This window comes from Vulpes vulpes, chromosome 2 (assembly GCF_048418805.1).
Source record: "Vulpes vulpes isolate BD-2025 chromosome 2, VulVul3, whole genome shotgun sequence".
In the NCBI taxonomy this organism is placed as follows: Eukaryota; Metazoa; Chordata; class Mammalia; order Carnivora; family Canidae; genus Vulpes; species Vulpes vulpes.
Window position 1 is genome coordinate 20217411 of NC_132781.1, and position 134554 is coordinate 20351964.

The 134554-nt window shown below is 46.9% G+C and overlaps 7 protein-coding genes across 58 annotated transcripts; 2 read left to right on the plus strand and 5 right to left on the minus strand.

Annotated features, from left to right (window-relative positions):
* Window positions 1-324: 324 nt before the first annotated feature.
* Window positions 325-5451, plus strand: PSMC3IP (PSMC3 interacting protein). Of its 4 annotated transcripts, XM_072747139.1 has the most exons (8): window positions 325-900; window positions 994-1094; window positions 1296-1385; window positions 3605-3716; window positions 4230-4375; window positions 4489-4542; window positions 4639-4698; window positions 4777-5451. In XM_072747139.1, exons 1-8 carry the CDS (start codon window positions 867-869, stop codon window positions 4831-4833), a joined length of 654 nt encoding a protein of 217 aa, XP_072603240.1. In that variant the 5' UTR covers window positions 325-866; the 3' UTR covers window positions 4834-5451. The 4 variants fall into 4 exon arrangements, with proteins under 4 accessions (XP_072603240.1, XP_072603241.1, XP_072603239.1 ...); XM_072747138.1 differs by having other exon boundaries at window positions 789-900; window positions 4639-5451; XM_025987056.2 differs by having other exon boundaries at window positions 790-900; window positions 4489-4698.
* MLX (MAX dimerization protein MLX) lies at window positions 2509-10230 on the minus strand. 8 transcript variants are annotated; one of them, XM_025987053.2, is made up of 8 exons: window positions 9850-9985; window positions 9298-9334; window positions 8713-8802; window positions 8348-8454; window positions 7988-8087; window positions 7699-7798; window positions 7149-7350; window positions 2509-6171 (listed from the first exon to the last, which is right to left on the minus strand). In XM_025987053.2, exons 1-8 carry the CDS (start codon window positions 9889-9891, stop codon window positions 6115-6117), a joined length of 735 nt encoding a protein of 244 aa, XP_025842838.1. In that variant the 5' UTR covers window positions 9892-9985; the 3' UTR covers window positions 2509-6114. The 8 variants fall into 8 exon arrangements, 6 of the variants coding, with proteins under 6 accessions (XP_025842838.1, XP_025842840.1, XP_025842835.1 ...); XM_025987055.2 differs by having other exon boundaries at window positions 9189-9334; window positions 9850-9977; XM_025987050.2 differs by having other exon boundaries at window positions 9688-9972.
* Window positions 10231-10530: 300 nt separating this feature from the next.
* COASY (Coenzyme A synthase) lies at window positions 10531-14946 on the minus strand. 2 transcript variants are annotated; one of them, XM_025987044.2, is made up of 10 exons: window positions 14851-14946; window positions 13714-14424; window positions 12868-13082; window positions 12474-12605; window positions 12155-12344; window positions 12006-12070; window positions 11735-11819; window positions 11259-11356; window positions 11021-11167; window positions 10531-10920 (listed from the first exon to the last, which is right to left on the minus strand). In XM_025987044.2, the coding sequence occupies exons 2-10, from the start codon at window positions 14411-14413 to the stop codon at window positions 10870-10872; spliced, it is 1683 nt and encodes a 560-aa protein (XP_025842829.1). In that variant the 5' UTR covers window positions 14414-14424; window positions 14851-14946; the 3' UTR covers window positions 10531-10869. The 2 variants fall into 2 exon arrangements, with proteins under 2 accessions (XP_025842829.1, XP_025842830.1); XM_025987045.2 differs by having other exon boundaries at window positions 14804-14860.
* Window positions 14947-19150: 4204 nt separating this feature from the next.
* HSD17B1 (hydroxysteroid 17-beta dehydrogenase 1) lies at window positions 19151-21485 on the minus strand. 4 transcript variants are annotated; one of them, XM_072747155.1, is made up of 6 exons: window positions 21107-21485; window positions 20831-20998; window positions 20540-20691; window positions 20296-20389; window positions 19772-20140; window positions 19151-19679 (listed from the first exon to the last, which is right to left on the minus strand). In XM_072747155.1, the coding sequence occupies exons 1-6, from the start codon at window positions 21201-21203 to the stop codon at window positions 19219-19221; spliced, it is 1341 nt and encodes a 446-aa protein (XP_072603256.1). In that variant the 5' UTR covers window positions 21204-21485; the 3' UTR covers window positions 19151-19218. The 4 variants fall into 4 exon arrangements, with proteins under 4 accessions (XP_072603256.1, XP_072603259.1, XP_025842899.2 ...); XM_025987114.2 differs by having other exon boundaries at window positions 19440-19679; window positions 19772-19949; window positions 20512-20691; XM_072747158.1 differs by having other exon boundaries at window positions 19232-19949; window positions 20512-20691.
* Window positions 21486-21703: 218 nt separating this feature from the next.
* On the minus strand, window positions 21704-28709 carry NAGLU (N-acetyl-alpha-glucosaminidase). Its single transcript, XM_025987113.2, has 6 exons — window positions 28119-28709; window positions 26459-26606; window positions 25518-25664; window positions 25292-25377; window positions 24094-24350; window positions 21704-23156 (listed from the first exon to the last, which is right to left on the minus strand). Exons 1-6 carry the CDS (start codon window positions 28502-28504, stop codon window positions 21937-21939), a joined length of 2244 nt encoding a protein of 747 aa, XP_025842898.2. The 5' UTR covers window positions 28505-28709; the 3' UTR covers window positions 21704-21936.
* Window positions 28710-35985: 7276 nt separating this feature from the next.
* Window positions 35986-100946, minus strand: ATP6V0A1 (ATPase H+ transporting V0 subunit a1). 38 transcript variants are annotated; one of them, XM_025987027.2, is made up of 23 exons: window positions 97980-98249; window positions 95408-95571; window positions 80399-80477; window positions 79028-79125; window positions 78370-78498; window positions 72686-72768; window positions 72002-72128; window positions 70040-70122; window positions 69334-69427; window positions 64969-65181; window positions 63243-63393; window positions 62181-62320; window positions 61692-61849; window positions 60580-60670; window positions 56821-56939; window positions 55262-55478; window positions 54778-54885; window positions 53865-53939; window positions 49639-49746; window positions 48657-48674; window positions 43759-43876; window positions 43290-43461; window positions 35986-37608 (listed from the first exon to the last, which is right to left on the minus strand). In XM_025987027.2, exons 2-23 carry the CDS (start codon window positions 95522-95524, stop codon window positions 37515-37517), a joined length of 2592 nt encoding a protein of 863 aa, XP_025842812.1. In that variant the 5' UTR covers window positions 95525-95571; window positions 97980-98249; the 3' UTR covers window positions 35986-37514. The 38 variants fall into 38 exon arrangements, 23 of the variants coding, with proteins under 23 accessions (XP_025842812.1, XP_025842808.1, XP_025842813.1 ...); XM_025987023.2 differs by having other exon boundaries at window positions 72686-72789; XM_025987028.2 differs by having other exon boundaries at window positions 97652-98090.
* Window positions 100947-119801: 18855 nt separating this feature from the next.
* On the plus strand, window positions 119802-134140 carry CAVIN1 (caveolae associated protein 1). The gene is made up of 2 exons (XM_025987066.2): window positions 119802-120583; window positions 131673-134140. Exons 1-2 carry the CDS (start codon window positions 120113-120115, stop codon window positions 132372-132374), a joined length of 1173 nt encoding a protein of 390 aa, XP_025842851.2. The 5' UTR covers window positions 119802-120112; the 3' UTR covers window positions 132375-134140.
* Window positions 134141-134554: the final 414 nt, after the last annotated feature.

Sequence of the window (134554 nt, forward strand, 5' to 3'; positions counted from 1 at the left end):
GTGTGAAGACACGTACGTGCTTCAAAGGCTAATGAGACTTTAGGTAACAGAAGGCTTTAAAAAGTAGCACCATGCTCCTCTGGATTGAGCTGCAGGAACAGCTGCTCTTTGGCCTTCAGCTGACCTCAGAAACTAGAAACACTTATTTCAGGCTTTGTCCCATTGGCCACTGTGGGCAGGAGTGGAAAACACCTGCCAGGTGTTGCCATAAGATTGACTTGGCCAACAGGAAACTTTTCTACAAGTTTTGCGGCTTAACAGTAGCCCCCTCCCAACCCTGCCTTTCCTTGGCGTCCAAACCGCAGCACATGTTGAGCGCCCCCTATGTGCGAGGCTCGGTAACCGGCAAATAAAAATAAACAAAGCTCCTTTGAGGGCTTAAGGCTTCTCGGGTCCCCCCAAACACCCTACTAGTACTTCTTGTTCCTGTCTTACGAATATGAGACTGACCGGCGAAAAGAGCATTGGGCCGTGGGACAGGACTCGTCCCTGTGGGTAACTGACCCTGTGACCTTAGGCAAGTCGCTAGTCCAGCGGGAGCTGGGTCCTAAGCTTCCTTGGAACCCCGACCCAGCTCACGGTCACGAGAGCTCAGCCGCCGCTGGAAGTGGGTTTCGGAATTTCAAGGAGTGATTTACTACGGCCTGCGCCCCGAGCGGGAGGGAGGGAGGGAGACTCCCCCCCACCCCCGCCCCCAAACCTCGCGGTGGGCGCTCGGCTCCGAACTGAACTACGGATCCCGAGAAAGGTCGCTTTGTGCTTCGCGAAGACTTCCCCTTCCGCCCGCAGCCCCTCGGCGCCGGAAGCAGCTGTTGCCCCGAGCAACGGCAACGTCCGGCTTTCCGAGTTGGCGGCGGGAAAAGGCCATGAGTAAAGGACGGGCAGAGGCTGCGGCGGGAGGTAAACGGGACCGTGGGCGCGGGGAAGGCCCGGGCGGGGGGGCGGGCGAGGGGTCGGCTGAGTGAGCCCCGCCCCTGGCCCGTCTCCTCGTAGCCCCCGGGATCCTCCTGAGGTACCTGCAGGAGCAGAACCGGCCCTACAGCGCGCAGGACGTGTTCGGGAACTTGCAGCGGGAACACGGCCTGGGCAAGGCGGTGAGGAGCGTCCCCTGGGAGTCCTCCCCTTGGGGTCCCTCGAACCCGCCTGGGGTGCTGCCCCCTCGAGGCTGCCATTTCAGCCTCGGGCTTCCTACCTAAAGCGTGTCTGGCGCTCCCTGGTCTCGGGCTGAGATGCCCCCCCCGCTGCGCCGGCCCGCAAGTCTTTCCTCTGATGGCCCGGCCCCTCCCCTCTGCCAGGCGGTGGTGAAGGCGCTGGAGCAGCTGGCCCAACAAGGCAAAATCAAAGAGAAGATGTACGGCAAGCAGAAGATCTATTTTGCGGACCAGGTGAGGGAAACCTGTGCCAGTGTCAGACCCCGACATGAGGTCAATGGCCTTCTCTAGAATGAACTCTCTCTGGGAGAGTTTGAGGCACCTCACGGAAGTCACTGACTCGCGCCATGAAAAGGGCCCCAGGTACCCTTTAAATCAAAGTGGGTACTCCCTTCGCTGTGATCCAGATGTGATGAGACTTCCAGATTGGGATATGATAGATGACGTGCTGGATTGCTGCCAAGATCCATTCCCGCTTGGAAGTGACTTTTTCCCCGGTCCTCTAGATTAGATCTGCCATCTGCCAGATGATTGGCCTTCTGTCCCCACCCCTCACTCCCAACACAGGTAATGCTAATTTTGTATCTCTGGGCCAGACCACCACCTGGACGCCTTCCAGGCCTTTCTAAGTCAATACCATTAATGCAGAATGCTTTACCTCCCCTAAATGGGCTTCCCTTACCTGCTTCTCCCTCCGCGGAGTCACTCTTGCCCCAACCCAAAGACTGGGGAGTCACTCTGACCTCAGATCCTCATCAGCCATCAGGTCCAGTTGGTTCCCCCCCCTTCCTGTGTCCACCCTCTCCTTTCCACCTGTCCTTGCTGCTCAAGCCCAGGTCCTCCTCATCTCTGGTGATACCCCTCCCCAACATCTGCTGGCCTCCTCAATCACCTTAAACACCGCAGCCAGAAAGGTCTGTGTAAGTGCAGATCTGGTGCCATTCTCCTACTTGAAACTCTAGCGCTCCCTAGAACAAGGGACAGGTACTTGGGGACTCGGTCCCAGGCTGCCGCCTGCCTCACCTGTCCCGTCTATGTCCATTCGCCAGTACTAGACCATTTAGATGTGTTGTACTCCTGTGCCCTTCCTCTGCCTGCGTTAAAGACCCTTCTTCCTCTTCTGCCTCTTTGTTCAGCTCCTACTCATCCTTCAGGATTTCCCTCAGACATCACCTCCAGAGACCTCTGAATTCTCTAATCGCCTCTTCTCCAAGCGCTTACCTCTTTGAGGGCTGCTGTATTGTGGTTGTCTTGACTGCAGCTCTTCTAGGGAAGACCCCACTTCTCACTCATATTCCTTTGTGCAGCACCCTCTCACCCCAGTATCTATTTTTTTAAAAAGGTATCTTCAGTTGTCTTTATTTTCTTTAATGATTTTATTTATTCATGAGAGACACAGAGAGGCAGAGACACAGGCAGAGGGAGAAGCAGGCTCCATGCAGGGAGCCCAATGTGGGACTCGATCCCGGGACTCTAGGAACAAAGGCAGACACTCAACCACTAAGCCACCCAGGCGCCCTCACCCCAGTATCTAACACCCAGTAGACACTGAATACTAGTTTAACTGAACCAAACCACCATCAAGGCTAATTTTGCTAAAATAGGTTTCATTGTGTTACTACTCTAATGAAGATTCCCTAAGGGAGAATTGTGCAGATTTTATTCTATAAAGGACCAGACCATTGATCTTTTTGTGCTTTGCAGGCCCGATGGTCTCTTGTCTCAGCTTTGCAATTGTCCTGATCACTCCCGCCACTATAGAGCAAAAGCAGCCCCCAGACAGTACGTAGAGTGAGCATGGCTATGCTCCAAAAAATTTTTGTTTTCAAAACCCTGTCTCTGGCAGGATTTGGCACGCAGACTATAGTTTGCTGTCTGCTGCTCTAAAGGTCTGCCTCGCCTTAATGTAGAGGCCACACTGCCCAGGCTGGCATTCCTGTTCCCCCTCACCAGCTCCCCGTCACCACCAGCCAGCCCACCACTGTCCTTGGTAGCAGCTATTCTCTCATGGGACGGGCTCCTCAGACTCATACTGGAGTCCCTTGAATAGTACCCCCCCACCCCCACCCCTTTACCTGTCCTGGTTCTTCCTGTTGTGGAATGTGTGTAGTTTAGGTATCACTACCTAGGGAAGACTGTCCTTTTACTCCTTTAGCCCAGTGAGTGCTTCTACCACTAAAGTGCGATCTCTGCTCTGTTCAGCATCCTGCCAGCCTAGAAGCCCCTTGAAGAAAAGCATCAGGTCTTAACTTTCTGTTTATACCTTGTTCATTGGAGTCAGTACTAAACTGAATGGTTTCTCACAAGGACCCTCCCACTGTTCTCCCAGGCCCTCTGGAGGGTTGGGGAGCCCCACAGTCTTGCATGCATGTGATGCTGCCCCACACCCCCCGCCCGCCTCCTCCTTGCGCCTCACATCAGTCCCCTTCTGTTTTTCCTCTCATCTCTGGCAGGACCAGTTTGCCACTGTGAGCGACGCTGACCTCCAGGGCTTGGATGCCAAAATTGTGGCCCTGACCGCTAAGGTGCAGAGCTTACAGCAGAGCTGCCGCCACATGGAGGCTGGTAGGACCGGGCAGCCCCCAAAGGTGCCCCTAGGGTCAGGGTCAGTCTGGAGGTCTGGAATTACTAGGTTGTTTGCTGACTGCAGTGTTGTCTTGCAACAGTGAATCTGTCCCTCTGCTGGGCTGCCCTGGGTATTCTATTAAATCTAGAACGGCTAATGGCTTTTGAATATAAATGGGCAAGACATGCATTTGCTCTCCCTAACATTATCAGCATCCTGTGCCCACACTCCCTCTGTGCCCACTTCTTTAACTGGCTATAGGGAATGGATTGTTCAGCCTCACTTTACCACTGCTTCTAGATGGAAAAGGAAAGAAAACTAGAATAAACCAGTAATTTGATAAGCTATAATCTCTACTGAGCATTTCCAGAATATGGAACTCATTCCGGACCCTGTGTATAGAACCTAGAACGAGATAGGGGACCAGTCTCCTACTGCAGGGGGCGCCCACTGTGAAAGACAAAGTCCCATCCTCTGGGGTAGGCGGTGACCCCAGAGAGATATGGTTTCAGAGCTGAAGGAGCTAACTAGTGCCCTGACCACACCGGAGATGCAGAAGGAGATCCAGGAGTTGAAGAAGGAATGTGCTGCCTACAGAGAGAGACTGAAGAACATCAAAGCAGCCTCCAACCACGTGACTCCAGAGGAGAAAGAACAGGTGAGTTGGGAGGGAGGTTAGAAGCGGGGAGTCGGGAAGGAGTGAGGAGACACCTTGCCCCCAGCAGTTGCTGTGGGCTGAGGGGGGCTAGAGGCAGCTGTTTCCCTGTGCAGGTGTACAGAGAGAGGCAGAAGTACTGCAAGGAATGGAGAAAGCGGAAGAGGATGGTAAGTATTACAGCCACCAGAGAAACTGCAGCCCAACAGCATGGACCTGCCAGGTGGTGCTCCCACCTAAAAAGGGGTGGTTTTGTTTCTTGTCAGGCAACAGAGCTATCTGATGCAATTCTGGAAGGCTACCCCAAGAGCAAGAAGCAGTTCTTTGTAAGTGGTTCTCCCTCCTGTCCTTGCTCCCCTGGGTGCTCTCCAAGGAGGGCTTATTCACTTGTCTCCCTGCCCCAGGAGGAAGTTGGGATAGAGACAGATGAAGATTACAACGTGAAGCTCCCAGACCCTTGAGGGGTCCTCTGGGAAGACAGGGGGATGGAAAGAAATGTCCTGGACTGGCTGCCTCCTTCAGGTCGGCTCTCTGTTTTGTTCCTGCTGCCTTCTGCCTTTGGGCAAAGCAGCTGGGACAGGGACTTGAGCAGAGTATCGGGCCCAGGGAGTGAGCGAGCCCACAACAGACGGACGGTCACACTCGTTTTATCGTCCACATTCCAGTTGCTTGAACTTAGTGCTCAAACTTGGAACAACGCTAAAGGAAAGCATTGGCAATATCTGTTATAATTTGATATAAAAATACTTAATTTCCTGGATAACCGAACCTCCCAGATAACAACCCTGAGGAAGGCTACAGGGTAGAGAGGGGCCAGTGTACACGGAGCCCAAGGCCTTCGACAAGACTTCCCCAGGCTCTGTACCCAAGGAGGCCTTTAAATAATGTCTCTAACCCTTCACAACCCAGCCCCAAGTCCTGGGAGAAATACAGGCAGCACGGAGATGGCACAGACCCAGATATACTTGACAGGAAGGCCGGGAATGGTTTTGAGGCCCAGTTCATTTTCCAAAATTGTAACTTTAATAAAATTGCACTGTTGGTGTTTAGAAAATAAAAAACAAAAAAAACCCTTGTAATACGTAGTGCTGTTACACTTGACTTCTCTGTGCTGTGCTCAGAGTTTGCCTATGGGGGCAGAAGGAGCAGGGGCACGCAGGGAGGCCACGTCCCTCTAGTACCCACAGTAGGGGAGGAAGGAGAGGCGATGGAGTAGCAGGTGAGGGCAGGATCCCGGCAGCCCTGCCTGGAGCCAGCCAGAAGAGCCCTGGTCCCACCTTGGGCCAACCAGGCAGCTGTCACACTTCATAAGTGTGGGAATATTTCCTTGTGCTCCTTTCTTCCTGTCCAACTACTGCCAAAATAGCTAAATGTGGGCCAAGAGACCAAACCAAATGCAAATAGTAGCTTCCAGATATGTATAGATAGGAGCAAAAATCTTAGAAGGGGAGAGGCCAGGAGCTCTTGGAGGGTCCCCAGAGCAGATCCCCCATCCTAAGGACTCTTATGGAGAGAGGGAAAGATACCAGGCTTGAGTTTTGTGGTCAATATAATAAATTAAAGTTTTCATAAAACAAATACCCTAGCCCCGCTGAAGATGAGGGGGTGCTGGGGAACCAAACACTGAGAACCAGTGGACCAGTGTGCAGTATCACAGTCCAATCTCATAAGCCCGGTAGCTCTGTGGCCAAGTAGGAGACTCAGGCCTCTTGTTGGCTCTTCTGCAGGTTCTAGGAGCCAGGTCAGTACAGCTGGTTCTTCAGCTGGTGCAGAACACCAATCACGATCTCCCGCAGGGTCTGGTGGGGCAGCAGAGGGAGACATGTGATGCTCAGGTGAGGACAGAGCACCAGCTAAGTGACCTATGCCTAGACAAGGTGTGCCAGAAAAAAAAACCCTGGGCCGCACTGCTGTCTACAGTTTACTCTGAAATGTCCTGTGACAGCAGGGGGAAAGGGATGGAGGCATGGATAGCTATGGGGAAAAGCAAATAGAAATGGGAATGGCAGCATTTAAGTGGTGGGCACATGAGTGTTCAGTGCGAAATTCGCTGATTGTTGCAGTATGCTTAAGTTGTTTCCAGAAAATCTCAGGAAACAAAAAAGTCAAGACTCTCAGATGCAAGTCAAGCCTCAGAGAAGGCAACCAGGCCTCAGAAGCAGAAGACTCAGTGCAACAGCATGAACACACTGCCCCATTACAGATAATTGACAGACCCCAAGGCAAACTATTTCAGTGGGCCTGAAATAGTGGGGTGGCAGTGGGGTGGCAGCCAGGAATCTTTCCAAACAAGCCAAGTGAGTCTGCTGCCATGATGAGGGCCTGTGCACTTGGCAGCCATAACGTGGGCTGAGAAAGGCCAGAGCTAGGCTTGCGGGAGTAGGGGCCAGCTTAGTCTCGCCAAACAAAACCTTAACGGGAGGGACACCTGGGGGGCTCAGCGGTTGAGCGTCTGCCTTCAGCTCAGGACATGATCCTGGAGTCCCCGGATCGAGTCCCGCATTGGGCTCCCTGCATGGAGCCTGCTTCTCCCTCTGCCTGTGTCTCTGCCTTTCTCTGTCTCTCAGGAAAAAATAAAATCTTAAAAAAAAACAAAAAAAAAAAAAACAAAAAAAAACTCACCTTAACAGGAAAGCCTGGGCCAGGATGCAAAAAAGGGAAACACCCCCAAGAAACCTAAAAGCTGATGCCTTCCTGCTGAACAAATCATGACCTGGGCCACTGTGCCTGGAGGAGGGTAGAAGACCCCCACCCCACGACCCCTGCTAGCCCGTACCTGAGGCTTACAGTGCTCCTCGATCCAGCTGAAGACACAAGCTGACAGCTCCTGGAAGCTGGCCACGGAGATGGAGGCATTGAAGGACTGGAACAGGGAGTCCATGATGCCTTGAAACACGTTGAACTTGACCTGGTCAGAGACCTGGTCTTCCCCCTCGTGGGGGTTGTCCTGGTGTGCCTTCACAATCTGCTCGTAGTTCCTGAAAGCAAGCAGAACAGGGCTCAGGTACTCCAGGTCCTCCCCCAGGAAGAGGCTCCCGGAGAGCCACGGGGTTGTATCCAGCCCCAGCTAGATACTGCTGCAGGGACAGAATTGGTGACCTCTCTCCACCCTGCCCTCCGTGAATGAATCCCACAGGCACTTGGAGGATCTGCTGTGTGTCAGGGACGGCTGGGGTACAGAGTCCCGCCTTAAGTGGCCACCTAAGAGAGAGTATTATCTGTCCTGTATTATCTGATGTGGCCTCTGAACGAGAGGAAGGTATGAACTGAAGTCAGCCTGGGTCCCCTCAGAAGCCCTGGCTCCCCCAGCTCAGCAGCCCCCTTACACTTTCATGATCTTTAGGGCCGTGACATCCTTGCGTAGCATGGAAACCTCCTCCTCCTGCTTTTTCTTCTCCTTGTGCAAAAACTGGATGTAGTCAATGGCTGGGGTGGACACACAAGTGTCAACCGGAAGGACAAGACTTTGTCCTTTATTTCCCCACCTCCCCCCATGCTCCAACTCTCTCATAACCACCACCCCACTGGGGCCAGGCCCAAGAGTGGGTACAAGGCTCTGGCCTTTGCACAGCCCCACTGGCCCCAACCACTCCCAAGTGCACTCCCTGGCCATACTCTTCTGTAGGACAATGGCTTTGCTGAGCTTTTGGGAGCCAATGGAGAAGTCCTGCTGCTGACAGGTGGGGACGATGGTCTGAAGGTCATCATAGCCTCTCTGTGGAGACAGGAGGGGAGACAAGGCTTCCTTAACTCTGAGGAATTAAGGCAAATGGGCACAAAGCTTTCTTCCTGCGAACTGAACTCCATGCTCACAAAGGGGCTGGGGTGCTGGAAGGAGGGTGGTGGTCATGTCAAGGGACTAGATCAGCTACCCGCCCCCCAGATGCTTGGGGCTGTCTGATGACGTCGGGGCAGAGGGAACCTGAAGCCTGCAGGGCCCTCCTGCGCTGGTGGAGCCATAGGCTTCCCAGTCACCTTGATGGCGTCCCTCCTCTTCTGCTCAGCCTGAGTATGTGCTCGCCGCCGCCGGTCCTTGTAGGACTCCTTGTAGGACTCCTGGTGGTAATCACTGTCCTCGTCATCTACGCTCAAAGTTCGGGGCAGAAGAGGTTATTTTGAGGCCCAGTGGGGCCCAGCAGGGAAGAAAAAAACCGGTGCCCAGAGACAGCAAATGGATAGAAGAACCTAAGGTCCTAAATGAGGTAAAAGACAGGAAGACCCTATGTCTAACACTAGGCCTCCAGCACCCCCATGTGGATGACTGCAGCTTCCTGTCTAGGAAATATACTAAAATGATGGTATATCTGGGGTCCCCCAGGTAGGGGCATGTGGCTGCCTACCTGTATTAGGGACGGAAGAGGCACTGGTGGAACCGATGCTATTAGCTCTGGACACTACACTCCCCTTTCGGGTATTTTCTACAAAAAGCCCTGGAAAAGAGAGGTCCCGATCACTAAGGAGTAGGGCAGAGGAACACCATTACACCCTTAGACACCTGTGGGTACAATGGCTTCCGGATCCTTAAACGCTGACCTCTACCTTTCAACCCCAAAGCCACCCATACTGGGTCACCACTTCCTGTTGTGCCATGCTGCAATGCTCCTGTCCCTGGTGTTCACACTGCTCCGTGGGCCTGCAATGATACCACTGGTTCACAAGATGGCATCTGGGCACAATGAGGGTGAGGGTGGCTAGCTGTCACTATTGTCATCACTTCCCCGCTTCAGAGCAGAGGGAACTAGGTGTCCCCTTATGCTTCCTGCCCCTGTCCTGCCAAGGGCTCCTCCTCCCTCACTGTCTCAGGGCAGGAACTCGCCTCGGGGACAGTGGACTGTGCTCAGGTGTGGCTGGCAAGAGCAGGGGAATCTATAGGGCTGTGGCGGGAGTGTCATCAGGGAGCTGGAGACGGTGGAGGAGACACTCACCGGGGTCCAGGCTGTTATCGCTGTAGGCATATTCCACCTGCGTCACCAAGCAAAGGAGACGCTCATCAGACCCCGGCCTGAGACCGCGCCTTCTTTCCCTGCGTGCGCGCGCACACACACACCCCTACCCAGACCCGCCCCACCCCCACAGGGTGCGCAGGCAATTGCAGGATGCGCGCGCGCGTCCACACGTGTCCACACAGACACACACACACAGACCTCTGGGGTGCACAGGCAGTTGCAAGACTGCCCCGCGAGCCAACAGCCGATAGGCCTTGGGAGCGCGCCCCTCCGCAGGATCCCGTCCGCCCCCACCCCGCTCCAGCACCTCCCAGCCCCCAAACCCCGTCCCCTCACACTCGTGCACACACGCGTCACTTGTCTCCCCACCTTGGCACGCGCGGGGTGAGAGCTGTCTTCTCTGCAGCCCCGGGGCCCGAAGGGCGGGGGGACCTTTGGGGACTGCAAGGAATCCCCTCGTCTTCCGGCCCCCCCACGTGCACGAGCCCGACCCGCCCTCCCCTCGCCGGCGTGCGCGCCCGCGGGGCTTGCCTTGACCCAGGGGTCGTCCGGAGAGGCGCCCGGCTCCGTCATCTCCGACCCACCGAACCGGAAACCAGCCCGCGGGCGAGCCCCCTGCCGCAAGGAAGAGGCGAGGCGCACCCATGTGACCCGAACCCACCAACCCGGGACGAGAGGCGGAGGGCGGGGCGAGGGCCGCGCATGCGCGGCCCAGAGACTCGTACACCGGGCAGGGGACGCTGGCCCCGGAGCGGACACGGAGTTTGTCCCTGCGCTCCGTCGGGGTCGGCGTCCCTCCTGCCGCAACGTGAGGCACATTCTGTAAAATGCGGTCCCCTCAAAAGGCTCATCCAGTGTCGCCGATAGTTGCGTGCACGCGCTGTGCGGGCCCTGGCGGCGGCCGGGCCACCTGGGCCGACCCCACCGGGCTGCCGGCTCCGTGAGGGCAGAGGCCCCGCCTAGCTTAGCGGAGGCCGGTCCTCCGACAAGCAGCCAGGCGTCTGGCAGGAGACCAGCGGGAGAAACGCTTTCAGAGAGCCTGTTGGCCAAGCTACTTTACAGATAGGAAAACCGGGGAACCAGAAGGTCTGTAGCTTCTCCCAAAGCAGTCAGTGAAAGGGCCCAGGCTGACGATCTGGCTAGCTTCGAAAGCCGTGCTCTTAACCGCCGCCTCAGAGACCTCGGGGCAGAGGCAGACACCATACACGCGGCACCCGGCAACATTCACCTTTAATTCTGTTACAAGTTCAGTGTTTGCCCTGGCCGCAGGCAGCCGCAGGTACAACAGACACGGTGGGCAAGAGAGTAGGCACCAGTGCCAGAGGGGCCTGCTCCCCCATGAGCCACATCCACAGTGATGGCCAAACCCCAGCAAGCCGGGTAGGCTTTGCGTCTCCATCAGGTCCTGCCCTGCCCTCCTCGGTTTGGCTCAGCCCTCTAGGCCCAAGCTAGGAGGAGCACTGTAGCGCCCATTCCTCCTCACCGCTGAATTTCTTGGCAGCTCCAGGGGCCACTTTGGCCCCACAGAGAACTTGATGTCAGCCATGGACCTTACGGCGTCTGGGGGATGCGCTTCTGCAGGAGAGTCCAGGCTTTCTCCACCTGTGAGCCATCGGAATGTTTGGAGAAGGAGAAGACAAGGTCAGGCAGGCACCCACTGGAGACTTCCTCCCCACAACCCAGCCCTTCCCTTGGCACCCACCTGGCGCTGGGTGACATGTGGTTCCCATAAAGTGCTCAGCACCACGTGGCTCTGGTCCACAAGCTGCTGCCCACTCATCTGGCTCTGCAACCGACTCTGAGCTGCAGCCTCACTCAGGCCATCCCTTTCCACAATGCGTCGTATAGCCTTGACACAGACAAGGCCTATTTCAGCCCCCCAGCTTGGAGCAGGCTGAGGGTCTGCAGTGGGGATGTGGCGGGAGATGGGGTCCAGATACCTCAGTCTCAGGAATGACAACGGTCCACACCTCATGCACCATGTTCTGCCAGCCAGCTTCAAGCAGCATAGCAGCGTCAATCACGCACACGTGTTTTCCTGTGGGGAGACCCCAATCACTGCTAGCAGCACACCACCACTTGCTACCAGAGAGCCAATGAAGCCTAATCTCAAGGAAAGCAGAAGGTCGGGATCCCTGGGTGGCGCAGCGGTTTGGCGCCTGCCTTTGGCCCAGGGCGCGATCCTGGAGACCTGGGATCGAATCCCACATCGGGCTCCCTGCATGGAGCCTGCTTCTCCCTCTGCCTGTGTCTCTGTCTCTCTCTCTGTGTGTGTGACTATCATAAATAAATAATAAATAAATAAATAAAATTTTAAAAAAAAAGGAAAGCAGAAGGTCTGGCTCAGGGTCGGGAAGCTCCCAGGAGAATCTGCTTAATATCCCGCTTGGCTGCTCCCATCATCACTCCCACTCACCCTCAGCCATAGCCTGATCCATCTCCTCTCGAGCTAGCTTTGCGATAACTGGCCACATAATATCCGTGAGTATCTTCAGCTGCTTCTGAAGAGGGAAACAGAGGAAATGGGCAGTTTACCTTCCCTTGGAGATGGAGCCAGTCTGAAGGAAGAGGTAGTTGGGAACAGATGAGTGGAAAGTCGCACTCTGGAGCAGACCAGAGACGGCCACTAGGTCCCAACTTCTGGGTCTCGAAGCAGCGGAAAAACCCCTGGAGAGGAGTGTGTTTACCTTGTTCCCAAACACCCGGCTGCCTAGGACCTTCCTGTTGATAATGCCATCTTTATGGAGAATATCTGGACAACAGAGACACAGGACTAGGCAAGGAGGCCAGGCCATCTCCTCACTTTAGGACACTTCCAGCCCTCCCTAGGTATTACCTGTTCCAAAGGCTTCCACAACAGGCTGATAGGCAGGACCACCTGGGGCATAGGCCCGATGGCCCAGATGGTCACTGTCGATGATAAACGCACCCAAGCCCTTAAGCCGCTGGGCTACTGAGCTCTTCCCAGAGCCACTGATGCCCGTCAGCCCAATCACGTAGAGCTGTGTGGGGAGCTCTGGCCTCTTCTGGAGGTAGAGAAGAGGGAACCAGTTACTAGGGTCTTCAGACTCATGCTTGGGACTGAATTCTTCAGTCTTTACTCTCCAGCACTTCCAGCCCACCCAAGAGGGGAGAGAGAGGGAAGGCAGGCATACATATGGAGGCTGAAGCAGGTTTCCCAGCATTCGCTGGCGGAAGCTAGAGGAGCTGACTTTGTCTTCTTCATTGTCCTGGTGGCTTTGGTCCTTCAGCAGCTGGATCTGATACAAGGCAAGCTCCTCCAGGTCCTAGGTAAAAGAGGAGGGGTGAGGACAGGGAAGGAGGGACAGAATGACAGTGACACCTGAGCTGTCCCTGTATGCTTCCCCTACATGCCCCAGAGATAGAGCCTGCGTCCAAGGGCAAACTGGGAACCAGTTCCTTCTTGCATCTTCCTCACCACCCTAAGCCCTCTCTTCCCTCCTCTCGGGTCGTGGTACTATCAACAACCCCCCACGTGGCCTTGCCCATCCCCATCCACGCCCTCTGCCAGTCTCCCTCAGGGGTTACATTCTCAAGGCGGAAGCGGTTGACGGCCATCCCCCCACGATAGGTCTCCTCGCTGACCACCAGGAACTCCAAGGAGGGATTAGAGCCAGCGGGCCCATAGGGGTCCAGCAGGGGGATGATATCAAAAGTCAAGGAGGGCTTGATGTCCACCAGGAACTCACTCAGATGTTCCACACGTTCTGTGTAGGGTTGGAGCAGCTCAGGGAGCAATTTGCCTGGGGAAGGAGCCCAAAAGAACAGTGAGATCTTTTTACTGGGGAGGGAAAGTGCAGGCAAATTTGGGAACACTGTCCCTAAGCATCCAATTTCCAGAGGGGGGTCGATGGCCAGAAGAAAGGGCCAAGCTGGGAAGTGCTCTGTGTCAGAGGAGCTATGAAGAGGGGGCAGCCAGCAAGCACAGTTGTCATGGCAAGGGCTGGCCTGTGCCCAGGGAGCTAGCAGTGCAAGAGAGCATCAGAGTTGGGTGGAGAATCCCAAAAACCACCCAAACAGGAGTCCCCTCTTGCTGTGTCTCTGGCCCAACTACCTACAACCCACTCATCCATTTAGTCCCAGGGTCTCGATCTTTAGGATTCATCACTGGAAGAACTTCTTAAAAGTACAGACTCCTTGGCTCCATGTGTGGGGGAATTCTGATTTGGGTGGTGACTAGACACACACTGAGAAAGCTACACTTACTCATTTAACATAATTTCCTCAGCACTAACTGAGTGCCAGGCACTGTGACATTTGGGAGGGGTGGGAAGTAAAGGATGGCCCCACTCTTCCTCAGTCATACCCTGGGGGCAAGGTTAAGGGGTTCTGAGGGTTCCTCCCCTGCTCTATTCCAGGGTCTCTCTCACTCACTCTTCAACAGGTCTTTGTCCGCTACTCCCACCACAAGCTGCTCCTGGGCCAGGACGCAGGCGACACTGAGCAACACCTTGTGGGCATTATGCAGGCGGTCAAAGGTACCACCCACAGCCCCACGGTGGTAGCCACGCACTGGTTGCTTTGGAGACCTGGCCACGGGGGAGGCTGGCCTGATGGTGGAGGGTAAGAGGACATCCAGGGGCTCCGTGGGCAGCTCTCCAGGCCCATAATCTGGGTACAGCAACACCGATGCCAGCTGGGGACAGCAACTGTAGCAGCTGGTGGCATATCGCTCCAGCTGTTGCTTGACCGGGTTGTACTGGCTTCCATCCAGGGTCTGGAAGTCAGTCAGCACCACTTCCGGTGGGTGGGCCAGGTTCTGGACTGAGCTGGACAGGGGAGGGAGAAAGGCGCTCTTGGCTCCGATATTGGTCAGCAGGACTCTGACGTCCAGGTGCCTGTGGACGTCGGCGCCAGCGTAGAGGTGTGTGATGAAATCCAAGACCTCAAACGTAGCCTGCACGACGCTGGACTGGGGCTGAGCTGGGCCCCCGAGGCTCATGCCCGGCTGCAGGTGTACATAGAGCGTGTGATTCACCAGCCGGGCCGCCGAGGTCAGGATGGGGGCCAGGCGAGGGGCGAGGGAAGCCAGGGGCGTCGTCAGCACCAGGAGGCCCGACCGGAATACGGCCATGCTGCCCAGGCCTGCGGACAGCCAGGGAGACGGGGCGTGGGTGACTGAGGGGTTATGTAGCTGAGGCTGAAGACTGGGCCTTGGACCCAAGGGAGGGGACCTGGCGTAGGGACGGGGTCTGTGCTGATCCAGAGGAACCCGGGGGAGGGCACGGGGCCTGGTACATGGCGCCTCGGGGCTAGGCGCTTGGCCTCGGTTTCCACATTTCTCAGACGCTGCGGTGAAGTCGCTGAACTGAATCGAAATCCTGGGCGGGGAAGCTAGGCTGGACAAGGGTCCCTGAGTCACAGGGCTGGGGACCCAGAAATCCCGGGCCCTCCTGCCAGGCCGTACCGGGGTCTTCAGGGGCCTAGAGGAAAACGCTCAGGCTCGCACCGCTTCCCTACTTACTGTGACCTAGAGGTTTACGTTCCGCTAGCGCCGCCGCGGAGCCTTACCTGCTGCGACCCGGAAACAGTTCCGCAGCTGCGCCTCCGAGCTACGGAAAGGCAAGAAGGCCAAAGTCTCCCCTCGCCTCGGGATCTCGCGAGACTTTGTGTGGCGAGGGGCGTGTCCCGCCGAGGGGGCGGGGCCGAGCTGGGAGACGGGGCAGGCGGGGCAGGCGGGGGAAACCTTATTCCTGATCCCCGCCCGCCGGGGCCTGGGCGGTGGAGGGCGAGGCGGGCCCGGAAGCGCTTCGTGGATGCCCTTTAGACTCGAGAGAAGGGAATGGTTTCATTACCCAGGAAACAGAGGCAAAGGCAGAACTAACACCTGACTTTCCTCTTAATAAGTTACAGACGTGGGGGGCTTGGGATAGCACTTAAATCAGGACTCAGAGTCCCCGCAGACCTCCCGGCACCGTCCGGGAGGCCACAGGACTGCTCTGTCCAAGTCCCCATTTAACAGCTGGGGACATTGAGGCCCTCATGTTCCAGGAACATACAAAGGAATTGATGACAGAGGTCTTGTGGCTTTGTGGGGCGCTCCACACCACCCAGCATCAGTTTGAAGGAGAGAGGAGAGCTCTGCATGGAAGCTCAGTAGAATCGCCAGAGGATGGTCTCCAGACAGGAGAAAAGGGGAGGAGGGACAGAGACCTAGTGACGAGGTCCACCATGAAATGAAGCTAATTGGGCTGGAAAGGCTGGAATTGGCAGCCTCCCTGGGGAAAGGAAGCCAGGTTGCCATCAGGAGATATTTCAAGTCACTTGTCCACGGAGATCTCAAAAGGGAGGGAAACCAATTTCCAAGATTCCAGGGATGTGCAGTTTATTTTCCCAAACTAAACAAATGCTCATTTTCATAATTATATGGGTTTGTTTTGTGTTCTTAAAAAGGTGTTCCAAGGGGCACCTGGCTGGCTCAGTAGAGCATGTGACTCTTGATCTCAGGGTTGTAAGTTTAAGCCCCACACTGGGTGTAGAGATTACTTAAAATCTTAAAAAATAAATAAAGAGGTGTCCCACAGGTGTTTAAGCCTCCGCCCCACAGAGCCTGGATTGGCCCTTTGGCCCCTGGAGTCAAGGATTGGAAAAGTTATAGAGCCACAAAAGTATCAAGGCCAGTGATTTTGGCAGGAAACACCTTAGTTTGGGTTGTTTTTTTGTTTTTGTTTTTTTATGATGCATTTGAGAGAGAGCACGGAGGTAGAGGGAGAAGTAGACTCCCTATGGGGCTCCATCACAGGACCCCGGGATCATGACCTGAGTCAAAGGCAGATGCCTAACTGACCGCACCACCCAGGCGCCCCCTTAGTTTGGATTTTTTTTTTTTTTTTAAGATTTTATTTATTCATGAGAGGCACAGAGAGAGAGGCAGAGACCCAGGCAGAGGGAGAAGCAGGTTCCCTTGCAGGGAGCCCGACATGGGACTTGATCCCGGGTCTCCAGGATCATGCCCTGGGCTGAAGGCGGACGCTCAACCACTGAGCCACCCAGACGTCCCTAGTTTGGATTTTTAAAAAGAGGACCCCAAATGAAGAAACGAACTGTAGACTCTCAGGAAACGTCTGAACCATCTGAGCACAGTCCCACACAGAGTCACTGTTGGAGGAGATCATCAGGAAAATGTGACTGTCGGAAGCCCGGGTGGCTCAGTGGTTTAGCGCCGCCTTCAGCCCAGGGTGTGATCCTGGAGACCCAGGATTGAGTCCCATGTCAGGCTCCCTGCACGGAGCCTGCTTCTCCCTCTGCCTGTGTCTCTGCCTCTCTCTCTCTCTCTCCCTCTCTGTGTCTCTCATGAATTAAAAAAAAAAAAAAAAGGAAAATGTGACTGTCAGTTGACTCGAACTGGACATAAGCAAATGGAGGCTTCTCGCCTATTACTGTGTCAGAATATACACTACACCCACTATTCCCACAGTGGGAGCCTTGAGCTATGCGTTGTTGAGACCATCTGGACGTTATTTGTGACTGAACCTATTGAAGTCCTCTATATAGACTTTTAAGATTCTGGTGGGCAAGTGCAGAGATCTACTTGTCTTGCAGCCACCCAGGACAAGTCTTGTATGTCAGTACCATTGCTTAATAAACCTACCACCTCCAATCTGGAGTGATCTTCTTTCTCCCGTCTCTCCTTGTCCTCTGTGTATGGGGGCCAGTTTCAGAATTCACCCAGGGAACTGTCCAGGTTGTGAACCAACAGTCATTTTTATTCAGTAAATGTGGATCTAGTGTCTCCCATGATCAGGAATGGTTCTAGGTGCAGGGGATACAACAGTGAACAAAACAAAGTGCCTACCCTGGAGCTTAGATTTCTGTGTATCTTGGGATGGGGTGATGAAATTTATAGATACAAGTCAATAAATCAATGACACATATAGTGGTGATAAATGCTATGAAGAAAAATAAAACAAGGCAAGGGGCTTATAGTGGAGGGAAGGGAATGCTATTTTAGACAAGGTCGTCCAGGGAAACAGCAAAGATCTAAAAGAAGAGAAGAATCAGAGATTAGGGAAAGTGAACCAGACAGAGGAACAGGCAGTTCAAAGGTCCTGGGGCAGAAACCCAGTAGGGCTGAATCAGATGATGAGAAGTCATGAGAGATAAAGTCAGAAAGGAGGTGGGGGCCAGATCAAAGAATGTGCTGGAGGTCTTACAAAAAAGCCTTGGATTTTACTTAGGAAGCCACAGGGGGTATTTTAAGCACAGACATGAAATAACTTTCATTTTTAAAAAAGATCATTCTGGCTGCTCTGTAGAAATTTTACTGTTGGTTGGGCATGGGTGGCATCAGGGAAACCAGTTAGGAAACTACTGCAATTATCCAGATGTGATGGTACCTGCATAGACCAGAGTGAGTTCCAAATATGCTTTGAAGATTGAAGGTATTTGCTGATGAATTGGTTGAGGGATGAGCCAGAAAGAATGGAGTTGTCCTATGCTGAAGTGGGGTGGACTGGCAAGAGCAGTGGGAGGGCTGGAATGGACTTGGCACTTGGACGCATTAAGCTTATTAGGTGTCAAGAGGAGATATTAAGTAGGGAGTTGGGGATGTATGTCTGCAGTTTATGGGAAACAATGGAGTTGGAGATACTGGAGGCTTTGGTGGGGCTCATCGGCATGTAAATGGTCTTCAAAGTCATGGGACTACATGAGACTATTAAAGAGTATTCATGACATTGAGGAGCCTGGCTGGCTCAGTCAGTGGAGTAGTCAACTCTTGACCTCAGGGTTGTGGGTTTGAGCCCCACATTTGGTGTAGAGATTTAAAAAAAACAAGATTATGAATGTGATTTATGGAGGAGTCCCCACTTTGCCTTCCTCGTCATTGTGTCCCCACCCCCAGGGGTTACCTTGTGAGCACGTGTACACACACTCACACAGGTGCAAATGGGCAGTGTGGGGGACAGGAGCTAGGCTCGGAGAGCAGGTCCTATGTCTCAGAGATTCGTGCCACCCTGGCCCTCTCCCCTTCTTGTGGCCTTTCTGGATGCTGAAGTGACAGCAAAACTGTCTGGGCCAGGAGGGCAGGGAGACAGGCAGGGATGAGCTGGCGGAGATCCCGTCCCAGGAGCAGAAGCAGCCAGCAGTCCAATGGCCGAGAGCAGCCACTACCTGGAAGTAGCCACAGGCCAAGATGCAGTGCCTCCGCCTCTCCCCCCAGGTTCAACACAAAACTCCAGCAGTTTCCTCTCTATTCCGGCTTCCCAAGCTCCCTGCAGCCATGCCTCTGCCCACTCCAAATGCCAGGAGTCCTAGTCCCTCCCGGGGCCCCATCTCCTGGGTACCCCTCCCCCTTCCCTCTGCCTGCAAACCGGATGCCTAGTCTCCACCTATTCTCCACCCCTCCTCCAGCACCCTACCTCTCAGGAAGTTAGAAGGTGATTGGCCCCAGCACCCTGCAGGCCCTTACACTGGCACCCAGCACTCCAACTCCTCGCCCTGGCTTCAGGAAGGATATGGGGCAGACCGGCCTGTCCTAGAGCCTCAGCTGAACCTCCTGGGGAGTGGCAGCTTCTGGGCTGGTAGGGATCCCTCCCGCTGAGTTCTGTCTAGGGCGAGGGGCACAGAGGAGGAGGAGGGGAGCTGTATCCTCTTGACTCACTTAGCCTTGTTTCCTTACACATCTGGCTTCCACGTAGGAACATAATTACAATTTTAACACTGATAGTAGTAGTAATCATAGCGGTGCCTGTTACCCCTTTCAGGCATTGCCTCAGTTCTTCATACACTCCACGACATAGGTCTCATACCCATTTTACAGATAAGAAAAACACTCAGAGAGGATAAGGACCTTGCCTGAGGTCCCAATGACTACTAGGGGCTAAGTCACAACCCGCCTCTCTCCCTGCCCACGTCCCCCTAACTCCTGCTGCTGACTCCTCAGGGAATCCGGCCACCCCTCTGCACCCTGCCTTCCGGTGGGCTAGCTCCTTCCAATTTCTGGAGCTCGGTTTCCGCACTGGTATGAGCCGGGTTACCCTCGGTCTCTGGATCTCCCACGCGCTGCACGTGCCACTTGTCGCACACGTGCGGGGCCGCAGGCAGCCTGGCGCCCTGGCCGGAACCGCGCGCCGCTGGGGCGCCAAGGAGAGAGCTGCAGGCAGCGGTGGGCCAAGCCTTTATTGCGGGGCGGCGGGGGGAGCGCGGGGCGCGGGGCGGTGCGGGCCCGCGGCGGCGGCCTCCTCCTGCGCGGGCTCGTCGGCGAACACCGCGCGGTGCATGGCGGCGACGTAGCTGCGGCCGCTGGAGTCGGCCAAGCGCAGGTGCGCCAAGGGCAGGAAGCGCTCGGTGCTGAAGTAGCGCAGGGCCGGGCGCGGGGCGCGCAGCGCGGTGAGGAAGACCTGAGGCGGCGGGAGGAGGTGCGCTGGCCGGAGTTGCGGGGCTGGGGTGGGGGCTCCCTCTTCTCCGGGGCCGCGCCGCGCCCGGCGCCTACCTCCGTCACCTCCTCCGGGTCCTGCGCCGCCTCGCGGAAGATCTGCTCCGAATGGCGCCGGTAGCTGGAGAAGAGGTGGCGGGTCTTGGCGTCCGCGCCGTCCAGCACCCCGCCCGGGACGCCCTCCAGCTTCTCCAGGAAGGCGGTGCGCACCGGGCCGCACTCGATGAGGCTCACGCTGCGGGCCCAGAGCGACGAGTGGGTAGCCAGAGCCTTCGGGAGGCGGCGTACCCCCGAAGCGCACCCTGCCTCTCCCGCTCCCGCAGCCGGTGGGGGTGAGGGAGACCCGCATCAGAGCCCCGGGCTGGCAGGCTTCCTCGCTGGGTGACCTTGGGCCAGTCACCAGCCTCCTCGGCCCGAGCCTCCCAGCTGCAGGGCAGAATTGCGGTAACGAGGGGCACGCGCCCTGGCACCCGCCAGATGTGAGCCGCAGTGGGAGGGGCCAGGGAGAACCCTGAGTGGCTCCCACAGGACAGGGGGCTGGGGTCCCCAGAGGCAGGGGTCAGAGGGTGGGGGTGACTCACTGGACCCCGAAGGGCGTGAGCAGAACCGCCAGGCTCTCGCACAGACCCTCGATCGCGAACTTGCTGGCGCAGTAAACAGCGTTGAATGGCAGCCCTTGGAGGCGAGAAGAGGCTGTGGAGGCGCGTCTGGGAGGGTCCACCCGGAGCCCACTGCAGGAGCCCCCCGCAGCCCCGCAGCCCCCGCGGCGGCCACCGGCCCCGCCCCACTCCACGCACCCATCAGACCGCCCATGCTCCCGGTCACCAGGATGCGGCCCGAGCCGCGGCGCTTCATGTCCGGCAGGAAGGCCTGCAGGGTCCGCACGGTCCCGGCCACGTTCACGTCCAGCACGGACTCCACGGCGCCCGCCGCGTGCGCCTCCAGCGGCCCGAGCAGGCCCCGCCCTGCATTACACACTGAGGGGAGAGAGGTCGGACCCTGCTTGCCTCTCTGTCCCCTGACCCAGTGGGTCCCTTTGGGTTCCCCGGGCCGGGACATTTTGGTTTGGACACAATGCTGGAAAGGCTCCTGCACACGTGTTGCAGGGAGGCTCACCCAGGACATCCACGCGGCCCTCGGTCACGCGTGCCCGAGCAGCGGCCACAGAATCTGCGTCCCTCACGTCCAGCTGCAACGTCTCCAGGGAGCCAGGAGGGCACCCTCGGGACCGGGCTGCCTCCCACAGCGGGCCCTGTGTCCCCAGGTCCCGTAGCGTGGCATACACTGGGAAGGTCGGGAAGAAGAGGAGGATCTGAATGCCCTGATTACCCCGTCCTGGGTCCCCTTGGACCAGGGGCTGCTCCTGTCTCTCCACCTCAGCCCCTCATCTACCTTTGAAGCTCCGGGAAGGGTCTGACGCCAAACGCAGGGCCAGGTGCAGGCCAATGCCGGAGGAGCAGCCAGTGATGAGCACCACAGTGCGGTCCATGGGGAGACAATTATGGAGAGGCCCAAAGAGTGCAAAGCTCTGGTCTCTGAGCTAGATAACACCTGCTTTGCCCCGCCCCTGCCCGCGGGGTCCCCACCCCTTGTTATGTCTCCAGCCTTATCTCAAGGCTGAGCCCTCCTTCACGTTTGGGGCCTACTCTCCCCATCCTGCTCTTGGTCAAGGCAGAGATGAGGCCACTTGCTTGGAATACCCCTTCTTCAGTTGCTGGTCAGAGGGAGAGCAAAGGGGTTGCAACTAGGAGATGTGAGTTCTCATGTGGGCACATCTTCCCCTGGGTGAGCCTCTGTCCCATAGCGACAATTATAAGCTTCAAAATTTGCTGCTGAGAGTGTGGAAGTAAATGTTTTGGGAGAGGAATCCCAGTCCCAAGGTCGGGGAGGCAGAAGCAAGGGGGCGGGGAGAAATAGCCTCACACCAGTGTCTGTCCATCCTAGAGCCCTGAGTCCTCCCAGGCATTGGTGACATTCTGAGAGACAGGCCGGGGTGACTCACCGGTTTATTAAGTTGTATTAAAATAGTACTTTGATCCCAAATTTGGGGTGGTGGAGGAGAGGGCAACTCACCTCCCTCCCAAATTTCCCATGCCTGCTCCTCCGGCAGGTCTTGAGTTCCTTTGCCCAAGCCTGGGAACCTCCTGTGATGCTGGTTTAGCTCCAGGCCCTGGAAACCTGCCCGGGCCTGGAATTTGGGGAGAACATCACCCAGGGGGTGGTTAATCTGTCCACAAGGAGCCAGCCACCAATCGGGGGTAATATTTGATGAAGAGCTTCTTGGCCAGGTCCACAGTGTCACCGTCAGGCTGGCTAGGATACCTCTGGGTGCCGAAGATAAAGGTCTGCTCCAGCTGGAAGGCATTCTTGTCAAACTGGTGCTGTTGGAAGGGAATGCCTTGGACCAGACTCTCAACCAGCATCTCCATGAAGAGCCGCCAGCGGGGGGTGTAGTAGTCAGCCACCAGCCCGGCCAGCTGCTTGTTAGCATAGTCCAGGATGTTGCCCTCGGGCCCCCACAGGGTCAGCTGGTAGCGGCTGTTCTGCTCATAGAGATGGGCCTCGGCCTCGCTGACTGCGGCCGCCCGGGCCTGCTCCAGCCACTTGCCCAGCAGGAAGCGGCTGTCACTAGCCAGCACCTTGTCCAGCGCCGGCAGAAGCTCGTAGACCAGGACGCCTGCTGCCCTCAGCAGGGGAACCAGCTCCTTCCTCAGGTAGGCGCTCCTCGCCTCCACATAGTACAAGCTGACCAGCTCCTGGGCCGCTTGGCGAGTGACGTCCAGCAGGTCGTAGCGGAAGGTGGGGCTAGAGGCCAGGGTTGGGGCAGCTGTTAGCAGCAGCCGCCAGGCCTCAAACACATCTGATCGGTTGTACCAGACAGTGGTAACCATCTGTAGGGATGGCCTCCTGACCAGAGGGCTGCGATTGTGCCCACTGCACGCCTCCCCAGAGCAGTTGTAGACACTCCTGAGAAGCAGCCTCCACGCGGCCTCTGTATCCCTGTGGGCAACTCCATACCGACGGGCTGCAAAGCTGCTCACCCAGGCCTCCAAATCAGCCACTGGGTCCTTCCGCCAGCCCAGCTCAGCCATGAGGGCATAGACCACTTCGTTCTGGCCAATGCCCTCGGGAGCCATGCCTGTGCCAAGCATAGTGGAATTGGGGAAGAGGCGGGCAGCCGCAGGACCCCGGTTCACAGCCTCCAGTGCCCCAAACAGACCGTGGTTGCCTCCAAAGTTATGCAGCATGCACCAGATAAAGGGCTGGCCTTGGAAGGAGGCCGTCTGGATGTACACAGGCTGGCTCTCAGCAAACAGGTCCAGGACCAAGAGGCGGCCACGAGGCACAGCCTCCAGCACAGCTCTCACCTGGGCAGGCCCCCAGAACTGCGGCTGGTGCTGGAAGAGCCAGCCTTGGAGCAGCCACACGGCGTCAGAGTCCACTGTGGTGGAGGGAAGGGTGGGGAGACAGAGAAGAGGACTGATGAGAGGAGAGAGGGCAGGGGAACAAACGTTCACCCCATTCTACAGATGAGGAAACAGAGGTCCAGAGAAGTTAAATGACTATCACAGAACACTCTGTTTTCCTCTGTAACCCTCCCACCCCCAGGGCAACTGCATCACGCACCATCCCATCCTCTCTTCCTCCCAGCTGGGAGCTCTAGGGCAGTGTTGTCAAGCTCTATGAAGCATCAAAATTACCCAGAAGGCCGGTTAAAACAGATTCCTGGGCCCAAGCCCAAGTCATTGTGATTCAGGAGAATCTGCAGATCGGACAGGCTCTGGGGTGACGCTGGTGCTATGGGTTCTGGATTGCACTTGGAGCAGTGCTCTCACAGCATCCTGAGTCAGTTGGTTCCTTTCCCGGCTGATACCCCCAGCCATTGCTGACCTGGCCCCTCCCTGTCCCTTCCCTATAAGTGGCAGGAAGGAGCGTTGGGTTCCTTGTGCAAGGGCACCCACCGGCTTTGAACACATCCCCTAAACTCTTGCCCGCACTACCTGCCTCAGCTCGGAAGCAGAGACCAAACAAAATACTTTCATAGCCAACACTTAATGGCACTTTACTTGGGGCCAGGCATCATTCTATTTATGATGTAGCCCCATTTTACAGATCAAGCAACTGAGACAGTGGTTGGGAGGTGACTTGTTGCAAGTCACACAGGCAGGAAGGGGTGATGCCAGGGTCTGAGCAGGCTGCCTGGCTCCAGAGCTCACCCCTCAACAGCAGTGTGATTAACTAAAGATGGTGTGTGTGTGCGAGTGCTTGGTCAACTGTCAAGTGCTGTCTCTCTTCCCACCCTGCTGACCTCTGCCACACTCGTGTCCCTGAGGACAAGGGGGGTTCCCCATCCCACCCACCTCACCCTGGCACCAAACCTGTGATCATGGCCTGGTAGACAGAGGCTGTGGCTGAGGCAAGGTAGGAGGGCTCTGAGGAGGGGGGCTGCATCTCGTTGAAAGTATCGGCCCCGTAGATGTGATTAGTGCCAAACTCTTGGATCAGTTCCCGCAGGAAGAGGCTCCCAATGATAGGGAATAGGGGGTCTTCTGGAGCCAGGAGGAAGGAGCAGGAGTAGGAGCAGTTGAAGTGTCCCCAGCTGCCCAGCTGGGTGATGTTGATCTGAGGGAACACCCTAGGGGTGGAGGGGGGGGGAGCAATCCAAACATTCACTGGAGGCTGGCAGTGTTCATCACCCAGCCTCACTGGCTTAATTACGGATTGTGCCCTGTGGCTGGAGTCCTTTCCTCCTCCCTCCCTGCTTATCCAGCCGGTTGGATACCCCTCAACATCCTTCGAATTTCACCTCATCTGTAAACCTTCTGCTGTCTCTTCCCCTCCCTCAGGCTAAAACAAGCAACACTCATTCTTCCAGAATTTGCCCGGTGCTGCCTCTGAGCCCTGGCCGCAGAGTCCTAGATGGAGCAGTGGCCCCACATATATTCCTACCCATATCACTGTATTGTACCCCCCTGTCAACCTCTCAGCCAGCAGGGGTGGAACTCGATGCACTTTGTCACTGTATCCCCAGGGCCCAGCACAGAGCTGGTCTGATAAGTGTTTACTGGATGTGTGAACGAGGCTCTTGCTACCCAGCCGGGAGGTGAAGAGATGGCCAGTAGGGCCAGCCGCGTGCACTAGGCCCTGTGACAGTGGTTGGGACCAGGTGCTCCTGGGCATGAAGGAGGTGCTGACCAAGGCTGGGGGCCCCAGTGAGGCTACCTGGAGGAGGGGAGGTCACAGCTAGGCCTTGAAGAATTTTGCCAGCCACAGGAGAGGAAGGGTCAGTGGCACAGAGGAACAGAAAGGATGGGAGACCAGCACACCCCTGCAAACTGCTACATAAGAGCTGCCATTTGCTAAGACTGTGCTGAGCTATACGGACTGTACAAGTGAGGAAACTGAGGCACAGAGCAGTCCCATCTGAGTTCCAATGTCACATGGCTAGTTAGTAGCAGAGCCAGGAATCAAGCCCAGGCCTACATCCAGAGCTTCAGTTTTTCTTTAAATCACGTCTTGCAGGTAAAAAATCAATTCCCTCTCTGAGGCAGGTGAGGGGGAAGGGAGGAAGCTCACCTGGTGAGAGCCTTGGGGACGTGCCCTGAGAAGGCAGGCAATACTGGGATCATGCCAAAGGAGCGCATCCGGTCCAGGATCCGATGCTAGGGGATGGAAGGGGAGGTGGGAGGCCTCACCACCCACCCCGGGGCACACAGGGTCCCCAAGGATTCTGAGGCTGGTCCCTGGCCCACAGACTATCTAGCATTGCCCAGCTCCGCCCCCTTCTTTCCCTTCCTTTTACCTGTAAGTAAAGCTGTTTGAGGTGCCAGGAGTGGGGCAGGGGGCCACCCCAGGTGTGCAGGTTGCCCATGCGCCCCCAGGCCAGGAAGGCAGGCCCAGTGAAGTACTCATCGATCTCTGACTGGGTCAGGCCCAAGGCCAGGTATACCTGAGGAGGACAGCCCCCGCACATAAACACGTATAAGTATTCATCTCCATTCATTCAACAATCACTCATTCATTTCTTCTCTGTGCTGAGCCCTAGAGTTACTAAGACAAAATGTGACCCTTGCCAGGAGCCCACAGTCCAGGAGAAACAGGTCTGTGGGCAGGTAAGTTTACTAATGGGTCAGCTTTGTTGCAAGGATGCGGTGAGGCATAACGGGGCTCTCCCCAAAACGGGGAAGGGGCCTTAGAAGGCTTGGGGGAATAAGGCTGGCTCTGCAGAGAGCCTAAAGAGCACCTGCTGCCAGCAGCCAGAGCCCTTAGGGCCCAGGCATGGAAGCCCCCAGGCCAGGGGAGGGTGCTGAAGCTGAGGGGAGCTCTGGAGTGTGTTGACAGCAGCAGGAGTCCAACAGATCTGCATCTTAGAAAGGACACTGTTGGAACTCAGGAGCCAGGAGTTCTGTTCAGAGGCTCTTGAGAGGGGCGGGTATCGCCCACAGAGATGGGGCAAGAGCCTGCACAGGAGCCATCAATAAGGATAAAGAGGATGAGGCACAGAATCTATGGAAGCAGTGGCCTGACCAGCTGTGGGGGTGGGGAGAGAGGGGAGCCTGACTCCTTAGCGTTTCTAGTGAGGTGCTGGGGTCCAGACCCCCACAAGTGCTCCAATGTGTTTGGCTCAGCAATGAAAGCCTGTTTCCAGAGAGCTGGAGCCATCATGTATGCCACAAACACTTCTGTGTGCCAGACACGGTGCAATGGGGAGGCAGGGACTGGAGGGAGGAGAGGGACACTTACCCGCTGCCAGATGGCCTCTTGGCCGCTCCAGGCCAGTGCCAGGTTAATGCCATTCAGTGCCATCCAGTCTAGCTCCCGCTCCCAACGGGCCCAGTCCCACCACACAAAGGAGTAGCTGTGCGTGCACACATTCTGGTAATAGCGGTATCTGCGGGCAGGGGCGGGAGTTGTGACATGTCCCTGGGGGCAGAGGGCATGTCCCCCAACCTCTGAGGGTCCTTTGCCCTGGAACAGCACCCGCCAACCCCAGATCTAGCCCAGAAGGGAGGAGTTGTGGCTCTTCTACTGTTTCACTCCAGGACTCACCCCAGGTGGTACCAAGACTCAGCAGGAGGAAAGGGAGCCTTGGGAGACAAGGTGACCAAAGTAAAGCCATTGAGGTTTTACGTCAGTAGGTTCATAAAAAGAGTCACAAAATCGCACTCATGGAAAACTATAAGGTCCCACTCCTTCCAGCAGTAAAAGCCACAAAGTTTAGACATTCTTAAAATTGTTCCCCATGGGTAATTCCACAACCCCAACCACAACCCTAAGACAATGGTAAAACTAACCACCCAAAGTAAAGGTTAGACCCAAAGTTAAGGGCACTTGGGGGCTCAGTCGGTTAAGCAACTGCCTTGGGCTCAGGTCCTGATCCCTGGGTCTTAGGTTGGAGGCCTGAGTCAGCCTGCTTCTCCCTCTGCCCCTCCCCCTGCGCATGCTCCCTCCCTCTCTCTCTCTCAGATAAAATCTTAAAAAAAAAAAAAAAAAAAAGATCCCAAAGTTAAAAAGTGGGTTTCTTCGTATGTGGATAGCTAATTTGAAAAATGTATAAAAACCTTCTTTGGGGCAAAAGGATATCCTCTTCTCAACCTGGAGGAGAGACGGCTACTTTGTGAGATGGCACCTCTCTTACTTCTAGACTTATTAGATTTATTCTAGACTTCTAGATTTATTAAAAATCATTGTCCCTTTCTCTAAATGGCTTGCCCTTGAATCTTCCTCACAAAGAGCAAAGAACTTTCTTGATGAAGGGCCTGAGACCCTCCCCCTGGGGGCTTCGGCTTGTCCAGCATCATTATGGGAGCTTCCGAGGTGCCCCCCAACCGCAGCCAGGCAGGTATTTGGGGGAGCACACAGCATTTCCAGTCAACTCTTCTAGAGCTCGCACCTGCACAGCCTTGAAGTGCTCTATGGCAACGCTGGTCCCTGTCCTGGAAAGGGGGTCCCTCTCCCCAATCTGATGTGTGATCACACCACCTCCCTGCGGTGGGACAAGCGCCAGAAGGGAGGCTGTGAGGGAGTGGGTGTCATTCCTCGGTGGGCATCTCCCAAGAGAAGGCGGAAGGAAAGGAACAGCATTTTCTGGTCACTAACTATGCATCACAAATTCTGCGCCGGTCACTGGAAAGCCTCGTGACCAACAGTGCGCCATCGATGTCACCGTTTCCAGTCTTCAGATGAGCCGGCTGAGGCTCGGAGAGGCTGGGTGACGGCTTTCGGGGGCAGAGGTGGGCTCCGAAGCCGCAGCCGTGCGACCCTAAGGCCAGCGCTCCGTTCAGTCTCAGTGGGTGCAGTCGCTGGCGCGGGGTGCGCGCCCCGGGGGCGGCAGGTGCGGCGGGCGCGGGCGCGGGCGCGGGGGGGGCGGGGGACCCGGATGGAGAGCGGGCGAGCCTCGTACCTGTTGGGCGTGGCCTCGGTCAGCACCTGCGGCACCGCGGGCAGCGGCTCCGGCAGGCGCAGCTGAGAGCCGGACCAGGCCACGTGGCAGCCGCAGAAGTCGCGCAGGTAGCGGTGCAGCCCCACCGCGGCGGCGACGCCGGTGGAGCCGAGCACCAGCACCCGCGTCCCGGCGCCTCCGCCGCTCAGGCGGTAGGTGTCGAGGCCGGACTCGGCCGCCAGGGCGCGCTTCACCGACACCGAGAAGGCGGCCGCCGGCCCCGGCCCCAGCAGCCGGACCAGCAGCGCCCGCACGGCCGCCGCCTCCCGGGCCTCGTCCGCGGCCGCGCCCCCCGCGGCGGCCAGGAGCAGGAGGCCCAGGACGGCGGCCGCAGCTGCCGCTCCCATGGTCCTGCGGTCTCCGGCTGGCGGGGGGCCCCGCGGGGCATCAATTGAGACTGGACTGGGGGGCGGGACGGCCCGCGCCCAATCAGCTGCGGGCCTCTGGCCACGGGACACCGACGGGCGCGTAGCCCCGGCTCCCGGGAGACCGCACTTCCGGGCCCGGACCCGCGCCCCGAGGGTGTCTTCTGGCCGCACGTGGTTCGGGAGCGCGTGACCCGTGTCCCTAAAAGCCCGGGGTGAGGCCCGCTGCCCTTCACAAGCCGCCGGTGCTGTAGTACCTGGAGAGCTTTCACGTGTAGCTCACTGTCCTCCAACCAGGTAACTGTCCAACAGATATTGTTATTCGGAGTTTTATTTTGTACCAGGCACTGCCACTCTCCTCTAGAGGAAGCCTAGAAACCAAGTTCCTACTTAAAATTGGAAGGAATCCGGACGCGTGGGTGGTTCAGTGGGTTAAGCCTCCCACTCTTGGTTTTGGCTTTGATCTCAGGGTGGTGAAATCCAGCCCCACGTCCGGCTCAGCAGGGGGCCCGCTTGAGTTTCTCTCTCCTTCCTCTGTCCCCCTCCTCCAAGCCCGCTCACATGCTCTAAATAAATAAGTAAAAAATAATAAAATAAAATAAAATAAAATAAATAAAAAAATTGAAAGGAATCCAAAGCCCACCTCCCCAGCAAACCTTACAGACAACGCACCGGTGTCTGCGCTTGGCCCTAACTCTGTTTTTCTAGGTTATGGTGCCCTCCATTCTCAGAGTAGACCCCAACTACAAAACATATTCTCTAGTCTGACCACAATGCATACCCTGGAGGAGCCCTGGACAGCCCCTCAAATAACCTGCCACCTCCTGCTCTACCTGGCCAAGAGTCGACCCCCTCCCTGCCCATCCCCCCACCCCACGGACCCAGCTGGGACTTGCTCACATTCTTCAAAACCCCTCAAAAGGCCCAATCTGACCGAAACTCGGCTGACTTCTCTCGATGTCTAGTCCCTCTGCTTCCTTGGAGAATAAATAAAACTCTGGCTAGTTCCTCTACCCTTTTTGCAATCCTCCGCTGCCGCCACCCTAACAGAAATAAAGATTTACATTATAGTTGTGATGCTGTGAAGAAATACAAAGGTGCTTAGCCTAAGGCTTCCAAATGACAAAAAAAAATGACAAAAAAAAAAATGACAAAAAAAAATGACAAAAAAAAAAAAAAGGAAGTGACATTGAATATGAATTAAGTTGGGATTTACCAGGAAAAGCGAGAGGAGAGAGCATTCAAGGCAGAGAAGAAAATAAATATGGAGACCCTGGAAGGGCAAAGAGAGAGCTGGGCAGAATTAAGGAACTAAAAGGTCAGGAAGCTGAAGGAGAGGTGGGTCATGTGAGCCTGGACTTGCAGGGCCTGGTGGGCAGTTAAGGGCTCTCCATTTGATCCTTTTTTTTTTTTTTTTTTTTAAGATTTTATTTATTTGACACAGAGAGTGAGAGAGCACACACAGAGGGAGCAGCAGAGGGAGAGGGAGAAGCAGGCTCCCTGCTGAGCAGGGGCTCCATCCCAGGACCCTGGGATCATGACCTGACTGAGCCGAAGGCAGATGCCTAATTGACTGAGCCACCCAAGTGTCCCTCTCCTTTGATCCTTAAAGGTTAGGTGCAGCCGGACAGGTGGAGCCCATATCTTCATGTTACATATTGGGAAACTGAGGGCCAGAGAAAGGAAGTGACTCAGATAAGATCAGCAACCAATAGGAGAACATGTCTAGAATTAGAACTTGGACCTCCTATTTTACAGATGAGAGTTCTTGCCACCATATGGGCAAGGGATCTTGCCATATCATCACCAAATGATACAACTTTTCAAGCTGCTGCCTGGGCAGGGTGGGGTTGGGTGGAGCAATGTGGTGGCATGAAGTGGTGGGCCCTTTGGGAAGACCACACTAAAAGGATACTGGGTCCTTTTGGAGGCAGATGTAGCTTTTTCCAGATTGTTGGATCTGAGTGAAACTGCTTAGAGAAAGGGGATGGGTCATAGGAGAGTTGCCACTCTAGAGATTCCAGAGGCTGGACTGAAAGAGAAGTGAGAGCCCCTTGAGCTTGCTCTGCTCCTCTGCCCCCTGCCTGGCCACAGGCACAAGCTGCAGACCCCCTGCCTTGTTCTCAGCTCAGCGAGCAGCTCCTGCAGGGAGGCGCAGCCCTGCTCCCAGTCAGTTCCTGGTATCAGAAAGTTCTCACCCTTTCCCAGGGACCAGCTCCAAGACTATGGGTAGGGAGTGGGGGGACTCACATAGCCTATAGCCCTAGGGTCTCTCTCCAATCCCCTCCAGTGCCCTGCCCCCAATTTCCCCTCCAAACACTTTGCTCTGGGTAAGACTTGTCAGAATTTCCTCCCAGGACCATTTTACCAGCATTTCTAGATCTTAGGGGACACATGGTTGGGGGTATTCAGCTGTAGGTTGTCAGGCTCAGGGTGCCAGCCTTTCCATTGGATCTGGATTCATCTAGCGTGGTGATGGTTGCTGGCAGCAGCAAAAGACTGGGACACTTTCCAGGGGATTGGTAGAACATTCAAGGCCTGAGCTCATGGATGCTGGGCAGGAGCTTCAGGGATTACTCCAGATATGTCACACTGTCTCTTTGCTCATCTTCCCCACCAGGTTGAGAACTCTTTGAGGACAGTAGGGGGCTGGCTGAAGAAAGTAAAGGGCACCAACTGGATGAAATAGCTAGCATTTGCTTAAAAAAAAAAAAAGAATGAGGAAGATTTGTGGTGTTGATTCAGAATGCTCTACAAACTCTATATATTTATATTTCTTTTTTAAAAAGATTTTATTTATTCATGAGAGAGAGAGAGAGAGGCAGAGACACAGGCAGAGGAAGAAGCAGGCTCCCTACAAGGAGCCCGATGCAGGACTCGATCCCAGACCCCGGCATCACACCCTGAGCTGTAGGCAGATGCTCAACCACTGAGCCACCCAGGCATCTCTGAATTTATATTTCTATTTAAAGATCAGTCTAGTGGGTATACACACTCCCATTTGTGTTTAAAAAAAAACAAAAAAGGGATCCCTGGGTGGCGCAGCGGTTTGGCGCCTGCCTTTGGCCCAGGGCGCGATCCTGGAGACCCGGGATCGAATCCCACATCAGGCTCCCGGTGCATGGAGCCTGCTTCTCCCTCTGCCTGTGTCTCTGCCTCTCTCTCTCTCTGTGACTATCATAAATAAAAAAAATAAAATAAAACAAAACAAAACAAAACAAAACAAAACAAAACAAAAACTGGGCAGCCCGGGTGGAAAAAAAAAAGGAAAGGCCATGTAAACAGTTGTTGCCTGGGGTGGGGCACTGGGGCTCACAGGGTGGGAAGAGAGCTTTTTTTTTTTTTTTTAAGATTTTATTTATTTATTCCTGATAGACATAGTGAGAGAGAGAGAGAGAGAGAGGCAGAGACACAGGCAGAGGGAGAAGCAGGCTCCATGCAGGGAGCCCGATGTGGGACTCAGTCCAGGATCCCGGGATCATACCCTGAGCCGAAGGCAGACGCTCAACCGTCGAGCCACCCAGGCGTCCCTTCTTTTGTTTTTTCACACTTTATTTTTCAATTAATGTGTGTGCAACAAGTGAGCAGGGCTCTCCTCTCTCCATCTGTCTCCTCTGTCACTCCTGGCCAGCCTGACCTTCTGCCTAAGCACCCCAGAATACCTTCAGGATCCCCTACCTAACCCTTTCTGCCTGTCTGTCCTAGCCTGCATGAGGAATGTGTGGCTCCTTTCCTGTCTCACCACCAGGGGACAGCACACACCCAGGACATGTCTTGGGTTGGCTGGGGAGCTGGGAGAGCAGGCAGGTCGTTGAGAATCTGAGATATGAGGGGAGCTCCAATGCCCCTTCCACCCAGGGCTCCTGGGGGTAGAAAGAGGTGCAGTCCTACCCAGGTCCCCCGTGAAGGACAGGACAGAGAGTGGGGACCTGAAAATGGTGATGGAACGATCTCCTATAACACCAGGTCACCCTCCCCCACATGTGTTCCCATCACTCTAGGTGGGCATTCCCCAGACAAGAGCACAGACTCACTCAACAGAGGCCTGGGGGCCAGGGATGCCCATAAGAAGGGGATCAAGATACAGGGCATGTCCCTTTAAAAAAGGAGCAACGGATCCATCCTGCTCCTCACCCATACCCCAGAGCTCCTGGGATTCCCCACACCCTCCATGGCTCAGTTCCTGGCTAGTCCATCTTTAGTTGGCTGGGTTGGAGGCAGCCCAAGGCCACTGGATCTCGACAGTTCCGCTTAGCCAATGACCTGCCAGCCCAGGTCTTTTCCGCTGAGCAAGGGAGGAATTTCTCCCTGCGGAAGCCCTAGCTTTCCCATCTCTGCCCCCATTTTATTGACATATACTATAAAGTTTACCAATTTAAACATTCAATTTAGTGCTCAATTTTTTTTTTTTTTTTTAGTAAATTCAGAGTTGTGCAACTGTCGCTATAATCTAATTTTACATTTTCATCACTCCCCAAAAGAAACCCTGTACCTCTGGGTGGCTCAGCGGTTTAGTGCCTGCCTTCAGCCCAGGGTGTGATCCTGGAGTCATAGGATCAAGTCCCATGTCAGGCTCCCTGCATGGAGCCTGCTTCTCCCTCTGCCTGTGTCTCTGCCTCTCTTTCTCTCTCTGTGTCTCTCATTAATAAAACAAACAAACAACAACAAAAAACCTGTACCCATTAGCAGTCACTGCCATTTTAATCCAGCCCCAGCCTCGTCCAGCAAGCAGTCCTAAGCAACAGGTCATTTGCTGTCTCTACGGATCTGCGCATTCTAGAAATTTCACATAAATGGAATCACACGTTATGTGGTCTTGCATCTGGCTTCTTAGCATGCTTTTGGGGTAATCCATGTTGTATGTAGCATGTGTCAGTACTAGATTCCTCTTCACTGTAGAAGAATACCTATAGTATTGCCACTTTGTTCATCCATTCATCAGCTGATGGACATCTGGGTTGTTTTCTTTTTGGGGCAATGACCAATATCACTATGCACACTTCTGTACAAGTCTGTGTGCATTTTCTCCATTTTTCTTGGAAAGATATGCAGAAGTCAAATTGCTGGCTCTTATGTTAATTCTGTTTAACATTTGGAAGAACTGCCAGACTGCTTTCTGAAGGAGTTGCACCATCTTCCATCGCCCACCTGACCGCAGTTCCAAATCCTCCACATCCTTGTCCACACTTGTAATTGTCTCTTTATTACTGCCTTTCATGGTGGGTTTGACCGTTGGAGGATCCCCTTGTGGTTTTGGTTTGCTAATGATGCTAAACAGCTTTTCATGGGCTTATTGCTCATTTGTATCTTTGAAATGCCTACTCAAATCCTTTTTTTTTTTTTTTTAAAGATCTTATTTATTCATGAGAGACACACAGAGAAAGAGGCAGAGACACAGGCAGAGGGAGAAGCAGGCTCCATGCAAGAAGCCTGATGTGGGACTCCTGCCCTGGACTAAAGGCGGCCGAATGCAGATGCTCAACTGCTGAGTCACCCAGGCGTCCCCTTTAATTTTTTTTAATTAAAAAATTTATTCTTTTTACCTTTTATTTTTTTTAAGATTAATTTTTTAGTAATGTCTTTACCCAACATAAAGGCCCAAATTCACAACCTCAAGATCAAAAGTCACACACTCTATTGACTGAGCCAGTCAGGTACCCCTAATTTTACATTTTAAATTAAGGTATTTATTTATGTAATTATGACAGAATTTTAAAAGTTCTTTATTTTTTTTTAAAGTTCTTTATTTATTTTTAAAATTTATTCATGAAAAAAAAAATTTATTCATGAGAGACAGAGAGAGGCAGAGACACAGGCAGAGGGAGAAGCAGGCTCCACACAAGGAGCCTAATGTGTGACTTGATCCTGAGACTCCAGGATCACATCCTGAGCTGAAAGCAGACGCTCAACTGCCTCAACTGCCAAGCCACCCAGGGATCCCTACAAGTTCTTCATATATTCTACACACACGCGCGCGTGCGCGCGCACACACACACACACACACACACACATATGTATCTGCAGTTTCTCCCAGTGTGAGGGTTGTCTGGAGTCTGTCCTTTAAATACAAAACCTTGTAAGTCTAAAGCCCGTATCTTTTTTTTTTTTTGAGATTTATTTTATTTTACAGAGAGAGAGTACCTGTGCATACACAGTGTGTGGGGGGTGGGGGGCAAAGAGGAAGAGAGGAAGAAGCAGACTCTGTGTTGAGCACAGAGCCCAATGCAGGGCTTGATCTCACAACCCTGAGATCACGACCTAAACCAAAATCAAGAGTCACTCAGGCACCCCTAAGGCCCTTTAAAAAAAAAAAAAAAAAGATTGATTGATTGATTTGGAGAGAGAGGTAGGGAGGGGCAGAGGATAAGGGAGAGAAACTCAAGCTGACTCTGCACGGAGTGCTGAGCCTGATGTGAGGCTTAATCTCAGGATCTTTGATGAAACCAGGGGTCAAGATGCTTAACCCACTGTGCCACCCATGCATCCCTCTTTATCTTTTTAGTGCTTTGCTTTTGGTGTTGTATCTAAAAATCACCTAACCCAAGTTCATGAAGATATTTTCCTATAACTTCCCCTAGGAGGTTTAGTTTTTAACTTTTACATTTAGGTCTATAACCCACTTTGAGTTAATTTTTATATAGTGTGGGGGCTGCTGTCCCAAATTTGTTCTTTTGCATGTGGATACACAGTTTGGCAATCAGCACCTGAAAGCTCTTCTTTCCACACTGAATTGTCTCAGCTCACCCACCTCAAGTCCACCCTGGACGGTTTGTGTGTGGGGCCAGGTGGGGGGATGCACCGAGGGCCTATTTCAGGGCAGGAGAGGGCTTGAGCAGAAGGAACATGAAACAGGGTGTTCCTGGCCCTCCTCACCCTTCCCCGAGCAGCTGCTCACATTCCTGTGCAGCCCGTCCTGTCCCGGAGGCCCCAGGAGGAAAGGAGAGGCAGGGCACTAAGAAAGAATGTGGGTGCCTTACATGGCAGTCAGGGCGGAGACGGTGCCTTCCCTGCCCACCTGCCCGCTGGCTCTTCAGCTGCCTGCCTCCGTCAGCACCTCACATTCTCCCACTGCCCGGAGGAACCCCACACAGAGCCTTGGCTCACACCAAGGCCAAGGGCATTGGGGCTCAGAACAGCCAGGCTACTGAGTCCTGGAAAGCACACTTGGAGAAGAGGGAGAGGAAGGTGGGCAGATGCCCAGGCTCCTCTTCCCCTACCCTCTGGGTAGGTGTGTGGGAAAGGAAGAGGAGGACGGGTCCCCACCCCCCACCCCCCACGGGAGGCAGTATCCCGAAACTGCTGGGCTTGAGGGAGGGGAGGGGCCTGGGAAACCTGAGAGGTGACAATTTCACAAACTGCCTGGCCTGCAGCTGTGGCTTCCGATCCGATCCGCAGACATGCTGGAGGAAGGGCAGGGGCGGCAACACGGGGGCCGCGGGCACAGGAATAGGCAGCCTCCCGGGTAGAGTCAAACACACTTTATTCAGCACAGGAATGTGTGAACAGAAGGGCCTTGGGCAGGGTTCCTGACAGAGAGCTCTGCTTCAAACCCTGCTGTAAACGGAGCAAAGGTCATCATATAAACCACTGGGCCCAGAGGGGAGGGGGCTCTGCACAAGGTGGGGGGAGGGGCAGGTCACACTGGCCAGCACACAGTGAGGCTGGGGCTGGTGGCTCATGCCCAAGAAGAGTTGTGAGCAGCTCTAAGTAACTCACTCAGAGAAACCAGACTGGGAACAGGGCAGTGGCCTGGCCAATTCAGGGGATTACCTCAACCACTGAGGACCACAGGGTTCAATTTAGCTGAAGCAGCCAGGGCTGCTGTACCAGCACATGATTAAAAGGCCCCAAGAGCCATAGCCCAGCATGGGGGGGGGGGGGGGGACAGGAGTGGTGGCCCTTCAGGGATGGCTCACCATCAGTCTGCGGGGCAGGGCTGTGCAGCTCTCATAATCATGTGCACTAACCCTTGGTGGTTGCCTCCAATCTGCAAACTGTAAATGGCACCAACCTTCCCTGCCCAGGATCCCACTCCCTGGACTTGGGGCCCTAACAGAAGTGGGAAGGAGCACTGAAGGGCAGAGCCAGGCAGGTCTGCAGGCAGAACTGCCCTTGATGACTGTGGGCCTGCCCTCAAGACTCATGATTATGGGTAGTGAAAGGTCTTGGGGTCTGCACCAGGAAAGAACAACAGTTTGAACCCTCTGCCCAGAGGGAATACTTGTGGCAGAGCCTGTAGCATGGCCTGAGAAGCATCCAACCACAGAGGCAGCCAGGACCTACGTTTGGGTCACTCCCTGCCAGGCTGTTATGCTGGGTACACATGGGGGCAGGGGGGAGGCGGTGGTCTGTGAGGGATGAGGAGAGGGTGCAGGTTAGGGAGGTGGTATTGGGGACCTTGGGACCCTTGGGAGTGACAGGGAGAAGCCATGTACGATGGCATAGTGGGGTCCAGCTGAATTCCTGATTAACAACTGCTCTGAAAACCAGAGGGGATGGGCAGAGGACAGAAGTACCAGGAGCCACCGTTGCTAATCCAAGAGTGAGGTGTGTTGAAGAGCGCCCCTATCCCAAACAAGTAACTAGAGTGGCAGAAAGAGTCTGGTCGTGGATAGCAAAGGTGCTCCTTCCGTGGGCTTTGGGCTCAAAGGTAAAACGCACAAATGTGCTCACCACCAAGGGAGAGAAGGGGCTGTCTCTGGATGGACGGAGGCTGGGAGGGCAAGGCCGGTGCCCAGTGGGTGTGACTGACAACGAGAGCCCAGCTTCTCTTTAGAAAATCACTACACTACACATGAAATTGGCGGTGGTGGGGGACCCAGGGAGGACGGATCTATCTAAATGACTTGCAGGCGGCTGGGGGAGGGCTGGCAGGGATGACACAAATGCTCCGATACCCAGGGATCACAACCAACAGGCAAGGGGAGCATAGATAACCACTGTGGAGGGCCTTGGGGACAGCAGCCTGCTGGCACACAGTCCCAGGAGGGGCTCACTCGTCAAACTTCCCTTCCCGAATGTGCTCGAAGGAGAAGGGTAGGAACTTGAAACCGGTTCCACTGTAGAATTTATTCTGGAACTCGACCCTAGGGAAAGGGGAAAGGGAAAAGGAAAGTCATCACTCCACAGAATCCTTTTGGGATTTCATGGTTGGGCTAGCAAGATGCTCTAACCCTCCTCCCTGAGGCCTTCCTTCCTAGCTGAGCTTGGGAGAACAGCCTGCCTCTGCCCCCCACCCTTGCCCACCCACCCAAGGCCTTGGTCTACTTCCCACAGTGCACATAAGCCCTGCTTCTGAAGCCCGAGCGTGCCCTGGTCAAGGCAAGAGGGCCACCTACCTCCACAGGGCCTACTTCCACACGGGTTTGTCCTCAGTTCCTACTCCTTCCTGCCGAGCAGAGTGTTTATGCAAAACTCTTTGTCTAGCCATGTGCTCTAATGGCAACGGAGAGAATAAATAGCGGGCTCCTGGCAGGGGCTCATGGGAGAGCTCTTAGGGAAGCCCCTGGGCGGCAGTGAGCTTAGCGCCAACGATTCTGGCAAGCACCCTTGTTTTCTAGTTTGTTTCTTTTCTTGAAGGAGGAAGGAGAAGGGAGGGTTGCAAGTAAAGGCTGGATGCTTTGGGGAGGAAATTTGCAGGAAATGGGGGCAGGGGCGGATCAGGAGGGGAAGTCTTTTCCAAGTAATGGCAAAAATATTCTCCAACTACAAAAACATCTGAGAATGAATTCTTCTCTCAGGGGCTGAAAGGAAAAGCAGAGCTTCACCTCCCTTCCCAGGCAGCTCAGCATCCATCCCTGATGGTCTCCCTGGGGTCCTTTCAAACTCTGAGGGGCAGGAAGATCGCACTCTGGGAAGCAGAGCCAGGCTGTAGGCTACACGTCCCTCAGCATACTCCTTGGATGGCTGCCCAGCAACCAAATCACCACCAAATATGGGCAGAAAAATGCATGATTCAGAGGATAAAAAAGCCAAGGAGATCTGCCCTGAGGAATAGTTTCCACTCAGCATTGTGTCACCCTGGGGTCACCAGAACCCCTGCAAGGACGGGCAGAGCTGGGGGCTGGGGCAGGCTTCAGGCAATGGTTCTTGCGCAGGGCAGGGCTTCATCCTGCCTCCACGCCAAGAGGCCTGCATACTGAAAGACTGTCTGCATTGGGGGGCTGTCCGTGGTGACACTCAGAGGGCCTCAGAGGCCCCATCAGCCCTTGGTGTGCTGGCTGAGGACACTGCAGGGCTGCCAGCCCCACCCCCTCGGGAGGAGAGGTGAACAGGATTTTCTGTGTGGGTGGAAGAACAGGCAGCCTTCTCCTCCCAGCCCCACATTCCAGGGGCTGGGCCAAGGTCCCCAAGCCTCCCAGACTCCCTGGGCCAAGGGAAAAAGAGGACCTGGGGGAGGAGGCTTCAAACTGCAGTCACAGGATTCCTGGCAAGAGCAATTTCAAACTGGGGTCTGAACTTGTCCCCATATCCCAGTACCCTGAGAAGTCCTAGAAGCTACAGCTTTTCTAGCCTCTGTTCGGGGAATTAGGTGACGAAGGGGTAAGCTGTTGTTTATCACCCACTGCTATGGGTCCAAATGCTTCTTGCTGAGTAGGTCATCTGCATGTGGCAAGGCCATTTCTGAACAACTGAAAGGAGACGGACGCACTCCATTCGCCTTCAACAACATGTAGCAAGGTCATGGGCAAGTCACCTTAGGGTCTACGAGGGGGCCAGAACTCGACCCCCTGGTTGGCTAACCACAATTCGAATTCTGAACTGGACAAATGGAGTAGAAGCTTCAGAAGTTTTCAGATGCCCATGGGATCACCATCCTTCTCTTGGCATTCCTCTGCATGCCTCATCTGCCCATGGGGCCCAGGGGTTAGAAAGGGTACACCTGTCTGGGGTGCAAGTGCATAAATTCTGCCGCATGAGGAGATGGGTGGTCCCTCTGACACAGGGCCTGATACTGCCTTACCGCCAACCACTGCTTGCAGTTAGAGACAGAGTGGCCAGGATCACAGACACTTTGGGCATCTCAGGGTCAGCCTGACTTTATCTCCCTTCTCAAACTCCCAGAACAAAGCTGGAAAGCAATCTCCCTGTTGGGCTCCCCACCCTCGGCTCCCTCCCAACCAGGGAAATGTGTGCTTCCTGAGAAAGTACAAACATGAAGTTCTTTGCACCAGGGCCCAGAAGGCACTGCTGGCCACCTTGCAAGTTCCTCTTGTTTTAGGAGCCTGCTAACACCCCTCAGGGGTCCAGCCATGCCCCAAGCCACTGAAATGCACCTCTAAAATAACGGTTGTGAGGAAGGCCTCAGGAAGTTGGAGGAGTTTCTCTGACACCCCTTCCCTTCCAGGTGTAGTACCTGGTAAAGGCCACCCAGTGACCCAGAAGGATAAGTAGGAGTCCCCAGAGTGCTCACTCCTGCTATGTAACAGGAAACCTTGTTTCCTTGAGTGAGGGAAGGGGAAAGGAGTCCTGGGTCTCTTCCCTTTCCTGGCAAGTGTGTGAGTGAAAAGAATCAGTTTTAGAAAGATGACTCTGGGCCAAACTGCTTCTCTGGCCCTTTCTGCCACTCTCTGAGCAGTCCAGGGCCTGGAACACACATCTGTTTGATGGCCCACATGTCAGGATAACGATGGCAGCCAGGAACTATACTTCAGGTGTTCTTACTTTTGGGCCAGCTGTTCTTCCAGCCATCCCATGCAGTCCTGCTGTGGAGCTACTACATTCCTTACAACAATTTGGTCCCTACCTTTTTTTTGGCCTTCAACCAATGTGTGAGTGTCTGAATGTGCACATCAACACGTATGTGGAATCTGCTAGGTAAGAAGGGATTTGGTTTCTGAAAGTGGGCTGGGGGGGGGGGCAACAGTCTTTCTACCACTAACGTCAGTTTGGAATCCACAAACTGACACATCCTATCCCTGCCTTTGGCTTTTGTGAGGAATAAAAGACAGCTAATTACAGTAAGCAAAAACAGAGGCATATAACACAAAAGGAGACAGAATTAGCAGGTTGGGACAATAACCTGTTTACTCTTGTTTTCAAATATACCACCTACCTCCTCAGGACCCTACATGAATTTCAGACTGATGGTTTGTGTTTGTCACCAAAGCAGATGATGTTGTTCTTGTCCCTGCCAAAGACCTCCAGAACTTTTATAATGGGTTAGCCTTTGCATCAGGATTAGGAAACCCCAGATGACAGCCAGGGGTAAAGTGACAGGCATGAAGACGGCCAGACTGGACCCCAGGAAAAATAGCAATGTCCCGCAGAGGCAGAGACACAGGCAGAGGAAAAGCAGGCTCCATGCAGGGAGCCCGATGTGGGACTCGATCCGGGGACTTGATCCAGGGACTCCAGGATCATGCCCCGGGCCAAAGGCAGGCACTAAACCGCTGAGCCACACAGGGATCCCACACCCCCTTTCAGTAAAGGTGACGCTCCAAATGTGCCTATAACAATGGGGATAGCCGGCCTTGGGTTTTTTTCTTCTCTGTGATACTTCCACTATCCAAACAAATCAATGCACAAATTTGTTTCATGAGCCCCTTCCTTGAATGTGCCTCCCCTGGGGATCTCCCCTCTCGTAACAGGCTACTGACAATTTCTTTACAAGGGACCATGGCCAAGATGTCCACCCCACAGGGCAGCCTACTTTTAAGTGGGGCAGCTCCAATCTGTACTTGAACACCAGCTTATGATGCATCGGGGCACAGCGACAGGCACTTGGTATGTGCATTATTTTGTATTTATCACGGCAACCAATGTTATGTAGATACCATCTTCTCTTTACGTGAGAGAAAGTGAGGTTCAGAGAGGTAAGTGCTCTCCCCAGGGTCACCCGGCCCGTGCCAGCAGAGGTGAAGTTTGCACACGGGTGGACCTAATTCTGAAGCCCACTCTCTTGTCACTCATTAGGTCCTTGGGCTCATTCATGGGGACATGGGAAGACACCTTCACTTGAAGGCCACAGGTAAGCCTGAGGAAGAAATAATCCTTCTGGCAACAAAACATGGCCTCCCAAGCTGCCTCTGCTCACTCTGGAGATTGGGCCCAGGCGACCTTCCTCATACCATGGTGTGCCAGGCTCACCGCTCTGACAGTTCTGACCCAGCACCGGGATTGCTCCTTAGCCCACCCAGGGAGGAGGCAACAGGCTCCCCATTTGGGTTAGAATTCAGGTGGGGTAGTAACTGGCCCTTCAAGCCCAGGGCTCAAGAGACAGAGAAGTGACGATGAAAGGAAGGAAGAAACAGTGAGTCACCACAGGCTGGTTACACAGACATTCCCTCATACCGAGTGGCTGAGGAAGTGTGCTGGAGAGAGAGTATGCTGATAAGCTGAGAACAGGGTAGTGTGCCAGCAGTCTGAGCCATACAGCGCTCCTAACCTCCTAGCTGGACAGTAAATAAACAACAGCTGGGTGGGGAGGAGGGCGGCAAGGAGGAGGAAAGCCAGCCAGAGGACGGATTATTTTAAAGGAGCTTTTGAGGGAAGAGTAAGTCCCAGCTATGCCCCGCCCTTACATGCTTCACGTTCCCCTCTATCATTTAGAACAGCAAACAAATCTTTGAGGAGGCTCAGCACAACCAAGTCGAGAGGAAAATCAAAGATAAGGGGAATGGGGAAGAGGATCCTTGGGTTTAGGTTTAGAAAACGGATATTAAAAAAAAAAAAAAAAAAAAAAAAATATATATATATATATATATATATATATATATATATATATATATATATATAAAAGAAAACGGATGTAATAAGACATTGCATACATACACTCTCTGATTTTGAGATCATTAGCACCATCTCATCTAGGGGTTCCTAAGGTATGGTCAGTGAGTTTGTGACCCTTAAAACAGGTAAAACTGTTGGAGGTTGTGTTTCTCTAGGGGGAGGGTTGAGAGCTTCTCACTGAGGTGTGAGAACCAAAAAGAGGAGAATCACAACATAAAGGAAGAAGTGGAGACTCAAAAGAGGGAGGGCTTGAAATAGGGAAGCCAGATAAAGTACAGGATGTCTAGTTTTTAGTATGAATATGTCCCATGTACATTTGGGACATATTTACACTAAAAAAAAATTCATTGTTTATCTGAAATTCAAATTTAACTGGATGTCCTATAATTTTATTTGCTAAATCTGGCAACCCTACCTTGAGGTCACATGGTCACTGCCTGGACCAGACTCCACCTCTCCCACTCCCTGGGATTGAGCTAACTCTCTCCAGGCAGAGCCATTAAAAGCCACAAACTACATTAAAGAAAACAAACAAATCCAAACCTGCCCTCCTGAAGAAGCTGCCAGGGGTCCTACCCAAAGACTCTGGCACAATGACAGAAAAGGGGGACAAAACTGGAGTACAGTGTGCTCTAGCATCTTCCTGGGCTACAAATTTATTCCAGAGTTGCTTCCATCGCTCCCAAGAAAGGAGAGAACTTATGCCAGAGTAAAAACAAAAAAAAAAAAACAAAAAACAAAAAACCCAAACAAAGCAATGACTTCAGCAGGTCTTTTAAGTCACAACAAAGAGCAGTAAAGAGTGCTAAAGGCAGCGAGAGGGAATCTGACAACACCCACTGGAGAATTCTCTCTTGTGGGCTCTGAAAAGTTAGCTGTGCTTTTCTGTGGACATTTCTTGATGCTCACTTCTAACACAGGTCCTTGGCCATAATGATGGGAATGAAAGCAGACACTTCCTAGGGTCTCTGGATTCCGTATGAGAGGAAAGCTGCCCTCCATGCAGCTAAGGACACATCCCCGGTCTCCAACTCACCAGTGTAAACGCAGTGCGTGGAGGAAAGCTGAGAGGCCCTCCATGATCAGGAGGATGGCCACAGTCAGGGTGGCAAAGGCGGCAAAAATGAAGAATAGTGCCAAACCTCCTGCCAAGCTCTTCACGCTGAGGCCGATGTGGATCACCATGGTCCAAAGCACCTCAGACAACTCTAGGGAATGCAGAGACAGGACATCTAGTTCAGTTTGGCAAGAGGTGCTGTGGACCTTCCATTTTGCTCTGCCATCCCTCACTGAAGTGTTCACTGTACCCGGGCTTCCTACAACCGTAGTGCATAGCTATGGCAAAAGCGCTGATCCTCCCATTTGGACATCTTTCTCCTAGAAGTCAGAAGTCTGAATAATTCCAGAACCTTTTTGTTATTTCCACTCTATGTAAGCCCTACATCTGAGAGAGTACCCAGAGAAGGGGAAAACCATACTTTTCAACTTGAGAGACACAGACTCACGTGCATGAGCGAGGCTGAGGGCCCAGAGCCGCAGGTAGGAGGCAGTGTTGGAGATGCAGCCCAGGCAGTACTCGATGGTGTGGATGGCCTGGTGGACCATAGTGTCCCCAAAGTCAAACTGTCATGGGAGAAAACCAAGAAGATATAAGGCTGGGAGGGGATATGTAGATTGTTCTATGGCCCCATGGTGCTCTGAGCCTGGGCTTGAGCACCAGCACCAACAGCTACATGGGCCAGAAACCCCCAGCGTTGAACTCGGGTGGTGATTTCACCTATGCTATCCCCAGGAATCCTGCCTGGCTTAGCCCCCAACTGGGACACTCCATTTCCCTTAATACACTATATTTTAATGACCTCCAGCCTGAGATTCTTTCAGACACATTTGTTGATTCCCCCTGCTAGGCTGTAAGCTCAAGAGTAGAATATATGGCAAGTGAAAAGCACTCAGAGAAACAGGCTGTCTGGACCTGGGGCTCTTAGGGCCCTGCTGCTGGGCCTGCCCCAGCTGACTTCCTCCTCACCGTGCCCAAGTGAGGTACCCTGCTCTGAGTCAGGAGAGAAGGGTTTTCCCCCAGCCAGGCTTCAGCAGATGGGTTGCCAAGGTGAGGCTAAGCCTCTACAGCCACCTTGATTATTATTCTTACAACCTGTGGGGAACAAGGTAACCTACTTTTCCTTGTAGCTTCTGAGTTGACATAGGGAGATTTCTGGAAAAGTTTTCCAAAATCCTCCAGTTGACTGAGACCACACGGAACATCTATTGTTTTTTCTGTTTTTCTCATGCTCCCTTTCTCCCAGCTCTCCTTTCCACATCAAAAATTGTTTCCAGAATAAAGGAGGAGAGCTAGAACAAGCTTCATTTGTAGGAGTTCATTTGTAGGCCTGCTCCAAATAGAGCTAGGGAAGAATTACTGGCATGCTCCAGAAGCACCAGGCATACGGCAAGGCCTCTCCCTCTGGCAGGTGGAGCAATCAGTAGCCACCAAAGAATAGGAGGTGGGCCCTTCCGGGATCCTCCCACACAGCCCACCCAGGAACCCCAGAAGCACAGGGCCTCCCCAGCCTGCCCTACCCTCACGTAGAGTCTTGTTTTTCCACCAGTTTCTTTCAAGACTCACATGACTCCACTCCCAAAGGACACCAGAAGTGTCTTGGGAAATTGCATGAGGACAGGAGAGAAGGAGCTGGTTGGTAAAGTGCTAACAGCCCAGGCCTCAGGGGTACAGCCAGTTGGGAGGGGCCAGCTCCAACACGCCATTTTTGGGCAACTGCCTCAGTTTCCCTCACCTCTGACCGTCTCTACTCTGAGTATTTCTGGGCTTTTCTTTTGCAACAAGCTCTTCAGGCCTCCTAGTTATCCTAAGAACCAGGGTAATCCTCGTTACCTCAATCCCAACAAGCTGCTAAGAGCTCTTTCCCACCAGTCCTGGCTGTCCCCCCAGAGCCCATGCTCAGAGGAAGGAAAGGTCTCTGCTCCTAAAAGCTCTACAAAAGCAGGGACTGTTGGGTTTCCTATAGAACCAGCCCCCTTTTCAGCAGTTACATTCTTTTTTTTTTTTTTCCCCCAGCAGTATTCTACCCAGAGTTCCTCCCAGAAGAATGGAGAACATGGAGGAAGCCTTTCTTCTAGGCATTATTTTTCTACACTTTCTCTTCTTCCCAACTTCCTGCTTTGTAACCTTGGGCAAGTTTTCATCTCTATATAATGGGGGAAGACAATGGTGGGGGGAGGATTTAGTGAGAAACACAGCCAAAGCATGTAGGAGTGTCACTGTCTCAGGAATCAGCTGTGACTGAGGGGCATGGCTGCAGACTTCCTGTCTACACTCTCCCCCAGGGCACAGCCCACTCCTCCTCACCTCCTGCGCCTTGCCCTCCACCCTCTCTGTCCCACAAACCCAACATTCCCTGCACCCACTCCCTTGCCTTCCAGACGTGAGGTCTAAGACATTCTGTGTCCTCACTGAGCCTCTGCAGTGTCTCCCATTGTCACCTTTTCCTCCTCCCTCTTGAGACACTCGCCTGCCCATGGTTTTCCTCCTACCTCCCCGGATGCTCCTTCCCAGTCTCCATCTTGTTTCTTCCTTAAACGCTGGAGGGCCAACTTCAGCTCCTACACCTCTCCTGCAGCACTGCTGCTCAGGGCTCGGACAGCCACCCATAGGAGAGACTCCCAAATGGACACCTTCATTTCTATGTTGCCTGTTTCCAACTAGCCATGCTGCATCTCCTAGTGTGCCACAGGCACTTCAAATTCAATGCCACCTAAACTCATTAATTACTCTCCTCTGTCCCCACCAGGACTGACTTCTACTCCACGCCCCATGTCTAGTAGAGTATTACCACTAGGGCCCCAGGCACCTAAGCCTGGAAGTCACTAGGCAATCTTGAATCCTCACTCACTCTCACTGCCTATATTCATTAAGGTCCTGGGACCCGTAGCTCTAACTTCTTTAACCTCATTATTTGTCCTTTCCTTCCCAACTCCCCTGCAAATGCTTCAGTTCAGTTCAGGCTTCCCGATTCTTTCATGACTTGTATCAGACTAATGGGTCTCTAGGCCTCCAGACTGTGACCCCTCCTCAATCCAATATCCCCTAGGACACCCCCATTAAAGCATTTCAGTAATGCCCACATGCTGCGACACTTTTGGCCTCACCACCCTCTGCCAGTTACTTGCTATCCAAACGCTCTCCTGCGGCTTGTTTCTGCAACCTCCAGGCTCCGCTCTCACTGGTCTCCAACTCCTGGCCCTGGGCTCCAGCCAAGCTGTATACTTGTTTATCTCAAACACGTGATGGACCCACACTCCTGTGTCTTTCTGATAACTCTACACACTGTCGGGTCTGCATCCCCACTCTGCACCCACAGAGATCCTGCTTGATCAGAATAAGCTTAGCAACAATCTCCTTCGGGAATCACTTTCTGGTCTTCTCTCTCCACCCCCATCCCCGTACTTGTCAGGTGCCCTCTTTCTGTGTTCCCATAGCATCTTGGGCACACCTTAATCACACCATCTGTCACCCAGACTGTTTCCTCAATTTAGCTGGGAGTTCCTTGAAGGCAAGGACTATGTCTTTCTTCTTGCAGATTCTGTAGCACCAAACAGAGAGCTTGGCACATAGAGGGTGAATGAATGAATGGGTGGGATAAAAGAATTAATGGACGAAATGAACAGATGGATGGATTCGGGGGGAGGACAGATGGATAGATGTGTGGGTAGGTGAGATGGATGGATGGGTAAGATGCATGAATGGGTGTGATGAACAGATGGATTAATGGGATGAATGGATGGATGGGTGGGTGGGTGGGATGAATACACCTGGTGAATTGACACAGTAGGGAGAAGTGCCACTGACCCTTGCTGAGTGGTTACAGCCTTTAAAGATTTCCCAGACAATCAATTGGCCTGGCCCTGGTCTACAACTGGACTGAGTGCTCCCTGGAGAGAGAGACTGCTACTTCCACCAGGCTGCAATAATGGCCGACAGATTTTCACAGCCAAGCAAAAAAGGGAAGTTCTAAAAGAAGTAGGCTGGACTTAAAAAAAAAAAAAAAGTTTTGTTTGAAATCTTTAGATAATTTTAACAATTAATCCAAATCTGGCTGTGGAGAACTAGACTGTGCATGTGCCTGACAGAGATAAAATGTCATCATTATTTAGGAAGCCATGAGAAGCTGAACCCTTGAGGGAGCTGAGGGGCCAGAGACTAGGGAGGCTGAATTATAGTCCATCTTGTGTGGATATCCAAAGCCCCTGGGAAATGGCTTACAAATGAGGACTATTCTGATGATGATCATAGCATTGGGTGCTCAATTAGGAAGACACTTAGAAAGAGCAGTGTTGTTGGAGGTTATGTTACTGGGAGAGGGCTGGGCTCCTCACTAACATGGAACACACTTCCAGCCAGCCCTTCAGGGCAACTCAACCAGTGACTGTGCAGATGAGCCGCTCATAGGAACACAGAGGCTCCTGGATGCCAGCAAAAGAGCCACTCCAGCCTTCAGGAAGACCAAACACGGTCTGTTTTACATAGAACAAAGGTTTTCCCATTCTCATCCCACTTTCTTTTGGAGAGGACTACGAGCCAAAAAAGGGAAGGGTACATGGGTCTAGGTATTTTTAGAGAAAAGTTTTGGGGGAAGATGCAAACAGTGCAGCAAGGCCTTTAAAAACCCAATTTAAAATCTGTGCATTGCTAACTGAATTACTGCTGAGCTAGAAGGCCTTCTACTCCAAATGTGGCCTGAATAGTCAACTTTGTTTCTATTATCTGGTATAATATGAACTCCTTTCACATAGATAGGATTGTTTTAGAATGCATCAGAGAGGCAAAGCCTCCATTTTGAAAGCTGCCTACCTCCTACCTGGGTAACAGGGAGGTAGAGCTGACCCCAAGTGAGGGTCCAGCAATTCTCACGTCAAGCATCATCAAGCTGATGAGGACAGTAGGAAGAGGTTGGCTGCATCTCAGACAGGGAGGAAGGGCGAGCTTTACTCACAAGCTCTCAGAGGAGCAAGGAGGAAACAGCTACTCCCATACATAACACCACAGGAGAGGAAGGCAAAGACTAATGGGATTTAATCCCCCCCAAGGGGGTTACTTCAAGAATGCCAAAGCAGACATTACTTGTAGCTCCTTTCAAAGCCATTCTCAGAGTTATTAGATCAGCAAAGTCAATGAAACAAAGACAGAGGTGACCGACATGAGATGCAGTTAATGGAGATGAGCTTTTTCAGGACACAGGTTCACAAACTGGTTAGAAATGGCCAATGAGATGCGGGATGCGCGGGTGTCATGTGTGGCCCCCGGTTGCAGCAGGGTCAGCAGAGTGATCACAAGGATGGGAAGAGAAGCCCCAGATAAACATGAAGGCAAAGCCAGCTTGTTTCTTACCACTTCATCCTCGGTAGGCTTGTAAACACAAATTTACACTTAGTGGGAAGCCATGCCACACAAGGTCACAAGTTACCAGCACAAGGTTACTGTTTCTCTGGGAAAACTGTTAATATTAAAGGGGTCTAATGTGTTGGAGGCAGGCCTCCTCAGCATACACAGAAAGCAAAACCAGTAAGACTTAGAGCATTAAGATACGTATTTTTTAAAGGCACCCCAACCCTTATGGTTTCTTTTTTAAAATGTCATACACATGGTGGAATTGGTCACTCAGACTGAAAAGTTCAGTCACCTGGGTTGTCAACTCCTATTCTATTTGCTCCAAAAAGAATATAATTGGAGGCAGGGGGAAGAGGATATAACGAATAGATGGCATTCAAAAGTTCAGTTCAGAGGCTTTGTGGTGGGAGTGGTCAGGCAAGGAGACTGGATTTTAACAAATAGCTTGGACATTGGAGGTTTAAAGAAAAGTCTAATGTGCCCTTCCTACTTTTTCACTCTCTGTAGAAAGGAGGCAAATAACATTTTTTAAAAAGCTCAAATAATATGTCTGCAACAAGTGCTCATTAGTGGGACAAGACCTTTAAAAGTACCTGCAATTACAGTTCCAACTGGAACCATTCCTGGAAGGGGTAAGGGATGAAGAACAGCCTGAAGAGGGCTGTGTTTCTGGTCACAAGAGCAGGGAAGCCAGGGCTTACACTGCCCTCGGTTCCCAGGAGCACAATTAGTGACTCAGATTTGCATGCAGAGTACTGCGAGCAGCACAGAGTTGGAGTTCAGAAAAGGGATCACAGGTCCCACAGGCACTGCAGGCAACACCCACTGGAAACAGTAGCAGTGCCCTAAGAGGCCCAGATGGCAGGCTGATCACTAGTAATAGTATTTTCATTTTTCAAGAGGACTGGAGGGAGGCCACTGACGCACACCAGACAAGGGCTGACCCACAGTAGGAGAGGAAGCCCATGCCACTGGATCTTACCTCTTCTGCGTCCTCTGAATGGGTGGAGAGCTGGTCATGCTGAATAATCTCAGCATCCTCCTCTGTCGGTCCGTTGCCCACCCTGATCCCACCAAAGTTGAGAGTTCCCTACACAGATGAACAGAAAGAGTAGAATTTGCCTGGGCTTTAATGTGACATTTTGTGAGATGGGGAAGGGCGATGGTTAGTACATACAAACCTCAGAAAAGCATATATTCTAACAACAAAATCAAAACCCGCTGATCCAACAGCTAAGTACAAACAAACCACTGTCCCCACCCCAACCACCACCGACCCAGCCCCAGCCCCAGCTGCATTTACCACCTCATTCTGATAAGAGGCAACATGCAGTTCTGCCTGCTGCACCAGGATACACCAACCTGGCCTTGGTCAAGGCTAACTGAGATGCCTGCTTGAGTGAAAAGCTTCATATGAACAGGTTCCTACAATGACTATAGCTCGATCTGTAAAGCTGCCAGTGGTCTAAGTTTTTCTAGAACTAAAGATCAGACCTTCTAAGAGGGAAAGGAGCCAAATGACATGGTGACTATGACTATAACCTGGTCAGATAAACTTTCAACTGGAACCCAAGAGTTCAGCAACCTTTCCCAAAAGTGTACTGAGTCTCTGCCCAGGAACAAAGGACTTCTGAGTTCAGGGAAGGGAAAAAAAAAAACTTAATGTATATCAGCTCATGGCTAGAGAATATGGAGTTAAAAAAAAAAGAAAAAAGAAAACGGCTCCTTTCCTTCAGTGGAAGATTCTGGAGTGTTACAACTCTTTCACAGGTACGTGGGCAAATGCTGATTGGGTGTTTGCTTCTTCCCAGGCATTGTGTTCAGCAGAATTTCTAAGTCAACCTGACTTGGAAAAGCTTGGGTTTACAGAGGCAAAAGGACTCTGAGTATAAAAACCAGGCAGAACTGGGGTGAAGTCGAACAAATACCAATGAGTGCTAACTGGCCAGCGGGAAAAGAAGCTAAAGAAACAGCCCCTAGACCCACCTCTTACAGTTTCTGATCAGGGAGCCCAGATGAGGCAAGAGTTCAAAAACTGCTCTTCTGCAAAACAGCCTTCTGGGCAGCAACACGATGTGCCAACAGGTTTGGTCAACTGCCCTGAGGTCCCCACCTACAGCTTCATCTTTTGGTGCGCACCTCTTTAGTGCAGCTTACTGACTATCCGGAACTCAGTGTCTGGGCACAGACTCTCTCTCCTTGTAGCAGGGATTTCTCCCATGCTGGTCAGAGAACCAGCTCCATCAGAATCACCTTGAAATTAAACAGAGGTTCTCAAATGCTACCCCCAGAAATTGTACATTTAGTAAGTCTGGGGTGTAGCCTAGGAAATCTATATTTAAAAAAATATTTCCCCAAGCACAAACTGTATCATGATCTTTATTGTCTATCAGAATTGAAAATGCAAGCACACAAAAAAATGCATATACCCTTTGAGACTTAGCAATCCCACTGCTGGGAATATCTATGTTCAGGAAATTTTATCAGGGTACAAGGACAACGATGTTCCCTACATTCATATTTGTAACAGCAAAGAACTGAGAATAACCAACATATCCATCAACAAGGGAGTGATTACACAATTTTAGCATATCCAACAGAACATTCCATAGAACATTAGACAACTATAAAAGAGTGACACACTCTCCCAGGTTACGGTAAAAATTTAAAAATCTGATAAATCAAGGGGCAGAAGAATGTCACAGTTTAAACCACAATTCTTAGTGCTCGCTTCGGCAGCACATATACCAAAACACAAGTTCCTAGTATGTTTTAAAAACACACACACACACACATATATATACATATTTATGTTAATGGATAATAGATACATGCAGAAAAAATTTGGAAGTAAAATTTCCCTGCCTGTGAGAAGGGGTCTGGGGGGAGGGGAACTTTCTCTTTCGGTACTATTTGCATTCTCTAACCTATTGCTTTAATTGTGTGCGTGTGTGTGTGTGTGTGTGTGTGTGTGTGTGTGTTTTAGTAGGCTCCAAGCCTAGTATGGAGCCCATTGTGGGGGTTGAACTCATTACCCTGAGATTAAGATCTGAGCTGAGATCAAGAGCTGGACACCTAACCAACTGAGCCACCCAGGTGCCCCCTAATTTCACTTTTTAATGTCAGTAGGGGATTGTCTAGGTCATGGAATTATGGACCATCTTGATTTCTTCTTTTGCTTCTTTTGTTTTAATATCCTAAGAAACAGAGGGAATCCCTGGGTGGCTCAGTGGTTTGGCGCCTGCCTTTGGCCAAGGGCATGATCTTGGAGTCCCGGGATCGAGTCCCACGTCAGGTTCCCTGCATGGAGCCTGCTTCTCCCTCTCCTCTCTCATTCTCTCTCTCTCTCTCTCTCTCTCTCTCTCTCTCTGTGTGTGTCTCTCATGAATAAACAAATAAAATCTTAAAAAATATATATATATCCTAAGAAACAAATTCTGATGTGTAGTCAGATTTGGGAAGCCCTGAGACCCTGGGCACCTCCAGCACATGTGAACCTTACACCCGACCATTCTCAGAAGGTGGAATACAAGTACAACAAAGGGCACTGGTGACAGGAGAGGACCCCAGCATACTCTGGCATGGGTTACAGAGTCCAGGCAGCCTTCAGGCTTTAAGGCTCCTAAACCAGAAGGTCGTTTCCAAAGGTTTCCCCAACCATCAGATAGAAAGAAGGGCAGACAAGTTAAACCCTCTCACCCTAGACAGACACTAACAAGTATCCCTTCAGGACACAGGACATGAGAATTATAGGAAGGTGGGGATGAGACATATACATCAGCAGAAAAAAGAAAAGAAAAAATTGAACTGAGACACACCACTTACAGACAATCAAGAGGACACAGAACAGAACAAATACAGATCAGTGATCATATCCTCAGCCCATTAGGGTCAATAATCCAGGGTCCTTGTTGTAAAATGATCATCCTGATGCCTTCAGCCTGCTCTCTACAACCAGATGTTTTGCAAAAGAACCAGTGGGGCAAAGAAGACCCTATGAATGTACAGCTTTCCAGACTGTGGACTTTTAGCTTGGATAGTGTCACAGAAGAGGATACCAGAGTTAAAAGCATCAAGACTGATGCATTAGAAACATATGCTAAGGCTAGCAAAAAGATCACTTAGGAAGAATATCGATAAGTGGATAGTATGCGCTTTGCAGACTTTTTAAAAAATATGTCTCATAGGAAAGGAGAGTAAGTTACTATTTGAACATAATTTCAAGCAGCAACATTAAATTATCTTCTGATCCAAAATGTCAGCCTTTGACTTATTCTAGAAGGATGATTACAGCAGGTATCTAGGTTTAAAATGATCAGAAACACTTAATGAATGAAATGGTTATCCATCTAAAAATTTCACTTTCTTTTAAAGGAGTATAATGCCACTGGATCACACTAGTATCATGTGTGATCATTGCTGGTGAGATTTTAAAAATCTTATTGATTACCTAGAATAGACTGGGCTAAGTTGATATCAGTGCTTTAAAAGAGTTTGGCTAAGAGATGTTTTTAAGGACAAATGTTGAAATGCTTAACATTCAAATTGCTGTTGCTGAATCATGAATTGGTATTTAAAGAAGGAAAGTTCCAAACAGATGACTTTGGTTATTGCATCACATGCAGAGGACACATGAGACCCATAGCAGACTGGAGGTCTCAATGGAGCAGCTGAGGACAGGAGGGCTTCTGAGTCTCTCACAAAAGAATAGACATGTATAAAGTCCCACTGGCAGGAGAGTAAGTGATAGCTAAAACGGACCAAATGTCCACATGTTACTCCAAAGCAGAAGTTCAAAGAGCAGGGAAATTAATTCAAGAATCACAGAAATGTTCTCCCTGCATGCTGAAAACTCATCTCATACAGGGTCACAAAATACAGTCATGACAGTGGATGAGTCCAAGAGCTGCCATCTTGGATTAAGATGGTGGGATTCTGAGAGGGTGCAACAGTCACTTTGCTTCCATAGACATGACTGTACTTAAATTTCTGAAGAGAAACTTAGCAGACCAATGACAATGAATGGTATTAGAATGTATTCATAAGAGGTAGAAATATTTTCTGTCATTGCCTCAATGAGTAACAAGGATGTACTTCCCAAGAGTATACACGTCCCATGCTCTCAATATAATTGAAAAGAATTCTGCTGCACTGTTTGCCACCTCTTTTACACAAAATGTGATGGTTTGTCAGTTTTAATTCACTCACTGTTGCAGCCGCTGCTGCCTCTAGTCCCTGCTGGCTCGGGGTTGGGCTGACTGGGGCCTCCACAGGCTGCCCTTCCTGATAGTGAATGGAAGAAAAGAGGAAGGGAGAAAGAAACAAAAGAGGGAGGGAGTGAGAGGGAGACGAATGGAGGGTACATGGAAGGATGAAGATGGTCAGAAAAGGGAGAAGGAGGATCTTGTAACTCAGCTGCTCTCCAACAGGAATAATAATCTAACAGCTGTATGAGAGTCATGCAATAAGATCTTTTGGGTTTTACTAGGCACTGTAATAAGTAAGCTTTACTGCATCACCAGAAATGAAAATTTGGTAACTTAAGTGGGTGCGTGTGTGTGTGTGTAGAATTCATAAACACACATACATTAAGTAAACAAGTGTATGTGCTACTGTTTAAAAAGAAAAAAAAAATCATGTACTTTAAACCAAATATTTTTTCTGAGGTCTTGGTTGGTGAAAGTATCATGGTCTCATTTTAAAAGAAAATATTTCGGTGTCAGCCCTGTGGTTGCCCAGGCAAACCACATGAGAGGATTTACCCACCTGCAGCTCTCAAAGCCCTGATTTGGCTGACACTGCATCTAGGCAGGCCTAGACCTGGATTCTGTTGAGCACAGCATGAGCAAAGCATGACCAGGAAAGGTAAAAAATCCCAACTTGTTTTCTCTACCTGAGTTATTCAAAGCTAAATCCAGGTGTTCGAACAGCAAATACATGTGGTGGTATTTTGTTTTTGTTTTTAATTTCAGCAGGTCCAGTGCTTGTGCTGGGAATATGACACAAGTGCATTTTAAGAGTATATAGACATATGCACAATTCATTATATCTGATGAGGAATTGCCTTGATCTCAAGGAAAAAAAAAAATCTAGTAACTTTCAGCAATAAAAATATACCCACCAAATGCTTCCTCCTCAAATATTGATGGCGAAGGACCAGTGGTTTAAATAGTAGCATCCAAGGTACACACAGTAGCGCAACCACTACCAGGAAACACTGAATTCCTTTCTATAAAGTAAGGATAAGGCACATCACATTAATCAAACATGCAGTTTCCAACTCCAGCACAAATTTCCCCCAAATAGTACTTTCCTACTGATCTATGAATAACACTCTATCTAGCTTCTCAAAATAATAAGATGTTGTGGCAAAGCCCAGGAATTGTCTCATAGGATGAGAGTTATAAATTCTACCCCTTGTGGATACAGGAGTTATATTAGATCCTCTGAAACTAAGGAGGATGGGTTGAATTTAGTTCTGGATGTATGGGCTGAAAACTAAGACCACGAAAAAGATTTTTAAAGGATTTTCCAGAGTCACAGATATATCTGGCTTCCAGATCTAGGATAACCACCTAAGATAGTCCACCTCTGGGTTGACGTACCTGTCCAGAATATAGCATCGAATTACTAGAGTCCCCATAGGAAAAGAGAAACATGTTTATGAAATGGATCAGAAGGCTTGGTGCTTTCTCAGATGTATCAGCATTATAGGCTGTCCACTTGTAAAATATAAGGATAACCAAGTAGCCAAACAAAGAAGTCATGAAGATTATTTCAGGAATAAATCCAAAATAGATATTCAGGGGCTTCTTGAAATAGCTAAAAAGGAAGAGAAGAAAAAAATGTTAAAGGTGAACAGACCCAGGAGTACCTGGTTGGCTCAGTCAGTGGAGCAGGGGACTCTTGATCTCGAGGTCGTGCATATGAGTCCCACATTGGATGTAGAACTTACTTAAAAAAAAAAGAAAAAAAAATTGGGGCAGCCTGGGTGGCTCAGCGATTTAGCACTGCCTTCAGCCCAGGGCATGATCCTAGAGACCCGGGAACGAGTCCCACATCAGGCTCCCTGCATGGAACCTGCTTCTCCCTCTGCCTGTGTCTCTGCCTCTCTCTCTCTCTCTCTCTCTCTCTCTGTGTCTCTCATGAATGAATAAATAAAATCTTAAAAAAAAAAAACCACTTTTTTTTTTTTTAAAGAAAAAAAAGGTGAACAGATCCAGGGTCAGCCCTACACCAAAACAGAGCACTTACTAGATTTCCTAACTACAGCTTCCTCAATTCTGTCTTTTTTTTTTTTCAGTCCCCTGGACTGAAGGTGGTGCTAAACCGCTTGAGCCACCTGGGGTGCCCCCTCAATTCTGTCTTTATCACGTTAAGAAGCAACAGCCAGAAACACTGGGGGCAACAGAGACAAGTAGGATTAACCATGACTTCCAAACGTTTGGACCTTGAACAGTTTGGAACCACCCCACCAATCTTTTCCCATGATATAGTACATTCTGAGACCACAGTTCATAATTTTACTTGAGTTACACATAAAAGAAAAAATAGTAACTCATTCATTTTGACGAAAATGATGTAAGATTGGGATGCCTGAGTGGCTCAGCGGTTTAGCACCTGCCTTTGGCCCAGGATATGATTCTGAAGTCCCAGGATCGAGTCCCACATCAGGCTTCCTGCATGGAGCCTGCTTCTCCCTCTGCCTGTGTCTCTGACCCCTCTCTCCCTCTCTCTCTGTGTGTCTCTCATGAATAAATAAAATCTTAAAAAAAAATGATATAAGATTTTTCCTGTTGTTAAACGACTAATATTAATTAAGCCTCCTTTAAGAATATGAGATTTTAGGGGATCCCTGCGTGGCTCAGCGGTTCAGCGTTTGCCTTTGGCCCGGGGTGTGATCCTGGAGTCCTAGGATCGAGTCCCGCGTCAGGCTCCCTGCATGGAGCCTGCTTTTCCCTCTGCCTGTGTCTCTGCCTCTCCCTCTCTCTCATGAATAAATAAATAAAATCTTAAAAGGAATAGGAGATTTTTATAAAAGCACCTCTTTAATGTAGAACAGAGTTCTAAGTTACTAATCCCTCCCCAAAGATGTCATGATTTCTGTAGGCAAAAGTATTATTAAAACTATGCATGTTCTTGTGACATAAACAGAGCAACTTACATATGGTTGAAGAGGCTCAAGGTGACTCCGAACATCATGTGGATGATGCCAAGGATAACAGATGTCTTCATTTTAAAGGAGTTGAGAAAGGTCAGTTTATTGGTAGCAATGTTCCAGATCTGTCACAGCCCAAGGAAACAAAAAGGTATTACAAAAAGTTCATGAATGGGATATTATTATTCATCTGCTATCTTTTTTTTTAAATAAAATTTTCTTTATTTATTCATGAGAGACACACAGAGAGAGAGAGAGAGAGAGGGAGAGAGAGAGAGAGAGAGAGAGAGGCAGAGACACAGGCAGAGGGAGAAGCAGGCTCCACTCAGGGAGCCTGATGTGGGACTCGATCCCAGGACTCCAGGATCATGCCCTGGGCCAAAGGGAGGCATTCAACTGCTGAGCCACTCGGGCATCCCAGGGAGAGAGAATCTTAAGCATGCTCCACACCCAGCATGGACAGGTGGCTCGATCTCATAACCCTGACGTCATGAACTGAGCTGACACCACGAGCAGGACGCTTAACTGCCTGAGCCACCCAGGCACCTCCCCCACTACACACATTCTTTTTAGGTAAGGACTCATTTTTAAAACATGACCATAATACTATTATTACCCTCAAAAGCATTAACAATTATTTCTTTTTTTTTTTTTTTAAGATCTTATTTATTTGATAGAGAGAGAGCACAAGTAGGCAGAGTGGCAGGCAGAGGGAGAAGGAGAAGAAGGCTCCCTGCTGAGCAGGGAGCCCAACGACATGAGTCTTGATCCCAGAACCCTGGGATCACAACCCAAGTGAAAGGTAGACAGTTAACCAACTAAGCCACCCAGATGGCCCAACAACAAATCTTTAACATAATGAAACATATAGTCAGTATTTAAATTTCCCTGATTTTGGGATCCCTGGGTGGTGCAGCGGTTTGACGCCTGCCTTTGGCCCAGGGCGCGATCCTGGAGACCTGGGATTGAATCCCACGTCGGGCTCCCAGTGCATGGAGCCTGCTTCTCCCTCTGCCTATGTCTTTGCCTCTCTCTGTGTGTGTGACTATCATAAATAAATAAAAAATTAAAAAACAAAAAAACAAAAAAAATCTAATCTATAAATTATCCCTCAAATTTTTTAATTATAAAATATTTGAAGAAGCTGGGGGCATTTATCTTGTAGATGTTTCATAGTCTGTGTTTTGCTGATCATATTCCAGTAGTGCTGCCATTCCATCTATTTTTAAATATTAATTGCCTTAAGCTTTGTCACTTAGGGCCTGGACAGCTATAATATTTTCCACATTTCTTCTGCCTCTACTTAACCATCAGATTATATTTCCTAAATCAATGACTCTGATGCAGTCACTTCCCTGTGCCCAAACGTACCCTGCACCTGCACTGTCTTCTCTAGGATAAAGGACAAACTCAGTAACATAATAAGCCAGATCTTCCACCAGCTAGCCTGGCATCATTTTTTCAGAACCAGCATCCTTGTGAGGAGCTCATCCTTAGTGACTTCTAACCTGAAAATTTGTGGCTAGTACTTTCTCAGTCCCAGTCTTCCCTGAAATTCAATTCTATAGGTCCAACTGCCTGGTGGACATTTATACTGGTGCATCCAACAGGCACTTCAAACGTAAAACCTACCCTTAAGCATCAAATGAGATGCATGCAAGACAACAACAGAAAACATTCTGCGGGGTACCTGGGTGGTTCAATTGGTTGAATGTCGCCTTTGGCTCAGGTCATGATCCCAGGATTCTGGGATCAAGCCTCGCATCAGGCTCCCTTGCTCGCTGGGAAATCTGCTTCTCCCTCTCCCTCTGCCTGCTCCCCCTACTTGTGCTCTCCCTCTCTCTCTCTGTCAACTAACTAACTAACTAACTAATAAATAAATCCTTAAGAAAAAAAAGAAAAAGATAACATTCTGTTAACTATAGAACACTACATAATGTTACCTAATATTATGATTATTATTTTTTTCCTAATATTATGATTAGACTCTAAGCTACTTGACAGCAGGAGCTACAGCTTAAATTATGTGTTTCCTCCAGCAAGCACCATATCTGCACACAACAGGGATTCAGTAAACATTTGTTAAATGTGTACATAAAATGTTTTTCAACCTTTTCAGGTCTTGGTCTCCTTATATGTATGATAGGGATAACAGTATTTCCCTGTTAGAACTGTTTGAGGGGAAATCAGATATGCTAGGGGAGAGTATAGTGTTGGCCCCCAATAACCATTTCAGTAACATTTGCTCTTGTAATAATCAAAAGGAGTAACTTTGGATTTCCCCACCTCTATGCTTTTGCACATACTTCTCCCCATCTGAAACAATCTGAAATTTTTTTTTTTAAGATTTCATTTATTTATTCATGAGAGACACAGAGAGAAAGAAACAGGCAGAGACACAGGCAGAGGGAGAAGCAGGCTCCACACAGGGAGCCCGATATAGGACTCAATCCCGGGACCCCAGGATCAGGCCCTGAGCTGAAGACAGGTGCTAAACCTCTGAGCCACCCAGGGATCTCCAGAAATATTGTTGAAGTCCAAATTAATGCCCATTTTTAAAAGCAACTTTGACCTTTCTGGCCTATAATGATATTTTTCCTCTGGAATGCTATATTGCTTACTGTCCAATGCTCATTTTTTCTTTCAAGATTATATTTATTTATTCATGAGAGACAGAGAGAAGCAGAGATATAGGCAGAGGGAGAACATGACTCCAGGAACCTGGGATCATGACCTGAGCCAAAAGCAGATGTTCAACCACTGAGCCACCCAGGCATCCCTCTAAATGCTCATTCTTAGATTTCTTTCCCTGTCTCTCCTAAGCGCACAATACAAAAGATCTGATCACATTTTATTTCCCTAAGGTTTTTGTTTAATTCTGGGATAAGTTTTTGTAAGTATATAAAGATAATAATGCAAATCTAAAAATCCATAGGAAAGAACTACTTCTGCTTTGTTAAATTATCTGCTAAAAATAAAACCAAACTAAGTTAAACAGAAATAAACTGGGAAGGACTCTTAAAAATCAATCTTCCTATGGTCAAAATCATTAGCCACCTTTGAAGGAAGCAGGGCAGGAAAAATTATTTGGTTCCCCTAGGCACTTGGGTCTCTTATGGTTTGGAAGTACTATGGACAGATACACAAAGGCTTTCCAAAAATACTTCAATTGGGGGCCCCTGGGTGGCTCAGTAGGTTGAGCATCTGCCTTCAGCTCAAGTCATGATCTCAGGGTCCTGGGATCGAGTCCCCCATCAGGCTCCCTGCTCAGTGGTGAGTCACTTCTCCCTCTCCCTCTGCTCCTCATGCTGGCTCTCTTGCTCTTGCTCTCTTCCTCTCAAGCACTCTCTCTCTTTTTCTCAAATAAATAAAATCTTTAAAAAACAAAAACAAGAAACAAAAATACTTTAATTGAAAAACAAATAACTATCTATCTTCAATTTAATTCTCTCACTTCAGGGTTATAGTTTTAAAAATCTGGTGTTAGGGGTACCTGGGTGGCTCAGATGGTTGGGCATTCAACTCTTGGTTTCAGCTATGGGTCATGATCTCAGGGTCATGGGATCAAGTCCTGCAATGGGCTCTGCACTGAGTGCAGAGTCTGCTTGGGATTCTTTCCTTCTTCCTCTCCCTGCCCCTTTGTCCCTCCCCCAACACACGTGCTCTCTTCTCTCTCTCTCCAAAATAAATAAACAAAATCTTAAAAAAACAAACAAAAAACCCCCACAACTAATGTTAGACATAATAGGAAAGAAGTGCTCTTACTGGATCAATGCCAAAGGGGTATGGTCCACCAAAAACTCCACGGACAGATGGGTTCAACTGCAGAACAGGGTTCCCCCGAAGCGTCTCCTCCCTACCATGTTAGGAAAAAAGTTCCATTTATCAAGAGAGGGAAACTGTTGAGGTCCAAAAAGTGATCCTAAAAGAAATTACTACAGCTGTCTTGTCTTATCAACAAAAGAGGAGGTACTTGCCTCTAAGAACAAGAATGGATCAGAGAAGACCGTAATAAGCCACCTGGGTAGCTCTCTGTCTTCAGCTAAGGTCATGATTCCAGGGTCCTGGGATTGAGTCCTACATGGGGCTCCCTGCACAGTGGGGAGCCTGCTTCTCCCTCTCCTTCTACACCTCTCCCGCTCATGCTCTCTATCTCTCTTTCTCATGCTCTCAATCCTTCTCTCTCAAATAAATAAAATCTTAAAAAAAAAAACAAAAACGACCACAACAAATACACCTATACAACTAAGTAGGGTAATGTGCAGAATCTGCTTTTAATCTACAAAAAGAATCGATGTGCCTAAATTTATAGCCTCAGCTTTTCTTTCTTTTTTTTTTTTTTTAAGATTTTGAAATTTATTTCAGAGAGAGAGAGAGAGAGAGTATATAAGCAGGGGGAGGGGCAGAGGGAGAGGGAGAAACAGGCTCCCCACTGATCAGGGAGTCGATTGCAGGGCTTGATCCCAGGACCCTGAGATGATGACCCAAACCAAAGGCAGACACTCAGCTGGCTGAGACACCAGGTGCCCCATCTTTTTTTTTTTTTTTCTTTTTTAAGTAGGCTCCACACCCAGTGTGGAGCCCAATGTGGGGCTTGAACTCATAGCCCTGAGATCAAGACCTGAGCTGAGCTCAAGAGTCAGATGCTTAACTGACTGGGCTACCCAGGTGTCCCAAGTACACTCAGTTTCTTGACAGTGCTAAAAGAATCACAAAGAACTTACCAGCCCAGGGCATAAATAAGAGGGGACACTGCATTCTTCTGAAACAATGCTGTCAGCTATTTCCTAAATAAGTGTAAGTTTACTTCTTGTCTGGAAAATCAGAGCTGAATAGGAAAGGAATAATCTTTGACTTTTAATTTCTTTGCAACTTACGTCCAATTATATATAGTGAACATCGGCCGTACGCTCCAGGATGACCCGAAGATATTAAGAGACTTGGAAAAGCAATCATTGTAGATGAGGCCAGTGTAGATGGAAAACACACCCATCAAAAGAATAATGTACCGGCCGCTGAACACAGTGCTAAACATCTGGGAACCAGAACAAAGAAGTCAATGAAAAATATTGGCTGTGGCTCATGTTGTGACAACATGAGAATATTATTGAGAATATTCTAGACCCTTCTTATAGTACTTTACCCCACCCCGGGTCAGGGAGCTTAGAGTAAAGGCCAAAATACAGTAACGAGAAATTCTCACAGCACATGGTTGCTTTAGAGTTAAAATGAATGTAACTCCTCTAGAAACAACCTCTGTAACTTCACTATAAATTCATGGATAAAAGACTTTCAGATCATAATTATATAATGAATGCTTAAGAAATTATAAAGTTTCAGTCTAACACAGATACAGCAGACATTACCTCATTCTCATTCTTCTGAGAGAGGATCCGGCTCTCCCTCAATACCATCCATACAGCAAAAAGAGTCATCAAAATGCCATGGCCAAAGTCCCCAAACATCACAGCAAACAAGAAAGGGAAAGTGATGATGGTATATGGAGCTATAAAGAAACCAAAGGAGGAAAAAAACAAAATACAGAAAACTGCAACTACCACTGGCAGATCACATTCTCCTACATACTCTAAGATCAGTATAAGGGGACTTATTCCCTAGCTGTTGGTCAGATGAATTCCCAGAGAAAACCTTCCATGGCAGGATCTGTACATTCTCACAAAGCAGCTCTGATGGGATCTGGGCGGCTGCTAGCATTTTAAACAAAGAACATAGGAAATGAAAGTTTTGTCCCTAGCCCTGGCAACAGTGTGGTTCGTTCTTTAATTCCTTTTCTCTAACCCCTCGAACACTGCTCCTTTGACAGGCCAGCTTTCTTCCCTGTGCAGCAACCATTTCTCAGCTAAATAAAGCTCCCAGGAAGGTGGGAGAAAGCCCAGAACCCAGAGCAAAGTCAGTCCTGCCGAAGACCAGCTAAAAACAAATTCTCAGACTCCTGATTTAATAATTAACTCCCCTGGTTTTGCTTTATGAAATCTGCTTTGTAAAAAAAAAAAAAAAAAAAGGAAAGAAAAGAAAAGAAATCTGCTTTGTGTCTAAAATAGTCAATAATTGTGTATTTTCCCTGTCTAACTTGGAATAGGGAAGCCCTTTAAAAATATCAGAAATCTGGGAAAACACTTTTTACTTAAAGCACTTCCAATAAATGGTGTGCTAGAGTGTATTTCATAGTTGTGAGGGCACACAAAAAAACCTAATCCACTGAGCTCACTCCTATAAAACCACCTCTTAAAGGAATGCCACGCAGCAATCAAAATGGGCACATCTTTACAGGAATTATACTAGAGTTGAGGTCTTGACAACATCATTAGTTTTATGCCAGTTATTTAAGAACACTTGAAGGGAGGCATTAGAAGAAACAAAAACAACAAAATAAAACCTCTAGAGGGAGATGATTTGAGCTTTTTTACCTGGATTTATCTCTCGGTAAGTTCCAATTCCGTAAGCATCTACTATGTTCTGAAAGCCATATGTGAACTTGTTTGTTTTGTTATAGGTTGGGGGAGTCTGATTTGTTTGCATCCTGTTCAGAATAGAGGGCACAGTGGAACCACTGTGTTCCTGGAAAACATTAAACACATATATCAAAATTACATCATCCTAATTGTGGTGGTTACACAGGTATATAAATTTATCAGAACTCATCAAACTGGGATCCCTGGGTGGCGCAGCGGTTTGGCGCCTGCCTTTGGCCCAGGGCGCGATCCTGGAGACCCGGGATCGAATCCCACGTCGGGCTCCCGGTGCATGGAGCCTGCTTCTCCCTCTGCCTGTGTCTCTGCCTCTCTCTCTATCTCTCTGTGACTATCATAAATAAATAAAAATTAAAAAAAAAATTAAAAAAAAAAAAAGAACTCATCAAACTATAGCACATGATATGCTATATGTTGGCAAATTGAACTCCAATTAAAAAAAAAAGAACTCATCAAACTATACATATAAAATAGGCACATTTTATTTCATGTAAATTATATCTCACTCTTGCTCAGTCTTTGGAGAAATTGGAATTAGGCATAAAATCTACAATGAAAGATTTAAATTAAATGTTGGAAAGAATATCCTTATGTGAAAATATTCAATTTTATCTTTTTTTTCACCACTGCCCAAAATATTCGATTTTAAAATGTGCAACCTGGGAAACCTGGGTGGCTCAGTGGTTGAGCCTTAGGCTCAGGGTGTGATTCCAGGGTGCGGGGATTGAGTCCCAAATAAATAAATAAATAAATAAATAAATAAATAAATAAATAAATAAATAAATAAATAAATAAATAAATAAATGTGCAGCCAAAGGAAACACGGAACTTCTTTGTCTGAGATATCCTCATCTGTCTAAGAGCATCATTGTTTTGTCCTCCTTTTATGGAGAAAGCAACATATCTTTTTGAACTCTTAATTACTAGACAGGGTTATCCCTCAGAAGCAGTCTGATGGGGGAGACTGGGTGTCTCAGTCAGTTAAGCATCTACCTTTGGCTCAGGTCATGATCCCAGAGTCTTGGGATCAAGCCCCAAGTCTGGCTCCCTGCTCAGTGTGGAGTCTGGTTCTCCCTCTGCCCCTCACCCAGCTCATGCTCTCCCTCTCCTCACCCTCAAATTTCAAAAAAAAAAAAAAAAAAAAAAAAAGGCGATCTGAAGGTCATAGAGAACAGATAAGAAAACTGATATTCTGGTCAGGAGCCATTCTGAAGAATCATGGGTATATGACCATGTCATTTTGTCCTTTTTTTTAATCTTTTAAGATTTCTTTATTTTGAAAGAGAAAACTCATGTGTGTGCACACATGAGGGGGAGGGGCAGAGGGACAGAGAGAATCTCAGATTCCTCACTGAGTGGGGAACCTCATTCGGGACTTGATCTCCTTACCCTGAGGTCATGCATGACCCGAGCCAAAATCAAGAGTCAGACACTCAACCAACTGAACCAGCCAAGTACTCAGTCATTTCAAGTTTTTTGAACTGTAGTTTCCACATTTGGAAAACAAGGTTATACAAAATGTATTGTTAGGACATGAAAGGAGTACAAGATGAGTATATTCAAGAATTCTAAAAGCAAAAATGCCATAAAAATGTAGCCAACTAATGTTACTGTGGATGGGAACCTCTCTTCCTGGCTATACTGCCAGATGTGGGGGACTTACCGTGCCCCTTCTGAGTGCAAACTGGATGGAGTCGAGGTCAGTGACAGGGCACCAGACCTCTGCAATCAGGCACTTCTGGGTCACATCTATGTTGCATAGGTTCAGGGTGTGGTAGATGGCCTTCATCTTCCGCACCTTGATGAACCAGACACGGATGTTCTTAGCAGCTGCCTGCAGTACCCTCTGGCGGTGATCTTCTGTTTGATTGAGAACCTTTTGGGAGAGAAAGGAACAAGGAGAGATCCTTCCACACCAGTCTTAGATCTCAAAATATGAATGAAAAGAGGCATAGCTTTCTGATAAGGGTTATTAGGGATCTATTCTTCTTCTGATTAGAATGGCTTTTTGGGGGTGGGGGGGTAGTGCAAATTATAAGAAATTAAGAGTTTTAGTTACTAATAATTCATTTTCATTTGGCTTCAAGCTGAAGAGAAGCCTGAGGAAATAGTTTTTAGTTCCTCTATATTTATCTTCCCACTAAATCCACATTGGCTTTTACCTGGATCATTAAAGAGCAATGACTTTCCATGAGTTGACAAAATCCATACTTAAAAACAGTGAGCTGCAGAATGCCCTGAACATAAACCAGTATCAGAGAATGATGGAAAAGAGGTAGTGCTGAACGTGATCATCCATCCATGCCAAGAGAGACTCCATGCCAGGGAACAAGGGACAGGAGACACTATGGGGTCAAAAGGACACGTGCCCTTAGAGGAGATTTAGACTGCCACATACCACTATTATCAGGGGGCAGATAAGGCTTTATCTTTGTGTCGGGCTTCTTGGGGAAAAATGTTTCAGTGCTGATCCTCTGGAAACCAGTACACATTTCCCTGAGTAAACATACTGCCAAGACTAGAGTGGGAGGAATAGGCAGGGACACTTTATATTCTACTGACTTTTTTTTTTTAATATTTATTTATTCATGAGACACAGAGAGAGAGAGAGAGAGAGGCAGAGACATAGGCAGAGAGAGAAGCAGGCTCCATGCAGGGAGCCTGACATGGGACTCGATCCTGGGTCTCCAGGATCACACCCTGGGCCAAAGGCGGCGCTAAACCACTGAGCCACCCGGGCTGCCCTCTACTGACTTGTTTATCACCATTTATGATTTCAATAGCAGGAGAGGGGCTAAGCCAAGGGGTGAGCAACCTACCACTCACACTTCTGCATGAAAATTGACTTTAATCTCCACATTTCTTTAAAGAGAAAAAGCTGTACTAGCCATTTTAGCACAAGGCTCCATCATATTTGGCTCATCAAATCAATTCAGAAAAAAAGCAGTAACTACTTCCTGAAGGGCAGCAGGTGTTGACTTCCATAGAGGTTTTAAACACACACACACACACACACACACACACACACACACACACCCGAGAAACTCTTTTATCACTTGAGAAGAAAGGAACAAGTGAACAAAGTTATTTTCTCTCCCTCTGGGTGTTGGCAATTCTACAACTACTATTCAAACTTCTGGAAGGATGCTAGGTAAACTTGTAAGCAATGCCCTGCTTTTATTTTGCCCCACCCCCACATCTCATTCCTTGATATTCAATCCCTTTTTATTTTTATTTAATTATTTTTTTAAATTTTTTATTTATTTATGATAGTCACACACACACACAGAGAGAGAGAGAGAGAGAGAGAGGCAGAGACATAGGCAGAGGGAGAAGCAGGCTCCATGCACTGGGAGCCCGACATGTGATTCGATCCCAGGTCTCCAGGATAGCGCCCTGGGCCAAAGGCAGGCGCTAAACCGCTGCGCCACACAGGGATCCCTTTACTTACTTATTTTTAAGCAATTTCTACACCCAACATGGGGCTCGAATTCACAGCCCCAAAATCAAGAGTCACATGCTCTACCAACTATGCCAGTTAGGCACTCCTCAACTCCTTTTTAAAGTTTCAGTTCATATACTTAGGTATTTCAAGGATCAAATTCTGATCATATTGCCTGTGCCTTTAAAAAAATCTACCCATGGGCATCCCTGGTGGTCCAGCAGTTTGGTGCCGCCTTCAGCCCAGAGCCTGATCCTGGAGACCCAGGATTGAGTCCTACGTCGGGCTCCCTGCATGGAGCCTGCTTCTCCCTTTGCCTGTATCTCTGCCTCTCCCTCCGTGTTTCTCATGAATAAATAAATAAAATCTATATAAAAAAAATTAAAATAAAAATCTACCCATGGGACACCTGGGTGGCTCAGCGGTTGGGCGCCTGCCTTCGGCTTGGCTTGTGATCCCGGGATCGGGGATCGAGTCCCATATCGGGCTCTTTGCAAGGAGCCTGCTTCTCCCTCTGCCCACATCTCTGCCTCTCTCTCTCAGTCTGTGTCTCTCACGAATAAATAAATCTTTAAATAAACAAATCTTTAGGGCAGCCCTGGTAGCTCAGTGGTTTAGTGCCGCCTTCAGCCCAGGGCATGATCCTGGAGACCCAGGACTGAGTCCCACGTTGGGCTTCCTGCATGGAGCCTGCTTCTCCCTCTGCCTGTGTCTCTGCCTCTCTCTCTGTGTCTCTCATGAATAAATAAAATCTTTAAAAAATAATAATAATAAAAATAAATAAATAAATCTTCAAATTAATTAATTAATTACTTAATTAAAATCTACTCATAAGTCTAGGAGGGGATAAGATGGCCCTAGAACCCAAAATGTACTGATTGGCCTACCACCTACCAGCAGTTCTAAAAAACTCCCTTTCTTGGTTAAATAGGTAAGCATATCTCAAAGGAGCCAGATAGGTCAAGTTGGTGGGTCATACACAATGGGAGTTGGAGAGAAAGAGGACAAAGGGAATTGAAATCGGAGTTACAACATCAACATATCTCTGATGATTTTGCCCCTGCTAGAAAGAACTGTCTTTGAGATTAAGTACAGTGATCCCCCCATATCTATAGGAGATTCCTCCTAAGTCTCCCAAAGGGTACCTAAAACCGTGAATAGTACCTAACTCTATATATAGTACGGTTTTTAAAAATATTTTACTTATTCATAAGAGATATACAGAGAGAGCCAGAGACACAGGTAGAGGGAGAAGCAGACCCCCTGCAGGGAACCCACTGTGGGACTCGATCCCCGGACCCCGGAACCATGACCTGAGCCGAAGGCCGACACTCAACCACTGAGCCACCCAGGTACCCTATAGTATGTTTTTTTTTTCTATAGACACTTAACTATGATGAAGTTTAATTTAAAAATTAGGCACAGTAAGAGATTAACAATAATCAATAATAGAACAATCATAACAATGTGTTATAATAAAAATCATGTGAATGTGATCTCCCTCCTTAAATATCTTATTGTACTGTACTCATACCTATTTTTTTTTTTTTCAAAAAAGGTTTTATTTACTTGAGAGAGCAGAGCAAGAGAGAGAACACAAGCATGGGTGAGGGGCAGAGGGAGAGGGAGAAGCAGACTCCCAGCTGGGCAGGGAGTTCAATGTGAGGCTCAATCCCAGGACCTTGGGATCATGACCTCAGGCTAAGGCAGATGCTAAGCCACCTAGCTGCCCTACCCTTCTCACTGTGAGGATGAGAGGATACAATGCCTACCTGAGATGAAGTGAAGTGAATGATGTAGGCATATGACACAGTATTAGGCTACTACTGCAGACATTGTCAGGTGGAGGATTAGGCTTCAGACCCTCAATTCACTGTGGGTAACTAAAACCTCAGAAAGCAAAAGTGCAGATAATGGGGGTGGGAACTACTATATGTTTTAATGTTTCAAAAGAGGGTAATCATTACATCCTATCAACAGGGAACAAAGCTCCACCTGGTCACCCGTTCCTTCCATGAATGCCTCAATCATGACTCCATCCTTAGGACCTCATGGTAACCATGGAGCATATAAACCATACTGGTGATGTGGTAAAAATCTAACATGGTCTCTTCTTGGGTACAAGACTTACAGAGGACTTTCTGGCTAGACCTTGTGGTTAAGATCTGAGGTGACCAGAAGGTTATACAGCAAGCTGTTAAGAGTGGCTGCCTCTAGAGGAAGAGAATGTGTAAGAGGTGATGGAACTGACTTCACGTGTACTTTTATATTACTTGATTTTTTTTTTTCTCAGTTAAGTATACTTTTTTAAGGGAAACTGAATACTCTAAGCAACAATTTCAGTGTATAGTATTCTTATCACGTTTGAGGATGATTAATGCTATTTTTAATAGTCATTCCCTAAGATTTTTCCCAGCTCCAAGGGCACCCACCCCCCCGCTTTTTTTTTTCTTTTTTTTTTTTTTTGTATTCTGGCTGCTGTAGGTACCTAATAAACTGTTAGTGTTTCAAAGGAGAACGGTCTTCAATTATAGTATTTAACCCCCCGTCCCCTGCCAAAAAAAATTCCCTCCAGCCTTCTGGTACCATTTGGAGATCGTCAATTCTGGTATTAACTCCAGAAGCCATTTCCTTCCTCTCCTGTGGTGTCTCAGGACAGGGATAAAGTGAGGCCCGGAACCTGGGACATACAGACACAGCATGATGAACACTGAAGTTTCTTAACCTGTCCAAATTAAATAACCCTAGAAAATAATCTTAATGTACTAGCAGGACCAAAACAGGATTAGCTCAGACTGGTGCAATGATCATTAATAAATACAAAGTGCCCTATAGATAGAGCTATAACAGGTGAACTACCCCGATCATTCCGTGCAGCTACTGAGTTTCCTTACATTAAAAATTTTAAAACTCAGTAATACAAATCATATTGTAAATTACTAGAGAAAAATGGCATGGAAAAGAGCTCTTATGGGCAGAATTTCAGAAGTGTACGGGCACAGTGCCTGTAGCACACTGCTAGGTACACAAACTCATTGTCTTAGAACAATGTAGCACTTATAAACCATGAGTCTCAATTACTTTTTTCCAAAGCAAGGAAATTGTGGTTTTGACAGTACTCTTAAAAACGAACTTAGGTCATTTCTAATTGTTTAAAATTCCTTTAATATTATTAAAAGATACATGCACTGTATCAAAGTAGACTAAAAGAGTTATTGTTTCACTCTTCTATACTCAAGGCTTAATAGTTAGGCAGCCTGGCTGCATCCACAGGGAAGCACATTTCTCTTACCCTTCGCAGATTTTCTTGACTCTGTTTTTTAGCTGATCACCTTGGAAGAAAATGATGAATACAGACTTGTGCACGTAGTCACCCTGGGCCCCAAACCCAAAACAGAGAATTCAGACTTCTGGTCTGGAAGAAAATTTCTTAAATATCCTACTTTCTTGGTGATATAGGAACAATGGGAGTCTTTGAAGGATATGGCAACCCTGCACTTGAACCATCATCCTCAATCCATTTAAGCTCTGCTGTAAGAACATTTGCCCTGTAGTCTCTAATTCACAAAAAAAACTTTCTGTATTTGTTTTTAAACTCAATCATGAGCTGAACACAGATGCTACAATGATTCTCCTTGTAGCACCATGTAGCCCTTTTTGCCAGTTCAATTTCAAACTTACATTGTCTGAGTAAGCACAGAGAGAAAGGAAGCCATCCCTGTTTGTTCAATGCTTAGAAGTTCCCAGATAAAGAGACTGAGTAACTATAAGGAAGTGAAGGTTTGGGAAGAACACTGATATGGAATCTCATGCTTCATGCTAAGTTTGATCTAATGGGCACAGGGAGGAGGACAATCCACTCCAAATACCAAGTTCATATGTGAAGTCTGACACAAGGACCACAGAGAAAGATCAGAAAAATAAGCTTAATTGGGTGTTAACCAGGATTACCTCTGGTTGCCTATATTTTCTATTCCTAGAGTTTTTATAATAAAAAATAAGCTTAATTGGGTGTTAACCAGGATTACCTCTGGTTGCCTATATTTTCTATTCCTAGAGTTTTTATAATAAAAAATAAACTATAGAAGGATAAAAAGAGATGAGTGAAGAAAATGAGGCAAAGAGTCTTAAATGCCTAAATTCCCCAGGATGTAGAATAAACTGGAGCACATTCTTTGTGCAGCCACTCTGCTGTAGCTATCCAGACCCCTTTCCTTAATTTGTTGATAAAATAATGTTTCTATTGCTCAGAAACTTGGCTGAATATTCCTGAGAACAGCCCCACATTAGAAGTCACTGCAGAATGCAATGTCTCCACAAGGCAAGCACAGCTTTCAGTGAGTCTATACAACTGCTCCTCGGTTGGGGCTCACCGAACCCTAAGTGTCATCACTCTCCTGTTCAGGAGGATAAAGAGAAAAGCCTCAAATATGCAGACCATTTTCAGTTGCATGACCCATCCACTCTGACAGTCGCACAATTCAATCTTTCCTTGGGGAGCAAAGAATACTAATTTAAGAAAATCCAAAAGATAATTTTCAATAGAAAAACCAAGCTCAGGCTTCCACATAATATCAATACAAAAGTAAAGTACATTTCTTTGCAGAACATTTCATCTTCCTTGCTTGTGATCCTTGAAATTAGGATTCACCATGCTGAACGTAGGTTGATGTTCAATTATGTCACATGCCAAGATGTTCAGCCATTCCTACTTTGCAAAGCACTGGGTAGAGAAGATCATCCTACCTTGCACAATATATTATTTTTAAACCAAGTTTCTAAATCTCTAAACAAACAAGTAGACAAAAAACTTTACCTACTAAAGATTTCATAAACTTATAAAGCTCATAATTGAGGAGGAGCTCTCTCTTCTTTGAATACACTGACAGTAGCAAACTTGGAACCAGATGTCTTGCTCTAATTTTCATAGAAAGTTAATTGTGACCTCTGATAAGTAACAGAAAGTATATATAGTTGAAGTTTAAAATAACGGGAAAAGAACATATGTATAGTCCAAATAATACCAACATAGGTGAGGCTCGAAAATGTCAATGCATATGTCAGTCTATAGTGTATATACACATATAATGGGAGTTAAGAGGAAAAGAGCAGTATTTCATATTCTCAGATCAAGGCAGAAGTAAGCACAGGGCTCCTCCTCTGTGGGAGGGTCAGATTTAGGTGGTACTATGCAGTGTTACTGCTCTGAGCTCCCTTTATAAGACCTCCATGGGACGCAATTTCCTTGTCTTACAGTCACAGGATCCTCCAGGGGATTCTCGATTTCAGCCTGTCGCAGGAACACATTTCCCCGGCACACCCGCCAAAGCATGCGCTCAAAAGTAGGGATTCGCTCCCGGTTAATCACACCGGCCACGAAGCTGTGGGGAGAAGAACCAGATGGGGAACTCTATTCCACATCATGAGATGGAAGGCTTGAAGACAAAGGAGTCAAGTGAGTGGAGATGGGCAAAAATGACAAACACAAGTCTATGCAATGTTATATCAAAAAGGCTCCCAAAGTCTTATTCCCAGGACCAGGAGAGGGTTGACAGAACAGCTGAGGAATTGAATCTGAAGTGACTTAGGAACACCTCTCAAGGGCAGCCTGGGTGGCTCAGCAGTTTAGTGCCACCTTCGGCCCAGGGCATGATCCTGGAGACCCAGGATTGAGTCCCGCATCAGGCTCCCTGCATGGAGCCTGCTTCTCCCTCTGCCTGTCTCTCTGCCTCTCTCTCTCTCTGTGTGTGTGTGTGTGTCTCTCAAGAATAAATAAATAAAAATCTTAAAAAAAAAAAAAAGAAAAAAAAGGAACACCTCTCAAGAGGCTCAGAAGAGAACACATACTGGAAACAAGTGAATGCCAGCCTCACTACTCTTTTGACAGCAAAAATGAGTGTGACCCCACTGAGTTATTGAGGGTTGAAGTAATACTTACCCAAGTCGTAAAGGTGTGCCTCTTCCCATCTCACTCGGCTCCAAGAGGGACGAGGACTCTTCCAACAAGTCTGGATCCGCCATCTGCTGATGATGCAATTCAGCCTGAATTCACAAATCAATTAATATCTAATGAAAATAGTTAGTGGCATGCAGGGAACGAGGAACCAGGAGATAAGTTCAGAAAAATAAAGACAGAAAAAAAAACACAAACCACCAAAAGAGAAGACATACCCACAGAAAGAAAATAGGGGAAGAAAACAAAGGAAAGAAACAAGAGGAAAAGAAAGCTTAACTGCCCCAGTAAAGCATCTGGGGAAATGGTTTTTGAAATACAGAATAAAGGAAAAAAACACTAAATAATGGTGACAATGTATAAATCTGTTACTTGGTGGAAACCATTTTTTTCTGTGTTTCCCTGAGTGAGCCATGAAAGTACCAAAAAATACCTTTGCATGTGGATGAAAACTGAAATGTTTCTCTGTTTCCAGCAAAACCAAAACAGCTCTGAAGATACTCTCAACATCAGATTTCCAGGCAGCTACAGACTAGAACTTCCCCTGGGTGAAAATGTGAAAGATGGAGACTTTCTTTCCAAGAAGAAAGCAAGGCACCAGCACTGCCCTGAGCACAGTATGATCAGGAGAAAGGGGAAGGGGTACCTCCATGTGTCTGGGTTTCCATGATCTTCAAAATTCAGAACATGAGAGCTTTCAGCATGGCCACTGTATAAAAATGCCCCAAGCCATGGGATTTAAAAAGTATTTCTTTCTCCAAAGGAGAAGCAGCACAGTAGCTGAGCTGGCCTGGTCCTCCCCTGAATCAACAAAGGGAAGAAAAAGTAAAAACCCATCTGAATGTCCTAGTTTCTGACCAGGAATCTAGGAATATTAAAAAGTTCATGTTAGAAAAAAAAAAAAAAAAAGAAAAGTTCATGTTAGGGTATATAGTTTAAGGGTCACTAAGAACATAGCTGATTCAATAATCTAAATCAAGTGAAGATAAAGTAACCAATAGTAAGTCAATATAAAGCACATAGGCTAGCTTAACTGTTTAGATTTAAAATGATTTCCACCATGACAGTTTATACAATGAAATGAAGGAGAAGGACTTTCTCAGATGGAGGTCTATACTTCCTAGACTCTCTCTATCCAACACATCCTACCACCTTTTTATTCTTATCAGGAAGGAGAAGCTGCTCTAAAAAATAAAGGCCAATCAACTTCTCTACCACCTAATATCCTCAACTTTAATATCCACACATTGCTTGCTTGACCAAAGACTAGAAATAAGCCATAATAATCTTCCTTTTCAAAAATAAAACTGAAGGGCAGCCCGGGTGGCTCAGCGGTTTAGCACTGCCTTTGGCCCAGGTCATGATCCTGGAGACCCGGGATTGAGTCCTGCATCGGGCTCCCTGCATGGAGCCTGCTTCTCCCTCTGCCTGTGTCTCTGCCTCTCTCTGTGTGTGTCTCTCATGAATGAATAAATAAAATAAAATTTAAAAAAACTGAACAAAAATATCAGGAGAGTTTTTATTTCTATTATTTTCATTTCAAACATCTTTTTGATTCTCTTCCTGTTAACCCTGTGATCAAAAAAATGTCACAAGGGAAAGTGATAGGACCATAAAGGTAAAGTCAAGGGGTCTAGGCAAGGGCTTTAGGATTGAATATAAACCTAAGTATATAAACAAATGATAAGGCTGAAAGCCTTAAAAAATAGAGAAAGTAGTTTTTGGGGAAGTGAATTCTAAAAGTTGATGCAGGATCAACGTCCAACTCTCCCTCCACCTCTCCAGTAAGTAGGCACTGAGTATGCCAGAGGGCAGACAAATACTGTCATGAGATATGAGAAAGTTTAAGATGAGATAATGGGGGCACAGGTTTCCACTTGCTATCAAATGGAGTTTAGGTGGCTTTTTTGGTTTCTACTTCATCAAATCAGCTGACTGCAAGCCACAGGCAATTTATTTTAAGAATCTAGATGATGGGACAACTGGGTGGCTCAGCAGTTGAGCGTCTGCCTTCAGCCCAGGGCGTGATCTTGGAGACTTGGGGTCAAGTCCCACATCGGGCTCCCTGCATGGGGCCTGCTTCTCCTTCTGCCTGTGTCTCTGCCTCTCTCTCTCTCTCTCTCTGTCTCTCATGAATAAATAATAAATAAATAAAATCTTTAAAAAATAAAAAATAAAAAATAAATAAAACAATCTCTAAAATGGCATCGTAGGGCATCTAAATCCTATTCTGGGTTCCCTAATAACAGTAACAACACTGTCAATGTGCATCTAAATTACTTGCTATGCTCTTCTGGTGCACCTTTCCCCCAATCAGAACACTAAAACCATGCCCTTAAAGAGGAAGTGGCAGGATTTCAGCAGCACCCTGTTGACACTGAAATAGAGGCAGCACATCCAGCTCAAGCTGCATTAATTATCAAGAGCAAACACTTTTACTTCCATCTACGTTGAGAGAGAAATCACATTTCATCACTTAAGGTATTCACCCAAGCCCCAGAGGAGATGGCAGATGAGAAAGAAAAGTAAAGAAAAGCAGATGGATGGAAGACTCAGAAGGAAAGGAAGGCAGGGACCTGCATGCCATTAACCATTACTTTTCCAGTCTTCTTTACGCTCTCATATGTTAGGGTGCTTATGGTAAAAGATGCAGAGAACTCTCTCCAGCTCTTACAGTTCTTCATAAGCAAGAAGACTGAGAAAAGGATAATCATTAACAAGTCATTTTAAATGCTCTGGATAAGAAATGGCTAAGTTGAATTGTAATCATCTTAAATCATAAGAATGTTCAATTTATGTTTACTCTTCCTCTTCCAGACATCTTGCCAATCATGACCACTCTGCCTAAAGATGGAAAGAACCATTTTCTGATTCAGCCATTTTCTGCTAACTCATTATTATAATAATTATTGATCATGTTCACCAAATTATATAAAAAAGAAGGATTTGAAACTGGTCGTATTTCAGGCCATTTGCAAACACTGTAAGTTCAGGCATGGAAGACAATCTCGTGAAAAAAATTATGTTTCCGAGATTTGAGGGTCCCAAGTTTCTTTATCCTTTGGGTTATTTAAAATGTGCACTCATGCACAGATGCACTTACTCTGTGAGGTCTTATCTTCTGCCATGGCAGTAACACCTGAGGCTGCTGTTTGGCAATAGGAGGACAAGGGCCATTGAAAGGGACCTGGCTGAGCCTATGGGCTAGTGGCAGGTGCTGGCAAGGCACTGACTCTGACTTGGAGAGGAAAGGCAGAGTAGCTTTTGCCAGAAGACTTCCTACACTATATAGTGAGGGTGCTAGGAACAAGAGAGATTTATGACTAAAGCAGCCAAAGAATCTCTCACAGCCAAGGCCTTGTGCTCAAAAGTATTTCAAGGTTTAACACACACACAAAAAAAGTTTTGAGTGAGCAAACTCACACAGTGGAAACAATCCACTGTGGATTGGGTGTGTAGGTCATAAAGTCTTCCAGCCTGCCTTCCCAGCACAGGTGTTTCATGTTTAGATTTATTAATCACAAAGAAAATTCCTAAATCCAGAACTTACATTTTGAAAATTGTGATCATCTTTCCAAGTGATTTCTTGTATTTTGTTTTTAATAACATTACCAGTTCAAGTAACTATTGCCCATAAGGGAGTCCATTTGTCAGACTTTATTTAGAATTTCTCCCAGAATGAACTAGACAAGGAAGCTTATTCCATTCCTTAAACTCAGGAGATTATGAAAGATACTTTCATACATTTCAGCAACATCCCAGTAATAAACTAAGACTATATCAAAAGGGGAAATAAGGGGGGAGGGCAAAAGAATTAAGCCCCAAATGATGCTCAAAGTACTTAAGCTTTGATCTGAGGCCAGTTTAAATTGTATCTGTGGGCAGCAGTTTGCACACATTTAGAAAAGCACACATTTGTGAGCATGTGGAGGCAGTGTGTTCTGGCATGTTTCCTAATGACTAAGTGATATATTCCATGAACACAGGGACCATGTCTTATGCATCCTGTGCCTCATGAAGAGTAGGTACTCATTAAATGCTCAGTGGATTAATGAATATAAATATAATAAAGCTTAGACTGTGAGCAAATGGAATTCCAGATTATTTGTTCATTAAAACCATATGCCAATAAATAAATGAATGAATGAATGAATAAATAAAGCCATATGCCAAAAGTGGCCATGTCTATGGCAAAAGACCTGAAACACTTGGAAAGAGTTAATCACACTGTCCCACACCCTCTAAAGCAATGAGATATTGGGGCCTGGTGAAAAAAGTTCCTGTCAATCTCAAAATTCTCAGCTCAGTGAGCAAGCTGAATATTCATACCAAACCTCTCTTGATGCATAGCCCAATTCTGACTCTTGGGATGATCATGCAATTAAATTCACATGAGCTTTTCCCCTTTCCCTTGCCCCAACAGATTTTTTAAATTAGCATGCCTTCTCTAAGTCAGTCCTTAGTTACTGAGGAATGTAACATCTTTAGCTGACTTTCTCAAGCCTAGTGGTTCACAAACTAGTGTGCTTCAGAGTCACCTTGTGAAAACAGATTGCTGGGCCCCACCTTCAGAGTTTCTGATTCCCTGAGTTTGGAGTGGGAAGTAGTAATGTGCATTCTGAGAAGTTTGCAGGTGAGGCTCATGCTGCTGGTTACAGAGTCCCTGCTCCAGTCTTGAGAGCTACAGAGAGTTTGGTCTTCTCTTAAAACACACATGTGAAAAGTAGAACTGAGAATATACTACAGGCTAACTAAAATGGGCCCTCTATTTTTAAAAAGCTTTGCCAACTGTTTTGTTGTTGTTGAGTGAAGGAAATAAAGAATTTTATGGAAGGCACACTGAATAGTGGCTGGACTAATAGCTGAAGTGCCTGATATTGCTAATCTAGTGGCCAAGACACCTTACTGTAAAAAAGGGTTACCAATATGTTAGGCCATCAATAAAGCAAGTCCAGGCTGAAAACTAAGACTTCCCTCCAAGTGTAATCAGGAGAAGGAAGCTTTCTGAAAGCCTTGCTCCCATGCCTATCCGTGGGCTCACCTCAGCAAACTGTCATGTGCAGCCTACATTTTTAACCCAGGAATTGACTTACATTTTCCCCCTATAAAAGAGTGCAATTGAGTTTCTGTGAAAATCCAGGAATTTCAAAACAGGCATCCTACCAGTATTTCCATATAACATAAAGAAAAACTCTTAAAAAATTAAAATGGAACATGTGCTATATGAATAGTTACAAATGTGCTCATGATTGATATGCAAACATAGAGAATAAAATAAAAATTAAAATCTGATGACAAAAAGTTTGGAGATTAAACCTTCGTTATACACATAGGATCGAATGTTTCTTATTGTTTTAACTTTTACCTTAAGCATTTACTTACCTTAAAATATAATGTAAAAATTCTGACTATGTATATACAACTACATTAGGGTTCCTTTCCACGTTTTAGATGAAAAATTGCAGAAAATGCAAAAATATACAAAACTATGACTGGCTGTGTACTGCATGAAAAATGGAACATAATCTGACATTTCTTCAACTAAAATGGTGCAAAAATGGTATTGCTTTCAAACTAGCAAATTAAAATAATTTTTGGAATAACAACATGGCCCACTTGTGCAGGTGTAATATCAGCTGCTCAAATACTAAAAGAAACAATAGTCTGACCTCATCAAAAAACTGCTGAGTTTTGCGAAGTATAAATTTTAATTCAGTCAATTCCAGGAAATTTCTCTTCAGAGCTTCCTGATTTGTGTTGATTTCTTTCAGTTCATTTTCAATCTTCTCAAAATTGGCCTATGGGGGGAAAAAAACCGAACTATTAACTTAAACTAAGTTCAATATGCTCGTTGTGAAAGATGAATTCATCCATCCCACAGAATTCTTGCAACAATGATGGTCAAACATATTTTATATCTACTCAGCAAATATATGATTTTACCAGGGCAACTTTATGAAAATTTTTTGCTTAACCACATCTGTCTTTATTAGCTATAGGTTCTATTACACACCTTGGTTGAATTTCTCAGGGGATCTTTAGTGGGTAAAATATTGAAAGGTCTACTGGTTATTCATTTAGTGCATGAGATTAATAAGTTACTAGATACGTTGACATGAATCCAATAAGGTTTCAATAAGGCAATATTTGGTGGCATGTGATACTGTTCAAGATAGTGCTCTATAAGAAATTTCCAAGAAACTTACAAGCAAGAGACAACATGGATAATGGCAGCAAGAATTCCTCTACTCTCCATCCACACAGGAAAATAATTTCTGCATTTAAGTAGAAAGAAACTTATCTGGCCCCCTCAGAAGAATTGTTTACCTCTAAGTCAATCATGTCCCGGGGGAAGGGCACCTCTGGGTTTTCACCAGTGTCCATAATTGGGATATTAGCTTTCCTTATCTCTTTCTCAACAAATCCTAAAATGACAAAATCAAAACATTCATGTATAAGCATAGGCTTTGAATTGCCAATATTTGAAGAAAAAAAATAAAACCCAAAACTTGGCTAAAAATAACTCTGTTTTATAAAGATGTTTTCATATAAAAGCAGAACATGTAAATTCTTTTTCCTCCATGTTCGTCTTCTTCCACTGCATACTTTCTAAATCACAGATACCCCAAAGAGGATAATCATCCCACTACCATCTTCTTTCCCAATTCTCATCTTAAAACTGGAGCTCATCTGCTTCAGTTTTCCACCCTGTGTGACTACTACCCCAGAGTACGATAGTTCTGTTTGTAGATATTGTTGTAGAGCAGAGCTACAGAAGAATACAATTCAATAAAATGTTTGACTTTTAGCATCCCAGTGAGACAACTCCAGACCAAAAGGGTTTTGTCAAAGTTGAAATTAATCAGATCAGTTTTAACAAAACAAAAACCAAAAAGCATGACACAGAATAAGGCCCCAAAATACCAGAAAAGTGACAACTAGTGACTTTTTTAGGACAGGGACCAAATTTACCAATCAGCTAACTGAAAGCTGGCATAGTATAGTAGCAAGATCATGGGTTTGGGAGCCAGAGAGAACAACCTGGATTCAAATACTGATTCCAAGGCAGCCCTGGTGGCTCAGCGGTTTAGCGCTGCCTTTGGCCCAGAGTGTGATCCTGGAGACCTGGGATCAAGTCCCACGTCGGGCTCCCTGCATGGAGCCTGATTCTCCCTCTGCCTGTGTCTCTGCCTCTCTCTTTCTCTGTGTCTTTCATGAATAGATAAATAAAATCTTAAAAAAAAAAATACTGATTCCAGCATAATGCTTATGTTCTTGGGCAAGTCACTTAATCTCTCTGATCTTTGGTTTCCTCATTTATTTATTTATAAAGTAATCTCTATACTCAATGTAGAGCTCGAACTCATGATCCCAATTAACAATTAACAATCGGTTAACTCCAAGATCAAGAGTCAGATGCTCTCCCAACTGAGCCAGCCAGGCACCCCAGCTTCCTTATTTATTAACTGAGGTAATATCCACCTGAAGGAATATTGTGAGGAATGAATAAAATAAAGTATATGAACACCCCAACACTCAATAGGATGTTAATAAATGTTTCTTCTCTCATAAAAAGGTCAAATTAAAATGTGGCTATGTTGACATCTCAAATAGATGGTGGGGCATCTGGATGGCCCCATCTAATTTAAGACAAATGGCTCATTATAGGAACATCATACAGGACCACAATGCACATACGAAGCTTTCGATCCATTTCTTCACATCTTCTAACTTCATTCACAAATTTCCGCTGGAAAACATTCACATCTGGATTTAACTGCAAAATGAGAACACAATACCAAATATTTAAATACTGAATCTATTTCCTGTTTCACAAGCAACACTCTGTAAAGTGAAAGCCTAATATTTTTCTGCCAGTCTATGATACCAGACTAATAAAAATGGCCTACTGACCTACAAAACCTGTTTCAGGGTCAATCACACCAACTGAAGATAAAAACCCCTCCCTCTCTGTAACACCATATTATTGGAATGGAGACAAATTAGATAAAACACTATGGTAGAAAATGGTCTTCTCAGACCAAAGTCTCAGCGAGCACTCCTCACCAAAAATTTGAGGAAAGGATGTAATAGAAGCTCTGCCAGGTATTCCTTCTCTTCCTCCCTGTTAGAAGAGACAGAAGGCAAACTTGTCTTATTCTTCTGTCTAAGGGTCTTTACTTCCAAGGGGGCAGGCTGGTTTATTCATTCATACATCACAAGTAATTTTCTTTTCTTTTCTTTTTTTTCTTAAAGATTTTTATTGGGACGCCTGGATGGCTCAACGGTTGAGCATCTGCCTTTGGCTCAGGGCGTGATCCTGGTGTCTCTGCCTCCCTCAGTGTCTCTCATGAATAAATAAATAAACTCTTTAAAAAAAAGATTTTAGGGATCCCTGGGTGGCGCAGTGATTTGGCGCCTGCCTTTGGCCCAGGGCGCGATCCTGGAGACCCAGGATCGAATCCCACGTCAGGCTCCCGGTGCATGGAGCCTGCTTCTCCCTCTGCCTGTGTCTCTGCCTCTGTCTCTATCTCTGACTATCATAAATAAATAAAAAAAAATTTAAAAAAAATTTAAAAAAATAAAAAATAAAAAAAAAATTAAAAAAAGATTTTATTTATTCATGAGAGACACACACACACACACAGAGGCAAAGACATACGCAGAGGGAGAAGCAGGCTCCCTGTGGGGAGCCCGATGTGGGACTCCATCCCTGGACTCCAGGATCATGCCCCCAGCCAAAGAGAGACACTCAACTGTTAAGCCATCCAGGTGTCCCCACAAGTAATTTTCAAAGCAATGTGACAGATATTCTGGGAATTACAAACAAGACTAAAACAAGTTCCTGCTTACAAAGAAGCCTGCAATCTAATGAAGAAAAAAGATGAACACAACCAATAAGATACCATGTGACAGATTTCATAGAAGTAACACAAATAAGGGGTGCCTGGGTGGCTCAATTGGTTAACCATCTCTTGATTTTGGCTCAGATCGTTATCTCACGGTAATGGGATTCAGCCCCATGTTGGGCTCTGTGCTTAGTGCAGTCTGCTTAAGATTCTCTCACCCCGGGATGCCTGGGTGGCTCAGCAGTTGAGCACCTGCCTTGGGCTCAGGTCGTGATCCCACGGTCCTGGGGTCGAGTCCCGCATCGGGCTCCTCATGGGGAGCCTGCTTCTCTTTTGCCTATGTTTTTGCCTCTCTGTGTCTCTCATGAATAAATAAATAAAATATTAAAAAAAAAAAAGATTCTCTCACCTCTCTCTTTGCCCCCTCACCATGCATGCATACACTCTCTCTCAAACAAATCAATAAAATTAAATTTAGAAAGGAGCTAAAAAGTAATACAAATAAAGAACTATAGCTACTCATTCAACATTTATGGAGCACCAAATATGTGCCAGAGACTATATTAGGCACTGGCCTAAATACAAAAGGGTATGTCTGAGCTTTGAGGAGCTATCAGACCCATGGATGAGACAGACACAAATAAATACAATTTGTTGTGATAAATGCTATTTTAAAAAAGTAAATATTGTTGTCAGTTTCTTATGCAATTTAACATATACCTACCTACATCATGACTAAGCATTCTACTACTAGGTATTTGTTTGAGAAATAGAAACATGTCTCCAGAGACTTATACAAGAATGTTTACAGCAGCTTGATTCACAATAGCCCCAAACTGGCAATGTTCCAAATATCTAACAACAGAACAGATAAAGACATTGTGGTGTATTCATACAATGGAATAAATACTACTCCATAATATAAAAAGAATCAACGATAGATACACATAAATCTCAACATGAGCTTAAATTAAAGAAGTCAGACATAAGGTTTTGCAATGTATGATTCCATTCACATAAAGTTCAAAAACAGGCAAAACTAGATGATGGTAGAAATCAAAACAGTGGAGAATGACCAGAAGCAGGCACAAGATATCTTTCTGGGCTGATGGAAATATTCTGTATCTTGCCTGGGGTGGTGGATGCAAAGGTATAAATATTTACCAGATCATCAAATTGTACTCTTAAGGTCTCTGCATTTCGGTGAATATAAATTTTACATCCATTAAAAAAAAAAGTGGGAAGAAAAAAGGAAGGAAGAATGGAAGGAAGGAGAAAAAACAAATGGAAGAACAAAAGAAAGAAAGGAATGAACATACACAGGAGTAACTTGGTATTATTATATTAATTTAGAGAGAACCTAAGGCAAAAAGCATTATAAGTGATTATGAAAATCACTACAGTTTCCAGGAAAATACAACAATCCTAAACTTCCACGTCTCTAATAAAATGTTTGTTTCTTTCACCAAGAAGGCAGTATCTTGACCCTCTACTCGAAATTTCCACTTCAATAAACATGACAGTGAAGTGAAAGTAGCCACAAGACTCCTAATAACTTTACTGGTTTCATTATCTGGAGGCAAAGTTCAATTTCAGCCAGTTTCAGGTAAGGAGTTTCAAAATATTTGGGCAAGGCATCCTCAAAAATATTTCCAAAAGATATTAGCAGAACCACAAGGAGACACTGACAAATCTATGAAGGGGAAATTTTTATTTATTTTTTAAAAGATTTTATTTGACAGAAAGAAAGAGAGTGCACAAGCACAGACCAGTAGGCAGAGTGGCTGGCAGAGGAATAGAAGCAGGCTCCCTGCTGAGCAGAGAGACAAGGGGGGGGGGAGGTGAGGTGAGGGGGCATGGTGTTCAGTCCCAGGATCCTGGGATCATGAACTGAGCCAAAGGCAGAAGCTTAACTGACTAAACCACACAGGTGCCCCATGTAGTAGGAAATTTTAAATATACTTTTAAATTATTAATATATCAAGTCTACCAAATATAAGGACAGAGAATATGTGAACAACCTAATCTTAATCTAATATACATATATATACATATATAGACACATACACACAGAGGCAAAGCATCCAAGAGTTCTCTATTTATGAATTAATTATGAAAGCTGACTACAAAATAGGTCACACAGCAAATCTCATTAAAGAATGGGTACTATACAATGTTCTATGATAATGCAATTAAGTTAGAAATCAATATCAAGGGATCCCTGGGTGGCTCAGTGGTTTGGCGCCTGCCTTTGGCCCAGGGTGTGATCCTGGAGTCCTGGGATGGAGTCCCACGCCGGGCTCCCTGCATGGAGCCTGCTTCTCCCTCTGCCTGTATCTCTGTCTCTCTCTGTGTGTCTCTCATGAATGAATAAATAAAATCTTAAAAAAAAAAAAAAGAAATAAAGAAATCAGTATCAAGGGGTGCCTTGGTGCCTCAGTCAGTTAAGCATCCAACTCCTGGTTTGTTTGTTTTTTAATTTTATTTATTTATTCATGAGAGACACACACAGAGAGGTAGAGACTCTCTCAAATAAATATTTTTTAAAAATAAATCAATACAAAAAATACAACCTAGGGGTGCCCGGGTAGCCCAGTCTTGAGTGCCCAACTCTTGATTTTGGCTCAGGTTGTGATCTTGGGGTTGTGGGATCGATCGAGCCCTGAGTTGGGCTCCATGTTCAGTGTGAAGTAGGCTTGGGATTCTCTCTCTCCCTCTGCCCCCACCCCTGCTCATATGTGCAAACCCTCTCACTCTCTTTCTCTGAAATAAATAAAATCTTAAAAAAAAAAAAAAAAAAAACAAAAAACGAAACAAACTCTCCCTCTGCCCCTACTCCCCTGGCTCGTGCATGCGTGCTATCTCTCTAAAAAAAAAAAAAAAAAAAAAAAAACACAACACCTAAATGACATACTTGGAAATTCTAAAACAGTCCTAAATATCTCATGGTTCAAAAGAAGAAATCATAACAAAATTCTTAATGGTGCCTGGCTCAGTCAGTAAGCATCCAACTCTTGGTTTCAGCTCAGCTCATGATCTTGAGGTTGCAAGATCAAGCTCATGGGCGCTCAATGCGGAATCTGCTTCAGATTATTTCTCCCTCTCCCTTACCCTCTGCTCCTCACCCTGATTGTGTTCTCTCTAAAATAAAATAAAATAAAATAATTTTTTTTTTTTTTTTTAGTTTTATTTTAAAGAGAATAGGGAGCCTTGGTGGCTCACGTGGTTAAGCCTCTACCTTTAGCTCAGGTCATGATCCCAGAGTTCTAGGACTGAGCTCAGCATTGGACTCCCTGCTCAGTGGGAGTCTGATTCTCCCTCTCCCTCTGCCTCCAACCACTGTTCATGTCCCCCTTAAAAAAAATAAAAAATCTTGAAAAAAAAGATAATTAAAGAAATTCTTAAAATATTTAGAATGTAATGATAATGAAAATGTAAAGATCAGAGACCGTGCAACTTGGTCTTGAGGTTGTGAGTTCAAGCCCATGTTTGGCACGGAGCCTACTTAAAATATTTTATTGTTTAGATTTTATTTGAGAGACAGAACATGCATACAAGTAGGGGGAAAGGGAGAAGTGGATTCCCCACTGAGTAGGGAACCCAATGTGGGGCTTGATCACAGGAGACTGGGATCATGACCTGAGCCAAAAGCACACGCTTAATTGACTGAGACACCTAGGCTCTCCTAAAAATTTATTTTTTAATGTCAAGATCAAACTCTGTGGGATGCAGCTAAAGTACTATTTAAGGGAAGCCTGAGTGGCTCAGCAGTTGGGCACCTGCCTTTGTTTGGCCCAGGGCATGATTCAGTCCCACATTGGGCTCCCTGCGTGGAGCCTGCTTCTTCTGTCTATGTCTCTGCCACGCTCTCTCTCTCTGTATTTCTCACGAATAAATAAATCGTGAAAAACTTAAAAACTTAAAAATCTTAAAAACTAATAATAATAAAAAAATAAATCCTTCTTTAAAAAAAAAATAAAGTACTATTTAAAAGGAAATTTAGGGGCAGCCCGGGTGGCTCAGTGGTTTAGCGCTGCCTTCAGCCCAGGGTGTGGCCCTTCGGACCAGGGCGTGATCTTGGAGACCTGGGATCGAGTACCATGTCAGGCTTCCTGCATGGAGCCTGCTTCTCCCTCTGTTTGTGTCTCTGCCTCTCTCTTTCTCTCTCTGTCTCTCATAAATAAATAAAATTTTTAAAAAAATAAAAGGAAATTTAGGGCCACCTGGATGGCACAGTTAAATATTCAACTATTGGTTTCAGCTCAGGTTGTGTGATTGAGTCATGCATTGGGCTCGAAGTACAGCATGGAGTCGGTTTAAAATTCTTTCTTGGGCAGCCCGGGTGGCTCAGCGGTTTAGCACCACCTTCAGCCCAGGGCGCGATCCTGGAGTCCTGGGATCAAGTCCCACATCGGGCTCCCGGCATGGAGCCTGCTTCTCCCTCCTCCTGTGTCCTCTGCCTCTCTTTCTCTCTCTCTGTCTATCATAAATAAATAAATAAATCTTAAAAAAAGATAAATAAATAAATAAATACATAAATACATAAAATCTTAAAAAAAAAAAACTCTCCCTGCCCTCTCTAAAATAAATACATAAATCTTAAAAAAAAAAAAAAAAAGGAAATGTATAGCCTTAAATGCATGTACTAGAATAAACTAAAAACAAATGTGCCAAGTGTTCAAGAAGTAAGAACAAGGTGACAGGAGGCAGAAAACAACAAAGAGCAGAAATGAATGAAAGTTCCAGAGAAGATCCACCAAACAAAAGCTATTATTGGTTTTGTTATATTTTTTATTTTTTTAATATATTTTTAGATTTTTATTATTTTCTTAAAAGCTGGTTATTTGGGCAGCCCGGGTGGCTCAGCGGTTTAGCGCTGCCTTCAGCCCAGGGTGTGATCCTGGAGACCCAGGATCAAGTCCCACGTCAGACTCCCTGCATGGAATGGAGCCTGCTTCTCCCTCTGCCTATGTCTCTGCCTGTCTCTCTCATGAATAAATAAATAAAATCATTTTAAAATAAATAAATAAATAAAATATATCCATCTAAAAATATCAGGCCTATCGGTGCCTCACTGGCTCAGTCCGTGGAATATGTACTCTTGATCTCAGGGCTGTGAGTTCAAGCCCCACACTGGGGTTATTTTAAAAATAAGACTATCAAGCCTACAACATTTAAAGATAGTTTCTACTAATCTTTCAAATACTAGATAAGCCCAAATCTTTGAAAAATTGTTCCAAAGTGGAAAAATGAAGGAACACTCTTCAATTAGTAAGACTGGTCAGTATAAACTTGATACCAGATAATAATAGTTTCAGAAAGGACACTAAAAGCCAATATCAAAATTAATTAATTTAATTAAAATTAAAATAAAAGCCAATATCACTTATTGATATAGCAGTTTCCCCTTATTCATGGTTTTAGTTACTGCAGTGAACTGTGGTCCGGAAGCAAGTGATCCTCCTTTGGTCAGAAAGTCAAAGTAGACTAATGCTATGTCACCAAGCCTACATCATCCACCTCAATTCTTCTCCTTATAAAGGCATTTTATCCTCTCATATCCTCCCAAGAAGTACAGTATAATATGATATTGAGAGATTGACCACATTCACATACCTTCATTAAAGTGTAGGACTATAATTGTTCTGTTATTATTGTTTGTTAATCTCTTACTGTGCCTACTTTATAAATTAAACTTTATCATAGGTATGTATGTATAGCACAATACAATATGCATATTTGGGTTTAGTACTATCTGTGGGTTCAAGCACCCACGGTGGTATGTATATACTTGGAATGTATCCTCCAGGAATAAAAAAAAAAGGGACTACTATATAAGTGAAAAAAATCCTAATATAATATTAGGAAACCATCCTCCAAATTCTTTCAAAATGCAACTAATGGGGATCCCTGGGTGGCGCAGCGGTTTGGCGCCTGCCTTTGGCCCAGGGCGCGATCCTGGAGACCTGGGATCGAATCCCACGTCGGGCTCCCGGTGCATGGACCCTGCTTCTCCCTCTGCCTGTGTCTCTGCCTCTCTCTCTCTCTCTCTATCATAAATAAATAAAAATTTTAAAAAAATGCAACTAATGACCAAGTTGGGTTACTCAGGCTTGCAAGGATGATTTTAGAATTAAAAAAAAAAAAAATTATACAAATGGCCAATAAGCATATGAAAAGATGCTCCACATAACTGGCCATTTGAAATGCAAATCAAAACCACTATGAGGGATGCCTGGGTGGCTCAGCAGTTGAACCTCTACCTTTGGCTCTGGGTATGAGACCGGAGTCCTGGGATGGAGTCCCACATCAGGCTCCCCTCCGGAAGCCTGTTTTCCTCTGCCTATGTCTCTGTCTCTCTCTCTCTCTATTTCTCATGAATAAATAAATAAATATTTTTTTTTAAATTTTTATTTATTTATGATAGTCACAGAGAGAGAGAGAGAGAGGCAGAGACACAGGCAGAGGGAGAAGCAGGCTCCATGCACCGGGAGCCCGATGTGGGATTCGATCCCGGGTCTCCAGGATCGCGCCCTGGGCCAAAGGCAGGCGCTAAACCGCTGCGCCACCCAGGAATCCCATAAATAAATAATCTTAAAAAGAAAAACCAGGGCAGCCTGGGTGGCTCAGCAGTTTAGCGCCGCCTTCGGCCCAGGGCCTGATCCTGGAGACCCAGGATCGAGTCCCACGTCAGGCTCCTTGCATGGCGCCTGCTTCTCCCTCTGCCTGTGTCTCTGCTTCTCTCCCTCCTCTCTGTGTATTCTCAGAAATAAATAAAATCTTAAAAAAAAAAAAAAACACTATGAGATACAACTTCATAGCCATTAGGACAGCTATAATAGAATTTTTAAATGGAAAATAGCCAGTATCAGTGAGGTGGAAAAAAATTGGAACCCTTGTATATTGCTGGTGTGTGGCTGCCGTGAAAAGTAGTCTTGGGCAGCACTGGTGGCCCAGTGGTACAATGCCGCCTTCAGCTCGGGGTGTGAGCCTGGAGACCCAGGATCAAGTCCTGCATCAGGCTCCCTGCATGGAGCCTGCTTCTCCCTCTGCCTGTGTCTCTGTCTGCCTCTCTCTCGCTCTCTCTCTCTGTCATGAATAAATAAATAAAATATTTAAAAAAAGAAAAAGTAGTCTGGAGGTTCCTCAAAAAATTAAACACAGAATTACCATATGACCCAGCAATTCCACCCTTAGGTATAAGCACTCAAACAAATACTTGTACACAAATGCTTAGAGCAGCATTACTGACAAGAGTCAAAAAGTAGAAACAACTCAAATATGCTTATCAACTGATGAATGAATAAACAAATGGCAGTATATACATACCACAGAATATCACTCAGCCATAAAAAGGAATGAAGTCTTAATACAAGCTACAACGTTGATGAACCCTGAAAACAATATACTAGGCCAAAGAATCAAGACACAAAAGGCAACATATCATATGATTCCAATCATGTTTAATGTCCAAAATAGGGAAATCCGTAGAGATAGAGATTAAGTAGTTGGTCAGGGTGGTGGAGGGAGTCATGAGGAGTGACTGCTAATGGGTACAAGGCTTCTTTTGAGGATAATGAAATGTTATGGAATTAGTGGTGACAGCTGCATAACTGTGAATACACTAAAAACCAATGAATTGTACACTGTAAAATGGTGACTTTTTTTTGGCCTATCTCAATTTAAAAGAATATAGGCAGGGATGCCTGGGTGGCTCAGTGGTTGAGCATCTGCCTTTGGCTCAGGTCATGATCCCAGAGTCCTGGGATTGAGTCCCACACATCAGGCTCCCCACAGGGAGCATGCTTCTCCCACTGACTGTGTCTCTGCCCCTCTCTCTGTGCCTCTTAAATAATGAATAAAATCTTAAAATAAAATAAAAAAACATAAGCAGAGGAGTCAGACAGTCTGGGGGTACAGATCTGTATGTCCTGGATAGCTATTTTCATCTATGTCATAGGTTCCTAGTCTGGAAAATGAGAATGATAAATTCCACTATTTAAAAGTAGGTTCTACTTCTCAGGGATGCTGGGAGAAATGCCTCCGATAATAATGTAAAATACTCAACATGCATTGATCAAAAGAATGCAAACTGTCATTGTGATTTTAAGTGTTAAACAATAAGGGACTGAACAGTAGAGAAGTATGTCAAAGAGAAGCCTGGATAAGGAGACAGGTGAGTCACAGAAGATTTTGAACAAGTTGATTGAGGAAAATGTCTTATTCAATTGTCTCTCTAAAACCCAGAGTGGTATCTTTTGCAGAGAAGATAGATAACAACTCTGCCTTATATCTGAAACTGACACTCATTTTAATACACTTTTTTTTTAATACACTCATTTTAATACAATTTCACAATTGCATAATTTCACAGGAAAAATAGATACAAGATACAACAGGGATGAACCTTGAAAACATGCCAGATGAAAGAAGCCAGTCAGAAAAGACTACATAGTATATGATTCTATTGACATGAAATGTTCAGAATAGGCAAATCCATAGAAACTGAAAGTAGATTAGTGGCTGTCAGGGAGTGTGATGGGGAGAGGGGGATTGGGAGGAAATAGGAAGTGACTGTTAATGGTACAGAGTCTCTTGTCTTGGGTAATAAAAATTCTAAAGCTGACTGTGGTGATGATTGTATAACTCTGTGAATATACTAAAAATCATTGAATTACACACTTCAAGTGGACAAATTAAATGGTACATGAATTATATCTCACTAAAGCTATTAAAAAAAGACGATGGTGAAAAAATTTGGATATGTAATTTATCAAATTAATAGATTAATAAATAAATCATAATAACCTCAATAAATGAAGAAAAGGCAACCCATAAAATTCCATAATCAATTATGGCAATAAATAAAATTTAATAGAATTTTCCAAGAATTTAAGAGTAAATGTTCTATTTACATTGTGAAATATTGGGGCACCTGGCTGGCTCAGTCGCAAGAGCACGCGACTCTTGATCTTGGGGTCACTGAGTTCAAGCTCCTACTGGGTGTAGAGATTACTTAAATAAATAAACTTAAAATTAATAAAAATTAATTTGTGAATTAAAAAAGATTCTCCTTAAAGTCAGGAGCATAGACAAGAATGCTATGTCACAGATAATACCCTACTTCCTTATTAACAAAAATCTCAATTTTGTTCAAGCAGTTACTGCTCAGTTGAAAAACCACTTTTCCCAGACTCTCTTGCAGCTTGACTATGTCATAATTCTGGTTAACACAGGGGATCCCTGGATGACTCAGCAGTTTGGCACCTGCCTTCAGCCCAGGGAGTGATCCTGGAGTCCCAGGATTGAGTCCCACATGAGGGTCCCTGCATGGAGCCTTCTTCTCCCTCTGCCTGTGTGTGTCTCTGCCTCTCTTTCTCTCTCATGAATAAATAAATAAAATCTTTATTTATTATTTTTTTAATATTTTATTTATTTATTTATAGAGACACAGAGAGAGAATGAGAGGCAGAGACACAGGCAGAGGGAGAAGCAGGCTCCATGCAGAAAGCCTGACATGGGACTCGATCCAGGGTCTCCAGGATCACGCCCCCGGCTACAGGCGGCGCCAAACCGCTGCACCACCAGGGCTGCCCTAAAATCTTTAAAAAAAAAAAACAAAAACTGGTTAACATAAATTAGGAAAGTCTCCTGAGGATTTCTGAGGGGTTTTTTGTTGTTGTTTTTTCTCCTGATAAAACCACTTCTCCATCTTCCCTCCACTTTCTTCTTCTTGCCTAGAATATGGATGTAACACCTGGAACTGTGGTGGTCATCTACAAGTACAAAAGCCAAATGCTCAAAGGCAAAAAAGAGATACAGAATGATCTTACTAGAACACTGATGATAATGTGAAGCTCAGCTTCATGTTCCATGAGAAAAGTACACCCCTATCACTTGGGTTTTCAGTTACATACAGCTGAACACAATCCCAACCAGTATTAGTTTGCTGTTACTCTTCTTCAACACGTTAGTAAAGGTCCTTATGTATATGGAAAAATAAATAAAATAAAATAAAATAAAATAGGATTTGAAAGGAGAAAATAGTTTACTCTCCAATGGTGCAATAAAAAAGATTTTATCAAATATAGCAAAATGTTAACAACTGATGAATCCACACCAGAGTATTCAGCCTTGAAATTTTCAAAATAAAAATTAAGGGCAAAAAATACCAACAAGCAAAAAAGAACAATAACTTTTACATGACAACATATACCATAAACAAAGGAAAAAGACAAGCCAAATTGTCAGTAAAGGATTAGAAAAAGATTAGCTTCCAGTAGATAAGAACTTTTACATATTCTACAAGTCAATAAGCCAGACAAGCAATCCAATGAAAAACAAGCAGATGATATGGACAACACATTCATAGGAAATGAAACCCCTTATGTCCAATAAACAGATAAAAAGAGGGACGCCTGGGTGGCTCAGCAGTTTAGCACCTGCCTTCAGCCCAGGGCATGATCCTAGAGTCCCAGGATCAAGTCCCCCATCGGGCTCCCTGCATGGAGCCTGCTTCTCCCTCTGCCTATGCCTCTGCCTCTCTGTGTCTCTCGTGAATAAATAAATAAAATCTTAAAAAAAAAAAAAAAAACAGATAAAAGATACCAGTGTACTAACCAAGAAAATGCAAATTAAAACAAAAAATATAGCATCTCACACCCATCATATTGGCAAATTTCTTTAAGCTATATTGACACAGTTATAAAACAACAGGAACTTTCAACCAACAATCGTTAATTTGAACAGGTATGACACTGTCAAGTAGGCTTTAACACACGTCATGGTTAAAGAGGCCCACCATACTCAGCAATGCCCTACTTATAATCCCTGACACAGCAGCAAGTCTTTGAGATCAATACTCTACACAGTAACACTAGAACATCATTTGCCCTTTTCATCCTCTCTCTCTCATGAGTGTTCAGTGAAGTTTACCAGAGGCTCATGGTTTACATTGCAGCCAGATGACTACAGAAGCAGATAGGAGAATCCAGCTATCTTTTATTAATTCAGACATTAAAAAGATTTTCAAAAATGTAAACGCAATGCCATTCCTCTATTTTTTGTTTTCTGTTTCAGAAAATATAGTTATTTTTCACAAAAAGGTTATTTATGTGGGACACATGGGTGGCTCAGCAATTGAGCATCTGCCTTTGACTCAGGGTGTGATCCCAGAGGGACTGAGTTCTGCATCAGGCTTCCTAAATGGAGCCTGCTTCTCCCTCTGCCTGTGTCTCTGCCTCTCTCTCTCATGAATAAATAAATAACATCTTAAAAAAAAAAAAAAAAAGGTTATTTATGATATAACACATACCAGGTTTATTTTTGTGATTTTTAAGTAAATGAGCATTTTAAGCATATCTCAGTTTTAATTTCCAATACAATAAATATTGATAGCTATAACTCACATAAAAACTCTTTGGGGTCCTCAATCATGTTTTTGGAGTATAAAGAGGCCCTTAGACCACGTTTGAGAACCACTGCTCTGGAGAAACTATCCTGCATGTATACCAAGAGACATACAAGAATCTTGCTTGCAACACTGTAATAACAAAGAACTGTTCATCATAAGGAAAACATGATAGACTGTGTATATAATAACTATATAGCCATTTAAAGAAATGAACTAGTGCTACCTGTACCCCATGGTCAAATCTCACAAATAATGAATTTAAAAAGCACAGTGTTGGGCAGCCCGGTGGCTCAGCGGTTTAGCACCGCCTTCAGCCCTGGGCGTTGATCCTGGAGACCCGGGATCTAGTCCCACATCAGGCTCCCTGCATGTGCCTGCTTCTTCCTCTGCCTGTGTCTCTGTGTGTGTGTGTGTGTGTGTATGTGTCTCATGAATAAATAAATTCTAAAAAATAAATAAATAAAATAAAAAACAAAAAGCACTGTTGAAGGATATATACAATATACCATGCATATAGTTTTAAAACATGCAAAATCAGGGGCACCTGGGTGGCTCAGTGGTTGAGCGTCTGCCTTTGGCTCAGGCTGTGATCCCGTGGTCCTGGGATCAAGTACTGAATCAGACTCCCCGCAGGGAGTCTGTGTATATGTTTCTGCCTCTCTGACTGTATCTCTTATTAATAAATAAATAAATAAATAATCTTTTAAAAATTTTTAAAAAATAAATAAAACATGCAAAATTATACTAATATATATGTCTACTTAGTGATATATACATACACAGAAAATTTTTTTTAAAAACCACATGGGAGAAAAAAAAAAACACCTGGGAGGGGCACTTGGGTGGCTCAGTTGGCTAAGGGTCTGTCTCTGGCTCAGGTTATGACCCAGTCTTGGGATGGAGTCCCACATCAGGCTCCCTGCTCAGCAGGGAGTCTGCTTCTCCCTTTCCCTCTGCCCCTCCCCCACTGCTTGTGCACTCTCTCTCTCTCTCTCCTTCGCTCTCACTCTCCCAAATAAATAAAATTTTTAAAAACAAAAACAAAAATATATGGAATGATAAAAGCAAAAACTGGGCTATGGTTTGCTTAGTCAATAGAGCATGCAACTCTTGGTCTCTGGCTCATGAGTTCATGCTGGGCATGGAGCTTACATTATTAAAAAAAAAAAAAAATAGCAAAAATCAATGCAGAAGTTACCTCTAGGGAGGTGGGGAGAGAAATAGCATGGAGGAAGGCTACACAGAAGCCTTCAATTGTATGTGGAATGTTAGTAGAAACACGGGTATTCATTATATTATTCCCTATAATTTTCCCTATGATTGCAATACATCATAAGTAAAGATGAAGAATGCTGAATAGACACAGTGGGTATTAGGAGGGGGAATATACCATAGACCAAATGAAGGATTGCAAATTAAGGGTGACTTAGGTTTGATTTAGGTCTCAAGTCTAGAAAACTGGAAGAATATCGATGCATTAGCTCAAATTTAGGAAATCAGAATGAAGAAATAGTTTAGGAAAAGGTGAGTGGTAGGATTTAGACATGCTACCAGGAGAAGCAGAGATGACAGAATTCTTAGAGAGCTGTAAATTTAGAAATGACATTTGGGAGCTGTCAGGGCCAGAGATACAGTTTTGGGACTCACTAAATAAAAGTGGAAGATTTGAGAATAGAAGAGATCATCAAAAAAAGGTGAATAAGGAAGATGAGGATATGGAGAAACTCATCCAGAGAGAGCAGAGAGAGCAGAGAGAGCTTGGGAAACAGACACAGAGGGCCACAGTGGAGAAGATAAAAGAGAGGCTAGGGAAAGACAGCAGTGAGACCCCACAAGGTCAGAGAAGGAATCAGTCAGGAAGAACATTAGAAAACAGAAGGTATAAAAAGGTTCAAAGAGAATTAGAAATGTACTACATCACCAGATTAGAATTTCAGCATGCCAATTTCAGGAAGCCAATATTGATGAATTCCACCCCTTTCTGACCACTCCTCATTCATTCCAACAGAAGTTGATTCAGTATCTTAGTATATGCTTACTTATGCATCTGTAACGGGACACATTAAATTTTGTAATAAATACTTCCTACTGTATGGAAGAGCTATGACATTTTTTAAAAATAAGTTGCTATGGTATTAAAGAGGCCAAAAGCAAAGTGTAAGCCTTGAACAGGTTAGAGTGGTGTCCTCTACTAGCATCTCAGGCAATCACCTTGAGACTGCTTAGGATTATTCTCAAAGGGGGAGTTAGTAAAATCATGGAAAGATTGGCACAAAACAGTCTTACCTCTAGAGAGACAATTCAAAATGTACACTCTACCAATATTAAGCCAGTGCTATAATGTTATTTTTGCAAATAAAAAGCAAAACATTCATCACAAGGCAACTGCCCCTGAGAAGAAAAACAGTTCAGCGGTATTCAAGAAGCAGCCCCACAACTACTTACATCACGAAACTGAACCTTTCCCAGTTCCCCTAATTCACTGACGCAACAATAAGCAGCTTCTGACTGTAGAAAAAGCTGGGCCAGTGTCATCTCCTCACTCCGGAAAAGCTCCCCCATGGTGGCAGGAAGTACCAGTCAACAGAGTACCTGGATTTCTCTCCAACCTAAGGCAAAAAGAGAAAACTGCATTACAAGGCTAAGAGCAAACACAACAGTAAGGCTCTTTGTTTTGCATTTCATGTCTACCACCTTATGCAGACAGATCTTTAACATCCTGCTTAGAATGACTGAGAGGAGAAATTGCAAAAATTGCAAAATCCTCTCCCACAGCGTACCTGATGAAAAGTCACTTCCTTCACAGTCAACATCAGGATAAAATGACAACATTTTAAGGCGTCTCAATACATAAGAATGTATCCACGTTCAAAAACAGGAACTGGGATTCCCAAACAACTCTTTAAATGCCCTGGACAGGGGGATCCCTGGGTGGCGCAGCGGTTTGGCGCCTGCCTTTGGCCCAGGGCGTGATCCTGGAGACCCGGGATCGAATCCCACATCGGGCTCCCGGTGCATGGAGCCTGCTTCTTCCTCTGCCTGTGTGTCTGCCTCTCTCTCTCTCTGTGACTATCATAAATAATAAATAAAAAAAAATTAAAAAAAAAATAAAAATAAATGCCCTGGACAGGGATCCCTGGGTGGCACAGCGGTTTGGCACCTGCCTTTGGCCCAGGGCGCGATCCTGGAGACCCGGGATCGAATCCCACATCGGGCTCCCGGTGCATGGAGCCTGCTTCTCCCTCTGCCTGTGTCTCTGCCTCTCTCTCTCTCTCTGTGACTATCATAAATAAATAAAAATTAAAAAAAAAATTAAATGCCCTGGACAGGGTATTATGATCCGGTGACGTCCACACTGCACCTTTTTTTGGCTTGTGTTAGGAAACAAACAGAATAAACCTACATTACCTTTCATAAAGGATGTCTCTGTTGAGACTAGTTTTTTAACCTCTACTGCCCATTCTAACTGCTGGAGGCCCAGCACTATCCTAGAGCTATGGCTACTTTAAAGGGCTTAACCTTCTAACTCCTCAGAAAACACCATTTTCTCCCAAAGGAATCTAAACACATCAGCATTATCTCAGGAAGGGAGGTGTGGGGCAGGGGCACCTGGCTGGTTCAGTTAGCACAGCATGTGACTCTTGATCTCAGGGTCATGAGTTCAAGCCCCACCTTGGGTGTGGAGCCTACTATTAAAAAAAAAAAAAAAAAAAAAAAGCCTGCAAATTAAGTTCAATTTCAAGTCCAGCATGACAGGAATACGTTGATAATGACAAAGCAGTTTTATCAAACCACAAAGAACAAGCTTGCCACCCCCGTAGCTTTCTATTTTTTTATCCCCATCTTCAAGATTAATTACATTCTTCCATCTGTTAAAGCTTCTCATGCATGAGCCAATAAAGGTTTCCTTTTAGGGCTGTCTTACCCTTGGCCAGTATGAAAGACAATGGCGCTATCAGTGGTCCTGAAACTGCAATTATTTATTCTCAATCAGCTATTGTGAGGCACAGGCTGTACCCTATCTAAACTCAGCAAACCGTACAGTATTTTTAGTATCATGAGGGCAACCATAATGATACGTGAAACTGGCATCAAAGGAAGAGTTACTGCTCTGCAAGGCGGGAAGACATTTTGAGAAATCTGAATGACAATACCTTTGGGCATGTGATGTTCAAGGCAGCAAAACAACACACTCAGACATAAGCAACAATTTCTCAAGAGATTATGTAGCCTGCCTTTTAAAATGGTCTATACCTGAATCACCCAAAACAGCTGTTACCAATCCTCCCGCATCCTCCCCAAAACAAGGAGAGATTCCACAACCTCTGAAGCAGGTAAAATTATGCCTGATCAGCAGAGTTCAGGGGCTGCCAATAATGACAGCCTCAGAGTTGCCTCCCTCCTTCTGGTCTTTAATGATTACAAGTCTCCCTAGAACATCTCTCTCCCGCTGGAGCCAAAGAGAAAACTAAACAGACCAAAGCGATTCGGGGGTGAGGATGTCACAAAACAAAATACGAAGAAACAGTAATTCATTCCGCACAAGGTAAGTATAAATAAAGCGTCGGGCGCCCAGCCTCACAATTGTTATCCAGTCCTCGCCTCCTACGAGGTATTCAAATTCACCTGCTTCATTTCCTGTCTACCCAGTGAGAAAGCAGGAATTCCCTTGAGCCCAGGCACACCTACCTTCAGAAGTGATTAAAGGTGGGGGAGGGACCATTGAATTGGAAGCCCCTTTAAGAAGCCCCCCAAATTCTTCTGCCTACCCAGTAACCTTCTGTTCCTCCGCCTCCGCCCTAAATGGGGGAAGGGTTCAGGGCCTCCAAAGAGGAATGAACCTCCGATTCCTCTGCCCTCAGGCGGGGTGCCCGACGAGGGGTGAACCCCTCATTTCCTCTCAGAGACCTAAGGTCCCTGCTTAATTCCTTTTGACAAGGGAGGAGACTGTTAGGAGGATTTCCCGTGCCCTTCCGAGGCCGCTCGCTGCCGCGCTGTACCTACATCCCCCGCTCACCTTCAGCCGGGGGCCGGGCCGCAGCCAAAGCAGCCGCCCCAGACCAAGCCCGCAGCTTCAGCGGCTCGGGACAGCGGCGCTCGACGCGCGTGCGTCCGCAAAGCCCTGCCCCCGCGCAGCCGCCGGCCCCGCCCCCACGATGACCTCATTGCAGTCAGCCAATGGGGAGAGGCCTGGGTCGGCTGCCGCAGTGCAGAGTCGCGGGGGCGCAGGCAAGACCCTGAGTGCTGACGCCATCTTGTTCCTGCAGCTGTGACTCCAGGCCCTGCGGGGCTGGGCTGCCTGTGGGGACTGCTGGTGCGGCTGCTCTGCGGCTTCCGCCGCTGCGCGCTTCAGAATCCTTTCTCCCTAACACTTAGCCCTCGAGGCTAGGCTGCCTGCTTGCTTTCTTTTCAAATGAAAAAAAAAAAAAAAAAAAAAAAACCCTCACAACTTTTCTTGAGGACCTGAAACGACCTGAGAGCTGGAGGGCAGCTTATTAAAAGCGCTTAAAAAAAAAAGAAAAAAAAAAAAAAAAGCGCTTACAGTCCAGTCTCCTCTGCGTTACACACGCACCTTTTTTCGTTATTTTAAAGAAGAGAACATTGAAGCCCCCGAGTGAGCAGCGAACGCCTTGCTAAGATCCATAGTAGAGCCTTGAGCAGTGGCTCGTTCACTTCAGTATGGAAAAGCCCTTTATAGGAAAAGGTACTTGGTTCAGTCCCTCTAGCAAGGAATCAGGGTCTAGCTTTCTCCAGTTAGTGGGAAAATACCCATAAGGCCGTATGTTGCGACAGTACATTTTTTGTCTTGTTCGGTGGATTCCTGCAGGCCCGTTTGACCACTTAAGGGTTTTCTATTCCTCAAAATTTTTGAAAGAATAAGTTTGCTAAAATGCAAAAGTGATGCTGATGTAGGAAAATGCAGAAGTGATGTTGATGTGGGAAGCAAAGGCAAAAGAAAAATTAAATTTCCGTAACTACCTAAAGCCCAGGGACAAGTCCTTGAAACAGGCAGAGTGACATTCCTCTAGGGACTCAGCTGCCCCTTGCTAAGGGCAAAAGGCAATCTTAGCCAGACACCCAGGATTCTGTAAATCTACTTTAACATATAAAAATTGCTTTGGAAACTTCCTTTATCTCTAACCCGCAAGATACATGTTGGCAATCATCCCCCAAGCATATGACCCACTGATATATATCTGAGGGGTCCGGTGACTAAGATTTTATTAAAGAGTAATAAATGACCTTTTCCTAACAATAGCTAATCCCCTCGAGGTCCTAGAAACATTGCTTCCAAAATTCCTTAGAGACTTATGCTATCCTTAACCCTCTCCCAACTTTGAAGTATATAATCCGCCACTCCTTGTGACCTCAGTGCAGCTTTCTCCCCATGGGTCCTATCCCCATGCTTTAATAAAACCACCTTTTTGCACAAAAGACGTCTCAAGAATTCTCTTTGGCCATCAACTCTGAACCCTAACATTTTCTACATCAGTGCTACCTACTATTTATAAAAACGCTTTTCTCAAATACTGATATTGACTCCCTAAGAAGGAGTAGGGATCCCAAATTGTAGTAACCAGAGCTAAGTCAGGAAAAACCGGGAAAACTGGTTATTCAGGCTCCATGGGTGGTGGAACCCTATTGAGATTCAATTGTAATGAGGGAGATACTTCAGACAAAAACCTGATGCTGATAATTTGTCTACTTGGCAAAAACACCATCAATCCTGCTTTACCAGCCTAAACGAAATAATGAAGGGCAAAGATGGACATTTTACTTGAATTTTCTATCTCATGTTGTGAGTGAAGATAAAACGTGACTCCATTATGATTTAGTTGAGAAGCAGCACCTTGGAGAGGCCCAAACCCTCTCTTTTCCCTATGATCTTCAATGTCCCCTAGCTGTCTCAACTTTCCCAGCAGGACAAATAGAGACCCAGACTTGAAAGCCTGTTAAGTTTTAGAAAACTATTACACAATGACTGTCATTTCCTTCCTCTGTGACTCAAAAAAAAAAAAAAACAAAAAACAAAACTTTTTTTTTTTTAAACCTCAGAGTCAGCTTGCTAACCACAAAATTTTAGTACTCCATCTTTAAGACAGGCTTTCATCTGGACTCACCTCAATCCTCTTGAACTCTCTTTTTTCATGGTTTCCTTGACAGTATATCCTCTCAAGGGTTTGTTTTCTGGCTCCTTTCATTTCCTGCCATCAATCTTTCTCCAGTGTTCCATTCCCTCCATGCTCTCTTCCTGGGCAGTCCTGCTTCTTGTCTCTGAGTGGGACTCACACCCATTTTTCTTTATCGTTTTTCTTTTTTAAGATTTTATTTATTTATTCATGAGAGACTCAGAGAGAGACAGAGACATAGGCAGAGAGAGAAGCAGGCTCCATGCAGAGAGCCCTATGAGGGAATCGATCCCAGGACCTCATGGTCGTGCACTGGGCTGAAGGCAGACACTCAGCTGCTGAACCACCCAGGCATCCCACACACCTATTTTTCCATCCACCTCCCTTCTCCAAGGCTCCAAGATAGAATTTCAAACTGCCTGAATAATGCCATTCAGGCAACAAATGCTTCCTGAGGGCCCAACATGTGGCACACATGGTGCTTGCTGCTGGGGATTGGAAAAATGAAACAGATACACTTCCTTAGAGGAGTTTGCAGTTCAGTAAGAAATAAAGTTCCAATAATTAGAGAAAGAGATGAGTGCGATGATTCATACTTACCATGTGATAGTGTTGGACCCTGGCTCACGGGTGCCAACGTGTCCCGGTGGACGCCCCAGAGACTCAGACCCCAGACAGGCAGATGCAACAAGCAAGAGGGTTTATTGGACGTTTGCGCAAACGGGCTCTCCGCCTCAGAGGTGGCAGAGCCCCAATTAGCAATTACAGGCATCTTTTAAAGGCAAAAAACCGCGGGAGTAGCATAGCGTTCGGGTTATGACATGATTGATTTCTTTGAAGGTCAACACGAACATGTTCAGGGACTTTTCAGTCAGGGCGAGGGGGGGATAGTTTTCTTATCTCGAAAAACAGAATGTTTTTGTTGCTTAAATTCATGGGAGGCGCCTGGATGGGCTGCCTCTGGGTTAGGCCTGGTCCCACTCACGGGGGCGGGGGTGTGGGGTTTCTTCAATAGGCACTTTATTAAGTGCTTTATAAACATGAATTCATTTAATCTTCATAACAAAACTAGGAGGCAGATACTAATATTATTCCCATTTAATAGGTGATATGGTGAGGGGCACCTGGCTGGCTCAATCTGTAGAATATGTGACTCTTGATCTCTCAGGGTTTTGAGTTTAAGACCCATGTTGGGTGTAGAGATTACTTAAATAAATAAATATTTTTTTAAAAATAAAATCTTTAGAGATGCCTAGGTGGCTCAGTGGTTGAGCATCTGCCTTCGGCTCAGGTTGTGATCCAGGGTCCTGGAATCGAGTTCTGTATCAGGCTCCTTCTCCCTCTGCCTAGATCTCTGCCTCTCTCTGTGTCTCTCATGAATAAATAAATCTTAAAAAAAAAAAAAAAAAAAAAAATCTTAGGGCAGCCCAGGTGGCTCTGCGGTTTAGCACCACCTTCAGCCCAGGGTGTGAGCCTAGAGACCCAGGATCGAGTCCCACCTCAGGCTCCCTGCATGGAGCCTGCTTCTCCCTTTGCCTGTGTCTCTGCCTCTCTCTCTCTCTCTCTCTGTGTGTGTGTGTGTGTGTCTCTCGTGAATAGATAAATAAAATCCTAAAAAAAAAAAAAAAAAAAAAAAAACATAAAAAATAGATGATGTGGTGAAATTGAGGCACAATAATTTGCTCAGCTAGTCAATGTCAGAGCAGGCTTAAAACTCAGGCAGTTTGACCCCATTTCTACCCTGAGATCATTAATCCTGCTAATGGCATTATTGTTTTCCTGGTTACCCAGATTCCAAGCTTAAGCCATCTCTAATTCCATTCTTTCTTTCCCCCCCCCCCCATTTAAGCAATTGCCATGTCATGCTAATCATGTGCCCTATATTTATTTCTTGCCTCTACCCACTTATCCTTTTTATTTTCATTGCCAATAACTCAGTACAGGTCCATTAGCCTCTCTCAGGTACTAAAGCAAGAGTCAATGAAAGCAGCATGAGGTAGTATAGCAGACCACAGGCTCTTGTACCATTCAACCAAGCTTGAATCTCAGTTCTTCCATTTTTAAAAAAAGATTTTATTTGTTTATTTATCTATTTATTTAAGAGAGAGAGAGAGCAGCACAGCAGCAGGAGTAGCAGGCAGAGGGAGAGGGAGAAGCAGGCTCCTCCCTGAGCAGGGAACCCCATGCAGGGAACCCCTCAATCCCAGGACCCTGAGACAACCACCCTAGCCAAAGGCACATACTCACCTGACTGAACCACCCAGGTGCTCCTCACTTCCTCCATTTATTCCATCTAATATCAAATGTAAGAGAAATCTCAGCTCTAACAATTACAAAATGTGTAAACTTGAGCAAGTTGGTTCCCCTTCTTGAGCTTCATTTTCCTCATTGAGACTCTCATGGACTTGATGGACTTGTCTCCGTCTCTTTTAGAAAACACAGTACTGGGGCTCCTGGGGATACAGCTGGTGGAGCTTCTGATTCTTGGTTTTGGCTCAGTTCCTGACCTCAAGGTCATGAGATTGAGCCCCATGTTGAGCTCTGAGCTCAGTAAGAAGTCTGCTAAAATTCTTCTCTCCCTCTGCCCCTGCGTGCTCTCTCAAATAAATAAATCTTAAAATTAAAAGAAAATGAAAACACAGTACTTTCTACCTGGCTTTTTTTCTTTTCTATCACCATACTATAAATTCCTTTTCTCCCCCTAGCATTGGGCCTACTCATTCAATAGTAAGCACTGTTTCTTGAATGAGTGAGTGAATGGATGGATGATCCTGAAATGGGGACCTCCTAATAGAAATCTACTAACTAAAGAACATAGGTATCAGACAAAAAGGAATATGATCACACCCTCTTTTCTTTATCCCCTTTATTTTATGGGCTTCATTATCTGGGTGGGGGGAACCTTGTGATAGATTCTTTTTTTTCCTCTTTTTTAATGTTTCAAGTTTTTGTTAAATTCTAGTTAGTTACCCCATAGCATAATGTTAGTTTCAGTGACAGATTCTTCTATTTTTGTAACAGAGATATGAGGGACATCTGGGAAAGGTTCAGAGCAGAAACTAGAAATCAGAAAACGTGTGTGGAGTCAGTGCCAACTTCTTAGGATCATCAGGTTTAACATAGCTGTGCTGATGTTTGTATTCAATTTACAATTCTCAAAGTTATTCTACATCAAAGCATACCTATGAAGAAAACACTCTAAATTTCATGATGAAGAGTACTTTTTAAAAAGATTTTATTTATTTGAGAGAGAGAGAGCACAAGGGGGGGTAGATAGAGGGAGAGGGACAAGCAGGCTCTACACTCAATGCGGAGCCTAATGTGGGTCTTCATGTCACCACCCTGACAGGATCATGATCTGAGCCTAAATCAAGAGTTAGATGCTTAACCGACTGAACCACCCAGACGCCCCAAGAATTATTTTATAAAAAGCTTTCAGTCATCAAAAATCCATGATTCCTTTAGCAGGCATCTACTACTAAGCGCATGCTTTATACCGAGCATAATGATAGCAGCTAGAAATGCAAAGATGAGCAAGGAGACCAGTCCATCAGGGGAGACAGACAAACCACTAACTGTAATATAGCAGATGTAATATAGCAAAGACTAGAACAGAAAGTTATGGAAGCTGAGAGAAGAGACCTATTACTGGCCCCATTGGTCCTAGGGAAGGCTTTAAGAAGACATGACATTTGGGATGGGTATTAAAGGATGAATAGAATTTTATTCAGAGGAGGGGACAAAGATTAATAAAATAGAACAGAAACAGTACTAATATTAGACCAAAATCAGATTTTGTTTTCATTATAGAAGGCAAATACACTAACTTAACCCAAAACCTCTAAAAATACTTTGATCCAGAACAATCAGGCATTTATGTTGATTTTGTCTCTAATTATTTGTATGCTTCTGGAGGAAAGAAAGAAAACAAAAAATATTTCTGGGATGTGAAGCCTTTCTTTCACTTGAACAAGTACAGCATATATCCAACAAGATCGAGTATAAAATGCTGTTGATTATACAGCCCTGGAAGATGGGAACAGTTCTATAGGAGGCTTAGCAGGTAATGCAGTTCTGGGTGTCTAAACTGAGCTATTCTTTAACATTTGGGAAAACGCTTCAACAAAAGTTACAGAAATTAGTTCTTCACGACCAAGACAAGACAACAGAGGCAGTTGTCTAAGAGTCTCAAAAAGTTACAAGAATTGTCAATATAGTGGAATGATTAAAATAAATGTTTTTCCTTTTTTCCCCTCAATTTTTCCAACTGTTCACTTGCAAGTGGTTGGTAGCAGACAGCAAAACTGTGATTTAAAATTTTACTTTTGCTTGTCTGCATTTTTTTAGATGAAGGTTGCTCAGCTTTTTTTTTCACGATTTTTTAAAGATTTTATTTATTAAAAAAAAGATTTTATTTATTTATTCATCAGAGATACACACAGAGAGAGGCAGAGACACAGGCAGAGGGAGAAGCAGACTCTATTTTTATTATTTTTTTATTTATTTATGATAGTCACACAGAGAGAGAGAGAGAGGCAGAGACATAGGCAGAGGGAGAAGCAGGCTCCATGCACCGGGAGCCCGACGTGAGATTCGATCCCGGGTCTCCAGGATCGCGCCCTGGGCCAAAGGCAGGCACTAAACCGCTGTGCCACCCAGGGATCCCAAGGTTGCTCAGCTTAAAGATGGCTTGTGTTGAGTCAAATCATTTTTTGTTTTTCCCTTCTATGTAAAACTGACCTCTAGTTCTTAAACTGTTCTACCAAGGAACTGATTTTATTTATTTAAGTAAGCCCTATGCCCAACGTGGGGCTCAAACTCACAACCCCATGATTAAGAGTCCTGTGCTCCATTGACTGAGATAGCCAGGCACCCCAGGAACTGATTTTAGTGTTGGATGAGAGAATTCCCTTGCCACACCTTTAGGTAACTTGTAATCACCTTTGACCATCATTCTTGAAATGCTGATTAGCAGTGTATTCCCAAAGAAGTAATCCCTTTTCACACTGAGTTCTCCAAAATAAAACTTTGCTTTTACTTTCAATGTCAGTGTTTAAAATAAAAACTTTCTGGTAAAAAGTAAAAATCTCTTCATAATAGATTTTGAGGCTTCCTTTGAAGTTCAAGTACTGTCAGCTTCCTTTAGCTCTGCTAGAGATTACATCCACAAGGAGATATGAATGAGCCTAAGGCATGTGACATTTTATGTAACCCTCAAGACTCTTATGATCAACACATGAGGGAAGGAACCTCTTAACTTGTGGAAGTTAAGAATGCCATGGAAAAAAGCTTCTTAATGAAATCTACAGAGGAAGACAAAAACCATATGATTCCATTATATGTGGAATCAAAAACAAAACAAACAAAAAGCAGAAACAGTACCATAAACACAAAGAACAAACTGACAGTTGCTAGAGAGGAGGGCGCTTCTATCATTCCTTCCAAATGTGCAAAATGAATGAAGGAAAGTAGGAGGCAGAGGCTTCCAGTTATAGAATAAGCATGTCATGAGGATAGAAAGTACAGCATAGGGAATATAGTCAATGGTATTGTAATAGCATTTTAAGGTGACAGATGGTAGCTACACTTTTGCTGAGCATAGCATAAGATAGAGCTGTTGAATCACTATGTTGTACACAAACTAATGCAACACCGTGTCAACTAAAAATAATAATTAATTAATTACTTTTAGAAAACTTGAGATGGGAAGAAGGGAAAGGATTGACTGACACAGGCAGAGAAGAGTACTCTCTGTGACATTAGGCCTGAAAAATTTGCCAGAGAAACAAGAAACTGTTTCAAGGAGATTTCTGAAGTAGAGATTCTGGCAAATGTTTCTGTATTGGGTTTCTTTTTCTTTCTTTCTTTCTTTCTTTCTTTCTTTCTTTCTTTCTTTCTTTCTTACTTTCTTTCTTTCTTCCTTTTTTTTTTTTTCTGTATTGGGTTTTGAGTGACTTGAAAAAAGAAGGTGAGACCTGGAATGAAGAAACACATTGGAAAATTCCAGCAAAGAGGCACCTGAGTGGCTCAGTTGGTTAAGCGTCTGCCTTCAGATCAGGTCATGATCCTAAGATCCTGGGATGGAGCCCCACATTGGGCTCCCTGCTCAGAGAGTCTGCTTCTCTCTCCCTCTGCCCCTCCCCCCTGCTTGTGCACATGAGTTCTCTTTCTCTCTCTCACTCAAATAAATAAATAAAATCTTAAAAAAGAAAAAGAAAAGAAAATTCCAGTAGAAAGGGTCTGGTTAAATCAATGGTCTATGAAGGGTATCGCCCACCTTAGTACCTGACATTCTATATATACTTAATAAATGTGTTTTTAAATTTAATTTATTTATTCATGAGAGAAACACAGAGAGAGAGAGAGGCAGAGAGAGAAACAAACTCCCTGCAGAGAGTCCCTTAATAAATATTTCTTAAATCTACTCTATACCTAACATGGAGTTCAAACTCAATGACCCCAAGATCAAGAGATCAAGTGTGCATGCTCTATTGACAGAGCCAGATAGGTACCTCTACTTAATAAATATTTTTGAGGGATGTCTGGGTGGCTCAGTGGTTGAGGGTCCACCTCTGGCTCAGGGTGTGATCCCGGGGTCCTGGGATTGAGTCTCACATCAGGCTCCCCACAAGGAGCCTGCTTCTCCCTTTGCCTATGTGTCTCTCTCTCTCTCTCTCTGTCTCTCATGAATAAATAAGTGAAATATTTTAAGATAGATAGATAGATAGATAGATAGATAGATAGATAGATAATAGATAATTTTTGAAAGAGGGGTGCCTGGGCAGCTCAGTTGGTTAAACATCCAACTCTTGGTTTTGGCTAAAGTCATAACCTTAGGATCATGAGAACAGCCCAAGGTGGTGCTCGGTGCTCAGCAATGAGTCTTCTTTCACCTCTCCCTCTAGCCCTTTCCTTCTCTCCCTCCTGAGAACTTGAGCACGTGCATGCTCTCTCTCATGTCTCATGAGAGACACACACACACAGAGAGGCAGAGACATAGGGAGAGGGAGAAGCAGGCTCCATGCAGGGATCCTGATGTGGGACTTGATCCCAGGACTCCAGGATCATGCCCGGGGCCAAAAGCAAGTGCTCACCACTGAGCTACCCAGGCGTCCCTAAAAAACAAAAAAACATTTTTGAAAGAAAAATAACACTAGAAATATTTGTAAGTTTTTTTAAAAATTATTATTTAGTTTTTTTGTTTTGGGGGGATTGGAAATGTGGTTTCTTGTGACAAACCAATGTGGATTTTTGTATTTGTGATCACATTCTTATTTAAGGCTGGAGATTGCTATGCTTCATAGTTGAGTTGTTTTGTTTTATAAAGCAGTGTTTAACAGGGCTTGTATGGTATTTTAAGGAGCAAGTTGTGGGAAAGGGAGCCTGCAGGATATTTTTAGGGAGAATGTACAAGGGCATGGTCTTCAGAGAAGAAAAATACTCAAAGATATCCAACGGGAAACTTCAGTCGGATATTGCCTTGAGCTGGATTTTCATTACAAGTTTCTTTTTGCATGGAAGTTTAGAGTTTCTGAATACAGGCGAACAATTATTTCTATTAAAAAAATATACTGAAAAAAATACTGAGCTGAAGGCAGGCGCTCAACTGCTGAGCCACCTGGGAGTCCCATAAATTAAATTTCTTCTTGAGAGACAGAGAGAGAGAGGCAGAGACACAGGCAGAGAGAGAAGCAGGCTCCATGCAGGGAGCCTGATGTGGGACTCCATCCCAGGACTCCAGGATCATGCCCTAGGCCAAAGGCAGGCGTTTAAACCACTGAGCCACCCAGGTGTCCCATAAATTAAATTTCTTTAAGAGATATAGAGCTATCCAAAATATTTCATATTGGGTGAGTTGTAGTAGTTTTTGCTTTTCAAGAAATTGGAATATAGATGTTTACTTAATCTCAAAATACCACCCTACAAAATACCTATGAATAACAAAGAGGAAAAGAGTAACTTTACTAGCCAGTGAAATACCACTACTATTTTTTTTTAAAGATTTTATTTATTTATTCATGAGAGACACACACAGAGAGAGAGAGAGAGAGAGAGAGAGAGAGAGAGAGAAAGAGAGAGGCACAGACACAGGCAGAGGGAGAAGCAGACTCCATTCCATGCAGGGAGCCTGACTTGATCCCAGGTCTCCAGGACCACACCCTGGACTGAAGGCGGCGCTAAACCGCTGAACCACCCGGCAGCCAGAAATACCACTACTCTTATCGTAAAAAAAAAAAAAATTTTAATAAAAAAAGGAAAAAATAACTTTACACAGGAAAAGTCTGACAGACACCGTCTTCACCACTGATCAAAGTTAACATCTCTAGCAATAGGTAAATCAAAACTATGTGCCTTGATAGGATACAATGAGAAGAACACAGCATCCCTTTGGTGCTATTCCTAACAAAGATAAATATCCTAAATCCAATTGAGGAGAAATCAGACAAGCCCGAATCAAGCAATATTATACATAATAAATGTCCGTTAATTTTCAAAAAGATCAAAGTTATGAAAGTCAAGGAAAGAATGAGAAACTATCATGCCCCTAACTGAAGGAGATTAAAGAGATGTGCAACTAAACTCAAAGTGTGATCACAGTTTGGGTAGTTGAGCTCTAAAGAACATTATTGGGACAAATGATGAAAACTGATAGGCTGCTGAGAACCAGATGGTGATATGTATCAATGTTAATTTCCTGATATTGATGGTTGCACTTGGGTTATGTATCAGAATGCCCTGATTTGTAAAAAAGACATACTAAAGTATTTGAGTGATAAGACATCAAGCTATCAACTTATTCTCAAACGGTTCAGAAAAAAATAATCTTTTTGTACTTAGAAAAGCTCTTCTATAAATTTTAAATAACTTAAAAATTGTGTATTTGAAACTTTTTTCTGGATAGCCTTTTCTCATTTTGATTACTCTGTTATCCTAGAGTTCCTAAACAATGATGGATATAGTTTTTAGACATCTGTATTAGATATCATCTACTTATTTGGGAATCTTTCTACTTCCTGTGTATTTATTTCCTCAATGAGATTATTAAACCCCCAAAGAGGGGCACCTGGGTGGCTCAGTGGTTGAGTGTCTGCTTTGGCTCAGGTCGTGACCCCGGGGTCCCGGGGTGGGGGGCGGGGGGGGATCGAGTCCCACATCGGGCTCCCCACAGGGAGCCTGCTTCTCCCTCTGCCTGTGTCTTTGCCTCTCTCTGTGTCTCTCAGGAATAAATAAATAAAATCTTAAAAAATAAAAAAATAAAATTAAAAAAGGACATATATTATGCTTCTTTTTCCTTTGTATTTCCTTACAGTATCAAATAGCTGCTCTTAATATCCACTTGAAAACTCTAAGAGTTTTGGAACATGAATTATCTGTACAGTTTAATTGCTTCTTTTAACTTAAGCCCATTGAAAAACTCCAAATCATCTCTCTTAAGTCATATGATGAATCCATGAACCAAGTCTGTGCTGATTGCTCTTTCACACCAATCAGTGGCCTCTGGGATTCATAGAAATATGTGTCTTGATGGAAAAATGAGTCACTCCACCAATGCACAGCTGGACTCTCACACCCAGAACACAAAGAAAATGTGGAAATGTGAGTGAAGCACAAGGAATCTATGTCTGTACAAGAGTTCACATTCTTCCTGTTCTGTTACATTGTGAAATGGAAACATGGTTTCCTGGGAAAAGGGCCAGATTTCACAAATTAAATGGTTTTGCTTAAATGTGCACAGCTGCTAAATACTTATTGTGCTTATTGAGAGTGTCTTGTTTTAAAGATCTGTTCTTGATTCTAACTGGAAAGTTGAAAGGAAGGGGGGAGGTCTTCTTGTGTGCAACAGAATGGGTTTAATTCTAGAAAGTTGTCTTGAATACTACCAGTTCTTGACTGGTTCAAGTGCGTGAAAGAGAAAAAAGGTTTTTTGCCACCAGTACTTTGTCAACCATTCTGACATGTCCCTTTACATATATGAACACATTTCATCCTCAAAACAACCTTAGTATTTTTTATTGTGGGAAAATTCAAATGTAGACAAAAGTAGGGAGAATAATACATTGAATTCCTATGTATCTATTGTCTTGCTTGAACAATTATTTTTTATTTATTTATTTATTTTTGCTTGAACAATTATTAACACATGGCCAATCTCCTTTCACCTATAGTCCCATCCACTTCCCTTATGGCTATTTTTTTTAAGATTTTATTTATTTATTTGAGAGAGCATGAGTTGGGGGGAAGGGCAAAGGGAGAAGGAGGGGCAGACTCCCCACTGAGCTGGGAGCCTGATGGGGGCTGTATCCTAAGACCCTGAGATCATGACCTGAGCCAAGGGCAAATACTTAACCAACTGAGCCATCCAGGTGCCCCCCTCCCCCACTCTAGGACTATTTTGAAGCATATCATAGATATAATATCATTTCATCTGTAAATACTTTAGTATGTATCTCTTAAATATAAGAATTATTTTATTTATTCATTTATTTTCATCCATTCATTATTTATTTACTTTATTTTAATCCCTACACCAAAATCAAGAGCTGCATACTCTACCCACTGAGCCAGCCAGGTACTCCCAAGGATTATTTTTGAAGTATAACCACAATGTCACTAACACACTTTAGTAGTGAATAATAATTCCTTGATGTCAAAGATCTAATCAGTATTCAAATTCCCGATTGTCTCATAAACCATCTTTTGTTTACAATTTGTTCATTTGAGTCAAGATATAAATAAGGTCCATACATTGTAATTGGTTGACTGGTTTGTTTGTTTTCCTTTTTAAGTAGCTCTTTGCCCAACATAGGGCTTGAATTCACATCCCTGAGATCAAGAGTCACATGGTTTATCAACCAAGCCAGCCAATCATTCCTCTTGTTGTTTGGTCATGATCCTGAGATCCTGGGAATGAATCCCGCATCTGGCTTCCTGTGGGGAATCTGCTTCTCCCTCTATGTCTCTGCCTCTCTCTGTGTGTGTCTCTCATGAACAAATAGATAAAATCTTTAATAATAATAATTAAACATTTATTTTTTAAAACAATAATAATTAATTTTTAAAATTTAAAAAACAAAAAACCCCCCAAATTGGTAAGTGAGCTCTACACCCAACTTGAGGCTTAACACATGACCCCAAAAGCAAGACCACATGCTCTACCAACTACGCAAGCCAGGCACCCCTGAGGTACAATTCAAACAGAAAAAGGTAGTATAAATGCTTATTTCTCTTTATTTCCAGTTTTTAGAATAATTATTTGGTTGTCTACGGTTTCTCAAAGGTGATTCCCAAGGAATTTTTTGTTTGTTTAGCATCATTATGAACTCATGAATTTAAACATATTTCGTATGTATTACCTGAAGTCAAACAACTGGAAAAATAAATGAACAATGTTTGTCTTTTTCTTCCTTCCTTCCTTTTTCTTTCTTTCTTTCTTTTTCTTTTTCCTGGTCTGTCTTTTCTTTCTTTCTTTTTTCTTTCTTTTTCTTTTTTTTTCTTTTGAGAGGGAGAGGAGGGAGAGGGCCAGAGGGAGAGAATCTTTTTTTTTTTTTTTTAAAGATTTATTTATTTATTTATGATAGACAGAGAGAGAGAGAGAGAGAGAGGCAGAGACACAAGAGGAGGGAGAAGCAGGCTCCACGCCGGGAGCCAGATGTTGGACTCAATCCCGAGACTCCAGAATCGCGCCCTGGGCCAAAGGCAGGCGCTAAACCGCGGAGCCACCCAGGGATCCCCGGAAAGAGAGAATCTTAAGCAGGCTCCACATCCAGCGCAGAGCTTGATATGGAGCTCCAGCTTACAACCCTAAGATCATGACCTGAGTCGAAATCAAGAGTTGGATGCTTAGCTGACTGAGCCGTCCAGGTGTCCCAATTAACAATGTTTTTCTAGGCATATTTTGCTACTTATACAAAGAAGGAGCTCAATTATGAATAAATAAAGCAATATCAGGAATTTCTTCTTAAAAGCATTTTCCAGGACTAGCAAATTATTAATTTTTTTAAGATTTTATTTATTTATTCATGAGGGACACACACACAGAGAGAGAGAGAGAGAGAGAGAGAGAGAGGCAGAGACAGAAGCACGCTCCACGCAAGGAGCCCGACATAGGACTCGATCCTGAGTCTCCAGGATCACACCCTGGGCTGCAGGCGACTCTAAACCGCTGCGCCACCGGGGCTACTGCAAATTATTAATTTATTAAAGACTTGGGACACCTGGGTAGCTCAGCGGTTGAGCGTCTGCCTTTGCCTCTGGAATTCCGGGATCAAGTCCCGCATCGGGCTCCTGCGTGGAAGCCTGCTTCTCCTTCCTCTGCTTGTGTCTCACCTCTCTCTGTGTCTCTCATGAATAAATAAATACAATCTTTAAATAATAATAATAATAACTTATTAAATATTTGAGAGAGAGAAAGCACAGCAGAGAATGAGCATAAGCAGGGTGAGGAGTAGAGGGAGAAGCAGGCTCCCCTGCTAAGCAGGGAGCCCCACTTGAGGCTAGATCCCAGGACTCCAGGATCACCAAGACGGATGCCCAACCATCTGAGCCACCTAGGCACCCTGGATTAGCAAATATTTAATCTTCTATAGTTTCTATACATCTGTGCTAAGCCTCCTTCTCCCTTCCCTCTCTCTCTTTAAGATTTTATTTATTTATTTATTCATGAGGGCAGCCCGGGTAGCTCAGTGATTTGGCGTCGCCTTCACCCCAGGGTGTGATCCTGGAGTCCCAGGATGGAGTCCCATGTCAGGCTCTGGACATGGAGCCTGCTTCTCCCTCTGCCTTGTGTCTCTGCCTCTCTCTCTCTCTCATTCTGTGTGTCTCTCATTAATAAATAAACAAAATCTTTAAAAAAAGATTTTATTTACTTATTCATGAGAAACAGAGAGAGAGAGAGAGGTAGAGACACAGGCAGAGGGAGAAGCAAGCTCCATACAGGGAGATGGGCGCCTTGATCCTGGATCCCCAGGATCATGTCCTGGGCTGAAGGCAGGCGCTAAACCGCTGAGTCACCCAGTCACCCAGGCTGCCCTAAAATTTTTTTGTAATTTTTAAAAGTAATCTCCACACCCAATGTTAGGGCTTAAAATTAAGACTCAAAGACCAAGAGTCCCATGCTCTAGAGACTGAGCCAGGCAGGCGACCCTCAATTTTCTTTCTAAAATGAAAATCCGTTCCTCTCTCTCTTTTGTTTTTTTCTCCCTCTTCTTTAAACAGTGCCTTTCACCTTTAGGATAAAGGCCAGACCTATTTGCATGACTTCCAGGATGCTCCATGATTCGGCAACTTTTTCCTGCCCAACCTCACTTTGGCCTCTCTACCTCCAAACATCTTATACAATACCTTATTTAACAGGTGTTCATTTGAGGGGGTGATAAAAATGTTCTAATATTGATTGTGGTTGCTAGCTATGTGAATATACCAAAAACCATTAAATTATACCATTTATTATTTTTTAAGATTATTTATTTATGGGCAGCCCTGGTGGCTCAGCGGTTTAGTGCCGCCTTCAGCCCAGGGTGTGATCCTGGAGACCTGGGATCGAGTCCCACATCGGGCTCCCTGCATGGAGCCTGCTTCTCCCTCTGCCTGTGTCTCTGCCTCTGTGTGTGTGTCTCTCATGAATAAATAAATAAAATCTTTAAAAAAAAAGATTATTTATTTATGAATCTATTTATTTATAGAGTGTGCCAGTGGGGGAAGGGGAAGGTGGAGAGGGAGAGCGAGAATCTCAAGCAGACTCTGCCCTGAGTACAGAGCCCGACTCAGGGCCTAATCTCACCCCCCTGAGATCATGACCTGAGTAGAAATCAAGAGTTAGACACTTAACCAACTGAGTCACACAGGCATCCTGAATTGTATACTTCAAATAGGTGAACTGTATGCGATATGAATTATATCTCAATAAAGCTGGGGCATTGTTTTTTCTTTTTTTTTTTTTGAGCAGTTTAAAAAGGCAGGTTTTTTTTTTAAATTTAAATTCAATTTGCTAACATATCATACATCATTAGTTTCAGATGCAGTTTTCAATAACTCAGCAGCTGCGTATAATACCCAGTGCTCATCACACCACATGCCCTCCTTAATGCCTGTCACCCAGTTACCCAATCCCCCAACCCACCAAAAGGCAAGTTTTTAAAAACGAAAATGAAAGAAGAAGAAGTAAGTTAGCAAATAGGATAAGAAATAATACAACCTGAGAGTCTTCAAGGACAAATTGGTCAACATTAGACAAGGAGAGATAATGGAGAATATGGAGTTTATTAGTGACTTTTATGACCTCTTTTAGTAGAGAGAAAGCCATCTTTTTGGACAAACAGCAGTTTAAGAACCTAAGAACCGAACTGGGGGTTAGGGATCTGTAGCAGCAGTTTTAGAAAATAATGAAATTTGAATACCAGAAAATGAATGGACCTAACCTTAAGGAGACAGGAAGGTAAAACCAAGTAAGACTGCAGTTTTTGTTTGTTTGTGTGTTTTGTTTTTTATTTTTAGGATAAGAGATTTTGAAGGCAGAGAAGGAGGAGAGGTTTTAGGGCATTTCCATTAATTTATTTTCTTGATGTTTGGTTTGTTAGGCTGCTTCGCTACTTCCTTGAGACTAAAAACTCTCCCCCGCAGCAAATTTGCTGTGCCTTTTTTTTAAAAAAAGATTTTATTTATTCATGAGAGACACACAGAGAGAGAGAGAGAGAGAGAGAGAGAGAGAGAGAAGCAGAGACATAGGCAGAGGAAGAAGCAGGTTCCAAGCAGGGAGCCCGATGTGGGACTCGATCCTGGATCCTGGGATCACACCCTGAGCCAAATGCAGACACTCAACCGCTGAGTCACCCAGGCGTCCCTTTGCTATGCCTCTGAATGGTTTCTAGCACTAAAGTATGCATAAACTAGCTCTTTTTTTTTTTTAAAGATTTTATTTATTTATTCATGAGAGACACACAGAGAGAGAGGCAGAGAGAGAGAGAGAGAGAGAGAGATAGGCAGAGGGAGAAGCAGGCTCCGTGCAGGGAGCCCAACGTGGGACTCCATCCCAGGTCTCCAGGATCAGGCCCTGGGCTGAAGGCGGCGCTAAACCACTGAGACACCCAGGATGCCCCTAAACTAGCTCTTAATAAATAGTTTTGACTGTTTTCTGGCTCAGGAAAGCTATCCTATATATTAATGTTTAAAGAAGAAGGAAGGAATTTTTGAGGAAAAGAAATACACAAACATTATAGGCATTTCTTTTCCTATATGTCAGAGGGACAAGAATAGTGCCTATAAATCTGGGGAGAAAAACATTGTTGCTGTCTGCAGCAGCTGTGAGTCAGCTCAAGGACCTGGCTTTCCATGTGGGATGATTTCTCTGATGTGAAGACACATCACTCATCCCAACTGTTTATTGTTAACAAAACATACTATCACCCTAGGATGTCTCGCAGGATGGATCCAAAACTGAACGGAACATATTGCACACTGTGCCCCTCACACCTTGCTGGATCTCCTATTAAATACTCATAGGACCTACAGCAGAATTATGATAAGAAATGAACAATGGGGGACACCTGGGTGCCTCAGCAGTTTGGCGCCTGCCTTTGGCCCAGGGCATGGTCCTGGGGTTTCGGGATGGAGTCCCCAAGTCTGTAGGGCTCCCTATGGGGAGCCTGCTTCTCCTTCTGCCTGTGTCTCTGCCTCTCTCTGTGTGTCTCTCATGAATAAATAAATAAACTCTTTAAAAAAAAAAAGAACAATGCCTGATTATCTCCCTCCCCAGCCCTGCACTTTCACACCTCAAATTATTGCTGCAGGGAGAGGGGGGAAGGGTGTACCCTTTCTCCTCCTTTACACTCAGAAACTCTCCCCCTGTGAACCTTTCCCCCCTCTTCCAGTAAGTAATGGCAGTACTCCTTGAGCTGCCGGAGCACCTTCTACTTTGTACCAGAAACTATCTATGCATCTGTCTCCCTTGCTACACTATGGACTTCTCAACAGGAGGGACTGGGCTTTATTACTCCCCCTTGAAGTCCCCAGTTCAGTAGCTGGCTCACATTAAGTAGTCACACTTTTCGAACAGATGAATGGATAGAGGAATATGACAGAGCTCTGTGAGATTCCAACTGCTGACGTAGTTGTATCCCGGTGTTCTTTTTCTAGGCCAAAGGGTTGTTTGTTTCCACCTCTCCATCCCTTTTACAGACTCTGCCTCAGCTGCTGAAAGTACACAATGGAACAGTGTGCCTTTCAGCAAATAGAGTGAGCAATGGAAAATGCAAAGCATCAACCATGAGTGCAAGCAATGGCATGCTGAATGTAATTCCAAATGAAGAGAAACTGATTTCCACTGAAATGGAGTGAAGCCTTCTGGTAAGGCTCTTGTTGGGCTCCATTTCTGGTTATCAGGCTAGATAAAGCTAATGCAACAAGGCTCAGCACGCCCCCTGTTGGGTTTAGCTGGCATTTAGTAAGAAGATGAACAGGAGAAAAAACTTTTTCTGATGCAATTTTGTGGAGGTAGGTATGCTGGGGTAGGGCACTTTGTGCAAAACTCTGTTAAGGAAGCATCAAATGAGTCAGAGATGTATTCACTGGACTATCCCTTGGATATATTTTGACTCATCCACAAATACTGACATTCTTTTTTGAAAAATAGAAATATTTTCCTAATGTGAAAGCCAAAATGGCATGGACTTAATTCCTTCTAGCAAGCATGTAACCACAAAAAATAAATCAAACACTAAAACTCTGCTTCAGTATCTCTCTGACCCCCAATGAGGTTTAAATTGTAATTTCTGAATCTCCATTGATAGAGAACTGGCTACATAAATATAATACATCCATATGTTGGAAAAGAAGTCAGCTCTACATACAGTGATATGGAACAAGCTTCATGGTATAATTATTAACTGAAAAAAAGCAAAGTGCTGAGCATATATATCTATATCTACATCTGTATCTGTATCTATATCTATCTGTATATGTATGTGTGTTTCTTTAGAAGATTCCACAAGAAAACAGTAAAATTTGTCTCTTGGGAAAGAAATTAGTCATGCAGACAAGGGTAAAAGGAAAAGTTCTTTTCATTCTACTTCTCTATGTCCTGTTCACAATCTGTATCTTGTGTGTCACCTGTGAAAACAATAACCAATTTTAAAATGTAAATTTTTTTTTTTTTTACTTTTACTTCAGGCTGGCTCGTTTCAAAGAGCATGCAACTCTTGATCTCAAGGTCATGAGTTTGAGTCCCACATGAGGTGTAGAGATTGCTTAAATAAATAAGAACCTTATAAAAGAGCTAGTAAGGCTCTCTACTGTCACTCTTCTTTTTTTTTTTAGAAGTCTTATCAATCCTCAACAGAAGTAACTTAAACTGCTATATTTTCTCTTAAATTCTAAAATAAATTGGTAATCTGTCAGTTCTAACAGATATATATATGCTACTCATTGGGGTTATCCCAGACTGTCCCAGATACTGAGCTCTTTAGCTCCATTCTTGCTTGGTTCTCTGAATGGATTGTTGGGGCCTGGGTCCCCCATTGAGCAGTTTTTCATTTTTCCTAATGATAATGCATGCCAGACTAGAAATGACCTTTTGCCAAGACCATCATCTATCCAGCTGGGGAAACCCAAGCTTGGTTTCCTAACCAGGGAAAAGGTTTGCAGCTTTTCTGGGGGAAAGAGGGCTGGTGCCACTCCAGGGAACTCATAGCTCCAGTGTTGTGCTGGAGAGCAAAATGGGGAAGCATAGGCAGCCTCTTTTTCTCTAGACTTTGGAGTCAAGGGTCCTCCTTCATTCTGGTCCTTGATATTCATCACAGTTGAAAATATGTCTGTAGTTAATCCTCAGGCTGGAATACTCAAAACCAGCATGGGTGGGTGGCCATGTCTGCCTATCCCTGTCTCAGAGTTAAGGTAGAAAGAGCAAGAGAGGTATATAGGGACTTGATTTGAGCACCAAGCCAAGGCTAAACTGTGGGTACTTCTGGCAAGTCACTTGCCCTCTCTAGGGCCTCTTGTCCCTGTCTGTCAAGTGAGGAGGTGGGATTTGATGACCTCTCTCATTGCCAAGGGCCAGTCTCTGGGATCACAGAGATAGATGCACTTAGATGCACTCCTAGGTCCTGCTCTGTGAAGTTAGTGTGACCTAGGCCTCTCTGGCAAGGGAAACAAGGAAAGGTAATTTTTTATTTTATTTTATTTTATTTTATTTTATTTTATTTGATTTTTAAAATTTTTATTTATTTATGATAGTCACAGAGAGAGAGAGAGGCAGAGACACAGGCAGAGGGAGAAGCAGGCTCCATGCACCGGGAGCCTGACGTGGGATTCGATCCCGGGTCTCCAGGATCGCGCCCTGGGCCAAAGGCAGGCGCTAAACCGCTGCGCCACCCAGGGATCCCGGAAAGGTAATTTTTTAAAAAAGATTTTATTTATTTATCTCTGAGACACACACAGAGACACACACACAGAGAGGCAGAGACACAGGCAGAGGGAGAAGCAGGCTCTGTGTAGGTTGCCCAATGTGGGACTCAATCCCGGGTCTCCAGGATCACGACTTGGGCTGAAGGCAGGCGCTAAACCATTGAGCCACCCAGGCTGCCCTGGAAAGGTAATTTTTAGAGAGAGATGAGAAGTGGTTGTAACGGGTTTTACTTTCTATTTTATTGTCCAACTTAATCCTACTCTTTTTTTTTTTTTTCCTACTCTTAGTATAATTCTAAAAGGAATCTACAGGAGCTTTGTAGCCCCTCACTACCACTCTGATCCTAAATCTAATTTCTCCCTTCCCCAAACAACCCCTCAAGCAGTTTAAACAATATTTTATTATTTATTATTATTTTGTTTTTTTAATTATAGAGCTTCTTTTTCTTTTAAGATTTTATTTATTTATTCATGAAAGAGAGAGAGGCAGAGACACAGGCAGAGGGAGAGGCAGGCTCCATGCAGGGAGCCCGACGTGGGACTCAATCCCGGGACTCCAGGATCACACCCTGGGCGGAAGGCAGGTGCTAAACTGCTGAGCCACCCAGGGATCCCAAAATATTTTATTTTTAAGGGGTGCCTGGGTAGCTCAGTTGGTTAAGCATCTGCCTTTGGCTCAGGTAATGATTCCTGGGTCTTGGGATCAGCCCCACATGGAGACTGGCATGGAGACCCAGCCCAGAACAGTCTCCCTGCTCTGTGAGAGTCTGCTCTCTCTTTCCCTCAGCCTCTCCACCCCTCTTATGATCTCTCTCCCTCTCTTTCTCAAATAAATAAATAAAAATCTTTTAAAAAGATTTTACTTTTAAAGAATTTCTGCACCTAAGGTGGAGCTTGAACTCACAACCCCAAGATCAAGAATCACATATTCTACTGCCTCAGTCAGCTGGGTACCCCAGAACCCTTCAAGCTTTCTGGAACAGTGGTTAGTAACTTGGCTGTGGGGAAGGTAGACGTCCCTTCGAAAAAGACTGTGGAAGCCATGGATTTTTTTCCCCTCTCAAATACAGGCAAATGCAGTGTTTTGCATATGATTTTAGGATCTCATGTTCTACTTGACATCCCGCTCTAGAACTTAAAAGGCTTAGGCGGGTTTGTGGGTGAGCAAAAAAAAAAAGCGGGAGGGAAAAAGCCCCACTCTAGGACCTGTTTCCCTTTCCCGACTCACATTCCTCCGCCCCAGTCCCGCTGCGCGGCCTCCACTGGCAGCCGAGGCCCTAGTCTCCCGCTCCAACTATTCCAACCATCCTGGAAAGGGTGGGGCGCTCGGCTCTTGGGTCCCCCTCGGTTGCCCCCCTTCCTCATCATCGGTCTCCCCTTCTGCCCCGGTCCCTCCCTTTCTGGGGTGGAGCCAGCCAATAGGCAATGAGATTCCGGGGTTTGGCCCGGGAGCCAGGGAGCTCACCGATTCCCCGCCCCACAGTTCTGGCCACCGTCCCGGTGCGCACGGACGTGGCTCGAGTTTCCTCGGCTCTCCGCTCTTTCTCGCTTCCCCCCCTCCCGTTCTTCCTCCTCTCCTGGGCTCCAGCTCCACCCGGCCGGCCCCGCACGGCTCCGGCTAGCCATGGAGGACACCCAGCTCCATATCATCGAGCAGCCACTTCCCGGGTACCCCGAAGTCGGGGACCCGGGGTCCTCCCCGATGGGGGAGCCAGCGGTGGAGGAGCCGTCAGGGGCCGGCTCTGAGGAGCTGATCAAGTCGGACCAGGTGAACGGCGTGCTGGTGCTGAGCCTTCTGGACAAAATCATCGGCGCCGTCGACCAGATCCAGCTGACTCAAGCCCAGCTGGAGGAACGGCAGGCGGAGATGGAAGGTGCGGTGCAGAGCATCCAGGGCGAGCTAAGCAAGCTGGGCAAGGCACACGCCACCACGAGCAACACCGTGAGCAAGTTGCTGGAGAAGGTGCGCAAGGTCAGCGTCAACGTGAAGACTGTGCGCGGCAGCCTGGAGCGCCAGGCCGGCCAGATCAAGAAGTTGGAGGTCAATGAGGCCGAGCTGCTGCGGCGCCGCAACTTTAAAGTCATGATCTACCAGGTGAGCTGGAGGGGCGGCCCGCGCCCGGCCCGCGGTCTCCGGGGCTTGGGGTAGGGGGACTTGCCCGCTGTGCGGCGCTCCCGCCAGCCTGGCGTGGCTCGGGGGACCCACCCTCCTTCCGGCGCGCGCAGCTGGAGTGGGGTGGGGTGGGGCGGGGTGGGGTGGGGCGGAGTGGGCGGCGGATTCCTGGAGCGCGCAGAGGGGCGCGCTGCGCACCCCACGCCTTCTCACTGAGCCCCCTCCACCTGATGACAAACTGGCAAGAGTTAGGAGGCAGGACTCGGGGACGCTCCCCCTCGCAGACCTTTCCCAAGTCGGCTCTGTGAAGTCTTCTTACTTGCCAGGGGTTTGGGGGAAAACCAGGGGTCCCTGGCGGCCGGTGGGCCCGCTGTAAGCGGACACTGGCGGCGCGGCCGAGGTTTGGGGCCTCCAGCGCTGCCCGCCCGATATAGCGGGTGATTCAGGGCTCAGGCACGCACCCGCGGGGGCTGCGCCAGGCGAGGGACGCGACCGCCAGCCCACGCCCCCGGACCCGCAAGGGCCTCGGCTGCCCCCGCGTCCCCTCGCTGAGATCTGCCCCTGGCCTCTGGGCACTTTCAGGATCTTGGGGACGCCGGCAGCGCAGCGGTCCCGAACCCTTTCTGCAAGATAGGGTAGGGGCGGGGGTGGTAAGGAGGGAGTGAGGAACGACATGAGGAGTGCAAGAGGGGCTGGTGGAGCAGAGTGGGCAACCCTGGCGAGTCCGGCGATCTAGGCGCCGAGAATCACCCTGCTGGCCTGCGGGACCGCAGAGCAGCAGGCGGACAGGCGGGAGGAGGCTGGCGCGCCCCAGGCTCCGCCCAGGTCGCTTGTTGCTTCCTTTGCACCTCTCCCCGTTCTGCCCGCCTGGGTAAAAATGCCATTTTTGTATCATAACCCCAAATAAACATGGAAATCGCAGTGTTGCTGGCCCTCTCCACCCCCCCTCTCCAATCCCGTTAGAAGTGGTTCTGAGCTGAGGGCCTGGTGATCTTTAATCAGGTAGGTATATGTGCCCAGCTTCTGCTTCTCTGGGCTTCCCACAGGCCAGGCTGAGGTTCCCACCCAAAGGAGGTGAGATCACGGTAGTGAAGGAGTTACTCTATGCTCCCTCTGCCCCTTCCTCTCCCTACAGAAGGGAGTGGAAAGAAAAGGAAGGCTAGATTTCCCACACCCTCTACATGAGAAAACCTATAGGGAGCTGTGGTTTTCCTGACCGCACCAGGGCCTGGTCAAACTGGGTTCTGGGTAACGATCTGCGATACATTGAGGTCCTTGGCTGGGTCTCCATAAGAGGAGCTCAGAGAGATGCAGATTAGGACAAGTGTTTCGGAATAGTAGACAGAGGGGGATGGGTAAACTTGTACCCATCTGAGAAGATGGTGATGGGAGAGACAGAAGTGGTGCTCTCCCCCTCCCTCCAATGCCCAGGGACTCCACCCAAGTGGCTCAAGGAGCTCACCTACCCACCCACCCACATTACTCTGGTAGAAAATGTCTAGAGTTGTTTCCCCTTAATCTAACTGCTTGGAGGAGTGTGTGTGAGAGAGTTGTTGTTGTTGTTTTTGTTTTTTGTTTTTTTAAGATTTTATTTATTTATTCATGAGAGACACGCAGAGAGGCAGAGACACAGGCAGAGAGGGAGAAGCAGGCTCCATGCAGGGTGCCTGACGTGGGACTTGATCCCGGGTCTCCCGGATCACACCCTGGGCTGAAGGTGCCATTAAGCCGCTGAGCCACCGGGCTGCCCAAGAGAGATTTTAAAAAGAGATGATTAGCACTGGTGTGTGTGTGGGGGGTGTCACTGAGGGCAGACTACCATGCAGGGGTCTGGGACAGCCAGCCAGCTATTTTCTCCACAGCCTGGTGTATTATAGGGTTGCCCTGAAGGGCTTGGATACATTGCCGTCCCCACTCTAAATATCCCAGACGAGGGCAGCCCAGGTGGCTCAGCAGTTTAGCGCTGCCTTCAGCCCAGGGCCTGATCCTGGAGACCTGGAATCAAGTCCCACGTCGGGCTCCCTGCATGGAGCCGGCTTCTCCCTCTACCTGTGTCTCTGCCTCTCTGTTTCTCGTAAATAAATAAATAAAATCTTAAAAGAAAAACTAAGTATCCCAGACTGTAGAACATGGGAAAGTTCTCTGCCTTGAGGCAAACCTATGTCAAAGGTGGAGATGCTGAGAGAAGGACGGGTATTGAGGGAGAAAAACTCATGTGCAGAGGCCAGGGGCATCTGTTACTCCCTCTCAGCAACGTGTGTCTGTGGGAGTAGTGTAGGAGGTTGAATCACAGGGTGGCTTTGACAGCGTCTGCACTCAACCAGGGCCAGTGGGAGGCAGAAGGTTAGAAAGAATGGCTCGAACTGGGGACCCTGAGCCCCTAAACCACAGGGCAAATAACTAAGAAGTAACATGGTTCCAACCTGGAGAGGAGCTCAGAGGTAAGGGGGAAGTACCGCTTCCCTGAGCTGCAGAACAGATGTCCAGGTAGGGGACAAGGGCGTGGGGGTAATCAGCTGCTAAAGGAAAAGTAGCACTCTCTGAGGTCTACAGGCCTGGGAAGAGAATGAGGTAAAAATAGCTCTGTGCCTTGGCAGACCTAATAGGGAAGATTGGGGGCGGCAGCATTTATGTCAGGCTGAGAAGTAGGATGCTTGGGTGGCCAGGCAGAGAGAGAGAGAGAGATTTGGAGAAAGGCCTCCTGGGAGAGTGTGAGTTCTCTAGAATGGGAACAGGGGAGAGGATACTGTATTCCCCACTCCAGATGTGGGAGGTGATGATGTGGCAGTGGGGGTGGGGTAAGGGGAGAACGAAAGGCCAGGAAGGCCCCAGCTGTGGGATCAGGTCATTGGTGGGGGAGGATAAAGGAGAGAATCCCTTCTGTGGCCTCACCTCATATTCAAGGAACTGCTAGACATAATGATTTCATAGGTTAAGGTTGCGTTTGGTCCCCTACCCTACCCCCCATGAAATTCAGTACCTCCTACCCCAGGATATCAGAGCCCTCACCTTGAACCCACTTCTGAGTAATTACTGTCGTCTGGCATTTCCGTATCTCCCTAACAAAACCTAGCAGTTTGGCATTCCATCCAACGATTTAGAAATTATTAGTGTACTTTTAGAATGCAGAAAAAGGGGATAAAACGGAAATAAACATTTTTTGGAGCAGTTTTGAGGGGACCCATCAGACCTGTTCCAAGTGCCTGAGGATAGGACCAGGAAGCATTTAAGGGATTAAGAGCTCGGAGGCTTTAAAAGTGAGGGCAACAAGGCTGGAATGAGGGCGTGCTGGCTTTTCCTCCCTAAATCCTAACCTAACCCATATAGCTCTTTCCTGGATTTAAGGCAAATCAGGGCTCTTTTGTTAAGAACTCCAAACTTTTGTCCCCAAATACCCCAATGTGGGGCTCTTGTCTCTCTCACCCACTAAGACTAGTGGCCATGGAAAGAGTGCTTCCTCCAAAAAGCTGAAGTTTTTCTGGTCACTGGATCCAAAGCAGGGAGGGTATTTTTAGGGGTAATCCTAAAACCAAAGGAAATAGTACTCCTCCATCTGATTTATATATATATATATATATATATAAAGTCTGACTATTGTAAAAGTCAAAATAAAAAAGGGATGCAATGGCACAGAGTAAGCAACTGATAGAAGTGAGAGGACATTGTTGCTAGGCAACCAGCCTCAGTGATGAGTAGTGGTTTGTTCCATTTTATTGAAGCATACCTTTGTGAATATTTCATTATTCTGCCATTACAGACTTTTTGAGCTGGAAGATGCTTCATAGATAATCAACTTCAGCTTCTTCATTCTGTAGCTGGGGAAGTAAAGGTCCAGGGAGGGGAAGTTAAACTGCCTAGTCACTGAAGTTAGTGGGGGTCAAAGGTGGGGCCAGAATCCAGGTGGTACCCCTTCTTCTGCTATATTCTCTGACCACTTCCTCCTTCCTCCTTCCATTCCTGGGCTCTGCAGCAGAAATCAGGGTGGATGGGCAGTCCGGGTGGCTCAGCGGTTTAGCGTTTGCCTTCGGCCCAGGGCGTGATCCTGGAGACCAGGGATGGAGTCCCATGTTGGGCTCCCTGCATGGAGCCTGCTTCTCCCTCTGCCTGTGTCTCTGCCTCCGTCTCTGATGAATAAATAAATAAAATCCTTAAAAAATATATTATAAATCAGAGTGGAGGTTATTCTAACAGAGGGTTAGTTCTGTCTCCTTCATCCTCCAAGGGAGACAGCTGCAGGGTCCCTGCACTCAGGCTGCTATGTGTATGTGTGTACATGTGCAGCTTCAATCAACATTGCTTAGAGTGGCTAAGATTGGTGGCCATTAGCGACTCAGCCTCCTAGTGCTGAAGCAGAGCCAATGACCAATGATACTCGCCAATGACAGTGGGAGAGGAGCAGTATAGAAGGTAAGGCATGGAGCTCCCTGGCCAGTATGGGTACCCCCTGGCATGGACTCTGCATCTGGCTATGAGAGGACCAGTTGGCTTTCTCCTTGACCTCCCTGCCACTTCCTCCTGCTCCTTGTACTCCACAGGGCAGGTTGGCACCTGCTATGTTGGCCTTTCCCCAACACTGTGTCACTGGAGTCTGGTAGTGCCCCTAACCGTCCCTCTCCCTGACTTCTCATGATGGTCCAAAGCAAAAGTGGCAGCTCAGCCCCTTAAGAGGGAAAATGGGAACTACCACTAGGTCTTCCAGGATGCAGGCCCACCTGTCATAAAAAAAGCTTGGTTTTTGTTCCTGATTTCTCTCTGCATCTTGGAGTCCTTTATCCCAGGCATGGGGAGGGGGAGGGGTGGCAAGGGAGGCAAGAGGTGGGGACATGGCCAAAGGGAAACAGCCAGGATGTCACTCTTCTATGCCTCTTCCTCTTCTTATCCAGGGCAGCACCCAGTGCCCACCCTGCCCCAGGGAAATAACAAGAAATGGGATCAGCAGCATAGGACTCTGAAGAAAGTGGAGTTGTTCATCTACTTGCCTTCTTTTTCATTCATGAAAGCCTCCCCAGCTAGAGTCAATAACTGACCTCTTAGAGAGCTCCTTCTCCATCCCAGCAGCCTCTTACTCCCTCACTCCAGCCCTCAATAGCATTATCCCACAACCACACCTAGGTAGGGATAGAAGGCAGGAAGCTAAGGATGGGAGTGGGGAAGATTCTAGAGGAAGAGTGGGGCTCTGTTTAAATTGTTTATTAAGGGCAGCCCCGGTGGCACAGTGGTTTGGTGCCGCCTGCAGCCCGGGATGTGATCCTGGAGTCCCGGGATCGAGTCCCACGTCAGGTTCCCTGCATGGAGCCTGCTTCTCCCTCTGTCTCTCTCTCTGTGTGTCTATGAATAAATAAATAAAATCTTTAAAAAAAAATTAATTAAAATAAATAAATAAATAAATAAATTTTTTATTAAACATGGGCTTGGGTTTGTCCCACTTTCAACCCCAGGGCCTTCTTGATGAAGCATTTAAAATATGGTTCCTTTCTAGCCTAATACCTGCCATATTCCCTTCCCCCTACTTACCAACTTCAATTCTGCATGCCCACTAAAGTCCTCTTTCTCTCAACTCCATCCGCCCCCATCTCAAGCCCCATTTAAACCCCTTTTCCTCATCTTAGCCCAAGAAGAAGCTGAAAGCACCCTCTGACCTGGCCACACCCAAGATCGTGCCATTTGACCTTCTGCCTGAGACTGAGCCCTTTGACCTGAAGCCTGAGAGAGTGCCTGAGCTCCCACTCTTTGACCAGCCGCCTAGGACACTGCCCTATTACCCAGAGCCTGTGCCTCTGCCCACCCCAGAGGAGCCGATGGCTGGTGGGGGCACTTAGGGTCTCCTGGGTGACATGCGGTTGGGGATATGGGGTGTTACTCCAGTCCACCATCAGCTCACTCCTTAGTGGTGGCCAGTGTCGGGATGGCAGGCCTCTACGAAGCCTCTGGTGGGTGGTGGGTATTGTGAAAACACTCTCGCATTATGCAGAGTTCAGGGGAATGTGGTGTGTGCAATGGGGTGGGAGGTAAAGGGATGGGGCCCTCCCTTACCTCTCAGTTTCTGTCTTAATAGTAGACACAGCAAACACCATACTGGAGCTTCACCCAGTGCTGCCCTGCATGAAATGCATGAAACTATGCCATGGCATCTGATTCTCCTTCCTGTTCCCCTTCTGACTCCTCAGGGACAGGCCAGTTTGGCTCAAAGCTTCTTTGGAGAGGGCCCTCATAAGGCCCCGGCCTGCCTGGGGTCTGTTCTGTGCCCTGTCCACCCCCTCTCTGTGGCTGAGGAAAACATTTACACTTATTTTTTCCTTTTTTTTTTTTTTTAGAAAATGTTTTGCAAAGGGATCCCTTATGTTTGCCAGATCCTGCCTTGGGCGGGGCACCCAAAAGCTGCCAACTCAGAGAGGCCAGAAGGGGGGACATTTTAGCTGGGTCTGGCTTGGATCCTCTGGCTTCCCTATAGCACAAAAGGGTTTCCTCAACTTTTTTTTTTCTTTTTTTCCAAAATCATCCGTCTAAGAAGTTTTAGACATTTTTTTCCCTAACTGTCCGCTCCTCCATGAAAATTTAATACTATAGATAACTATATATCTGTGTATGTACTGGAACTCTTTGAACACTACAAGCTATTGCAATATCTAAAATTTCCTCTCCTCAAAAATCATTTTCCACCCTCTTGGGGCAACATTACCCCTATGGAGAATCCTGCTCCAGCAGAACGGACCAACCCTCTGCCTTTGGTGTCTCTCACCCCTTGTCTTGGGAATCTAAAGTAACAATCCTGAGTTTTTACAACTTTCCCTCTTTTCTACCTCTCCCCAAGTCTTGCACCCTCTTCTCACTTACTTTCTGAGCAGATCCGGGGTCTCTGAACGCCCTCTCCAAAGACTTCTCTGGTTATTTCCAGGCAGTAGTTGGGGACAGAGCTCTAAGGCAAGAGAGGCTCCCGGGGCACCTGGCTGGCTCAGTCTGTAGAGGATGTGACTCTTGATCTTGGGGTCATAAGTTTGAGCCCCACATTGGGTACAGAACTTTCTTTAAAAAGAAAAAAAAGATTAGGGCACCGGGGTGGCTCATTCAGTTAAGCATCTACCTTCAGCTCAAGTCATGATTCCAGGATCCTGGGATGGAGGCCCAGGCTCCCTGCTTGGCAGGGAGTCTGCCTCTCCCTCTGCCTCTCCCCTAACTCATGCTCTCTCTTGTTCTCTCTTTTTTTAAAAATCCTTTAAAAAAACCCAAAAAGATTAAAAAAAAAAAAAAAGGAAAGGAAAGAAAGGCTACTTATAGTTATATGACATTGTCCCTTCTCCCTGACAAACGTGAAGTGCCTGGCCAAGGACTAGGCACATAGTAGGGCTCCATTACATTATAATCATATTAAAATCTTCCTAAGCCAGAGGATTGTCAGTGTATATGCAGGGTTGGGCAGTGGAGTGGAAGGGGCAGGAAGCCTCCCTGGGGCTCCTGAGACTCATCTTGGACTGGTGCCTTCCTGGGTTGGAGAGCTGTGTGTGCTTGGTGGGGGGCAGGGGAAACTGTGCATGCTTTTGCTCAGACCTGGTCATTAAAGGTAACTCTGGAAACCAAGCCTGTTGGGAGTGGTGGTTTTGTTTAATAAAAACGTGAAAACAGAACAAGCAGAGCCCTCCCTCCTTGCCACTCCCGGAAGCCCCTCCTTTGGTGCAGGAGCTCTGCCAGGGCAGTAGGGGTGGGACAAGGGTGCCTGGCCATTGCGCCAAGGGTGGAGGGAGGCGCTTTGGAATTGTGTTGGTGGTTGTTGTAGCAACAGGCAGATGGGGTAGGCCCAAGACAGCACTCCGAGCCTGTGAGTCATAGGGGAAACCTGGCTTGGAAACGGGGAGAAAAGAGAAAATCCATTAATGAAGGGGAAAAGCTAGTCATAGTGGTATACCCTCTGCAGAGCCAGTCCACGGGACACTATCCAGGGACTTAGGTCAAGTTATTTCTTCCCCCATCCCCTGACCTTCCACCAAGGCAGCTCCTCTGGTGTTAAGCCATCACTCTGGGGGAAACCTACAATGAATGGGGTTATTATATTTCCATATACCTTTCTGGAGTGGGAGAGACACCTTCAAATCCAGGAATAAACCTCCCTTCAGGGGCCCCTGGGTGGCTCAGCGGTTCCTTTGGCTCAGGGCATTATCCTGGGGCCCTGGGATCAAGTCCCACATGGGGCTCCCTGTAGGGAGCCTGATTCTCCCTCAGCCTATGTCTCTGCCTGCCCCTCGCAATGAATAAATAAATAAAATCTTAAAAAAAATAATAAACCTCCCTTCACTGGGATTGCTCCCTGATGTTATATTTGAGAACTTTCATCAGGAACTAGGAAGATGGGATTGGCTATAAGAGGTCTGCAACTCCATCCCTAGCCCTGTTCGCTTTCAAGCTCAGCTGGCAAACACCTTTATTTTTATTTTTATTTTTATTTTTTGGCAAACACCTTTAATCTAGGAAGCCAGGGGCCAGGAAAACAGTCAGCTCAGCCTTTAGGGGGTGGGGTAGGGCAAGGGTGGGGGTGGGATGGGGTATCAGGGATGCTGGGGGTGGGGCAGGGAGACAATGTCAATTTGTTTTCCAGCAGCTGGGACTGTTTCCTGACTATTCCCTGCCCATCACCCTAATCCTTTCCCTAGCTCATCCACATTGTCTGAGTTTAGTAAAAGGAGGGGTTTTCCACTACCCTTTGGTGGAGCATGTGTGGGATTTTAATCGGAGAGGTTGCTGGGACGCCTGGGTGGCTGAGCATCTGCCTTCAGCTCAGGGCGTGATCCCAGAATCCCGGGATCAAGTACCGCATCGGGCTCCTTGCGTGGAGCCTGCCTCTCCCTCTGCTTGTGTCTCTGTCTCTCTCTCTTTCTGTCTCTCATGAATAGATAAATAAAATAAAAAAAAAATCAGGCACAAAAAATAAAAAAAAAAAAAAGAAAAATCAGGCTGTGAAGGAGAGATTAGAACTGGAATTTTTTTGGTACTGGAGGTGCAGGCAAATTATGGGTGAAGAGGGATGAAGAGGTAGCAGAGAGTTTAGATCATGGAGAGTCCTAAAATGGTGTGTAGGAGAGAGGACTCGAGTAGTAGGCAGAGAGAAGTGACTGTAAAAAGGAAACCCAAAGAGTACAACTGGAAATCAGAAGGAATGTTAAGAGAGGTTAGATGACTGGGTGGCTCAGCGGTTTAGCGTCTGCCCAGGGCGTGATCCTGGAGACCCAGGATGGAGTCCCCTATCAGGCTCCCTGCAGGAGCCTGCTTCTCCCTCTCCCTGTGTCTCTGCCTCTCTGTATCTCTCATGAATAAATAAGGAGAGGTTGGAACTCTCTTACACCTAGAACAAGGAAAATACCCCTTCAGTGCCTCTATGCTTGATAAGAGGCAGAGGGATGGACAGAATGATAGTACTAAGCCAGCTATGGCAGGTGGAGACTACAAGTCCCAGCATGCCCTGAGCCCAGATCACCTTGCCTGCTGGGAGGTGTAGTTGAGTAATGAGAGCTTGAGGTAGCTTGATCCCCAGCAGTGCTGGTGCCCAATTTGGGAGAAGGGGTGGAACCAGCATTCAGTCTTTGTCCTTGCTAATGCTATTGAGAGGGAGGGAAGGAAGTTGGGAGAGGGTGTTCCTAGTTTTCAGTGTAAACCAGGAAACTGGGGGGATGTAGATGGGAGGGAAGAGGAAAGAGGTTGGGGGCTGGGGGGGGTTCTGTAGCAGGTGGTGCTGAGATACCAAGTGGTGTGTGTGTGTGTGTGTGTGTGTTTATGAGGGATCCATTCATGTTGCCTCATTTTTCTCAGACGGGATTTTATTTTTATTATTTTTTTTTACAATTCTGGGAAACAATCTTCAGAAAACCCTTCAAAAAACTACAGTCTCTCATTCCTTCACGTGAAGTCCCTAAAGAGAGTCTGGGCCAAAGAGATCTGGGTTTATGTTTATGTTCTTGGATGTGCCCCCTTTCCCTTTCTGTGCTCTGCCTCCCCTACCTTCTGGGGGGGGGGGGGGGTAATCCTGAGATTCTGAAATGTTGGCTCAGACTCAGGATCTTGGAAAATCTTCCCAGAATGGAAAACAAGGCTGGTGCTAGGTATTCCCAGGGGCAGAGGGAAATAAATGGCTCTGAGCTCCAGATCTCAGGGAATCTGGGACCATGACCCCATTCCTGGCTCTTGAGCTCCCGTCCAGGGGGTAAAACAACAACAACAACAACAACAACAACAACAAAAAAAAACAAAACAAAAAAAAAACAAACCAACAATGGAAAAAGTAATCCATCCCTTCCATTCCAAGCCTAGGAAGTCAGAACCAGAATAAATTTCCATGTTGGAGAGAAAACATGCTCTTAGCTGCCAGCCAGCTTCTTCCTCTTTCCTCTCTCAATTTCTACATGTGTTGGGGGGTGGGGAATGACCTCTACTGCAGCAAATCAGTACAAGGAGGTCAAGGGTGGGGAGCATGGACCCCAGCACAGCTCCCCTTCCCTACGACTCGTTCTGAAATGACCTGAAGTCTGGGAAACTCACTCCCCTTATCTTGCCCTCACGCTACCCTACCTGGGGTTCCCCTGACACTGGCTGTGAGCTCACTCCCCTACTCCCACTCCTCAACCGCTTCCCAAATCCCTTTCCATTTTGGCCGGGCTATTGCAATATGCGGCTTAGTGCACCAGAGGGCGCTCTGCCCATTTCCAAAGCTAAGTTGTGTTCCCTGGGACGCGAGGGGCAAGGAGTCGTTTAAAATGAGATGCATGGATGTAGCGGGCGTGGAACAGGTTTGGAGGCTTCAGAGATATTTAGCCCAAGCGCAGTGCCACTGCAGGCCAATCTCCGACCTGAAGCTCGGTTCCCCGCCTCGCCCTGTCTGTATAGTTACCATTCATTCAACACACATTTACTGGGCGCCCAGGCAGTGTCCAGCTCAGTGCCAAGGCTCTGGGGATACACCGGCGAAGGAGCTGGGCCGATGTACTCCTCAGAATCACCACCATCCTGCCCCAGGTTGGCTCAGTGTCCCCCAGGTCCCCGCCCAGCCCTCCGCCCTGCCCCTCACCTCTTGGCTCTGCTCTCCCCTTAGGACGAAGTGAAACTGCCGGCCAAAGTGAGCGTCGGCAAGTCGCTGAAAGAGGCAGAGGCGCTGCCCGAGAAGGAGGGCGATGAGCTGGGAGAGGGCGAGCGGCCGGAGGAGGATGCAGCGGCGCTCGAGCTGTCGTCGGACGAGGCGGTGGAGGTGGAGGAGGTCATCGAGGAGTCGCGCGCCGAGCGCATCAAGCGCAGCGGCCTGCGGCGCGTGGACGACTTCAAGAAGGCCTTCTCCAAGGAGAAGATGGAGAAGACCAAGGTGCGCACCCGCGAAAACCTGGAGAAGACCCGCCTCAAGACCAAGGAGAACCTGGAGAAGACGCGCCACACGCTCGAGAAGCGCATGAACAAGCTGGGCACGCGCCTCGTCCCAGCCGAGCGGCGCGAGAAGCTCAAGACCTCGCGAGACAAGCTGCGCAAGTCCTTCACGCCCGACCACGTGGTCTACGCGCGCTCCAAGACGGCGGTCTACAAGGTGCCGCCCTTCACCTTCCACGTCAAGAAGATCCGCGAGGGCCAGGTGGAGGTGCTGAAGGCCACCGAGATGGTGGAGGTGGGCGCCGACGACGACGAGGGCGACGCGGAGCGCGGCGAGGCGGCCGACCTGCTGCGCGGGAGCAGCCCCGACGTGCACACGCTGCTGGAGATCACCGAGGAGTCGGATGCTGTGCTGGTGGACAAGAGCGACAGCGACTGAGCTGACGCGGGGCTCTGCCTGGGAGGCCGCGCCACCCTGCCCCGCCTCTCCCTGCCCCCACCCCCCCATGCCTTTCCCTCTGGAACTTTCTCTTTCGCATTCTCTCTTGGCCCCACGCGGGCTGAGATATTTCTAAATTGACAACACCGCCCCTCAAGGAGCACCCCTCCAAGTCTTACAGCTGTTAAGACGGGAGGGGGAGGCAGCCTCCTCCATGGATAACCCCAGTTTGGGCACAGTCTGGGTGGAATGGAGAGGAGAGTGGTCCGTGTCCTGGTCGTCCAGGTCAGGGATCTTAAGGGAAATTGCTGTCATTTCCATAGTCGCCCAACTCCCCTTGGGGTAGGCTGCCTTTCCCCCAACCTCCGCCTCACACTCATACCCAGCTGCTGTCATTCCTGCGCACTGAGCTCTTCTGATTCCTGGAGGCCTCAAAGCCAAAATTACCATTAAAGGAAAGAGTGAATCCTGAAGAGGACCCTTGCCCACTTGGGAGGCTCCATACTGGGAGGACTTGAAAGCAGCTTTTGGGAGAACCTGGGGCAGTTGGAGGAAGAGGGTAGGGTGAGTCCTGACCCTGGAATGAGAGTCTAGCACAGGTTGTCTCTGTAAAGGGTCCCAACAAGGAAGGCTGTAGCCAAGTAGAGCCCTAGGGAAGGAGGAGGTGGTGTAGGGAGCACTTAAATTTGTTTATGCATTTGCAGCAGCAGCACATGGTTATGGCTTTGGGAAGGAGAATGGGAAATAGTAGAAAGTGGAAATGAGTGAAGAGAGGAGAAGTCTCCTCATTAGCAGCGTGAGAAACACAAGACAAGAATCCCATCTTGGTGGGCTTCTCCGAGGACAGCAGGACAATTTTCAGAATAAGAAGGGTGGACAGTGAGAAAGCAATGATCCAAAGGGAAGAAAGAGGAAAGTCTCACCCCTTTCCCTTCACTGAGATCTGAATGGTGCCCCTTGTGGCCGCCCGTTTCTCAAGTCTAGAAAATGAGGGTTCCAGAAGGGGGCAGCATCAGACTGCGGAGATCTGGGAGTTTAGGAGGGAGGCCAACTGGAAAGAGAGCAAAGGTGCTAATGGCCAGGCCACCAAGCTGAGAGTTGGAGTGGAGATGGCCCAGAGTGTGTGGGCCAACCCAGCCTTGGCTCACTCCTGGAAGTTTCTTAAGATCCTTCCCTAGCGCTAGTATCATAAAGCTGCAAAACTTGCCAAGACCTCCTTGCCTTTGTGGGTTCCTCTTCTGAATCGGGGATGACAGGGATGCTACTTCCGGTCCAGGAGTCCACTGACAGGTTCTCCGCTGGACACTTCAGTGCCCCCTGCTCCTCCCCAGTAAAGGTAGCTTGTCAGAAGCAAAGACAACTTCCTTTCCCTTAAAGCACAGTCCAAAGAGGAGGACTGAAGGCTTCCTTCTCCTCCCTCACCTCCTCTGCTTTATCTTCCCTTCTCTGCTTTTTAGAGTTGCAGCTAATTGTTTTAAGGGGTGGAGGGAGGGAGCCTGGGGACACAAACTTTTTTTTTTTTTTTTTTTTTTATAATACAAAGCTTTGCTTCTCCGCCCTCCTTTTCTTGGTTCCCTTCTCTCTTCTGAATGGTTGGAGATGCTTCAGCTGAGGGAGGATGGGGATTGTGGGACAAGGTCCCTTGGTGCTGATGGGCTGAAGGGGCCTGAGTTGTGGGCAGGTACAGTTTCCTGTGGGCTCTGGGGAGCCTGTCATGTTGCTGTGTCCTGGTGAGCAGCCCGACCAATAAACCTGCTTTTCTAAAAGGATCTGTGCTGGATTATATTCTAAGGCAATTACAGAGGCTGAGTTATGGAGGACAGGAGACAACCAGGGAGGGGAAAAAGGGAAGAGGACTGTTGGTTTAAACCTGCCTCATGTGCCTGGTGTGCAGAGTGTGTGTGTGGGATATTATTATCATCCCCATCTCAGAGGTGAAGAAACACAGAATGACTTGTCTGAAGTCAAGTATCGGTAAGTGGTAGAGCTGAGATTCTAAGCCAGGCAGCCTGGCTCCACAGTCTGTTAAGAATCTGTAACCCAGTACTGTCTAGATCCACTTCCCTGCTGTCAGGACATTAGCCCTCCAGACACACTGTTAACTACTCAGTTTGAGCTTCCTCCAGATCCACACTTCCGAGTCAGAATCAGGCCTAGAGGAAGCAGCCTGGGAAGGGGAA

Coding starts and splice junctions, on each gene's coding strand:
- HSD17B1 (XM_072747155.1), bottom strand. CDS start 21,203: ATGGACCGCACTGTGGTGCTCATCACTGGCTGCTCCTCCGGCATTGGC. Junction 20,141..20,295: donor CTCACGCCCTTCGGGGTCCA/GTGAGTCACCCC, acceptor TCTGCCCTGCAG/CTGGGAGGCTCGGGCCGAGG. Junction 19,680..19,771: donor ACCCGGAGGAGGTGACGGAG/GTAGGCGCCGGG, acceptor CCGCCGCCTCAG/GTCTTCCTCACCGCGCTGCG.
- MLX (XM_025987050.2), bottom strand. CDS start 9,891: ATGACGGAGCCGGGCGCCTCTCCGGACGACCCCTGGGTCAAGGCAAGC. Junction 8,803..9,297: donor CGATAACAGCCTGGACCCCG/GTGAGTGTCTCC, acceptor TCTCTTTTCCAG/GGCTTTTTGTAGAAAATACC. Junction 8,455..8,712: donor CTCTTCCGTCCCTAATACAG/GTAGGCAGCCAC, acceptor CTTTGAGCGTAG/ATGACGAGGACAGTGATTAC.
- NAGLU (XM_025987113.2), bottom strand. CDS start 28,504: ATGGGAGCGGCAGCTGCGGCCGCCGTCCTGGGCCTCCTGCTCCTGGCC. Junction 25,665..26,458: donor AAGAGGCCATCTGGCAGCGG/GTAAGTGTCCCT, acceptor TGTCCTCCTCAG/GTATACCTGGCCTTGGGCCT. Junction 24,351..25,291: donor GTCCCCAAGGCTCTCACCAG/GTGAGCTTCCTC, acceptor CTCCACCCCTAG/GGTGTTCCCTCAGATCAACA.
- ATP6V0A1 (XM_025987023.2), bottom strand. CDS start 95,524: ATGGGGGAGCTTTTCCGGAGTGAGGAGATGACACTGGCCCAGCTTTTT. Junction 72,129..72,685: donor GGCACACCTTTACGACTTGG/GTAAGTATTACT, acceptor TTCTCCCCACAG/CTTCGTGGCCGGTGTGATTA. Junction 43,462..43,758: donor CCTCAGCCTCGCTCATGCAC/GTGAGTCTGTGT, acceptor TGCATTCCCTAG/AGTTGTCTGAGGTGCTTTGG.
- PSMC3IP (XM_072747140.1), top strand. CDS start 867: ATGAGTAAAGGACGGGCAGAGGCTGCGGCGGGAG. Junction 901..993: donor GGCAGAGGCTGCGGCGGGAG/GTAAACGGGACC, acceptor GTCTCCTCGTAG/CCCCCGGGATCCTCCTGAGG. Junction 1,095..1,295: donor AACACGGCCTGGGCAAGGCG/GTGAGGAGCGTC, acceptor CCCCTCTGCCAG/GCGGTGGTGAAGGCGCTGGA.
- CAVIN1 (XM_025987066.2), top strand. CDS start 120,113: ATGGAGGACACCCAGCTCCATATCATCGAGCAGCCACTTCCCGGGTAC. Junction 120,584..131,672: donor TTAAAGTCATGATCTACCAG/GTGAGCTGGAGG, acceptor CTCTCCCCTTAG/GACGAAGTGAAACTGCCGGC.
- COASY (XM_025987044.2), bottom strand. CDS start 14,413: ATGGCCGTATTCCGGTCGGGCCTCCTGGTGCTGACGACGCCCCTGGCT. Junction 12,606..12,867: donor ACCGCTTCCGCCTTGAGAAT/GTAACCCCTGAG, acceptor TCTTTTACCTAG/GACCTGGAGGAGCTTGCCTT. Junction 12,071..12,154: donor TGTGGAAGCCTTTGGAACAG/GTAATACCTAGG, acceptor TCTGTTGTCCAG/ATATTCTCCATAAAGATGGC.